At 49.3% G+C, this 133,963-nt stretch overlaps 1 protein-coding gene across 5 annotated transcripts; it reads left to right on the top strand.

Annotated features, from left to right (window-relative positions):
• Nucleotides 1–19,170: 19,170 nt before the first annotated feature.
• On the top strand, nucleotides 19,171–127,337 carry LMNTD1 (lamin tail domain containing 1). 5 transcript variants are annotated; one of them, XM_073650259.1, is made up of 18 exons: nucleotides 19,171–19,268; nucleotides 21,088–21,236; nucleotides 49,762–49,925; nucleotides 58,508–58,696; nucleotides 59,035–59,128; nucleotides 59,329–59,514; nucleotides 63,084–63,209; nucleotides 106,617–106,718; nucleotides 117,639–117,757; nucleotides 118,649–118,854; nucleotides 119,060–119,261; nucleotides 120,458–120,644; nucleotides 122,220–122,339; nucleotides 123,223–123,431; nucleotides 123,507–123,679; nucleotides 125,118–125,206; nucleotides 126,688–126,858; nucleotides 127,043–127,176. In XM_073650259.1, exons 2-17 carry the CDS (start codon nucleotides 21,096–21,098, stop codon nucleotides 126,838–126,840), a joined length of 2,460 nt encoding a protein of 819 aa, XP_073506360.1. In that variant the 5' UTR covers nucleotides 19,171–19,268; nucleotides 21,088–21,095; the 3' UTR covers nucleotides 126,841–126,858; nucleotides 127,043–127,176. The 5 variants fall into 5 exon arrangements, with proteins under 5 accessions (XP_073506360.1, XP_073506362.1, XP_073506361.1 ...); XM_073650260.1 differs by lacking the exon at nucleotides 19,171–19,268 and adding an exon at nucleotides 20,971–21,007; XM_073650261.1 differs by lacking the exon at nucleotides 126,688–126,858 and having other exon boundaries at nucleotides 127,043–127,336.
• Nucleotides 127,338–133,963: the final 6,626 nt, after the last annotated feature.

Here is a 133,963-nt window from a genome sequence, read left to right as displayed (position 1 = left end):
TGTGTTCCTGCGCCTCTCCGTTCTTGAGATATGGCCCTTTCTTCCCTGAGTGTAAATCAAGTCTCTTTGGCAACTGGGTGTGATCATCAAAAGACAACGCCCACTTGTATAACAAGACTAGATTTACATGCAGGGAAGAAAGGGCCATATCTCATGAACGGAGAGGCGCAGGAACACAAGAAAAGCATCGCCGGATTCAGGAGAACAGCGGCTTTTACATCAGGTAAGAAAAATGACATATTTATGGAAAGTGACAGAATGGAAACTCCCGGAATAAACTTATATGGTGGTATTATATGGGAACTAAATGAAGGGAGTATATGGCGGTACTATGTGGGCTCTTTAAAGTGGTTTTCCCTTACTTACACTGTATCAACCATCACCTATGTGTCTAGACAAATGGACTTTTGGGATCATATTAGATTTTTTATTTTGTATACAAAAAAAATCCCTTTAAAGGGAACCACTCACCCAGACGGGCTTCATCACGCCTTACGGAGGCCCCTTGGGTCCAAATCATCCATGCCATAAATGCCCCGCCTCTCTGTTAGTCATATGACACTTTCCTTTAGCCTTGACTCTGAAAGCAGAGTCAAAGGGGCGGGGCTTACTTTTTTCGGGACACTTTACGAGGCCGTAGGGGGAGGGGAAATGAAATCTGACGTCTGAGCCCTGATGAGATGAGGTGGAGGACTTTATTAACTCTCTTTTAGTCTCTTAAATACAATTCCCTTGAAATGCGACAATCACCTTTTTTTTTGGGGGGGGGGTGCAGGTGGTTGAGACTCACAGATGTGACACATATGAGTTAAGCCGGCGCCACTTTCTCACTCAGCATCTTAACGAGGGCTGATCCGAAAAATCAATTCTTCACCCTGGGATCGGAGGACACGAGCCGCCTCCTCGCCACCGGCGGCGGGTAATTTGTGCGCCCCTCCAGAATAGACAGCCCTTACCCCCCTCCGCCCTCCTCCCTACAGAGAAGGAGATTGGATGGGACTGATAAGATAATTGGGTTCCTGGCTGCTTTTCAGAAAAATCACAAAAATAATTGGGTTACCCTGAAAAAAAAAAAAAGACTCGACCAATTTAGAACTCGACGGAGGAACGAAATGGGATTTCTGGCTGTAAAACGGAAAAATATACAAAAAATATGCGAAAAAACATGAAAAATATTACTATAGGGGTGAAGAAGGGGTCCCGGAGTCTAATTGGGGGCCAAATGGTCCCTTTTTCCGTTTTTGGGGACAGGTATTAAACAGACTTTTCCCAATAAGGGGTGTGGCTTTTACCGCCTAAAGCCACACCCACTATCAAAGACCACGCCTTTCGCTACTATTCTCCGCCCCATTGACTTCATGATTGGACTCCAGAGCTTTATCCAGCGGTGGGATGTCCAGAACGTCTCTACATAAAAATACGGTATAAATATGGCGCCTAGTAGGTGGAGTCACGCTGTTACCAGCTTTCCATTGGTCCATTTACATCCTCATGGGCGGGGCTAAACAAGTGCCCTAATTGCGCCAATTTTTTTAAACTAGCGCCATTTCGGGCCGTTAGTCTCATCTTTCTGCGCCACCTAGTGGCTGGTATTTTTTTTTAAGTCTCCATAAAAATACGGTATAAATATGGCGCCTGGTAGGTGGAGTCACGCTTTCCATTGGCCCATTTACATCCTCATGGGCGGGGCTAAAAAATTACCCTAATTGCATCAAATTTTTGAATCTAGGGCCATTAGTCTCATCTTTCTGCGCCACCTAGTGTCTGGTATTTTTTTTGGAAGCCTCCATAAAAATACGGTACAAATATGGCTTCTGGTAGGTGGAGTCACGCTGTTACTGGCTTTCCATTGGCACATTTACATCCTCATGGGCGGGGCTAAATAATTACCCTAATTGCACCACATTTTTGAAACTAGGGCCATTAGGTTCATCTTTCTGTGTCTAGTATTTTGTGAAAAGAGCCAAACGTGCCATGCAGAGGGCGCCATATGGATAAATCTGCGCCAAAATCTTTAAATCCCTCCCTTTTTACGCAATTTTGAAATGTGACCCCCAAAAAATTTTCACTTTTTAGGCGATTTTATATAATTTTCTCTATGGTCAATTTTTATTACTACTGTATCTTTAAATAAAAAACTCCGCCCACCAGTTCCGCGGGGGAGGAGCATGTATGTATTTTTTCCCGCTATTTTTCATAAATTTTAGATGAAATCGTTATTTTTTTCGCAGATTATTAGTTTGGGGGCCATTTTTGACCTTGATGCAACGTTGCGACTTCATAGACACGATCCCTTTAAATCTGGATTATTTTGGCGCGGTGACGTTTTGCTCTTTTCCGCCGCCCACGTCTGGGTCATATCTGTGTTTCGTGATTTATTCTCCTATTTCCACTTTATCCTTTTGACACATATTAATTATAAGTCGTCTCTTCACGGCGAGGGGCCGCGGCGACACAATTTACGGAATGAAAGGCGCAGTTAGCGGTTTCTGTGGAAACGTTTTTGTTTTTTTTTATTGTAAGACTTTTCTGTTCCAGAGGAAACGACTGCGGCAGGAACAAAAGGCCGCGACTCACTGGGTCCTTGTGGCGGAGGAGCGGCAGCGCCTGCCTCATTACTGGCGGAGAGGAGAGGTGCAATCACTTTAAATTAACTCTTTCCTGCACCGACCAGAAGCTGCAGAGAGTAAACCTGTCACTCTCCATTCTGCCTTTATCTTGCGGGATTTTCCCAGTACTTCTTGCCAAAAATGGGATTAGATCCCAGCGTACGGCAGCAAAGGTGCACGGCGGCGGGTACTGTGATCTGGGCAATATGACAGGCATTGTGGCTGCACGGTGGTGGGTACTGCTATGTGGGCATTGCTGCAGGCAAAAATGAGGGGGCACTGTGGCAGGTACTGTTATACTGGCACTATGACTGGCACTGTTATATGGGCACTGTGGCAGGTACTGTTATACGGGCACTATGACTGGCACTGTTATATGGGCACTGTGATAGGCAGTATTATACAGGCACTGCGGCAGGCTCTATTATATGGACACTGTGGCAGGTACTGTTATATGGACACTGTGGCAAGTACTGTTATGTGGGCACTGTGATAGGCAGTATGATGTGGGCACTATGGCAGACACCGTTATATGGGCACTGTGGCAGGTACTGTTATATGGGCACTGCGGTAAGTACTGTAATGTGGGCACTGTGGCAGGTACTGTTATATGGGTGTAGCGCCCCGAGGGTTCGGTCGCTACAGAGGTATTGCATCTCACCCAGAGGTGTGATATCTCACTTCCAGGTAAGGATGGAGTGTGGCTCAGGACCCTAACACCCACATGCACTGCACCACATTCCCGGGGGGCAGGGCGACAATGCTCCCAAGAGTGAGCACAACTGCCCCTGTCCCTGGCTGGAGTGGGGGGAGGGAACACCTAGAAAGGGGGAACCCGGTAGTGTGTGGGTGGGGAGAGTAGATTCAGGGTGCACTGGAAGGAGGAGTATTTAAGGTGGGCACCATCTTGGAGTCAGAGAGAAGAGAGAGAAGAAGACTGGGAGCAGGGGCTCTGTACGAGCTCTGCTCCGCGGGCAGGCCAAGTCACAAGGCCTGGGCCTGGAGGAGAAAAAAGGAGAGGAGAGGAACAGAGGAGGCTCCAGGAGTGGAGTGAAGGGACCCCAGGGGTGCGGACCGGCCAGTCGCCACCGTACGCCCGCCGCTACCAGAGTAGGGGGGTCAGGCCAAGAAAGGGAACCGGATCCCTCATCTTGTGGAGGAGAGCCACTACCCTCAGCTAGTAACCGGAGGCCGTGGCATTGCACATGTTACGGCCCCTCACTACACCCGTTAGGAAGGCACCATATAGGGCCCAGGGAAAAGGAACATACGTTTGCCCGCCAAGGCCCGAGGCAGCTGGACAGAAACGTGGTCAATTGTGGGGTACGACGGGCCAGAGAAAGGACACACAAAGGGGGTCCTGAAAAGCATTCCAAAGGTACCTGGGAGTTGGCTGAGCCCCTCACCTGGTGAGCACAGTACGACGTGGGTAGCCATTACCAGCAGAAGTGGCTTGAAGTGTAAAACTGTGAGTAAAGACCCTGGACAGCATCACTGGACTCTGAGTCATTACTGCTGCTCCCGCGCACCATCACCCCCACCATCTGCACTCCCTGCCCTGAGGCTATACTCCTCCCGTGGGGAGTTATACTACCCTCTGCTGCGCACACAACATCAGCCTCAGCGGTCTGCCCCGCAGCGGCGGTTCTCAGTGACCGCAATCCACGGGTGGCGTAGTCGGTCATTTAAACATTAAAAACCAAATAAACAGATCCGCCACTGGTTTGACCACCCTGAGCCACGGGACCGGGTCGCTGCCACGGAGACTACAAACCCCCAGCATTACACAGAGACCCGGCACCGGGTATTCCCCCACACACGGCCCAGGGGGCGCGTCAACTTTGGCGTTGTCGTCAGGATTCGTAACCAGCCCGTTATCATCGGGTAATGCGTGCCTAAAGACTGTTCCACTGTATTGAATGTGGCGCCCGCCCCAGAAGAATGGACGCCATTATGTGCGTGCCAAAAGAAGACAAGAAGCCACCTCCCATCGTGGGCCAGGTCCCAGAATGGCGCCAAAGACGGAGCCCACCCCCAACGGCCATAAGTGCGGCTGTAGAGATGTCCATCAACGTGGGGGGGCTGCCCCTGAGAGTGATTGCCAGCAGGTTGCCCCGGGACCACCCCCAACAGGGGCGGAAGGGAAAGAAAACCGAAGGGCAGGGTGTGGTTTGGATCAGCCTTGGCAGACCACACCCGGAGATGGCGAGGAGCCCCAGTATCCTGACCAGTGGTCTGCTGCAGGCCGAAGCGACTCCGTGCAGCCTCGCGAAGCTGATGGCCCAGCTCCCCGGAGAGGACCCTGAATTCCTCCGGGCTGGGCTGGAGGATTTGGACCGGAGGATGGTCCAGGCGCAGTGGGAGACCATCGCGGGGTGGAAAGAGGAAATGGACTGGCGGGTCGCGACCCGGCAGCAAGTGGCGCTGCCAGCACCCGACAGCGTGCCTGCCCCTGAGGACAGAGAGAGACCACCGGAGGCCGAGAGCAGCGCTGCAACGGGAGCAGGTAAGGGGGACGCCCCTGCTACAAGCCCTGACGCCACTAGCCTGCCCCTGGACCCCGTCGCGGAGCCGATCGCCCCGGGAGTCGCTGCACCTCCTCCGCTCCCGCCGCCTACACCTAGGCCCCAAACCCAGAGCGCAGCCGCCGGACCACGCCCCACGCTGTGCCCCTTGATCCCGGGTGCAGCTGGAAGCGGCCCGCTCCAAGCCTGGTCGCAAGGCCTGATGCCCCCAGGCGCCTTCCACCAACTAGCGCCCCCGGTCCCAACATTACCACCCCTGGGTATGGACTTGTACAGCCAAATTACCGGTCCTGATGGAGAGCCGGTCCCCCTACTACGTGGATGGGTTTACACTTGCCACCGGAGGGACCCGTCCGCGGAGGCCAAAGCCCCGCTTCATCCGCTCCTGCCTGCTCCGCAGCCAATCACCATCCTCCAGCTCCCGGATGAAGAGGTCCAAATTGAGTGGGATCAGACCAGGGAGGACCTGATGGTGTTCTTGCAAGAGACGCGGGCGGACGCAGCCCGCAGGCGAGAATTCTGCCGCCGGGAATTGGCACAGATGGAGAAGGAGAGGCAGGCGCGGCGCCAAAAACAGGAGCAGCTACAGGCCCGGAGCGCGGAGGAAAAGACCCAGGCCCGCCAAGACCCCCAGGCTGCACGCGGTCCCAAAGTCACCGGGATTGTGGTCAGGTTCCACCAGGAGAAGAGGTGAGGGTTCATTGGGGACCCGACGACGAACACAGACATCTTCGTCAACCGGAGGGATGTGGAGAGTCGCCTGCCCAAGGGTCACCCGAAACGGGATCTGTTCCCGAGGGATCTGGTGTCATACACCCGACACCGAGGCCTGCGGGGGTGGTACGCCCTCAACGTTCAGCGGATAGAAGAACAGCGCTGCCCTGAACCCTGCTACACGGAGGACCCGGACGGGTCTGAAGAATTTGATGAGCAGGAACGTCCACAAGGGGGACACCGCTACTAGAGAGCAGCAGCACGAACTGTATATAGTTACCCGTCAGGGTAGAAGAAAAAGAGTTTCAAGTTATGCCCGTTTGGGGATTATAAAAAGTTCACCCGGTTCGGGATTGTTGTCCGTTTATTTGTTAAAGTTACCCGAAAAGGGTCTGTGAACTATCCGGCTGAGGACTGGGAGCAGCCAATCCCTTATATCCGGCTGAGGACTGGGAGCAGCCAACCCTTGTAAATAGTTGCACTTCTTAAAGTGCCCCCTATTGGTTTTATAAACTCCTACCTCAATAGATACCTGAAGGTGTTTGAAAGTTTGCACTTAGTAAAATTGCACCTTGTTGTGTGACATGAACACCTGGTCGTGGCAAGGACTGTGGCCTGTTAAAGAGACTTCGCCATTGAAATGTTGCTGATAATGTTTCATATTTTCTACTTAAAAGAATGTTTTATATGTATATTGAAAGTTATATCAAGGAAAGAGTAACCGTAAATGAAAGGAATGTTGTATATGTTGATAAAAAGAGAAAAGTTTTATGACAAGTAACGTTAAAAAAAAAGAAAAAAAACAACAACTTTAATTCTGCATGTCTTGAAATCAATTGTCTTTTGCTCTGTTCCAGCCCGCGGACGTGCTGTGATTTACCAGGGGGGAAATGTAGCTCCCCGAGGGTTCGGTCGCTACAGAGGTATTGCATCTCACCCAGAGGTGTGATATCTCACTTCCAGGTAAGGATGGAGTGTGGCTCAGGACCCTAACACCCACATGCACTGCACCACATTTCCGGGGGGCAGGGCGACAATGCTCCCAAGAATGAGCACAACTGCCCCTGTCCCTGGCTGGAGTGGGGGGAGGGAACACCCAGAAAGGGGGAACCCGGTCTGCCCCGCTGCGGCGGTTCTCAGTGACCGCAATCCACGGGTGGCGTAGTCGGACATTTAAACATTAAAAACCAAATAAACAGATCCGCCACTGGTTTGACCACCCTGAGCCACGGGACCGGGTCGCCGCCACGGAGACTACAACCCCTAGCATTACACAGAGACCCGGCTCCGGGTATTCCCCCACACACGGCCCAGGGGGCGCGTCATGGGCACTGTGGCAGGTACTGTTATATGGGCACTGTGGCAGGTACTGTAATGTGGGCACTGTGGCAGGTACTGTTATATGGGCACTGTGACAGGTACTGTAATGTGGGCACTGTGGCAGGTACTGTAATGTGGGCACTGTGGGAGGTACTGTTATGTGGGCACTGTGGGAGGTATTGTTATATGGGCACTGTGGCAGGTACTGTTATATGGGCACTGTGGCAGATACTGTTATGTGGGCACTGTGGCAGGTACTGTTATGTGGACACTGTGGCAGGTACTGTTATGTGGGCACTGTGAGAGGTACTGTAATGTGGGCACTGTGGTAGGTACTGTTATATCAGCACTGTGGCAGGTACTGTTATGTGGGCACTGTGGCAGGTACTGTTATATGGGCACTGTGGCAGGTACTGTTATGTGGGCACTGTGGGAGGTACTGTTATGTGGGCACTGTAGCAGGTACTGTTATATGGGCACTGTGGCAGGTACTGTTATGTGGGCACTGTGGCAGGTACTGTTATGTGGGCACTGTGGCAGGTACTGTAATGTGGGCACTGTGGTAGGTACTGTTATGTGGGCACTGTGGCAGGTACTGGTATGTGGGCACTGTGGCAGGTACTGGTATGTGGGCACTGTGGGAGGTAGTGTTATGTGGGCACTGTGGCAGGTACTGTTATATGGGCACTGTGGCAGGTACTGTTATGTGGGCACTGTGGCAGGTAATGTTATGTGGGCACTGTGGCAGGTACTGTTATGTGGGCACTGTGGGAGGTACTGTTATGTGGGCACTGTGGCAGGTAATGTTATGTGGGCACTGTGGCAGGTAATGTTATGTGGGCACTGTGGCAGGTACTGTTATGTGGGCACTGTGGGAGGTAGTGTTATGTGGGCACTGTGGCAGGTACTGTTATGTGGGCACTGTGGCAGGTACTGTTATGTGGGCACTGTGGGAGGTAGTGTTATGTGGGCACTGTGGCAGGTACTGTTATGTGGGCACTGTAGCAGGTACTGTTATATGGGCACTGTGGCAGGTACTGTTATATGGGCACTGTGGCAGGTACTGTTATGTGGGCACTGTGGCAGGTACTGTTATATGGGCACTGTGGCAGGTACTGTAATGTGGGCACTGTGGTAGGTACTGTTATGTGGGCACTGTGGCAGGTACTGTTATGTGGGCACTGTGGGAGGTAGTGTTTTGTGGGCACTGTGGCAGGTACTGTTATATGGGCACTGTGGCAGGTACTGTTATGTGGGCACTGTGGCAGGTAATGTTATGTGGGCACTGTGGCAGGTACTGTTATGTGGGCACTGTGGGGGAGGTACTGTTATGTGGGCACTGTGGCAGGTACTGTTATGTGGGCACTGTGGCAGGTACTGTTATGTGGGCACTGTGGGAGGTAGTGTTATGTGGGCACTGTGGCAGGTACTGTTATATGGGCACTGTGGCAGGTACTGTTATGTGGGCACTGTGGCAGGTACTGTTATATGGGCACTCAGGCAGGTACTGTTATGTGGGCACTGTGGCAGGTACTGTTATATGGGCATTGTGGCAGGTACTGTTATGTGGGCACTGTGGCAGGTAATGTTATGTGGCACTGTGGCAGGTACTGTTATGTGGGCACTGTGGCAGGTGCTGTTATGTGGGCACTGTGGCAGGTAGTGTTATGTGGGCACTGTGGCAGGTACTGTTATGTGGGCACTGTGGTAGGTAGGGTTATGTGGGCACTGTGGCAGGTAATGTTATGTGGGCACTGTGGCAGGTACTGTTATGTGGGCACTGTGGCAGGTACTGTTGTGTGGGCACTGTGGCAAGTAATGTTATGTGGGCACTGTGGCAGGTACTGTTATATGGGCACTGTGGCAGGTACTGTTATATGGGCACTGTGGCAGGTGCTGTTATGTGGGCACTGTGGCAGGTACTGTTATATGGGCACTGTGGCAGGTACTGTTATGTGGGCACTGTGGGAGGTAGTGTTATGTGGGCACTGTGGCAGGTAATGTTATGTGGGCACTGTGGCAGGTACTGTTATGTGGGCACTGTGGGAGGTACTGTTATGTGGGCACTGTGGGAGGTAGTGTTATGTGGGCACTGTGGCAGGTACTGTTATGTGGGCACTGTGGCAGGTACTGTTAAATGGGCACTGTGGGAGGTAGTGTTATGTGGGCACTGTGGGGGGTACTGTTATATGGACACTGTGATAGGCACTAATATGGGTGCACTGTGGCAGGTGATATCATGCAGGTACATTGGCAGATACTATTATATGGCGCTCTAGTGTTCACTTGCTATAAATGTGTTATTTTCCCCGGTGTAGACGCCGCTTTTCTCCTGAATCGCAGATGTTTTCCTTTTCTTCCTGCGCTTCTCTGTTCCTGAGATATGGCCCACTTTTCCCTGGGTGTAAATCTATTCTTTTTTTCTAGTCAAATGGGTGTGGTCCTAAAGGCGACGCCCACATAGAGGAGTTGAGGACGATGCCCACTTGGCTATAAAGACAAAATTTATATATAGAGAATAAAAGGCCATATCTCAGGATTGGAGCGGCGCAGGAACGAGAGAGAAACATCGCTGGATTCAGGGGAGCAGCGGCGTTTACACCGGGGAAACAATAAAGTGATGCTTTGTATAATGCCATTATATGGGGGATTTTGGACTTTAGTAGGCGCTGCTATGTAGTCCCTACAGGACACACATGGAGCATCTATATGGAGGAGAGCAGTACACCAAAGAAACAAACCCATCGTCATCAGAGTTATGGCGCTTCATGGTTGACCTGCAGAAATCTCCAAAAGTCCTACTGTTTTATAAATCCATCATCCTGTGTGAGACGCAGATATGGGGGCGGCCGCGCTCCTCTGATCACAGTCAAAAGCTTTCATCCCGTTGTCAGAAATCTGACAGAAAGAAAGTTAATTGCTGTTTATCATATTGAATGTCTGACTGCGAACTGCGGAGAGAAGCTGAGCCGGCAGCATGGTAAGGTGAGGGTCCGAGACTGCGAGACCCTACACAGCAAAAGGGCCAGAGAAAAAGCCCTACACACAAAGGGGCCAGAGAAAAAGCCCTACACACAAAGGGGCCAGAGAAAAAGCCCTACACATAAAGGGACCAGAGAAAAAGCCCTACACACAAAGATAAGATCTGGCTACCCCCATTACAGCCATCCCAACCCTTGTCACGCAATCTGTAGATGTATTTATTATATTACTCCAGAGCTGCACTCACTATTCTGCTGGTGCAGTCACTGTGTACATACATTACTGATCCTGCACCGATCCTGAGTTACCTCCTGTATTATACTCCAGAGCTGCACTCACTATTCTGCTGGTGCAGTCACTGTGTACATACATTACATTACTGATCCTGAGTTACCTCCTGTATTATACCCCAGAGCTGCACTCACTATTCTGCTGGTGTAGTCACTGTGTACATACATTACTGATCCTGAGTTACATCCTGTATTATACCCCAGAGCTGCACTCACTATTCTGCTGGTGCAGTCACTGTGTACATACATTACATTACTGATCCTGAGTTACATCCTGTATTATACTCCAGAGCTGCACTCACTATTCTGCTGGTGGAGTCACTGTGTACATACATTACATTACTGATCCTGAGTTACATCCTGTATTATCCTCCAGAGCTGCACTCACTATTCTGCTGGTGGGGCCTTTATTCTTACGCACAGTGATTTGGTGTTGAAGAAACTAAGTGCTTCCACTCCATTATATTTTAGGAGCTCAGCTGTTAGGGGGTGTCTAGTGACAACCAATTAAAAACAGAATTGTGAATGCAGCTCTGGAGTATTGTGATTTACTAGCAAACTGAGTAAACTCTTTTGGAGCTGTGTAATGTTGCGGATCGGAGTCAGATGATTATACCGCAGCCTCTGTCGTGCAGCCATTATGACTCAGTCCTCGGTGTTATCCGTCAGTTGTGTCCTTTCTTCGAGTGACATTCAACGAAAAGAAAGAAATGCAGCCGGTTATTACCGCTCTGGATATTTTAACCTTTTACACGGAGCGCGGCCCCCATTAATGCAGCGTAAAACTGCGCAATCGAAAGGTCGTGAGAGGGCAGACATAAAGCAGAACAATGGTGACGGCACCGGAGCGCGGGTCGCACCGCGGGCAGGTAGCGCTCCAGCTAAATAACATTTCCTGCAGAATGGAGGCAGCAAACGAAGGGGGGCGGCGGGCGAATTATGGGGGGCACACTCACGGCCGGCATCAGCACCCGGCGCACCTGGGCAAGTGCCGGGGCCCTGAGCAGGCAGGGGGCCCACTCACCGTCTGGGACACCAGCGCGCTATGGTGCCAGTGAGCGGGGGAGGCCGGGCCCAGCGCCCATGAGTGGGCCCCCCCACCGCTTGCTCAGGGCCCCGGCACAATACTTACCTCTTCCTGTTCCACCGCAGGTCCTGTCTCTTCCGCATCTCCTGACCTGACCAGGTCAGAGGGCACGATGAAGTCTTTCCACCGCGCCCTCTGCTGAGCAGTCACAGCGGAGAGCGAGAAGACGGAGGGCGACGCTGAGGAGTCCGGAACAGAGCAGCGGCAGCAGGAGAGGAGACGTGAGGTGAATATTTAATTTTTTTATTTTTTTATGTATGGAGGCATGGGGCATTATATAGGGCCCATTATGTAGGGAACATTTTATGGGGCCCATAGAGCATGGAGCATTATATGTAGGCCAGTACACTGACTGTTTGGAGCATTATATGGGGGCCAGTATTCTGTATGGAGCATTATATGGGGGCCAGTATTCTGCATGGAGCATTATATAGGGGCCAGTATTCTGCATGGAGCATTATGTAGGGGCCAGTATTCTGCATGGAGCATTATATGGGGGCCAGTATTCTGTATGGAGCATTATATGGGGGCCAGTATTCTGCATAGAGCATTATATAGGGGCCAGTATTCCGCATGGAGCATTATATGGGAGCCAGTATTCTGCATGGATCATTATATAGGGGCCAGTATTCTGCATGGAGCATTATATTGGGGCCAGTATTCTGCATGGAGCATTATATTGGGGCCAGTATTCTGTATGGAGGATTATATAGAGGCCAGTATTCTGTATGGAGTATTATATGGGGTCCATTATGCTGTATGGAGCATTATATGGGGGCCAGTATTCTGAATGGGGCCCATAATACTGTATTGAGCATTATATGGGGGCCAGTATACTGTATAGAGCGCTATAAGGAGGCCAGTATCCTGTATGGGGCATTTTATGGGGGCCAGTATTCTGTGTGGAGCGATTTGCAGGTTTCTGAACTATTGTGGAATTTACAATAGATATCACTCATGTAATGTAAGAAGTGAAATCTTTAGCATTGTAATTTATATATATCTATATATATAATCGTCTCATCCCGTCTGTCTGTCTGTCTGTCTGTCTGTTTGTTTGTCTGTCTGTCTGTCTGTCTGTCCAGGAAATCCCACGTCGCTCATTGGTCCGGCAGCAGCCAATCAGCGCCGCGGGATTTCTGAAAAAAGATGGCCGTTAGCGGCTCATCTGCGGGACGGAGCTGAGCGGCGATGCAGCCGGGAGATGAGCGCCGCGAGGCTCTCATCTCCCGGCCGGTACCAGCAGAAGGACCCCGACCGTCGGACCCATCTGCGGGACGGAGATGCAGCCGGGAGATGAGCGGCGCGAGGCGCTCATCTCCCGGCCGGTAGCAGCGGAAGGACCGCCGGCGTCGCTGACCTTCATGCGGAACAGAGGACCGGGGAGCGGCGCTGCAGGTCGGGATACTTCTGCTGCGAGCGCCCGCTCATGTCCCGGGTTCTTGCAGCGGAAGTACCCGCACAGGCAGCGCCGCTCCCCGGTCCTCACCAAGACGACTCGATGATTGGTCGCGGTCTTCGGACCCGACCAATCACTGATCTTAGCGCAAAAGTTAAACACCGCTGTGCTGATTGGTCGCGGACGCTGCCCGCGACCAATCACCGATTTGGGCGCCACATTTAAATATCGTCCGCGACCAATCAGCACAGCGGTGTTTAAATCTGGAGCCAAGATCGGTGATTGGTCGCAGCCGATATTTAAATTTGGCGCCCAAATCGGTGATTGGTCGCGGGCAGCGTCCGCGACCAATCAGCACAGTAGTGGTTAACTTTAGCCGCAAGATCAGTGATTGGTCGCGGGCCAAGACCGCGACCAATCACCGATTTGTGCGGCACATTTAAATAGCGGCCCCGACCAATTGGATGTCAGCGCCGCTCCCCGGTCCTCCCTTCACACCCTAGCCGCTGATGTCCCCACAGTATCCGCATGGTGTTACAAACATCCGGACATTTGTGTTAAAAATCGCTGATTGGTCGCTGGCGCTGCGCGCGACCAGTCACCGATTTGGGCGCCAAATTTAAATATCGGCCGCGACCAATCAGCACAGCGAGAACCCGGGACATGAGCGGGCGCTCGCAGCTGAAGTATCCGGACCGGCAGCGCCGCTCCCCGGTCCTCCCTTCACACCCTAGCCGCTGATGTCCCCACAGTATCCGCATGGTGTTACAAAGGTCCGGACATTTGTGTTAAAAATCGCTGATTGGTCGCTGGCGCTGCCCGCGACCAATCACCGATTTGGGCACCAAATTTAAATATCGGCCGCGACCAATCACCGATCTTGGCTCCGCATTTAAACACCGCTGTACTGATTGGTCGCGGACGCTATTTAAATGTGGCGCCAAAATCGGTGATTGGTCGCGGGCAGCGCCAGCGACCAATCAGCGATTTTTAACACAAATGTCCGGACCTTTGTAACACCATGCGGATACTGTGGGGACATCAGCGGCTAGGGTCGGGATACTTCTGCTGCGAGCAGTCGCTCATGTCCCGGGTTCTCACAGCGGAACTATCCGCACAGGCAGCGCTGCTCCCCGGTCCTCACTAATACGATTCCGCTCCCCGCTCCTCACCAATACGATTCGCTGATTGGTCACGCTCTCCGCACGCGACCAATCAGTGATCTTGGCGCTAAAGTTAAACACCGCTCTGTTGATTGGTCGCGGCCGCTGCTCGCGACCAATCACCTATTTTGGCGCCACATTTAAATAGCGGCCGCGACCAATCACCGATCTTGCCGCCACATTTAAACACTGCTGTGCTAATTGGTCGCGGACGCCAGCCGGGACCAATCAGCGAGATTGGCGCCAAATTTAAACAACGCTCTGCTGATTGATCGCGGTCGCTGGCCGAGGTCAATCAGCAGTATTGGCGCCAAATTTAAACAACGCTCTGCTGATTGGTCACGGCCGTCAGCCGCGACTAATCAGCGATTTTGGCGCCAAATTTAAACCCCGCTCTGCATCGCTCTGCTGATTGGTCGCGGTCGCCGGCCGCGACCAATCAGCAGTATTGTCGCCAAATTTAAACACCCCTTTGCTGATTGGTCGCGGTCGCGACTAATCAGCGATTTTGGTGCCAAATTTAAACACGCTCTCCATTCCTCACTAACGCTGTTCGCTGATTGGTCGCGGCCGCCGCCCGCGACCAATCAGCGATTTTGGCGCCAAATTTAAACACCGCTCTGCTGATTGGTCGCAGCCGCCATCCGCGACCAATCAGCGAGATTGGCGCCAAATTTAAACAACGCTCTGCTGATTGGTTGAGGCCGGCGACCGCGACCAATCAGCAGAGCGGGGTTTAAATTTGGCCCCAAAGTCGCTGATTAGTCGCGTCTGACGGCCGCGACCAATCAGCAGAGCATTGTTTCAATTTTGCGCCAAAATCGTTGATTGGTCGCTGCCGGCGGCCTCGACCAATCAGCGATTTTGGCGCCAAATTTAAACACCACTCTGCTGATTGGTCGCGGCCGGCGACCAATCAGCGATTTTGGTGCCAAATTTAAACCCCGCTCTGTATCACTCTGCTGATTGATCGCGGTCGGCGGCCGCGACCAATCAGCAGTATTGGCGCCAAATTTAAACACCGCTCTGCTGATTGGTCGCGACTAATCAGAGATTTTGGTGCCAAATTTAAACACGCTCTCCAGTCCTCACTAACACGGTTCGCAGATTGGTCGCGGCCGCCGCCCGCGACCAATCACCGATATTGCCGCCAAATTTAAACACCGCTTTGCTGATTGGTCGCGGTTGCCTAACGCGACCAATCAGTGACTTGGGCGCCAAATTTAAACGCCGCTCTGCTAATTGCGCCCCGTCGGCAGCATACCTATTCTAGAATACCCGATGCGTTCGAATCGGGCCACCATCTAGTATATATATATTTCTCTGTGGTATCTGTGCATCATGAATCGTGGTATGTGTTAAAGGGGCTCACTGAGACTTTCACCCGGGGCCTACGAAAACCTGGAGCCGGCCCTGGGCACACGCTACCTTCATGTTGGCCCTTACCCAGCTTTTCCAGACACCTGAATGTCAGTACTCCTTAGTTATGCAGCTAAACAGCAGCAGGGGATGTATTAACGACCGGGATCGTAGATATATCTGATCATGGAAGCTCAACCCCTTAGATGCTGCAGTCAGTGCTGACCGCGGTGTCTTAAGGGGTTAGACAGGATGTGTTTTGTTTCTTGCGTCCCGGTGCCTCAGGGAAGTAGGGACTGAGACATTCGGGGAGGTTCAGGTAGATGGAGTGGGCAGAGGAGAGGTGCGGAGGGACGAAAAATGGGGTTGAGGCCATTGCCAAAAATATGTGCAATTTTCATAAGAAGTTCCATTGAGTACGGAAGCCCACTAGGCCATGCCAGAGGCAGTGTCACAACGACAGGCACCATAATGTAGACGTATGTAAGCGATCAAAAGATTGAGCGCTCAAAGGTCCTGCCGGGACTGAAAAAAATGTTCCCAGAAAAATTCTTGTATCTTTTTTTTTTAAATAAAGTTACATTTATTCTAGTAAATTATGGAGGATACCAGGAGATCGGGGGCTTATATTATGGAGGCGATCAGGAGATTGGGGGCTTACATTACGGAGGCAATCAGGAGATCGAACGCTTATATTATGGAGGCGATCAGGAGATCGAGGGCTTATATTATGGAGGCGATCAGGAGACTGAGGGCTTATATTATGGAGGCGATAAGGAGATCGAAGGCTTATATTACGGAGGTGATCAGGAGATCGAAGGCTTATATTACGGAGGCGATCAGGAGATCGAAGGCTTATAATATGGAGGCAATCAGGAGATCGAGGGCTTGTATTATCGAGGTGATCAGGAGATCGAGGGCTTATATTATTGAGGCGATCAGGAGATCGAGGGCTTATATAATGGAGGCGATCATGAGTTCGAGAGCTTATATAATGGAGGCGATCAGGAGATCGAGGGCTTGTATTATGGAGGCGATCAGGAGATCGAGGGCTTATGTAATGGAGGCGATCAGGAGATCGAGGGCTTATATTATTGAGGCGATCAGGAGATCGAGAGCTTATATAATGGAGGCGATCAGGAGATCGAGGGCTTATAGTATGGAGGGGATCAGGAGATCGAGGGCTTGTATTATCGAGTCGATCAGGAGATCGAGGGCTTATATTATCGAGGCGATCAGGAGATCGAGGGCTTATGTAATGGAGGCGATCAGGAGATCAAGGGCTTATATTATGGAGGCGATCAGGGACTTGTATTATCAAGGCGATCAGGAGATCGAGGGTTTATATTATCGAGGCGATCAGGAGATCGAGAGCTTATATAATGGAGGCAAACGAGATCGAGGGCTTATAGCATGGAGGTGATCAGGAGACCGAGGGCTTATATTATGGAGGCGATCAGGAGACTGAGGGCTTATATTCTGGAGGCGATAAGGAGATCGAAGGCTTATATTACGGAGGCGATCAGGAGATCGAAGGCTTATATTACGGAGGCGATCAGGAGATCGAAGGCTTATATTATGGAGGCAATCAGGAGATCGAGGGCTTGTATTATCGAGGTGATCAGGAGATCAAGGGCTTATATTATTGAGGCGATCAGGAAATCGAGGGCTTATATAATGGAGGCGATCATGAGTTCGAGAGCTTATATAATGGAGGCGATCAGGAGATCGAGGGCTTGTATTATGGAGGCGATAAGGAGATCGAAGGCTTATATTACGGAGGCGATCAGGAGATCGAAGGCTTATATTACGGAGGCGATCAGGAGATCGAAGGCTTATATTATGGAGGCAATCAGGAGATCGAGGGCTTGTATTATCGAGGTGATCAGGAGATCAAGGGCTTATATTATTGAGGCAATCAGGAAATCGAGGGCTTATATAATGGAGGCGATCATGAGTTCGAGAGCTTATATAATGGAGGCGATCAGGAGATCGAGGGCTTGTATTATGGAGGCGATCAGGAGATCGAGGGCTTATGTAATGGAGGCGATCAGGAGATCGAGGGCTTATATTATTGAGGCGATCAGGAGATCGAGAGCTTATATAATGGAGGCGATCAGGAGATCGAGGGCTTATAGTATGGAGGGGATCAGGAGATCGAGGGCTTGTATTATCGAGTCGATCAGGAGATCGAGGGCTTATATTATCGAGGCGATCAGGAGATCGAGGGCTTATGTAATGGAGGCGATCAGGGACTTGTATTATCAAGGCGATCAGGAGATCGAGGGTTTATATTATCGAGGCGATCAGGAGATCGAGAGCTTATATAATGGAGGCAAACGAGATCGAGGGCTTATAGTATGGAGGCGATCAGGAAATCGAGGGCTTATATTATGGAGGCGATCAGGAGATCGAGGGCTTGTATCATGGAGGCGATCAGGAGATCGAGGGTTTATATTATGGAGACAATCAGGAGATCGAGGGCTTATATTATTGAGGCAACCAAGAGATTGAGGGCTTATATTATGGAGGCGATCAAGAGATCGAGGGCTTATATTATGGAGGCGATCAAGAGATCGAGGGCTTATATTATGGAGGCGATCAGGAGATCGAGGGCTTATATTATGGAGGTAATCAGGAGATCAAGGGCTTATATTGTGGAGGCGATCAGGAGATCGGGGGCTTATATTATGGAGGCGATCAGGAGATCAAGGGCTCATATTATCGAGGAGATCAGGAGACCGAGGGCTTTTATTATGTAGGCGATCAAGAGATTGAGGGCTTATATTATCGAGGAGATCAGGAGATCAAGGGCTTATATTATGGAGGCGATCAGGAGATCGAGGGCTTATATCATGGAGGCGATCAGGAGATTGAAGGCTTATATTATGTAGGCGATTAGGAGATTGGGGGTTTATATTATCAAGGCGATCAGCAGGTAGAGGGCTTATATATGGAGGCGATCAGGAGATCAAGGGCTTTATTTCTAGTATTAAATAAAAAATCCCCAAAATCAATTTTTTTTGTGTAAAAAAAAAAATAAAAAAAATCATTTTTTTTCTGACTGGAAATTGTAAAAAATGTACACATTTTTAGTATGAATAAAATTAACCCATTATTGATCCCACAATATAAACATTGTAAAGGAATAATAATAGTAAAATAAACAAAACAATAAAAAGGAATTTTTCAAGTCGTCTTTTATGAGTTAATGCCGGGTATCGAGGGCTTTGTTTCTAGGATTACAAAAAAAAATTGTAAAAAATCCTGAAAATTACATTTTTTGTGTAAAAAAAGTCAGATTTTTTTCTGACTAAAAACTTGTAAAAAAAACAAAAAACCCCATCCCTATACCTAATTGGTATCGCTGCGTTCAAAACAACTCGGACAATAAAATGAACCCATTATTGACCCCACATAATAAAAAACGTAAAAAGTGAAAAAAAAAAAGATGTATAAATGGCTGTTTTTTTAAGTAGTCTTTTTTGGGGTCGTTTTGGGGAAGGGGCATTAAATATCCTGAATTTGGCAAGTTTTGGTAAGGATGAAAAGGTAGAGGTGAATTTGGCGGCCATATTGGTCTGCACCCAGCTTTTCCCAGTTATGGAAGCTGACTGGGAATGTGGTGGTCTCTTGTGGGGGGCACTGGTCGTCCAGGTGACAGCAGACTCCAGTGATGTGAGTGACACCCGGCTCCACCTCACATTGTTGTCGTCAGGCCCAGCGTCGCCATAGAGACCATCAACAAAAGTGAATCTGGGCGATCACTGATCACATCCGAGCGAGACTTCCTGGAAGGAAACTGCACAGGGACGACGGGGTGAGTAACGGGGGGCCGACAAGGTGGGCACTCACAGTGAGAAGAATAACTCCCACCCTCAACCGTGGTATGTGAATCCCTAAAGCCATGTTCACACCTTCAGTATCTGTACATCAGTATTTTTGGCTGAAATCAGGATTGGGTGATAAATACAGAAGTGGTGACTTGTTTCTTATACTTTTCCTCTGATTGTTCCACTCCTGGTTTTGGCTTACAGATAAGTGATGTAAAATACTGACCAAATATTGAGCGTGTGAACGTGGTCTAATAGTGCACTGACCGCCTTTATTGCACGCCAAAATGGATACAGACCCCACAAATAAAGACAGACCCTGCAGTCATTAAAACCCCAGACCAATCCCCCCTATAATAATAAAGACCCCAGACCAGTCCCCCCTATAATATTAAAGACCCCAGACCAGTCCCCCTATAATAATAAGGACCCCAGACCAGTCCCCCCTATAATAATAAAGACCCCAGACCAGTCCCCCCTATAATAATAAAGACCCCAGACCAGACCCCCCTATAATATTAAAGACCCCAGACCAGTCCCCCTATAATAATAAGGACCCCAGACCAGTCCCCCCTATAATAATAAAGACCCCAGACCAGTCCCCCCTATAATAATAAAGACCCCAGACCAGACCCCCCTATAATAAAGAAATCAGTCCAGCTTCCCTCACTAGAAAGACCCCAGACCAGACTCCTTCCTAAGTAATGACCCTAGGCCAGCCTCTCCATTATAAGGACCCCCTGACCATTCTCCCCATTACAATGACCACTGGTCAGCCTCAACATTATAAATACCCCAGACCAGTCTTCCCACTATAAGAGCCCCTTGACTATTCTCCCTATTATAATGACCACTGGCCAGCCTCAGCATTATAAGGACCCCAGACCAGTCTCCCCATTATAAGGACCCCAGGCAAGTCTCCTAATTATAAAGACCCCAGATCAGAAATCCCAATAACAAAGCCCCCAGGCCAGCCTCCCCCATTTTAAAGACCCCACACCATCCCCCTATAATAAAGATCCCAGACCACGGTCTCACAATAAAGACGCCAGACCAGCCTCCCCTATTATAAATACCCCAGACCATCTTCCTATAATAAAGATCCCAGACCATGGTCTCACAATAAAGACCCCAGACCAGCCTCCCCTATTATAAAGGCCCCCAGATCAGAATTCTCAATAATCAAGACCCCAGACGAGACTCTCATGTAATGTAGACCCCATATCAGGTTCCTCCCTAAAGACCCCAAACCAACCTCCCTCATAAGAAAACTACCAGAACGTATTTCCCAATAATAACACCCACAAACCAGACTCCCTTATAAAAAAAAAAAACAGATTAAACTCCTCCCTAGATAAAGACCCCAGAGCAGCCTCCCTCATAATAAATCCCCTGACAAACCTCCACCTTTATAAAGACCCCAAGCCAACTTAATCTATTACAAAGATCACCAGGCCAGCCTCCCCCATAATAAAGACCCCAGGCCAGCCACCTATTTTAAAGACCCAAGATCAGCCTTCCCCATAAAAAAGACCTTTGATCACAATTCCCAAAAATAAAGCCCCCAGACCAGCCTCCTCCTTTAAAAAAAACGTCAGACTCAAAACGTTCTGGGACACCGGTTCCAGTGAGACCCAGGGGTGAGGGAACTGCAGTAACAGGAAGAGGTGGGTGTACTCTTTTTAGGTAAATCTGCCTTTTAGCTCCCACAATGCACTGCTCTCTGGTAACAGGAAACCTGCAGAATTCTGAGTTCAGCTCTGGATTTTGATGTGAAGCTAATTTTAACCTATTCCCTTCTATCAGGAGGAAACATGATCCCACTCAGCGGAGCGCGGTCACCTGCCGCAGAAGTGGCGCGCCGCAACTCCGAAAAAGCGCAAATCCAAGACATTACGGAAAGATTCAGGAACTATATACAGGATGTGAAATCGCTGAGGAATCAGCTGAGACAGGTAGGATGGAAAGCGTAGAATGAGTTAACTGAGAATCCATCAGTGAGCTTGTCCTGAGGTTCTGACAGGGAGTTTGTAAGTCTTTTATCTATCTTTCTGAGCTCCTCTCAGCTGATTTACGACCACAGACCACATCGAAGTTGAATGTGTGGGGTTGGCAGCTTCCCCTCGCTTCTGTATTTAGCGAGGGATCCAGTTTTTTCTTTCATCTTCCCGAGCAAACAGAAGTTTGTGTCGGACAGGATCACAGTCTGTGGACGCGGCGGCGCTGACAATGGAGACGTGTTTTACTCTTGCAAGGTGAGGCGTTGTGATCTGCAGGGTTCACTGAGTCACAAGCTGAAATCTATGGGTGACCCGTCACTTTAAAAAGTTTTACCCTCTGAAAGCTATTTGAATTTGTTGATTTCATTAGATACTGTATGCCGCTATCGTACAGGCATGGTATTGCAGTATTATTTATGAATGGTATTATGGTATTATTTATAAATGTTATGGAGGTATTATACAGGCATGGTATTGCGGTATTATTTATGAACGGTATTGCGAAATTATTTATGAATGGTATTGCGGTATTATTTATGAATGGTATTGCGGTATTATTTATGAATGGTATTGCAGTATTATGTATGAATAATATTGTGGTATTATTTATAAATGGTATAGAGGTATTATACAGGCATGGTACTGCGGTATTCTTTATGAATGGTATTACAGTGTTATTTATGAATGGTATTGCAATATTATTTATGAATTATATGGCAGTATTTTTTATGAATAGTATTGTGGTATTTATAAATGGTATGGCGGTATTATACTGGCATGGTATTGCGGTATTATTTATGAATGTTATTACAGTATTATTTATGAATGGTATTGCAATATTATTTATGAATTATATAGCAGTATTTTTATGAATAGTATTATAAAAGGTATGGAGGTATTATACAGGCATGGCATTGCGGTATTATTTATGAATGGTATTGTGGTATTATTTATAAATGATATGGAGGTATTATACAGGCATGGTATTGCGGTATTATTTATGAATGGTATTTTGGTATTATTTATGAATGGTATTGTGGTATTATTTATAAATGGTATGGAGGTATTATACAGGCATGGTATTGCGGTATTATTTATGAACGGTATTGCGAAATTATTTATGAATGGTATTGCGGTATTATTTATGAATGGTATTGCAGTATTATGTATGAATAGTATTGTGGTATTATTTATAAATAGTATAGAGGTATTATACAGGCATGGTACTGCGGTATTCTTTATGAATGGTATTGCAGTGTTATTTATGAATGCTATTGCAGTATTATTTATGAATTATATGGCAGTATTTTTTATGAATAGTATTGTGGTATTTATAAATGGTATGGCGGTATTATACTGGCATGGTATTGCGGTATTATTTATGAATGGTATTTCAGCATTATTTATGAATTATATAGCAGTATTTTTATGAATAATATTGTGGTATTATTTATAAAAGGTATGGAGGTATTATACAAGCATGGCATTGCGGTATTATTTATGAATGGTATTGCAGTATTATTTATAAACTAGATGGTGGCCCGATTCTAATGCATCGGGTATTCTAGAATAGGTATGCGGCCGACCGGGTGCAATCAGCAGAGCTGTGTTTAAATTTGGGGCCAAAATCGCTGATTGGTCGCGACCAATCAGCAAAGCGGTGTTTAAATTTGGCGGCAATATCGATGATTGGTCGCGGGCGGCGGCCGCGACCAATCAGCGAACCGTGTTAGTGAGGACTGGAGAGCGTGTTTAAATTTGGCACCAAAATCGCGACCAATCAGCAGAGCGGTGTTTAAATTTGGCGCCAATACTGCTGACTGGTCGCGGCCGCCGACCGCGACCAATCAGCAGAGTGATACAGAGCGTTGTTTAAATTTGGCGCCAATCTCGCTGATTGGTCGCGGATGCTGACCGCGACCAATCAGCAGAGCGATACAGAGCGTTGTTTAAATTTGGCGCCAAAATCGCTGATTGGTCGAGGCCGGCGACCGCGACCAATCAGCAGAGTGAGGTTTAAATTTGGCGCCAATCTCGCTGATTGCTTGCGGCTGGCGGCCGCGACCAATCAGCAGAGCAGGGTTTAAATTTGGCACCAATAATGCTGATGGGTCGAGGCCGGCGACCGTGACCAATCAGCAGAGCGTTGTTTAAATTTGGCACAAAAAACGCAGATTGGTCGCGGCCGGTGGTTGCGACCAATCAGCAGAGTGAGGTTTAAATTTGGCGCCAATCTCGTTGATTGGTCGCGGCTGGAGTCCGCAACCAATCAGCAGAGCGTTGTTTAAATTTGGCGCCAATCTCGCTGATTGGACGCGTCCGGCGTCCGCGTCCAATCAGCACAGCAGTGTTTAAATGTGGCGGCAAGATTGGTGATTGGTCGCGGCCGCTATTTAAATGTGGCGCCCAAATCGGTGATTGGTTGCGGGCAGCGGCCGCGACCAATCAGCAGAGCGGTGTTTAAATTTGGCGCCAATCTCGCTGATTGGACGCGTCCGGCGTCCGCGTCCAATCAGCACAGCAGTGTTTAAATGTGGCGGCAAGATTGGTGATTGGTCGCGGCCGCTATTTAAATGTGGCGCCCAAATCGGTGATTGGTTGCGGGCAGCGGCCGCGACCAATCAGCAGAGCGGTGTTTAACTTTAGCGCCAAGATCACTGATTGGTCGGGTGTGGAGAGCGCGACCAATCAGCGAATCGTATTGGTGAGGAGCGGGGAGCGGAATCATATTAGTGAGGACCGGGGAGCGCCGCTGCCTGTGCGGCTACTTCCACTGCGAGAACCCGGGACATGAGCGACTGCTCGCAGCAGAAGTATCCCGACCCGCAGCGCCGCTCCCCGGTCCTCCCTTCACACCCTAGCCGCTGATGTCCCCACAGTATCCGCATGGTGTTACAAAGATCCGGACATTTGTGTTAAAAATCGCTGATTGGTCGCTGGCGGTGCCCGTGACCAATCACCGATCTTGGCGGCAAATTCAAACACCACTGTGCTGATTGGTCGCCGACGCTGTGCGCGACCAATCACCTATTTTTGCGGCACATTTAAATAGCGTCCACGACCAATCAGCACAGCGGTGTTTAAATGTGGAGGCAAGATCGGTGATTGGTCGCGGCCGATATTTAAATTTGGCGCCCAAATCGGTGATTGTTCGCGGGCAGCGCCAGCGACCAATCAGCGATTTTTAACACAAATGTCCGGACCTTTGTAACACCATGCAGATACTGTGGGGACATCAGCGGCTAGGGTGTGAAGGGAGGACAGGGGAGCGGCGCTGCGGGTCGGGATACTTCTGCTCCGAGCGCCCGCTCATGTCCCGGGTTCTCGGAGCGGAAGTATCCGCACAGGCAGCGGCGCTGACATCCATGCGGCTAGGGCGTGAAGGGAGGACCGGGGAGCGGCGCTGCGGGTCCAATTGGTCGCGGCCGCTAATTAAATGTGCCGCACAAATCAGTGATTGGTCGCCGACTTGGCCCGCGACCAATCACTGATCTTGCGGCCAAAGTTAAACAGTACTGTGCTGATTGGTCGCGGACGCTGCCCGCGACCAATCACGATTTGGGCGCCAAATTTAAATATCGGCCGCGACCAATCACCGATCTTGGCTACACATTTAAACACCGCTGTGCTGGTTGGTCGCCGACGCTGGGCGCGACCAATCACCGATTTTGGCGCCACATTTAAATAGCGTCCGCGACCAATCCGCACAGCGGTGTTTAAATGTGTAGCTAAGATCGGTGATTGGTCACGGCCGATATTTGAATGTGGCGCCCAAATGGGTGATTGGTCGCGGGCAGCGTCCGCGACCAATCAGCACCGTAGTGTTTAACTTTTGCGGCAAGATCCGTGATTGGTCGTGGGCCAAGACCGCGACCAATCACCGATTTGTGCGGCAGATTTAAATAGCGGCCGCGACCAATTGGATGTCAGCGCCGCTCCCCGGTCCTCCCTTCACACCCTAGGCACATAGATGTCAGCGCCGCTGCCTGTGCAGATACTTCCACTCCGAGAACCCGGGACATGAGCGGTCGCTCGGAGCAGAAGTATCCGGACCCGCAGCGCCGCTCCCCGGTCCTCCCTTCACACCCTAGCCGCTGATGTCCCCACAGTATCCGCATGGTGTTACAAAGGTCCAGACATTTGTGTTAAAAATCGCTGATTGGTCGCTGGCGCTGCCCGCGACCAATCACCGATTTGGGCGCCAAATTTAAATATCAGTCGCGGCGGATATTTAAATTTGGCGCCCAAATAGGCGATTGGTCGCGGGCAGCGCCAGCGACCAATCAGCGATTTTTAACACAAATGTCTGGACCTTTGTAACACCATGCGGATACTGTGGGGACATCAGCGGCTAGGGTGTGAAGGGAGGACCGGGGAGCGGCGCTGCGGGTCCGGATACGTCTGCTCCGAGCGCCCGCTCATGTCCCTGGTTCTTGCAACGGAAGTATCCGCACAGGCAGCGGCGCTGACTTCCAATTGGTCAAGGACGCTATTTAAAAGTGCCGCACAAATCGGTGATTGGTCGCTGTCTTGGCCCGCGACCAATGACTGATCTTGGCGCCAAAGTTAAACACTACTGTGCTGATTGGTCGCGGACGCTGACCGCGACCAATCACCGATTTGGGCACCAAATTTAAATATTGGCCGCGACCAATCACCGATCTTGGCTCCACATTTAAACACCGCTGTGGTGATTGGTCGCGGCCGATATTTAAATTTGGCGCCCAAATCGGTGATTGGTCGCGGGCAGCGTCCGCGACCAATCAGCACAGCGGTGCTTAAGTTTTGCGCTAAGATAAGTGATTGATCGGGTCCGAAGACCGCGACCAATCATCGAATCGTCTTGGTGAGGACCGGGGAGCGGCGCTGCCTGTGCGGCTACTTCCACTGCGAGAACCCGGGACATGAGCGGGCGCTCGCAGCAGAAGTATCCCGACCCGCAGCGCCGCTCCCCGGTCCTCCCTTCCGCATGGAGGTCAGCGACGCCGGCGATCCTTCCGCTGCTACCGGCCGGGAGATGAGCGCCTCGCGCCGCTCATCTCCCGGCTGCATCTCCGTCCCGCAGATGGGTACGGCGGTCGGGTTCCTTCTGCTGTTGCCGGCCGGGAGATGAGCGCCTCGCGGCGCTCATCTCCCGGCTGCATCGCCGCTGAGCTCCATCCCGCAGATGAGCCACTAACGGCCGCCATCTTTTTTTAGAAATCCCCCGGCGCTGATTTGCCGCTGCCGGACCAATGAGCGACGCGGGATTTCCTGGACAGACAGACACACAGACAGACAGACAGACAGACGGGATAAGACGATTATATATATAGATGGTATGGTGGTATTTATAAATGGTATGGAGCTATTATACAGGCATGGTATCTCAGTATTTATTAATGGTATTGCAGTACTATTTATTAATGATATGGCGGTATTATTTATGAATAGTATTTTGGTATTATTTATGAATGGTATGGTGGTATTATTTATAAATGGTATGGAGGTATTATACAAGCAAGGTATCACAGTAGTATGTATGAATGGTATTGCAGTACTATTTATGAATGGTATGCTGGCATTATTTTTGAATAGTATTGTGGTAATATTTATGAATGGTATGATTGTATTATTGTTTCATATCTGTTATTCGGATACTGTGTGGTGGTATTATTGAGGCATGTATGGCAATATTATTTCGACATTGTTTGGCGGTATTTGATGTGCAATAAATGGCAGTGCTATATTTACACTATATAATTTGGATACTTTTAAATGGCAGCATTACTTAAGCATAATATGACAGTATTATTTATACACTTAATGGCAGTGTTGTATAGAAAATATATGGCAATGTTATGTGGCCACAATATGGTTGTGTCATTTAGATACTATATGGCGGTATTATTTAGGCCTCATATGGCGGTATTATTTTGGCATTGTATGGCAAAATAGTGTGAAAAACATGACAATGTTATGTGGGCACTATCAGATATTATACTTCAGATGCCGCATGGCGGTATTACTTTAGCAGTAATATTTTGGCATTGCATGGTGGTATTGGGAGAAAATATATGGCCGTGCTATATGGTCAGCCTATGATGGTGCTATTTAGATACTATGCAGTGTTAGTATTTTAGCATCGTATGGCAGTATTGGGTGTGAAATAGATGGCTGTGCTATGTGCGCATCATATGTTGGCATTTTTTGATATGGTGATATTTTTTTGACATGACATGGCGGGTTTATTTTTTTATCGTGAAATATAAGAATTGTCTAAAAATTATCATTCGGAGGAGCTGTAGGTAACTAATGGCCACATCAGGGACAACCAATTCAGATTCATTCTCCCTCCTAATTATAATATGTTCCCCGAGGATGAAAGGAAATTCGTGCTTGTACACTACTAGAAAAGCGGCATTATATCAACCGCCAGGAGCGCAGGAGGACGGTGGCCGGTGTCTGAGCCATATATTATAATATCAGTCGTATCCCGCAGCCACAGAAATCATTAGAGACCTCCGCACAGCGCTGAGGAATCACGGATGTAGGTTAGATATTCTTTGAAGGACGATTAATGACGGTTTAAGTACGTGTGAATTCATCCGCAGTGGCAAAATAAACCTGCCAAACAGTGTCCATAAATACTACTGCCATATAAAGCCATGAAGAGCATAAATAAGTGTAAAAATATTAATAGAAGCAAAATATATACAAATTACTGGCACAAAATGGTGCATAAATAATAATGCCATTCATATGTAAGCATACTACCGCCATATAGTGCATAAATCATACAATGAATCAGGGCATTACTAAATAACTAACTCTGACGAGCCTAAAAAAAATACTACCGCTATAAATAAATAAATAACACTATCTTTCAGAGCAAGCGCAGTACAGCCATATAGTGTACAAATTGTTCCATGCAAGGCATAACAAATGCTAACAAAGTGCAAATATAAAAATTTAAAAATAGTATATTTATGAACTCTACTGCTATATAGCACATAAATAATACCGCCTCTCGGTGCATAACTGATATGAATGTCATAAGGTGCAAAAATAATATTAGAATCAAAGTTTATTAAACTACTACTGCTATATGGCGCATAAATAACACTGCCTTTCAGTACAGGCATAGTTCCGCCATATAATGCATAGATAATACCGCCACATAGTACACACATAATACTGATATATATATATGAATAATAATAGAAAAAAATTAAGCAGAATAAACAGAAAATCACGTGTTTCCCGTTTAAATGTCTCACCTTTATTTTGTCCTTTTCCTTGATTTTCTTCCAGAAAAAAAAACATAAATATGTCCGCGTCTTCCGCTGGTATCGAGTCCGTCCCTTTAATTACATTTCACTAACATTGGATTAGCGCACAATGCTGAGGTGAAGAGGGTCCTCTTATCCCCCCGCCGATAATAATATGCAAACACACGCAGACCCTCTGTAATTATCACCGCGGTCATTAAGACATCGCAGCAGATGACAAGTAATTGTGGCTCTTTGTTAGCGGAGGGTATTAAGGAAGATTTGGGAGGATTAGTGTTTTGCATTGAACACGTGTTTTAGATCACTGAGTGCGTGTGTCCTGGGGTGCGGGGAGAGCAGTGATCACTGCTGTGCTGCTAAGTACTCATCATGTATAAATCCGCCATACGGGAAAGTAACAAATCATTACGAGTGGCACTGATCAATAATTCAGAGGTAATCCCTGACTCACCTGCCAAATACTATTCTGTTAATTACCTGTTATTTTACTCTGAATGTCCTTCTGTACAAGACTATAACTACTATAATACCGCCCCCTATGTACAAGAATATAACTACTATAATACCGCTCCTATGTACAAGAATATAACTACTATAATACTACCCCCTATGTACAAGAGTATAACTACTATAATACTGCCCCTATGTACAAGAATATAACTACTATAATACTACCCCCTATGTACAAGAGTATAACTACTATAATACTGCCCCCTATGTACAAGAATATAACTACTATAATACTGCTCCTATGTACAAGAATATAACTACTATAATACTACCCCCTATGTACAAGAGTATAACTACTATAATACTGCCCCCTATGTACAAGAATATAACTACTATAATACTGCCCCTATGTACAAGAATATAACTGCTATAATACTGCCCCCTATGTACAAGAATATAACTACTATAATACTACCCCCTATGTACAAGAATATAGCTACTATAATACTGCCCCCTATGTACAAGAATATAACTACTATAATACTGCCCCTATGTACAAGAATATAACTGCTATAATACTGCCCCCTATGTACAAGAATATAACTACTATAATACTGCCCCCTATGTACAGGAATATAACTACTAGAATACTGCCCCCTATGTACAGGAATATAACTACTAGAATACTGCCCCCTATGTACAGGAATAGAACTACTATAATACTGCTCCTATGTACAAGAATATAACTACTATAATACTGCCCCTATGTACAAGAATATAATTACTATAATACTGCCCCCTATGTACAAGAATATAACTACTATAATACTGCCCCTATGTACAAGCAGATAACTACTATAATACTGCCCCCTATATACAAGAATATAACTACTATAATACTGCTCCCTATGTACAAGAATATAACTACTATAATACTACACCCTATGTACAAGAGTATAACTACTATAATACTGCCCCCTATGTACAAGAATATAACTACTATAATACTGCCCCTATGTACAAGAATATAACTGCTATAATACTGCCCCCTATGTACAAGAATATAACTACTATAATACTGCCCCCTATGTACAAGAATATAACTACTATAATACTGCCCCCTATGTACAAGAATATAACTACTATAATACTGCCCCCTATGTACAAGAATATAACTACTATAATACTGCCCCTATGTGCAAGACTATAGCTACTATAATACTGCCCCCTATGTACAAGAATATAACTACTATAATACTGCCCCCTATGTACAAGAATATAACTACTATAATACTGCCCCCTATGTACAAGAATATAACTACTATAATACTGCTCCTATGTACAAGAATATAACTACTATAATACTGCCCCCTATGTACAAGAATATAACTGCTATAATACTGACACTATGTACAAGAATATAACTGCTATAATACTGCCCCTATGTACAAGAATATAACTGCTATAATACTGCCCCCTATGTACAAGAATATAACTACTATAATACTGCTCCTATGTACAAGAATATTACTACTATAATACTGCTCCTATGTACAAGAATATAACTACTATAATACTGCTCCTATGTACAAGAATATAACTACTATAATACTGCTCCTATATACAAGAATATAACTACTATAATACTGCCCCCTATGTAAAAGAATATAACTACTATAATACTGCTCCTATGTACAAGAATATAACTACTATAATACTGCTCCTATATACAAGAATATAACTACTATAATACTGCTCCTATGTACAAGAATATAACTACTATAATACTGCCCCCTATGTACAAGAATATAACTACTATAATACTACCCCCTATGTACAAGAATATAACTACTATAATACTGCCCCCTATGTACAATAATATAACTACTATAATACTGCTCCCTATGTACAAGAATATAACTACTATAATACTGCCCCCTATGTGCAAGAATATAACTACTATAATACTACCCCCTATGTACAAGAATATAGCTACTATAATACTGCCCCCTATGTACAAGAATATAACTACTATAATACTGCCCCTATGTACAAGAATATAACTGCTATAATACTGCCCCCTATGTACAAGAATATAACTACTATAATACTGCCCCCTATGTACAGGAATATAACTACTAGAATACTGCCCCCTATGTACAGGAATATAACTACTAGAATACTGCCCCCTATGTACAGGAATAGAACTACTATAATACTGCTCCTATGTACAAGAATATAACTACTATAATACTGCCCCTATGTACAAGAATATAATTACTATAATACTGCCCCCTATGTACAAGAATATAACTACTATAATACTGCCCCTATGTACAAGCAGATAACTACTATAATACTGCCCCCTATGTACAAGAATATAACTACTATAATACTACCCCCTATGTACAAGAGTATAACTACTATAATACTGCCCCCTATGTACAAGAATATAACTACTATAATACTGCCCCTATGTACAAGAATATAACTGCTATAATACTGCCCCTATGTACAAGAATATAACTACTATAATACTGCCCCCTATGTACAAGAATATAACTACTATAATACTGCCCCCTATGTACAAGAATATAACTACTATAATACTGCCCCCTATGTACAAGAATATAACTACTATAATACTGCCCCTATGTGCAAGACTATAGCTACTATAATACTGCCCCCTATGTACAAGAATATAACTACTATAATACTGCCCCCTGTGTACAAGAATATAACTACTATAATACTGCCCCCTATGTACAAGAATATAACTACTATAATACTGCTCCTATGTACAAGAATATAACTACTATAATACTGCCCCCTATGTACAAGAATATAACTGCTATAATACTGACCCTATGTACAAGAATATAACTGCTATAATACTGCCCCTATGTACAAGAATATAACTGCTATAATACTGCCCCCTATGTACAAGAATATAACTACTATAATACTGCTCCTATGTACAAGAATATTACTACTATAATACTGCTCCTATGTACAAGAATATAACTACTATAATACTGCCCCCTATGTACAAGAATATAACTACTATAATACTGCTCCTATGTACAAGAATATAACTACTATAATACTGCTCCTATATACAAGAATATAACTACTATAATACTGCTCCTATGTACAAGAATATAACTACTATAATACTGCCCCCTATGTACAAGAATATAACTACTATAATACTACCCCCTATGTACAAGAATATAACTACTATAATACTGCCCCCTATGTACAATAATATAACTACTATAATACTGCCCCCTATGTACAAGAATATAACTACTATAATACTGCCCCCTATGTGCAAGAATATAACTACTATAATACTGCCCTCTATGTACAAGAATATAACTACTATAATACTGCCCCTATGTACAAGAATATAACTACTATAATACTGCCCCCTATGTACAAGAATATAACTACTATAATACTGCCCCCTATGTACAAGAATATAACTACTATAATACTGCCCCTATGTACAAGAATATAACTACTATAATACTGCCCCCTATGTACAAGAATATAACTACTATAATACTGCCCCTATGTACAAGAATATAACTACTATAATACTACCCCCTATGTACAAGAGTATAACTACTATAATACTGCCCCCTATGTACAAGAATATAACTACTATAATACTGCCCCTATGTACAAGAATATAACTACTATAATACTGCCCCCTATGTACAAGAATATAACTACTATAATACTACCCCCTATGTACAAGAATATAACTACTATAATACTGCCCCCTATGTATAAGAATATAACTACTATAATACTGCCCCCTATGTACAAGAATATAACTACTATAATACTGCCCCCTATGTACAGGAATATAACTACTATAATACTGCCCCCTATGTACAAGAATATAACTACTATAATACTGCCCCCTATGTACAAGAATATAATTACTATAATACTGCCCCCTATGTACAAGAATATAACTACTATAATACTGCCCCCTATGTACAAGAATATAACTACTATAATACTGCCCCCTATGTACAGGAATATAACTACTAGAATACTGCCCCCTATGTACAGGAATATAACTACTAGAATACTGCCCCCTATGTACAGGAATAGAACTACTATAATACTGCTCCTATGTACAAGAATATAACTACTATAATACTGCCCCTTTGTACAAGAATATAATTACTATAATACTGCCCCCTATGTACATGAATATAACTACTATAATACTGCCCCTATGTACAAGCAGATAACTACTATAATACTGCCCCCTATGTACAAGAATATAACTACTATAATACTGCTCCCTATGTACAAGAATATAACTACTATAATACTACCCCCTATGTACAAGAGTATAACTACTATAATACTGCCCCTATGTACAAGAATATAACTACTATAATACTGCCCCTATGTACAAGAATATAACTGCTATAATACTGCCCCCTATGTACAAGAATATAACTACTATAATACTGCCCCCTATGTACAAGAATATAACTACTATAATACTGCCCCCTATGTACAAGAATATAACTACTATAATACTGCCCCCTATGTACAAGAATATAACTACTATAATACTGCCCCTATGTGCAAGACTATAACTACTATAATACTGCCCCCTATGTAGAAGAATATAACTGCTATAATACTGCCCCCTATGTACAAGAATATAACTACTATAATACTGCCCCCTATGTACAAGAATATAACTACTATAATACTGCTCCTATGTACAAGAATATAACTACTATAATACTGCCCCCTATGTACAAGAATATAACTGCTATAATACTGACCCTATGTACAAGAATATAACTGCTATAATACTGCCCCTATGTACAAGAATATAACTGCTATAATACTGCCCCCTATGTACAAGAATATAACTACTATAATACTGCTCCTATGTACAAGAATATAACTACTATGATACTGCTCCTATGTACAAGAATATAACTACTATAATGCTGCCCCCTATGTACAAGAATATAACTACTATAATACTGCTCCTATGTACAAGAATATAACTACTATAATACTGCTCCTATATACAAGAATATAACTACTATAATACTGCTCCTATGTACAAGAATATAACTACTATAATACTGCTCCTATGTACAAGAATATAACTACTATAATACTGCCCCTATGTACAAGAATATAACTACTATAATACTGCTCCTATATACAAGAATATAACTACTATAATACTGCCCCTATGTACAAGAATATAACTACTATAATACTGCTCCTATGTACAAGAATATAACTACTATAATACTGCTCCTATATACAAGAATATAACTACTATAATACTGCTCCTATGTACAAGAATATAACTACTATAATACTGCTCCTATGTACAAGAATATAACTACTATAATACTGCCCCTATGCACAAGAATATAACTACTATAATAATGCTCCTATATACAAGAATATAACTACTATAATACTGCTCCTATGTACAAGAATATAACTACTATAATACTGCTCCTATGTACAAGAATATAACTACTATAATACTGCTCCTATGTACAAGAATATAACTACTATAATACTGCCCCTATGTACAAGAATATAACTACTATAATACTGCTCCTATATACAAGAATATAACTACTATAATACTGCCCCTATGTACAAGAATATAACTACTATAATACTGCTCCTATATACAAGAATATAACTACTATAATACTGCCCCCTATGTACAAGAATATAACTACTATAATACTACCCCCTATGTACAAGAATATAACTACTATAATACTGCCCCCTATGTACAATAATATAACTACTATAATACTGCCCCCTATGTACAAGAATATAACTACTATAATACTGCCCCCTATGTGCAAGAATATAACTGCTATAATACTGCCCTCTATGTACAAGAATATAACTACTATAATACTGCCCCTATGTACAAGAATATAACTACTATAATACTGCCCCCTATGTACAAGAATATAACTACTATAATACTGCCCCCTATGTACAAGAATATAACTACTATAATACTGCCCCTATGTACAAGAATATAACTACTATAATACTGCCCCCTATGTACAAGAATATAACTACTATAATACTGCCCCTATGTACAAGAATATAACTACTATAATACTGCCCCCTATGTACAAGAATATAACTACTATAATACTGCCCCCTATGTGCAAGAATATAACTACTATAATACTGCCCCATATGTACAAGAATATAACTACTATAATACTGCCCCTATGTACAAGAATATAACTACTATAATACTGCTCCTATGTACAAGAATATAACTACTATAATACTGCCCCCTATGTACAAGGATATAACTACTATAATACTGCCCTCTATGTACAAGAATATAACTACTATAATACTGCCCCCTATGTATAAGAATATAACTACTATAATACTGCCCCCTATGTACAAGAATATAACTACTATAATACTGCCCCCTATGTACAAGAATATAACTACTATAATACTGCCCCCTATGTATAAGAATATAACTACTATAATACTGCCCCCTATGTACAAGAATATAACTACTATAATACTGCCCCCTATGTACAAGAATATAACTACTATAATACTGCTCCTATGTACAAGAATATAACTACTATAATACTGCCCCCTATGTACAAGAATATAACTGCTATAATACTGACACTATGTACAAGAATATAACTGCTATAATACTGCCCCTATGTACAAGAATATAACTGCTATAATACTGCCCCCTATGTACAAGAATATAACTACTATAATACTGCTCCTATGTACAAGAATATTACTACTATAATACTGCTCCTATGTACAAGAATATAACTACTATAATACTGCTCCTATGTACAAGAATATAACTACTATAATACTGCTCCTATATACAAGAATATAACTACTATAATACTGCCCCCTATGTAAAAGAATATAACTACTATAATACTGCTCCTATGTACAAGAATATAACTACTATAATACTGCTCCTATATACAAGAATATAACTACTATAATACTGCTCCTATGTACAAGAATATAACTACTATAATACTGCCCCCTATGTACAAGAATATAACTACTATAATACTACCCCCTATGTACAAGAATATAACTACTATAATACTGCCCCCTATGTACAATAATATAACTACTATAATACTGCTCCCTATGTACAAGAATATAACTACTATAATACTGCCCCCTATGTGCAAGAATATAACTACTATAATACTACCCCCTATGTACAAGAATATAGCTACTATAATACTGCCCCCTATGTACAAGAATATAACTACTATAATACTGCCCCTATGTACAAGAATATAACTGCTATAATACTGCCCCCTATGTACAAGAATATAACTACTATAATACTGCCCCCTATGTACAGGAATATAACTACTAGAATACTGCCCCCTATGTACAGGAATATAACTACTAGAATACTGCCCCCTATGTACAGGAATAGAACTACTATAATACTGCTCCTATGTACAAGAATATAACTACTATAATACTGCCCCTATGTACAAGAATATAATTACTATAATACTGCCCCCTATGTACAAGAATATAACTACTATAATACTGCCCCTATGTACAAGCAGATAACTACTATAATACTGCCCCCTATGTACAAGAATATAACTACTATAATACTACCCCCTATGTACAAGAGTATAACTACTATAATACTGCCCCCTATGTACAAGAATATAACTACTATAATACTGCCCCTATGTACAAGAATATAACTGCTATAATACTGCCCCCTATGTACAAGAATATAACTACTATAATACTGCCCCCTATGTACAAGAATATAACTACTATAATACTGCCCCCTATGTACAAGAATATAACTACTATAATACTGCCCCTATGTACAAGAATATAACTACTATAATACTGCCCCCAAGCTGTGAGGTTGTGTTTTGTAGCTCTCCTCATGTCTGGAGCAAGCCCAGGGCGGGGCCCCCCTGGGCGGGGAAGCTCCCCAGGCAAGGCCCAGGCTTCTCGGCCTACACTGGGACAAGGCTCCCAGGCTTCTTCCAATGGGAATAATACACCCAGAGTCACTGTGAGACCTGTGACTGCAGCACAAAGCTCCAGCAAGAAAGAAGGAGATAAAGAATCTGTGTGTAAAGGTTTGGGAGGAAAACCAGCTCCAAGTGCAACAAAGAAGCCAGATGTGAGTAACGAAATGCAGCAAAGTGTGAAGCTTTGTAATCCACCCAGTGGAAGTCCAGTCCGTGCACAGCCCCAGCCGGCAGCTCAGCCTCCATCACCATCAGGTGTGCAGCTCAGCTCTCCAGTCTGCAGACAGAGACGGACGTCTCTGGAGAAACAAACCCTCCAGGAAAATCTCCAGCAGCAGCATGTGGTGTCCGGCATGGTGAATTCAGGTCGCACGAGGTCGCAGTCTGGTGTCAGCGGTAAACTTGCCGCAGTGCCTGAATCCAACAAGGTAGCCACAAAAACACCTGTGGTGGACGCAAGGGACAAGTCAGTATTCAGAGTCCCTGACCCTGTGGCCAAGCCTAAATCTGTGGAGACGCAGCGTGCCCCCGAGCTGCAGCTGGCGGAGGAGATACCCGGACTGGTCAGGAAGATGGGTGAGTTGCAGCAGCACAAACAACTGCTGCAGATGCAGATAGACTTTATCTATAATCTAAAAGCAACTAACCCTGAGAGTAACGCTGTATGTGACATGAAACTGAACTCACTTGGTGTAGAGCTGGCGAGTGTGGTGCAGGACATGGACAGTGTGCTGGAAAGCATGGGGCCCCTGAAGGAGACCTACGCAAACCGGGCACGGTTCGCCTCCTATAAGCAGGACTGTGCTGCAGAGTCCAGAACCCCTGATGTGAAGTCAGAGACCCCCCAGCTGCAGGCACGACCGGTGTTACAGGCTCCCCGCTTCTGTTTCCAGGTTGGAAAAACACTGCAACAGCAGGCAGCGGCGTGTGAACGGGAGTGTATACCTCAGATTCCAGCAGAGGCACCACAAGTCCCAGAGTGCCCCACACAGGAGCAGGACATTGCATGTGAGACTGTTTGTGCTGATGAGGCCGAGGCTGAAGCACAGACTGGCGCTAATGATGCTGTGCCTATGGGGTCGGGGGCTGGGGGGGATTTACAGGCTGTGATGGACGTTGTACTGTCTGATGATAATAATGCTGTTCATGATAATGTGCATGATATGGGTGATTGTCCCCCTTTACCATCTAGTACACAAGGTGTGACAGCCCCTCCTGCTGCAGACCCTATCCCTGTCAGCCAGCCTAGTGTGACCCGGCAGGTGCCCCCCAGGAATGCCTGGAGCCGCGGCGCTCCGTCTTTCACCTCCGGAGCAGGGTATACGGGCCAGACATTTAGGCGTATAAATGTAGTGCGTTTTAAATTCTTAGGTGCCAAGGAGGATCTCCCACAGCGCAGGTATGTGGTGAGAGAGCTACTATGCCGCCAGATGGGGTTTGTGCCGACTGAAATCCTGGCGGTAACTAATCTGCAGGACAGGCAGGGCTATGATGTCAGCTTTAAGCTCATGCCTGACCTGGATAGATTCTGGGCCAATTACCCCAAGTTCAGAGAAACTGAAGGCTGGAATAAGTTTATACTGGTTCCCATTTCCAGGCCAGATACCGTCACTGTGAATATCACCTTCTGGAATGAGGCCGTTCCCCCACAGGACATCCAGGTGTGGCTCCAGAGACATTGTGACCTCGTCTCTGGACTCACCAAGATCAGAGATGAGGATGGTATCTGGACAACGGGGTGGAAGGTCCAGGTGAAGCTGCGGCAGTATAACAACATCACTGCCCACCTACCCAACTCCTTCTTCATTGGGAGGGAGAAGGGGGCATGTTACTATCCCGGGCAGCCAAGAAAATGCTTTAAATGTGGTAAAACAGGTCATCTGGCTAATGCCTGTACTGTACTAAAGTGCAGCCTGTGTGGGGTAATCGGCCATGTCGCTGCAGACTGCCGGGACGTTAGGTGCAACCTCTGTGGTAAGATGGGCCACCCTCACAGGGACTGTCCAGACGCCTGGCACAATATCTGCAAAGCCTTCCCTGATGAGGATGTGATGGCAGGGGCAGAGGCTCAGGAGGTGGTGGCAGGGGCAGAGGCTCAGGAGGTGGTGGCAGGGGCAGAGGCTCAGGAGGTGGTGGCAAGGGTGCAGGAGGAAGAGGATTTAACTTCAGCAGGGATACTGAATAGCTCAGGTGCCCGCCAGGAGTCCACCCATGTAACACCAGAACAGCGGGGTACAGAGGGTGCAGAGGGGAACATGGAGGTCGTGCCTCAGGTAGCCCCCCCTTCAGCATCAATGTCTGTATCTGATGACTGGAGCGTAAATCATAATAAAAGAAAGAAAAAGAACACGTCCTCCCGTAAACCTGAGGCAGAATATGACTCTGGTCAGAGTGGTAGTAAGAAGGTCCAGAGTTCTGCAGATGTGATGGTTGTGTCCAACAAATATGGAGTCTTATCTGAGGATAATGATGATGACTATGAGGAAGAGTTGAGGAAAATTGATGCTGAATGTGACAGGGACACAGAGGACCATCCCCCGCCAAAGCGGAAGCCCTTATCTGTGGACCCTCAGGTGGAGGCTGACATGGACACCGGTGGTGGACAGAATATTTCTGATTCACGATGATGGCTGTTACTCTGCTCCTTCTATATTGTGTTGTGATGGCGGGGTTCTCATTAACACTGACATCAAGTAACGTGAATAGTATTAAGGTGAGGAGGACGAGACACGCAGTGTATGAACATCTCAGATACCTGGACACAGATGTCATCTTCCTGCAGGAGACACGACTGACATCTCTGGGGCTTTTGAGAGAGGCAGAGAGGGAATGGCGGTCCGGTCCATCTTTCTGGTCACTGGCTGTGGAGCCTTACGCCGGGGTTGCTATCCTGTTTAACACCCATGATGTGACTGTACATAGGATGACAGAAGTGGTCATGGGAAGGTGTCTGGTCCTGGAAGTCACTATCCATGGTAGGCGACTCCGGCTTATTAACATCTATGGGCCACAGACGGTGACTGACAGGATCCAGCTGTTTAATGACGTCAGGCCTTTCCTCTTCACCTCTCTCCCGGTGGTGATGGCGGGAGACTTTAATGCCATACTGACATCAGGTGACAGCTCCTCAGGTAGGACAGTGACCAGGGACGGCAAGGTCCTACATAACATCATAATGCAGGCAGGACTGACTGATATTTTCACACAGGGAGGTCGTCAGCCAAAATTTACGTATTCTTGTTCCAACAGGAGCAGTAGGATAGATTTTGTTTTTGCGAGTCCTACTGAGGCTGTCAGCTCCCTGAGTGAGAAGGTCGTCCCTTACTCTGACCACCTCGCCTTGTGCTTCTGTCTGGGGACCTCTAACCGCCCGGACATTGGTAGAGGGTTGTGGAAGCTTAATTCCAGTCTCCTAGGTGATGCCTATGTCCAGAGTCGTGTCCACTCCCTTATTCAGGTCCATCTAGACAGGGTTGATTTTTATGACAACATGACCGACTGGTGGGAGGACGTCAAGGAGGATATCAGATCCCTCTTAAAGAGACTGTCAGTTAATAAAGGGAGGAACAAGTACAGCCAGTACCTAAAGCTGCGTAAAGAATTGGAGTCATTGTATTCGGCAGGCGGGGATGATAAAGTGAAGATCGACCGGCTGAAATCTGAGATAAGGCAGTATCAGTACAGCAGGTACACCTCCCTGGTTCTTGAACGGGATTATGGGTCCTTAGGGGCACCTGATCCCTTTGAGAATTGCAGGGAGAGGGTGGCCAAAAAAATGGTCCCAGGTCTCACTGACTCCCAGGGTGTATTGCAGGATTCACGGGAGGGTATTCTGGGGGTCGTGAGATCTTACTATGCTGACTTGTTTCAGAGGAAAGTTTTGGATAAAAATAAGATGGCTCAATTCTTGGAGGCAACTCCAGTGCCTGATACTAACGATCTGGACTTTTCTTCTTTGACAGCAGAATTAACGGTGGAGGAAGTTAAGGCGGCTATTGATAAATTATATCTGAAGAAGGCACCAGGTCCAGATGGTATAACAGCAGAATTTTATAAGGAATTCAGAGACCTCCTGGCTCCAATCCTTGTGGATGTGTATAGGAATTGTCTAGAAAATCACCTGATGCCTCCATCCATGAGAGTGTCCTCGTTAATTCTGCTGTCTAAAGGTAAAGAGCCGAGTGACATCAAGAACTGGAGGCCGATTGCCCTCTTGAATGTAGACAGGAAGATTCTGGCAAAGATCCTGTTTTCTAGGTTAGTTTGTTTGTCCCCGGCACTGTTGGCAGGCTCTCAGTTTGGCACAGTAAAAGGGCGGAACATCTCTGGAGCAGTCATCTCGATACGGGAGATGTTTGAGAGATGTAAAGCTCTGCGGTGTGGGAGATATGTTGTCAGTCTGGACCAGGCTAAAGCCTTTGACAGGGTTGATCACGATTATCTGTGGGCCACTTTGTCAAAGTACGGTGTTCCGGGACAATTCGTGGATTGGCTGAAGACTTTGTATAGAGAGGCGCTGAGCTTTCCTCTGATTAATGGTTGGCAGGGTGATACTTTTGGAGTTGAGGCAGGGGTGAGACAGGGCTGCCCACTGAGTCCGCTCCTGTATGTTTTCGCCATAGACCCGTTTCTGAGGTCACTGCAGGAGTGTGATTTTCAGGGGGTGCCGGTCCCCCACTGCCTGCCTCTGACTGTTGTTGCCTATGCTGATGATGTGACGTTGGTGATCTCCAATCCTCAAGAGGTGCGGATGTTATCGGCGGCCATCAGAAGCTACTCTGAGGCCTCCGGGTCTCTGGTCAACCTTGAGAAGAGTCAAGCTCTGTGGACGTTAGACACTGATCCCGGCTTTGATCTGCCACAGTTTGCTAAGGCCTCCACCCATATTAAGATCTTAGGGGTTAAATTTGGGAGGGATGATAATGCCAAGCTAAATTGGGAAGAGAAATTGGAAACCGGAAATGCAAAGGTTCAGCGATGGAAGAACTGGAGGCTGACCTACAGAGAAAGGGTCGCTATGTTGAAGACGTACCTGGTCCCCATCTTCTTGTATGTCTCTGTTATTTTCCCTTTGCCAGAGTCTTTCTCAGCGAGGCTTTTCAGCTTGTTCTTCCAGCTCTTGTGGGGGAATAGGTTGAACCTAATAAAGAGGGGAGTAACGTACCTACGGCGGAGAGATGGTGGGCTGGATATGTTAAATCCAAGGGTTTTCTTTGACTCCCTGTTTCTAAAAGTGAATTTTGGGAACATGGACTCAAACAGTAGCTCCCTGTGGGTGAATAGTATCAAGGACTGGATATTGCCTTTTGCAGAGTCTTGGGTGCGAGGTGGCAGTCTCAAGAGGAGGAGATGGACAGGTGGCCACCTCCCCCAGTATCTGGACTACGGTCTGAAGTGTGTCAGGAAGTGGGGACTGGAGAGGTCTTACATTGAGAGCAATACGAGAAGAGACCTATATGCTCATGTATGTGGGACGTTCTTCTTTTCTCCACTGGCCCTGAGAGATTGTGTCACCACCACCCTGCAGGAAAGTCTCAGGTTCCTAAACGGGAAACGACTTCCTCCCAAACTGTTTGACATCTCTTGGCTTTCACTACATAGTCGGCTCTTTGTCAGGGGGAACCTGAAACATCTGAGTGTCTCTGATCGGAATTGTCCCCTTGGTTGTCAGCAGGAGGAGACTATGGAGCACTTTATCTGTGATTGCTGGGGAGGGAGGAAGATCTGGGAGGAGGTGTCAGGTAATCTAAAAATCCCCAGACTTCTGACCCTAAAGTATCCTGACATAATCTATGGTGTCCCATCCACTGTCAGTAACATCGACAGAGAGACCATGTACATTATAATCAGTGTCATAAAATACTATCACTGGCACATGAGAACCCGGGTATCACTGCACAATGAGCCGTTCGATCACACCGCTGCAGCCAATCAGGTGATATCAGAACTCCGGTGGATAAAATCACTAGAAGTTGGAAGGAGTCAGAAAAACATAAAGTTATGGAGCAACGTAAAATTCAGTTAGGGAATATGATGATGATTATTATTATTATTATTATTATTTTTTTTTTTTCCGCAGGCGTGGACTTTTTAATTTATTTATGTATATGATCTGATTATTTTAATGTTTTTTTATTTTTTGCATATATAACCCATGTGATTTGTCTTTTTGTAATACTGGATGATTTTTGTTTGTTATAATTGTATTTATGTTTGTTTTTATAATAAAAATTGCCCCCTATGTACAAGAATATAACTACTATAATACTGCCCCCTATGTACAAGAATATAACTACTATAATACTGCCCCTATGTGCAAGACTATAGCTACTATAATACTGCCCCCTATGTACAAGAATATAACTACTATAATACTGCCCCCTGTGTACAAGAATATAACTACTATAATACTGCCCCCTATGTACAAGAATATAACTACTATAATACTGCTCCTATGTACAAGAATATAACTACTATAATACTGCCCCCTATGTACAAGAATATAACTGCTATAATACTGACCCTATGTACAAGAATATAACTGCTATAATACTGCCCCTATGTACAAGAATATAACTGCTATAATACTGCCCCCTATGTACAAGAATATAACTACTATAATACTGCTCCTATGTACAAGAATATTACTACTATAATACTGCTCCTATGTACAAGAATATAACTACTATAATACTGCCCCCTATGTACAAGAATATAACTACTATAATACTGCTCCTATGTACAAGAATATAACTACTATAATACTGCCCCCTATGTACAAGAATATAACTACTATAATACTACCCCCTATGTACAAGAATATAACTACTATAATACTGCCCCCTATGTACAATAATATAACTACTATAATACTGCCCCCTATGTACAAGAATATAACTACTATAATACTGCCCCCTATGTGCAAGAATATAACTACTATAATACTGCCCCTTATGTACAAGAATATAACTACTATAATACTGCCCCCTATGTACAAGAATATAATTACTATAATACTGCCCCCTATGTGCAAGAATATAACTACTATAATAATGCTCCTATATACAAGAATATAACTACTATAATACTGCTCCTATGTACAAGAATATAACTACTATAATACTGCTCCTATGTACAAGAATATAACTACTATAATACTGCTCCTATGTACAAGAATATAACTACTATAATACTGCCCCTATGTACAAGAATATAACTACTATAATACTGCTCCTATATACAAGAATATAACTACTATAATACTGCCCCTATGTACAAGAATATAACTACTATAATACTGCTCCTATATACAAGAATATAACTACTATAATACTGCCCCCTATGTACAAGAATATAACTACTATAATACTACCCCCTATGTACAAGAATATAACTACTATAATACTGCCCCTATGTACAATAATATAACTACTATAATACTGCCCCCTATGTACAAGAATATAACTACTATAATACTGCCCCCTATGTGCAAGAATATAACTGCTATAATACTGCCCTCTATGTACAAGAATATAACTACTATAATACTGCCCCTATGTACAAGAATATAACTACTATAATACTGCCCCTATGTACAAGAATATAACTACTATAATACTGCCCCCTATGTACAAGAATATAACTACTATAATACTGCCCCCTATGTACAAGAATATAACTACTATAATACTGCCCCTATGTACAAGAATATAACTACTATAATACTGCCCCCTATGTACAAGAATATAACTACTATAATACTGCCCCTATGTACAAGAATATAACTACTATAATACTGCCCCCTATGTACAAGAATATAACTACTATAATACTGCCCCCTATGTGCAAGAATATAACTACTATAATACTGCCCCATATGTACAAGAATATAACTACTATAATACTGCCCCTATGTACAAGAATATAACTACTATAATACTGCTCCTATGTACAAGAATATAACTACTATAATACTGCCCCCTATGTACAAGGATATAACTACTATAATACTGCCCTCTATGTACAAGAATATAACTACTATAATACTGCCCCCTATGTATAAGAATATAACTACTATAATACTGCCCCCTATGTACAAGAATATAACTACTATAATACTGCCCCCTATGTACAAGAATATAACTACTATAATACTGCCCCCTATGTATAAGAATATAACTACTATAATACTGCCCCCTATGTACAAGAATATTACTATAATACTGCCCCCTATGTACAAGAATATAACTACTATAATACTGCTGCTATGTGCAAGAATATAACTACTATAATACTGCTCCTATGTACAATAATATAACTACTATAATACTGCCCCCTATGTACAAGAATATAACTACTATAATACTGCCCCTATGTACAAGAATATAACTACTATAATACTACCCCCTATGTACAAGAGTATAACTACTATAATACTGCCCCCTATGTACAAGAATATAACTACTATAATACTGCCCCTATGTACAAGAATATAACTACTATAATACTGCCCCTATGTACAAGAATATAACTACTATAATACTACCCCCTATGTACAAGAATATAACTACTATAATACTGCCCCCTATGTATAAGAATATAACTACTATAATACTGCCCCCTATGTACAAGAATATAACTACTATAATACTGCCCCCTATGTACAGGAATATAACTACTATAATACTGCCCCCTATGTACAAGAATATAACTACTATAATACTGCCCCCTATGTACAAGAATATAATTACTATAATACTGCCCCCTATGTACAAGAATATAACTACTATAATACTGCCCCCTATGTACAAGAATATAACTACTATAATACTGCCCCCTATGTACAGGAATATAACTACTAGAATACTGCCCCCTATGTACAGGAATATAACTACTAGAATACTGCCCCCTATGTACAGGAATAGAACTACTATAATACTGCTCCTATGTACAAGAATATAACTACTATAATACTGCCCCTTTGTACAAGAATATAATTACTATAATACTGCCCCCTATGTACATGAATATAACTACTATAATACTGCCCCTATGTACAAGCAGATAACTACTATAATACTGCCCCCTATGTACAAGAATATAACTACTATAATACTGCTCCCTATGTACAAGAATATAACTACTATAATACTACCCCCTATGTACAAGAGTATAACTACTATAATACTGCCCCTATGTACAAGAATATAACTACTATAATACTGCCCCTATGTACAAGAATATAACTGCTATAATACTGCCCCCTATGTACAAGAAAATAACTACTATAATACTGCCCCCTATGTACAAGAATATAACTACTATAATACTGCCCCCTATGTACAAGAATATAACTACTATAATACTGCCCCCTATGTACAAGAATATAACTACTATAATACTGCCCCTATGTGCAAGACTATAACTACTATAATACTGCCCCCTATGTAGAAGAATATAACTGCTATAATACTGCCCCCTATGTACAAGAATATAACTACTATAATACTGCCCCCTATGTACAAGAATATAACTACTATAATACTGCTCCTATGTACAAGAATATAACTACTATAATACTGCCCCCTATGTACAAGAATATAACTGCTATAATACTGACCCTATGTACAAGAATATAACTGCTATAATACTGCCCCTATGTACAAGAATATAACTGCTATAATACTGCCCCCTATGTACAAGAATATAACTACTATAATACTGCTCCTATGTACAAGAATATTACTACTATAATACTGCTCCTATGTACAAGAATATAACTACTATAATACTGCCCCCTATGTACAAGAATATAACTACTATAATACTGCTCCTATGTACAAGAATATAACTACTATAATACTGCTCCTATATACAAGAATATAACTACTATAATACTGCTCCTATGTACAAGAATATAACTACTATAATACTGCTCCTATGTACAAGAATATAACTACTATAATACTGCCCCTATGTACAAGAATATAACTACTATAATACTGCTCCTATATACAAGAATATAACTACTATAATACTGCCCCTATGTACAAGAATATAACTACTATAATACTGCTCCTATGTACAAGAATATAACTACTATAATACTGCTCCTATATACAAGAATATAACTACTATAATACTGCTCCTATGTACAAGAATATAACTACTATAATACTGCTCCTATGTACAAGAATATAACTACTATAATACTGCCCCTATGCACAAGAATATAACTACTATAATAATGCTCCTATATACAAGAATATAACTACTATAATACTGCTCCTATGTACAAGAATATAACTACTATAATACTGCTCCTATGTACAAGAATATAACTACTATAATACTGCTCCTATGTACAAGAATATAACTACTATAATACTGCCCCTATGTACAAGAATATAACTACTATAATACTGCTCCTATATACAAGAATATAACTACTATAATACTGCCCCTATGTACAAGAATATAACTACTATAATACTGCTCCTATATACAAGAATATAACTACTATAATACTGCCCCCTATGTACAAGAATATAACTACTATAATACTACCCCCTATGTACAAGAATATAACTACTATAATACTGCCCCCTATGTGCAAGAATATAACTGCTATAATACTGCCCTCTATGTACAAGAATATAACTACTATAATACTGCCCCTATGTACAAGAATATAACTACTATAATACTGCCCCCTATGTACAAGAATATAACTACTATAATACTGCCCCCTATGTACAAGAATATAACTACTATAATACTGCCCCTATGTACAAGAATATAACTACTATAATACTGCCCCCTATGTACAAGAATATAACTACTATAATACTGCCCCTATGTACAAGAATATAACTACTATAATACTGCCCCCTATGTACAAGAATATAACTACTATAATACTGCCCCCTATGTGCAAGAATATAACTACTATAATACTGCCCCATATGTACAAGAATATAACTACTATAATACTGCCCCTATGTACAAGAATATAACTACTATAATACTGCTCCTATGTACAAGAATATAACTACTATAATACTGCCCCCTATGTACAAGGATATAACTACTATAATACTGCCCTCTATGTACAAGAATATAACTACTATAATACTGCCCCCTATGTATAAGAATATAACTACTATAATACTGCCCCCTATGTACAAGAATATAACTACTATAATACTGCCCCCTATGTACAAGAATATAACTACTATAATACTGCCCCTATGTATAAGAATATAACTACTATAATACTGCCCCCTATGTACAAGAATATTACTATAATACTGCCCCCTATGTACAAGAATATAACTACTATAATACTGCTGCTATGTGCAAGAATATAACTACTATAATACTGCTCCTATGTACAATAATATAACTACTATAATACTGCCCCCTATGTACAAGAATAACTACTATAATACTGCCCCCTATGTACAAGAATATAACTACTATAATACTGCCCCCTATGTATAAGAATATAACTACTATAATACTGCCCCCTATGTACAAGAATATAACTACTATAATACTGCCCCCTATGTATAAGAATATAACTACTATAATACTGCCCCCTATGTACAAGAATATAACTACTATAATACTGCCCCTATGTACAAGAATATAACTACTATAATACTGCTCCTATGTACAAGAATATAACTACTATAATACTGCCCCTATGTACAAGAATATAACTACTGTAATACTGCTTCTATGTGCAAGAATATAACTACTATAATACTGCCCCCTATGTACAAGAATATAACTACTATAATACTGCTCCTATGTACAATAATATAACTACTATAATACTGCCCCCTATGTACAAGAATAACTACTATAATACTGCCCCCTATGTACAAGAATATAACTACTATAATACTGCCCCCTATGTATAAGAATATAACTACTATAATACTGCTCCTATGTACCAGAATATAACTACTATAATACTGCCCCCTATGTACAAGAATATAACTACTATAATACTGCTCCTATGTACAAGAATATAACTACTATAATACTGCCCCTATGCACAAGAATATAACTACTATAATACTGCCCCCTATGTACAAGAATATAACTACTATAATACTGCCCCCTATGTACAAGAATATAACTACTATAATACTGCCCCCTATGTACAAGAATATAACTACTATAATACTGCCCCTATGTACAAGAATATAACTACTATAATACTGCTCCTATGTACAAGAATATAACTACTATAATACTGCTCCCTATGTACAAGAATATAACTACTATAATACTGCAGGGACCATGCATTTCAGTAAAGGTCGGGTGACCCTGTGACTTACTGATTGCTCGATAGCTCCCCCTTCCTGTATACTGATACACACAGACACACCAGTTGGTGGTGATTTTCGTGCACATAATAGCGATACGCATGAGAACGTGTAGATGATTAATAACCTTGCTGCAATAATAGATGAGAAATTATAGACTTCCAGGGATGGAAACAAAGCCCCACATGAGCTGTTCTGGGTGAGTAATGGCCGCCGCGCTCTCCCGGATGCGTTTTATATTAGCGATTAAGCTTTGTTATTATGATTTTTTTTATTTCGGAGCATCTTACCCCTGGAGCGGCTGTAAATAGTCCTGTAATAAAGGGGCGATTTTCTCTGTGCACAGACTGATGCCACTGCCTCAGTCCAGCATCTCCAGAATGAAGTCATTACCATCCGGAATATGTACGAGCAGGAGATCGGAAACCTGCGGGAAAAGCTGGAGCAGAATTACAGGGCGCAGGATGGCTGCGGCTTCACCACAGCTCTAGTATCCGAGTACCAGAACAGGTAGGAAGAGCTCCCTGTATACAGAGATATATGATAAGATCCTGTCTGCAGCCACCACTAGGGGGAGCTCCCTGTATACAGAGATACATGATAAGATCCTGTCTGCCGCCACCACTAGGGGGAGCTCCCTGTATACAGAGATACATGATAAGATCTGGTCTGCAGCCACCACTAGGGGGAGCTCACTGTATACAGAGATATATGATAAGATCCTGTCTGCAGCCACCACTAGGGGGAGCTCCCTGTATACAGAGATACATGATAAGATCCTGTCTGCAGCCACCACTAGGGGGAGCTCCCTGTATACAGAGATATATGATAAGATCCTGTCTGCAGCCACCACTAGGGGGAGCTCCCTGTATACAGAGATACATGATAAGATCCTGTCTGCAGCCACCACTAGGGGGAGCTTCCTGTATATAGAGATACATGATAAGATCCTGTCTGCAGCCACCACTAGGGGGAGCTCCCTGTATACAGAGGTGCATGATAAGATCCTGTCTGCAGCCACCACTAGGGGGAGCTCCCTGTATACAGAGATGCATGATAAGATCCTGTCTGCAGCCATCACTAGGGGGAGCTCCCTGTATACAGAGATGCATGATAAGATCCTGTCTGCAGCCACCACTAGGGGGAGCTCCCAGTATACAGAGATATATGATAAGATCCTGTCTGCAGCCACCACTAGGGGGAACTCCCTGTATACAGAGATACATGATAAGATTCTGTCTGCAGTCACCACTAGGGGGAGCTCTCTGTATACAGAGATACATGATAAGATTCTGTCTGCAGCCACCACTAGGGGGAGCTGCCTGTATACAGAGATATATGATAAGATCCTGTCTGCAGCCACCACTAGGGGGAGCTCCCTGTATACAGAGATGCATGATAAGATCCTGTCTGCAGCCACCACTAGGGGGAGCTCCCTGTATACAGAGATACATGATAAGATCCTGTCTGCAGTCACCACTAGGGGCAGCTCCCTGTATACACAGATACATGATAAGATCTTGTCTGCAGTCACCACTAGGGGGAGCTCCCTGTATACAGAGATACATGATAAGATCCTGTCTGCAGCCACCACTAGGGGGAGCTCCCTGTATACAGAGATACATGATAAGATCCTGTCTGCAGTCACCACTAGGGGGAGCTCCCTGTATACAGAGATACATGATAAATAAGATCCTGTCTGCAGCCACCACCAGGGGGAGCTACCTGTATACAGAGATACATGATAAGATCCTGCCTGCAGCCACCACTAGGGGGAGCTCCCTGTATACAGAGATACATGATAAGATCCTGTCTGCAGCCACCACTAGGGGGAGCTCCCTGTATACAGAGATACATGATAAGATCCTGTCTGCAGTCACCACTAGGGGGAGCTCCCTGTATACAGAGATACACGATAAGATCCTGTCTGCAGCCACCACTAGGGGGAGCTCCCTGTATACAGAGATACATGATAAGATCCTGTCTGCAGCCACCACTAGGGGGAGCTCCCTGTATACAGAGATACATGATAAATAAGATCCTGTCTGCAGCCACCACTAGGGGGAGCTACCTGTATACAGAGATACATGATAAGATCCTGTCTGCAGCCACCACTAGGGGGAGCTCCCTGTATACAGAGATACATGATAAGATCCTGTCTGCAGTCACCACTAGGGGGAGCTCCCTGTATACAGAGATACATGATAAATAAGATCCTGTCTTCAGCCACCACTAGGGGGAGCTACCTGTATACAGAGATACATGATAAGATCCTGCCTGCAGCCACCACTAGGGGGAGCTCCCTGTATACAGAGATACATGATAAGATCCTGTCTGCAGCCACCACTAGGGGGAGCTCCCTGTATACAGAGATACATGATAAGATCCTGTCTGCAGTCACCACTAGGGGGAGCTCCCTGTATACAGAGATACACGATAAGATCCTGTCTGCAGCCACCACTAGGGGGAGCTCCCTGTATACAGAGATACATGATAAGATCCTGTCTTCAGCCACCACTAGGGGGAACTCCCTGTATACACAGATACATAAGATTCTGTCTGCAGCCACCACTAGGGGGAGCTCCCTGTATACAGAGATACATGATACGATCCTGTCTTCAGCCACCACTAGGGGAAACTCCCTGTATACACAGATACATAAGATCCTGTCTGCAGTCACCACTAGGGGGAGCTCCCTGTATACAGAGATACATGATAAGATCCTGTCTGCAGCCACCACTAGGGGGAGCTCCCTGTATACAGAGATACATGATAAGATCCTGTCTGCAGCCACCACTAGGGGGAGCTCCCTGTATACAGAGATACATGATAAGATCCTGTCTGCAGCCACCACTAGGGGGAGCTCCCTGTATACAGATACATGATAAGATTCTGTCTGCAGACACCACTAGGAGGAGCTCCCTGTATACAGAGATACATGATAAGATCCTGTCTGCAGCCACCACTAGGGGGAGCTCCCTGTATACAGAGATACATGATAATATCCTGTCTGCATCCACCACTAGGGGGAGCTCCCTGTATACAGAGATACATGATAAGATTCTGTCTGCAGCCACCACTAGAGGGAGCTCCCTGTATACACAGATACATGATAAGATCCTGTCTGCAGCCACCACTAGGGGGAGCTCCCTGTATACAGAGATACATGATAAGATTCTGTCTGCAGCCACCACTAGAGGGAGCTCCCTGTATACACAGATACATGATAAGATCCTGTCTGCAGCCACCACTAGGGGGAGCTCTCTGTATACCGAGATACAAGATAAGATCCTGTCTGCAGCCACCACTAGGGGGAGCTCCCTGTATACAGAGATACATGATAAGATTCTGTCTGCAGCCACCACTAGAGGGAGCTCCCTGTATACACAGATACATGATAAGATCCTGTCTGCAGCCACCACTAGGGGGAGCTCTCTGTATACAGAGATACAAGATAAGATCCTGTCTGCAGCCACCACTAGGGGGAGCTCCCTGTATACAGAGATACATGATAAGATCCTGTCTGCAGCCACCACTAGGGGGAGCTCCCTGTATACAGATACATGATAAGATTCTGTCTGCAGACACCACTAGGAGGAGCTCCCTGTATACAGAGATACATGATAAGATCCTGTCTGCAGCCACCACTAGGGGGAGCTCCCTGTATACAGAGATACATGATAACATCCTGTCTGCATCCACCACTAGGGGGAGCTCCCTGTATACAGAGATACATGATAAGATTCTGTCTGCAGCCACCACTAGAGGGAGCTCCCTGTATACACAGATACATGATAAGATCCTGTCTGCAGCCACCACTAGGGGGAGCTCCCTGTATACAGAGATACATGATAAGATTCTGTCTGCAGCCACCACTAGAGGGAGCTCCCTGTATACACAGATACATGATAAGATCCTGTCTGCAGCCACCACTAGGGGGAGCTCTCTGTATACAGAGATACAAGATAAGATCCTGTCTGCAGCCACCACTAGGGGGAGCTCCCTGTATACAGAGATACATGATAAGATTCTGTCTGCAGCCACCACTAGAGGGAGCTCCCTGTATACACAGATACATGATAAGATCCTGTCTGCAGCCACCACTAGGGGGAGCTCTCTGTATACAGAGATACAAGATAAGATCCTGTCTGCAGCCACCACTAGGGGGAGCTCCCTGTATACAGAGATACATGATAAGATCCTGTCTGCAGACACCACTAGGAGGAGCTCCCTGTATACAGAGATACATGATAAGATCCTGTCTGCAGCCACTACTAGGGGGAGCTCCCTGTATACAGAGATACATGATAAGATACTGTCTGCAGTCACCACTAGGGGGAGCTCCCTGTATACAGAGATACACGATAAGATCCTGTCTGCAGCCACCACTAGGGGGAGCTCCCTGTATACAGAGATACATGATAAGATCCTGTCTGCAGCCACCACTAGGGGGAGCTCCCTGTATACAGAGATACATGATAAATAAGATCCTGTCTGTAGCCACCACTAGGGGGAGCTCCCTGTATACAGAGATACATGATAAGATCCTGTCTGCAGCCACCACTAGAGGGAGCTCCCTGTATACAGAGATACATGATAAGATCCTGTCTGCAGTCACCACTAGGGGGAGCTCCCTGTATACAGAGATACATGATAAATAAGATCCTGTCTGCAGCCACCACTAGGGGGAGCTACCTGTATACAGAGATACATGATAAGATACTGCCTGCAGCCACCATTAGGGGGAGCTCCCTGTATACAGAGATACATGATAAGATCCTGTCTGCAGCCACCACTAGGGGGAGCTCCCTGTATACAGAGATACATGATAAGATCCTGTCTGCAGTCACCACTAGGGGGAGCTCCCTGTATACAGAGATACACGATAAGATCCTGTCTGCAGCCACCACTAGGGGGAGCTCCCTGTATACAGAGATACATGATAAGATCCTGTCTGCAGCCACCACTAGGGGGAGCTCCCTGTATACAGAGATACATGATAACATCCTGTCTGCATCCACCACTAGGGGGAGCTCCCTGTATACAGAGATACATGATAAGATTCTGTCTGCAGCCACCACTAGGGGGAGCTCCCTGTATACAGAGATACATGATAAGATTCTGTCTGCAGCCACCACTAGGGGGAGCTCCCTGTATACACAGATACATGATAAGATCCTGTCTGCAGCCACCACTAGGGGGAGCTCCCTGTATACAGAGATACATGATAAGATTCTGTCTGCAGCCACCACTAGAGGGAGCTCCCTGTATACACAGATACATGATAAGATCCTGTCTGCAGCCACCACTAGGGGGAGCTCTCTGTATACAGAGATACAAGATAAGATCCTGTCTGCAGCCACCACTAGGGGGAGCTCCCTGTATACAGAGATACATGATAAGATTCTGTCTGCAGCCACCCGTAGAGGGAGCTCCCTGTATACACAGATACATGATAAGATCCTGTCTGCAGCCACCACTAGGGGGAGCTCTCTGTATACAGAGATACAAGATAAGATCCTGTCTGCAGCCACCACTAGGGGGAGCTCCCTGTATACAGAGATACATGATAAGATTCTGTCTGCAGCCACCTCTAGAGGGAGCTCCCTGTATACACAGATACATGATAAGATCCTGTCTGCAGCCACCACTAGGGGGAGCTCCCTGTATACAGAGATACATGATAAGATTCTGTCTGCAGCCACCACTAGAGGGAGCTCCCTGTATACACAGATACATGATAAGATCCTGTCTGCAGCCACCACTAGGGGGAGCTCTCTGTATACAGAGATACAAGATAAGATCCTGTCTGCAGCCACCACTAGGGGGAGCTCCCTGTATACAGAGATACATGATAAGATTCTGTCTGCAGCCACCACTAGAGGGAGCTCCCTGTATACACAGATACATGATAAGATCCTGTCTGCAGCCACCACTAGGGGGAGCTCTCTGTATACAGAGATACAAGATAAGATCCTGTCTGCAGCCACCACTAGGGGGAGCTCCCTGTATACAGAGATACATGATAAGATCCTGTCTGCAGCCACCACTAGGGGGAGCTCCCTGTATACAGATACATGATAAGATTCTGTCTGCAGACACCACTAGGAGGAGCTCCCTGTATACAGAGATACATGATAAGATCCTGTCTGCAGCCACCACTAGGGGGAGCTCCCTGTATACAGAGATACATGATAACATCCTGTCTGCATCCACCACTAGGGGGAGCTCCCTGTATACAGAGATACATGATAAGATTCTGTCTGCAGCCACCACTAGAGGGAGCTCCCTGTATACACAGATACATGATAAGATCCTTTCTGCAGCCACCACTAGGGGGAGCTCCCTGTATACAGAGATACATGATAAGATTCTGTCTGCAGCCACCACTAGAGGGAGCTCCCTGTATACACAGATACATGATAAGATCCTGTCTGCAGCCACCACTAGGGGGAGCTCTCTGTATACAGAGATACAAGATAAGATCCTGTCTGCAGCCACCACTAGGGGGAGCTCCCTGTATACAGAGATACATGATAAGATTCTGTCTGCAGCCACCACTAGAGGGAGCTCCCTGTATACACAGATACATGATAAGATCCTGTCTGCAGCCACCACTAGGGGGAGCTCTCTGTATACAGAGATACAAGATAAGATCCTGTCTGCAGCCACCACTAGGGGGAGCTCCCTGTATACAGAGATACATGATAAGATCCTGTCTGCAGACACCACTAGGAGGAGCTCCCTGTATACAGAGATACATGATAAGATCCTGTCTGCAGCCACTACTAGGGGGAGCTCCCTGTATACAGAGATACATGATAAGATACTGTTTGCAGTCACCACTAGGGGGAGCTCCCTGTATACAGAGATACACGATAAGATCCTGTCTGCAGCCACCACTAGGGGGAGCTCCCTGTATACAGAGATACATGATAAGATCCTGTCTGCAGCCACCACTAGGGGGAGCTCCCTGTATACAGAGATACATGATAAATAAGATCCTGTCTGTAGCCACCACTAGGGGGAGCTCCCTGTATACAGAGATACATGATAAGATCCTGTCTGCAGCCACCACTAGGGGGAGCTCCCTGTATACAGAGATACATGATAAGATCCTGTCTGCAGTCACCACTAGGGGGAGCTCCCTGTATACAGAGATACATGATAAATAAGATCCTGTCTGCAGCCACCACTAGGGGGAGCTACCTATATACAGAGATACATGATAAGATACTGCCTGCAGCCACCACTAGGGGGAGCTCCCTGTATACAGAGATACATGATAAGATCCTGTCTGCAGCCACCACTAGGGGGAGCTCCCTGTATACAGAGATACATGATAAGATCCTGTCTGCAGCCACCACTAGGGGGAGCTCCCTGTATACAGAGATACACGATAAGATCCTGTCTGCAGCCACCACTAGGGGGAGCTCCCTGTATACAGAGATACATGATAAGATCCTGTCTGCAGCCACCACTAGGGGGAGCTCCCTGTATACAGAGATACATGATAACATCCTGTCTGCATCCACCACTAGGGGGAGCTCCCTGTATACAGAGATACATGATAAGATTCTGTCTGCAGCCACCACTAGAGGGAGCTCCCTGTATACACAGATACATGATAAGATCCTGTCTGCAGCCACCACTAGTGGGAGCTCCCTGTATACAGAGATACATGATAAGATTCTGTCTGCAGCCACCACTAGAGGGAGCTCCCTGTATACACAGATACATGATAAGATCCTGTCTGCAGCCACCACTAGGGGGAGCTCTCTGTATACAGAGATACAAGATAAGATCCTGTCTGCAGCCACCACTAGGGGGAGCTCCCTGTATACAGAGATACATGATAAGATTCTGTCTGCAGCCACCCGTAGAGGGAGCTCCCTGTATACACAGATACATGATAAGATCCTGTCTGCAGCCACCACTAGGGGGAGCGCTCTGTATACAGAGATACAAGATAAGATCCTGTCTGCAGCCACCACTAGGGGGAGCTCCCTGTATACAGAGATACATGATAAGATCCTGTCTGCAGCGACCACTAGGGGGAGCTCCCTGTATACAGATACATGATAAGATTCTGTCTGCAGACACCACTAGGAGGAGCTCCCTGTATACAGAGATACATGATAAGATCCTGTCTGCAGCCACCACTAGGGGGAGCTCCCTGTATACAGAGATACATGATAACATCCTGTCTGCATCCACCACTAGGGGGAGCTCCCTGTATACAGAGATACATGATAAGATTCTGTCTGCAGCCACCACTAGAGGGAGCTCCCTGTATACACAGATACATGATAAGATCCTGTCTGCAGCCACCACTAGGGGGAGCTCCCTGTATACAGAGATACATGATAAGATTCTGTCTGCAGCCACCACTAGAGGGAGCTCCCTGTATACACAGATACATGATAAGATCCTGTCTGCAGCCACCACTAGGGGGAGCTCTCTGTATACAGAGATACAAGATAAGATCCTGTCTGCAGCCACCACTAGGGGAAGCTCCCTGTATACAGAGATACATGATAAGATCCTGTCTGCAGACACCACTAGGAGGAGCTCCCTGTATACAGATACATAAGATTCTGTCTGCAGCCACCACTAGGGGGAGCTCACTGTATACAGAGATACATGATAAGATCCTGTTTGCAGCCACCACTAGGGGGAGCTCCCTGTATATAGAGATACATGATAAGATCCTGTTTGCAGCCACCACTAGGGGGAGCTCCCTGTATACAGAGATACATGATAAGATCCTGTCTGCAGTCACCACTAGGGGGAGCTCCCTGTATACAGAGATACATGATAAGATTCTGTCTGCAGCCACCACTAGGGGGAGCTCCCTGTATATAGAGATACATGATAAGATCCTGTCTGCAGCCACCACTAGGGGGAGTTCCCTGTATACAGAGATACATGATAAGATCCTGTCTGCAGCCACCACTAGGGGGAGTTCCCTATATACAGAGATACATGATAATGTCCCTTGTATAATAATATTAGGGCTCGCAGATCTCTGCCCCCCTTGGTTGTGTTTCCCAATTTCCTGATGATGTCTCAGGTCTTTATTGATAATCTAGAATTTTAGAAATGAACAGAGACGTCCTGAAAAAAGATGAAGACCTCCGAGAGTTACAACTACTGGTGGCAAAGAAGGAGTCAGACCTCCAGGCGTTAAAGGGGTCAGCGATATCCCCATCTATACAGCTGGAAATGGCCAAACAGGAGCTGGCGGATCTGCAGAGGAGCATTGTGATGGCTCAGACAAAGTAAGTGCCCCCTACATTATTCCCTTGAGCTGACTGTAACCCTGTATAAAATACTCAACCATCACGTTATCCAGCTACCAACAGTGATCACACAAGTATCAGTGTGCAGCTGCAAATTTATCCTGCAGCTCCCCCGGAGGAGAGTAGTGGTATTACATGGTGATTATTCAGAACAAGATCATTTCAATACAAGAGGTCAAATCAGCGCAGAAGTTCAGAAATAACGAGAGCAGCTCTGGTCTGTAATCTCCAGATATCTGCACCTCCCATCTGTATCTCCTGTATATAATGACATGCATATGGTTGTGATTGGTGACTTTGGTGACTTTTCTCCGCAGATATGAGGAAGAGTTTTCCCAGCGTTTAACCCTTGAGGAGCGCGTCGTGGATCTGACTGCACAGATGGAGAAGCTGCAGGGTCGTCACGTGAAGGTGGGTTATGATTTCAGGCTTTTTATGACAACATGCTTGTTGACTGTTTCCAATAACAACCAGAACACTCAGCTTTTGTATATCAGCACACGGCCATCGTTGTATATCTGCCATTCAGGACCCTGGGAAAGCTGGCGAGGTCCATGCTGGCTGTCTCCCTGCTTTCCCCCGATATAATCATCCATATATTCTGTTATCAGGAGTCCCAGGAGCTGAGAGCCCAAGTGGCCCAGTCCGAGACCCTCGCACTCCAGCTAGAAGACAAGCTGCGGAGGATGAGCAGCGGGGGCCCGGCCCTGATGGAGACCGTGCAGAAGATCCAGGAGGCCAGTGAGGCGGAAATGAAGAGGCTGCACGACCAGACTGAGACCGTCTACAGCCAGAGTGTGAGTGACTTTTGGTGGCCGATGTTGGATATGTTAAGCCAGCAATGGCCACTAGGTGTCACTTGAGAGCGAGCTTTCTTCTGGTAGGTGGAGAGCTGATTTGCATAGCTTTTTCCCTGAGAGCATAGCTTGGCCTGTACCGCTCGGCAGTCTCTATAAAGAGGAGCAGACCGATGCTAAGATATAGGTGGAGGAGGGGGATCGATCTTCTCTCCGTGACTCATCTCTCGCAGGACGATGGTCATGCAGCTAATTTTAGCGTCTTATGTTCAACGTTATATAATCGCCATCTGTGCCGCCGCTGATCACAGTGCAGGGAGGCGTGAGGCCATCACTAACCTGCGACAGACCAACTGCGTGTTCTCCTCCGCATCACCGAGAAATCTGCCGTCCCAGAGGATCCAGCCGACCGTAGGGTAATGCTGGGACATAGCAGAGCCGAGTAGGCAGGCTGCACTGATAACTTCCATACTTTTATATTATTAATCCGTTGTCTCGTAATTAATCGGCGAATTCCGCACTTACAGCTCTCCGGCTTCTTCTGCTCTTCCCCCTCCTGCCAGGGATTGACAGGACACTCATTTCTATTCGATGTCCTGCTCTCTCTAACCAACATCTCTCGCAGGGGCCATCATTTTCAGGGATAGAGCATCCGCAGTAATGTCCTGAGAGCTGGAATATCCATCTGCGCCACCCCCGGGAATGGTGGCACCTGTTCGAGATATTGGCTAGAGTAGCATGTCACGGAAACTGATATCTCGCGCAGGTGCCATAATTTTCAGGAGGTGCATGTGCAGTAATGCCCTGGCAACGGTTGCAGGGGGTTCTTGGGATGGAATGGTGGCGCCCACGCAAGATGTCAGTTTCTATGGCCTGCTCCCCCCGGCCAACATCTCACCAGGCGCGACCATACATGGGAATGGCGCAGATGGATTTTCCACCTCTCGCAACGCCTGCAGGACGTTACTGCGCATATGCTGCCCCCAGAATGATGGCATCTGCGTGGGAAGCCGCATGTCACAGAAACTGACATCTCGCAGATGCCCCATCATTTTTGGGGATGGCGCATGCGCAGTAATATCCTGAGAGCTGGAATATCCATCTACGCTGTCCCCGCGAATGATGGCATCTGTGCAAGATATTGGCTGGAGGAGCTGGTCACAGAAACTAACATCTCGTGTAGGCGCCATCATTTTCGAGGATGGTGCATGCGTAGTAATATCCTGACTACGGTGTGAGGAGGTGCTTGAGACTGACGGCACCTCCGCAAGATGTCAGTTTCTGTGACCTGCTCCCCCTGGCAAGCATTTAACCAGTCACCATCATTCTCGAGGACGGCGCAGATGTCTCGTATTCCAGCACTTGCAATGCCAGCAGGAAGTTACTGTGCATGCGCCACCCACAGAACAATGGTGTCTGCGTGGGATGTCTGCCGAGTGAGCAGGATGTTGCGAAAGTCTGAATATCCATCTGCGCATGCGCCACCCTCAGAGTGATGGCGTCTGCGCAAGATGTCAGTTTCTGTGACCTGCTCTCCAGGGCAACATCAGGTACCATCTTTCTAGGGGTGGCGCATGTGCATTAATGTCCTAACAACATTGCTAAAGATGGAATATCCATCTGCGCATGTCCCATCCCCCCCGGAAATTATAGTGCCTGCGCGAGATATCAGTGTCTGTGACCTGCTCCCCCAGCCGATATCTCACGCATGCACCGTTCTTTGAGGGGGGTGGCACATAAATATTTTGGCTCTTGCCTCATCATCATAACAGAGCTGAGCATGCGTCAACCTCGGTATGACGGCGCATGCGTGAGATATCGGCTGGGAGAGCAGGTCACAGAGAAGAGTGACCTGTCAATCACTAAAAGGAGGCCGGAGCGGGAGGAGAAAGAGGCCCGGAGAGCTGTAGGCACAGTCAAAGCTCCGGCACTTTGCGAGCTCATTTGTATAAGAATTTGCCAATGGATTACGAGACATATATTATAACGGTAAGAAAGGAATCATCATTATAGCGACTCTACTGTGTCGACTTTACTTTGGGGTGTAAAAACCTGCTGACAGGTTCCCTTTAAAGTAATAAGTTCACTTGCAGTCCTATGTAAATCTTCCAGATTCTAGATTGTGATCATTATTAGATGTGCAAAATAACAAACTCAATTCTGCTGCAGCTGACAATCTCAGTCCCCTTAAATCCAGCTCTGCGGCATTTGACAACTCAGCTCTGCTGCAGCAGCATTTGATAACTCAGCTTTGCTACATTTGACAGATGTGGCTCGGTTGTATCCAATAAACTCAACTCTGCTGCAGCTGTTAAATATCGACCATGTTTTTGACAAACTCGGCTCTGCTGCACCAGTTAGTTAGCTTTTCTTGCATCCAATGTTCAGATGCAGCAGAGCTGAGTTTTTTTTTTCTTCCACTGGAATGAAAGGGACTGAGTTTGTCGGATGGAGCAGAGCTGAGGTTTTCAGAATCTGCACAGCTGAGTTTGTCACTCACCTCTGCTGCGTGCAGATTCTGATAAAGTCGCCCTGCTCCATCTGACACGCTCAGTTCCTTTACATCCATTGTAAACTTTCAGCTCTGCCGCCTCTGATACATTTTGCATTGTCGCATTGGACAATCTTAGCTCGGTACTATGAAGAAACTTGTCTCTGCTGCACCTGATGAATGCAGGCTCAGACCTGCAGCGAGGTTACTGTTAACAGGTGCAGCAGAGAGAAGTTTGTTCATTAGTACAGAGCTAAGATTGTCCAATGCGACAGTGAAAAATGTCTCAGCGGCGGCAGAGAGGGATGTAAAAGGGCCAAAATTTGGAGATACAGCAGAGCCAAGTGTGATAAATGTAGCAGGTGTGAGGTTGTCACATCCAATGTGATCAGGGAGCCGAATTACATCCGCTGCATTTATAAAAAGTCAGCTCTGCTCCCTCTGATACATTTTGCACTGTCGCATTGGACAATGTTAGCTCTGTTCTAATGAGCAAACTTCTGCTGCACCTGACAAATGCAGGCTCAAACCTGCAGCGATGTTACCGTTAACAGGTGCAGCAGAGACAAGTGTGTTCATTAGTACAAAGATTGTCCAATGCGACAGTGCAAAAGGTATCAGAGGTGGCAGAGCTGAGATTTTATAAATGCATCGGATGTAATTCGGAGCCCTGATCATATTGGATGTGACAACTTCACACTTGCTACATTTATCACACTTAGCTCTGCTGTATCTCCGAATCTCGGCTCCTTTCCATCCCTCTCTGTCGCCGCTGATACATTTATCACTGTCGCATCTCAGTCTTAGCTCTGCTGCAGCTGATAAAGGCAGTAATAAGCTCAGCAGTGCGGTATCTGACATGCTGGGCTCTGCTACATCTGAGAGGTTTGCTGTGTGACCATCCCGTGTGGACTGTATACATTAGTGGTCTCCGACCTGCGCCCCCCCAGTCGTTGTGAAACTACTACTCCCATCATGTGTGATTCTCACTGCTGAGCCGTGTATCTAATCTCATCATGTGTGATTGGCCCGATGATCAGATGTATCTAAGCTCACGCTTCTCTTTGATTCCCGGCAGCTGCTGGAGTTACAGATGCGACTGCACAATGACCAGATCCTGCTGGATCAGGCGCAGGAAGACAACGAGCGACTGCACCGGAGGGTGGAAGAATTAACCTCCACTGTTAAATCACTGGAGAAGAAGGTAGGACCGGAGCGGACATCTGGGCGGCTCGTATCAAAACTGACCCCAGACCTGGAGGCGCTGCAGAGTCAGAATGATAAGGGCTATGTTACTTTTTGAGACTGTCAAAGCAATGCTGGGAGTTGTAGTCTAAGCAAAAATTCAAGGGTGAGTCTAAAGTAAGGGGGTCTGGCCTGGGGTCTGTATACAAGTGGTCTGGCCTGGGGTCTGTATACAGGGAGTCTGGTTTGGGGTCTGTATACAGGAAGGTCTGGTCTGGGGTCTGTATAGAGGGGTCTGGCCTGGGGTCTGTATATGTCGCGCCCCCTGGGGCCTTACTGTTAGGGGACAGTATATATATATATCACGGTGGCTGGCCCAGGGCAGACAGTGCACATAAGGGGTAGCAATTACTACTAAAAGTTCAGAGAAATTTGTGACGCCACCTGTGGTGTCTGGTGAAGGTCACCAGCGCTGCGGCAGTCCTCTGAGGCCGGTGTCAAGGCAGCTAAGGATGGTACGGCTCCCCACAGGTGGAGCGAGTCCTCAGGGCAGTGTAGATAGATAGATGGTGGGAGCGCTGGGCGCTGTAGTGCGGTGAGGATTAGTGGCGCCGGAGAAGAAACAGACAGAGGCTGTTCAATGCAGTCGTCCAAGGTTTTACTTACAGTTCTTAGGCAATTCACAAGTGCACTTTACAGGTGCAGGCCTCCCTCGTCGCACTGCGTTCACCGGGCAGGGGTTCAATCCTTTCTCAAGCAATTTAGGAATGCATGGCGGAGCCCCACCTTCATATGTACCTATTTTGACCGTCTTCACACTTGGTCCTTCTCACCGTTGCCCTACGCTGCCCACTCTCATTCCCGCTCGGGTATGCTGAAGTCCTTCCTGTACGTCGGATCCGGGACCAACCTGACCCCCTGGCCGATCCCTCCTGATCATCTGGCAGGAGCGGGGCATACGGGTGCCGTCCTGCACGCGCCGTACCCCCTGGGATCTTCCACGTAGCATGGAGCCAGCTCCCTGCTCCCCTCCGGGGCCTCTCTTCCTTGGCCCTAACTTGTGGAGCAGAGCTCTGACTGAGCCTCTGCTCCCGGAATGTTCCTTTGAACAGCCCTCGCTAGGACTGTCCACTGTCCTGGACTGAATTGAACTCTCCTGCTAGACCTAATATGGCTTCCTATTATATACTTACTGTATATGTTCTCCGTGTATCTATTTCCTCCATTCACACCCACTATTGGTTCCCCCTACCTTTGGGTTCCCCCTTACCCCAGCCAGGGCCAGGGCTCAGCAGAAAACTACATTGCGTCTTGCCCCTCCTGCTGGCCTGGAGCAGTGTGGTGTTGGATGTAGGTGGTTGGGGTCCTGGGCAGCACTCCCTCCTTACCTGAGAGAAGGGAGACACCACACCTCAGGGTGAGGTGCAGTACCTCTGTGGCGACTGAACCATCAGGGACGCCACATATACATGGGGGTCTGGTCTGAGGTCTGTATACAGGGGGTCTGGCCTGGGGTCTGTATACAGGGGTATAGCCTGGGTTCTGTATACAGGGGGGTCTGGTCTGAAGTCTGTATACAGGGGGTCTGGCCTGGGGTCTGTATACAGGGGGGTGTGGTTTGAGGTCTGTATACAGGGGGTCTGGTCTTATGTCTGTAAACAGGAGGTCTGGTCTGAGGTCTGTATACAGGGGGGTCTGCTCTGAGGTCTGCATACAGGTGAAACTGGTCTGGGGTCTGTATACAGAGGTCTGTGTACAGGGGATCCGGTCTGGTGTCTGTATACGGGAGGGGTCCGGTCTGGGGTCTGTATACGGGAGGGGTCTGGTCTGGGGTCTGTATACAAGAGGGGTCGTGTCTGGGGTCTGTATACAGGGGTGTGTGTACAGGGGTCTGGTCTGGGGTCTGTATACAGGAGGGGTCCGGTCTGGCGTCTGTATACAGAGAGGTCTGGTCTGGGGTCTGTACATAGGAGGATCTGGTCTAGTATCTGCATGAAGTATAGTCTGGGGTCTGTATAAGGGAAGGGTCCTGTCTGGTGTCTGTATATAGGAGGGGCCTGGTCTGGGGTCTAAATATATATATATATATATATATATATATATATATATATATATATATATATATATATACACACTGTGTTCCAAATTATTATACAAATAATATTTTCGCAGATTTTCCCAAATTACCTATATGAATTGCAGTCATTGTAATTTTCCAGTCAAATAACTATTAGAGTACAATTGAAAGGTTTTTGTACAGACTGCCTATGATAACAGGATATTTTTAAAAAAATAAAACACTCAAACTGCACTCAAAATGCATGTTCCAAATTATTATGCACAGCAGAGTTTTCAACCTTTTCATTTTAATAAAGAACAAAAAAATGGTCATTTTTGAAATTCTAAGCATTAGCAGGTTATTACACACTGAAATCAAACAGTTTTCACCTCAAAACTTTATTCTAGGTGATGTTACATTTTCACATAGGACCCCTTGTTCGAAAGGAGCTTCTGAACTCTCTCGTCCATTGAATTTGTCAGGTTTTGGATGGTTTCTGCTTCAATTGTTTTGCATGAGGACAGAATACCCTCCCAGAGCTGTTGCTTAGATGTGAACTGCCTCCCACCATCATAGACACTCCTTTTGATGATGCTCTAGAGGTTCTCAATGGGGTTGAGGTCAGGGGAGCATGGGGGTCACACCATAAGTTTGTCCCCTTTTATGCCCATAGCAGCCAGAGATGCAGATGTGTTATGTGCAGCATGAGACGGGGCATTATCATGCATGAAAATGATCTTGCTGCGGAATGCACGGTTCTTCTTCTTGAACCATGGAAGGAAGTGCTGTTTGAGAAACTCAACATACATTATGGAGTTCATCTTTACCCCTTCAGGGATCCTAAAAGGGCCGACAATCTCTCTCCCCATGATTCCAGCCCAAAACATTACTCCACCTCCTCTTTGTTGGCGCCGTAGCTGTGTTTGCATGGGGTGTCCATCAACCAGCCATCCTCCACTCCATCCATCTGGACCATCGAGATCATTTCATGCATGATAATGCCCCGTCTCATGCTGCACATAACACATCTGCATCTCTGGCTGCTATGGGCATAAAAGGGGACAAACTTATGGTGTGGCCCCCATGCTCCCCTGACCTCAACCCCATTGAGAACCTCTGGAGCATCATCAAAAGGAGTGTCTATGATGGCGGGAGGCAGTTCACATCTAAGCAACAGCTCTGGGAGGGTATTCTGTCCTCATGCAAAACAATTGAAGCAGAAACCATCCAAAACCTGACAAATTCAATGGACGAGAGAGTTCAGAAGCTCCTTTCGAACAAGGGGTCCTATGTGCAAATGTAACATCACCTAGAATAAAGTTTTGAGTTGAAAACTGTTTGATTTCAGTGTGTAATAACCTGCTAATGCTTATAATTTCAAAAATGACCATTTTTTTGTTCTTTATTAAAATGAAAAGGTTGAAAACTCTGCTGTGCATAATAATTTGGAACATGCATTTTGAGTGCAGTTTGAGTTTTTTATTTTTTTAAATATCCTGTTATCATAGGCAGTTTGTACAAAAACCTTTCAATTGTCCTCTAATAGTTATTTGACTGGAAAATTACAATGACTGCAATTCATATAGGTAATTTGGGAAAATCTGAGAAAATATTATTTGCATAATAATTTGGAACACAGTGTATATATACATAATTAGATGTAGCAGTGACTTGTGTGCGGGGCGCCCCCCGATGATCTCCCCTCCCCGGTGCTGCTGATGGCCGGGCCAGTACACAATGTTCTGACTTCCCCCCGCGGGGAGATTCGCGGCTTCTTTCATCTGCGCACAAGTGGGAATTGTCCGGGAGAGCGCGGCGGTAATGAGGCCGAGGAAGGACGCTGCATGTGAGATCGTGGATGTAGCAGAGCCGGGTGTGTCGCTGAGGAGCTGAGAGCAGTCAGTGCAGCCAGTATCAGCTCTCAGAGTTCCCACTCACTGACAGCAAGCAGTAATCAGCGGTGACAGGCAGTAATAATGAACAAATGAAAGTAAATGAGAATTTCTGGGGTTTTTATTGCTACACAATTAACTTTTATCTAAAATCTCTTAAAGGGCCAGTAACACTAGAGGGGGCCGGTAACACTAGAGGGGGCAGGTTATAATAGTGCAGGAGTGGCTAAGGATACTCTGCAGCCTGGCGCCAAATCTGCCCTCCATCTGGAGGGATTACAGTGTGGGGGGTCTGCCGATCACTCAGTGAAGAAATGGCTGATAGCAGTGAACAATAGAATGCACATGAGGGAGGATAAACTGCATGGGATGCTGTCCCTTTAAGTAGAGGAGGACGTATTCTTTCTTTCTGGGGTGGGTGCGAGGCTGAGCATGACTCATGTCACCGCTCAACACACCATCGGGATGTAGCTGAGTTTGGGGTCGTGGTGGGACATGGGTTGGATTTACGGCGGACCCCTTTGGAATATTTGATGTTTGGTAAAAGAGGGTCGGGAGTGTTTTGTTCATATAAATCACTTTTCTCTGTGTGTGTTTTTTTGTTTTAAACTTACGGGGTTAGTAATGGGGGCGTCTTATAGACTTAACGGGCTGGGCTTAATGTCAGCTGACATTGAAAATCTGACAGCAACCCCATAAACCTTTACCCTGATTGACAAAGCACGAGGGCAAGCGGAAAGAGTCGAGGCTAAGCACCAGAATTGGTGCATCTATTGGATGTGCCATTTCTGGGGTGGCTGAGGGCTGGTGTTATTAGTCTTGGAAGGGGCCAATATCCATGGCACCTTCCCAGCCTATTAATATCAGCCCACAGCTGTCTGCTTAGCCTTTGCTGGTTAGAAAAAATAGAGGGGACCCCACGTCATTTTTTGGGGTCCCACTTTTTAATAACTAGTAAAGGCTATGCAGACAACTGTGAGCTGTTTTTAATTGGCTGGGAACCTTTATGGCTATTGGCCCCTTCCCAGAATATTAATACCAGCTTTCAGCTGTCGGCTTTCCCTCAGCTGGTTAATAAAAATAAGGGGGACCCCACAACATTTTTTTCTTTTATTTATTTAATTATTAGATAAATACATGTACAGTAAGCTACACATGCACTGCACTAATTATATATCTCACTGACATTTCTATCTATTCTATCTATATATATATATTCTATTCTGACTGGTCACGCTGTGAATTTACGGTACTCGATTGATGAAATGTCGGCTTTCCCTTGAGATGGGTGCGATTTTTTTTTTTCCTCACATTGCACTCACCAGTTTTATACGCAGATGTGAGCGAACTCTAAAACTGAACAAAAATGTTTCTTTTTCCCGCAATTTTAGTATTTTGTTGCTATTTTCTTTATGTAATAGGTTAAAAAAAAGCAAAAGATGAAAATAAAAAAAAAAAAAGAAAAATAGAAAAAAAAAAATGGAAAAAAATAAAAAAAGACACCTGAAGGATTAAAAAAACAACATATATACCGTAACACATGCAAATCAGTCCTGCGCTGCCGTCCATTAATAGGAGATTATTCACATTGTCGCTGTGATCGCTCGCTGAATCCCGAGATGTGATTAGGGGAATCAGCGCATTACGCTGCGGCTCACGCCGTGTACACAGCCATTATTATGTGAGCAAATATTAATAGATGGAACGACTGCACGTTGTGTGATCAGCGGTAGCGGCGGCCGAGGCTCCGATGACTCCATGTGCTCTGCATAGTAATAGTCTTATAATCGGACCTCCCTGTATATGGCCATTATCTCGGTAATCGGCGCCCCCTCCTGTAATGCTGGAGCAACGTCAAGTCGTTACATAAAAAGACCCAGGTCAGAGCTTATCTGGGTGATACTCGCCTGTCCCGGCTCCAGCACCGGACTCTGCTGGCGGACTCTTCTTCTCTCATTTGCAGGGCTTTACCATGAAAACCCAGCATGCCTTTCAGATGTCACACCCCTATTTTTATCCATCTCAGGCACTGGTATGCCGCCAGAGTGTTCAGGTAATTTGGCATCTATGCTGGCTACCACGTTCTCGGACTCAGTGCTGCAGAAGACAAACCCAACTGTGCATAATTGCTGGTCTCAGCTACATGTCTCCCAAACAATGTCTCCAGACTAATTCTTCTCTGCTATACCGCACACTTGGCTCTGCTGTTTCAATGTGCTGTCCATCACACTCAGCTCCACTTTTCCAGATGCTCTCAAGCATATCCAGCTTTGTTAATCCACGTGCCATCCAGCATTTGCTATTCAACTCTGCTATTCCAAGGTGCCTGTCTGCATGCTCATCTCTGCTGTTCCAAAGTGCCTCTCTGCATACTCGGCTCTGCTGTTCCAATGTGCCTCTCTGCATTCTGATCTCTGCTGTTACAAGTTGCCTCTCCACATGCTCGTCTCTGCTGTTCCAAGCTGCCTTTCCGCATACTCGTCTCTGCTGTTCCAAGGTGCCTCTCCCATACTCATCTCTGCTGATCCAAGGTGCCTCTCCACATACTAATTTCTGCTGTTCCAAGGTGCCTGTTTGCATGCTCATCTCTGCTGTTCCAAAGTGCCACTTGGCATACTTGTTTCTGCTATTCCAAGATGCCTCTCCCCATGCTCATCTCTGCTGTTCCAAGGTGCCTCTCCACATTCTCGTCTCTCCTGATCCAAGGAGCCTCCCCGCATACTTGTTTCTGCTGTTCAAAGGTGCCACTCTGCATGCTCATCTCTGCTGTTTCAAGGTGCCTCTCTGCATGCTCGTCTCTGCTGTTCCAAGGTGCCTTTCCGCATACTCATCTCTACTGTTCCAAGGTACCTCTCCCATTTTCATTTCTGTTGATCCAGGGTGCCTCTACACATACTCATTTTTTCTTCCATTCCAAGGTGCCTGTTTGCATGCTCATCTCTGCTGTTCCAAGGTGCCTCTCCCTATTCTCGTCTCTCCTGATCTAAGGAGCCTCTCCGCATACTCATTTCTGCTGTCCCAAGGTGCCTGTTCGCATGCTCGCCTCTGCTGTTCCAAGGTGCATCTCCGCATGCTCGTCTCTGTCATTCCAAAGTGACGCTCCTCATACTCGTTTCTGCTGTTCCAAGATGCCTCTCCCCATGCTCGTCTCTGCTGTTCCAAGGTGCCTCTCCACATTCTCATCTCTCCTTATCCAAGGTGCCTCCCCGCATACTTGTTTCTGCTGATCCAATGTGACTCTTTGCATGCTCGTCTCTGCTGTTCAAAGGTGCCTCTCCGCATGCTCGTCTCTGTTGTTCCAAAGTGAATCTGTGCGTGCTCGTTTCTTCTGTTCCATTCCAAGGTGCCTCTCCGCATGCTCGTTTCTTCTGTTCCATTCCAAGGTGCCTCTCCGCATGCTTGATTTTGTTGTTCAAAGGAGCCTCTCCGCATGCTCGTCTGTGTTGTTCCAAGCTGCCTCTCCGCACACTCAGCTTAGCTGTACCAAGGCGCCATTCATCATACCTAATTCTTCATTCCAGGTACCGACTTGCATATCCAGCTCTGCAGTTCCATGAGCCGTACGGCTCATCCACCTTTTCTGTATCTCACTGCACCAACGCCTCTGGACCGCGCTGTTCATCCTGACTTATAGCTTACCAAATCCATCTTCCCGGGTCTGAAATTATCTAGGGTCGTATCCAACATACTGTACAGGCTGGAGGTTTTGTGGGATCGTCTGCAGCGTACAGACCACTGCACCCCAGTGTGTAGGCTAGTTTCCAAATAGCGGACTATCATAACATCCTGTTCCAGCTACTGTGGTAAAGAAGCTCTGGAGGACAAACTTCTGCTCCAACCATTGAAACCACAAGCAGATAAAGTACCATAGAGCTGCGGCATTGTGTTCCTTTTCTTTTCTCCTCCGCCTGTCACACAAAGGGTTAAAAGACCCCTTTACTCTCACAACTAATTGCGATAGGATTAAAATTAGGGGCAATCAGATTGAAGCGGCTCAGACAATGAGCGGCGGCCGGCGGCCCCCACTGATTATAATGGTGCCTTATAAAAGATGGGAAAACAAGATCTCGTAGTCATCACTTATATGGAAATCATCAGTAAGAAGCAATCATGTCAGTCACATGTAAAGAAAGGGGCCACCGGGGGGGGGGGTCTTATCTCATCGGCCCCTCCGCAATCAATCCTACCCACACCGCCCTGAGACAGGGGGAAGGGGCAGAAAATGATAAGGGGCAAAGATCGAGCCACTCACCAGATGTAGCAGAGCTGAGGAGCTGGATTGAGTTTCATTGACAATAGTTTTCTGCATCTTTGGTTTTCAGGGCATGTAAAAAACACACAATCATCACATAATGCACAAAAGCTCACAATGTACTGCTATAATGTGCCAGTCTGGAAATCCTCCACTAGCTACTCACATCAGTGTTAAATTCAGTATAGTAGTTATATTTTTAAACATAGGAGCAGTATTATCTATATATATAATCGTCTTATCCCGTCTGTCTGTCTTTCTGTCTGTCTGTCCAGGAAATCTCGCGTCGCTCATTGGTCCGGCAGCGGCCAATCAGCGCCGCTGGATTTCTGAAAAAAGATGGCGGACGTTAGCAGCTCATCTGTGGGACGGAGCTGAGTGGCGATGCAGCCAGGAGATGAGCACCGCGAGGCGCTCATCTCCCGACCGCCGGCGACGCTGACCTCCATGCGGCTAGGGTGTGAAGGGAGGACCGGGGAGCGGCGCTGCGGGTTGGGATACTTCTGCTGTGAGCGCCCGCTCATGTCCCGGGTTCTCGCAGCGGAAGTAGCCGCACAGGCTGCGCCGCTCCCCGGTCCTCACCAATACGATTCCGCTCCCCGCTCCTTACCAATACGATTCGCTGATTGGTCGCGATCTCTCGCCGCGACCAATCACTGATCTTGGCCCAAAAGTTAAACACCGCTGTGCTGATTGGTCGCCGACGCTGCCCACGACCATCACCGATTTGGGCGCCACATTTAAATAGCGTCCGCGACCAATCAGTACAGCGGTGTTTAAATGTGTCTGCAAGATCTGTGATTGGTCGAGGCCGCTATTTAAATGTGGCGCCCAAATCAGTGATTGGTCGCGGGCAGCGTCCGCGACCAATCAGCACAGCGGTGTTTAACTTTTGCGGCAAGATCAGTGATTGGTCGCGGCCGAAGACCGCGACCAATCACCGATTTGTGCGGCACATTTAAATAGCGGCCGCGACCAATTGGATGTCAGCGCCGCTCCCCGGTCCTCCCTTCACACCCTAGCCGCATGGATGTCAGCGCCGCTCCCCGGTCCTCCCTTCACACCCTAGCCGCATGGATGTCAGCGGCGCTGCCTGTGCGGATAGTTCCGCTGCGACCAATCACCGATTTGGGCGCCACATTTAAATAGCGGCCGCGACCAATCACCAATTTTGACGCCACATTTAAACACTGCTGTGCTAATTGGTCGCGGACGCCAGCCGCGACCAATCAGCGAGCTTGGCGCCAAATTTAAACAACGCTCTGCTGATTGGTCGCAGCCGGCCACCGAGACCAATCAGCGAGATGGGCGGCAAATTTAAACGCCGCTCTGCTGATTAATCGCGGCCGGCCACCGCGACCAATCAGCGAGATGGGCGGCAAATTTAAACGCTGCTCTGCTGATTGGTCGCGGCCGGCCACCGCGACCAATCAGCGAGATGGCCGGCAAATTTAAACGCCGCTCTGCTGATTGGTCGCGGTGGCCGGCCGCGACCAATCAGCGATATAGGCTGCAAATTTAAACGCCGCTCTGCTGATTGGTCGCGGCCACCGGCCGACCGCGACCAATCAGCGAGATTGGCGCCAAATGTAAACACCGCTGTGCTGATTGGTCGTGGCCGCCAGCGACCGCTACCAATCAGCGATTTTGCCGCCAAATTTAAACAACGCTCTGCTGATGGGTCGATTTTATCGCCAAATTTAAACAAGCTCTCCGGTCCTCACTAACACGGTTCGCTGATTTGTCGCGGCCGCCACCCGTGACCAATCACCGATATTGCCGCCAAATTTAAACACCGTTTTGCTGATTGCGCCCGGTCGGCCGCATACATATTCTAGAATACCCGATGCATTAGAATCGGGCCACCATCTAGTAGTAGTTATATTCTTGTACATAGGAGCAGTAGTTACTAGATGGTGGCCCGATTCTAATGCATCGGGTATTCTAGAATATGTATGCGGCCGACCGGGCGCAATCAGCAAAACGGTGTTTAAATTTGGCGGCAATATCGGTGATTGGTCGCGGTCGGCCGGCGGCCGCGACCAATCAGCAGAGCGGCGTTTAAATTTGCAGCCTATATCGCTGATTGGTCGCGGCCGGCCACCGCGACCAATCAGCAGAGATGCGTTTAAATGTGCCGCCCATCTCGCTGATTGGTTGCGGTCGGCCACCGTGACCAATGAGCAGAGCGGCGTTTAAGTTTGCCGGACATCTCGCTGATTGGTCGCGGTCGACCACCGCGACTAATCAGCAGAGCGGCGTTTAAATTTGCCGCCCTTCTCGCTGATTGGTCGCGGCCGGCCACCGCGACCAATCAGCAGAGCGGGGTTTAAATTTGCCGCCCATCTCGCTGATTGGTCGCGGCCGGCCACCGCGACCAATGAGCACAGTGGCGTTTAAATTTGGCGCCAATCTCGCAGATTGGACGCGTCTGGCGTACGCGACCAATCAGCAGAGCGTTGTTTAAATTTGGCGCCAAGCTCGCTGATTGGTCGCGGCTGGCGTCCGCGACCAATTAGCACAGCAGTGTTTAAATGTGGCGTCAAAATTGGTGATTGGTCGCGGCCGCTATTTAAATGTGGCGCCCAAATCGGTGATTGGTCGCGGGCAGCGGCCGCGACCAATCAGCAGAGCGGTGTTTAACTTTAGCGCCAAGATCACTGATTGGTCGCGTGCGGAGAGCGTGACCAATCAGCGAATTATATTAGTGAGGACCAGGGAGCGCCGCTGCCTGTGCCGCTACTTCCGCTGCGAGAAGCCGGGACATGAGCGACTGCTCGCAGCAGAAGTATCCCGACCCGCAGCGCCGCTCCCCGGTCCTCCCTTCACACCCTAGCCGCTGATGTCCCCACAGTATCCGCATGGTGTTACTAAGGTCCGGACATTTGTGTTAAAAATCGCTGATTGGTCGCTGGCGCTGCCCGCGACCAATCACCGATTTGGGCGCCAAATTTAAATATCGGCCGCGACCAATCACCGATCTTGGCTCTACATTTAAATAGCATCCGCGACCAATCAGCACAGCGGTGTTTATCTTTTGCGGTAAGATCAGTGATTGGTCGGGTCCGAAGACCGCGACCAATCATCGAATCGTCTTGGTGAGCATCGGGGAGCGGCGCTGCCTGTGCGGCTACTTCCGCTGCGAGAACCCGGGACATGAGCGGGCGCTCGCAGAAGAAGTATCCCGACCCGCAGCGCCGCTCCCCGGTCTTCTCTTCCGCATGGAGGTCAGCGACGCCGGCGGTCCTTCCGCTGCTACCGGCCGGGAGATGAGCGCCTCGTGACGCTCATCTCCCGGCTGCATCTCCGTTCCGCAGATGTGTCCGGCGGTCGGAGTCCTTCTGCTGGTACCGGCCGAGAGATGAGCGCCTCGCGGCGCTCATCTCCCGGCTGCATCGCTGCTGAGCTCCGTCCCGCAGATGAGCCGCTAACGGCCGCCATCTTTTTCCAGAAATCCTGCGGCGCTGATTGGCCGCTGCCGGACCAATGAGCGACGTGGGATTTCCAGGACAGACAGACAGAAAGACAGACAGATAGACAGACAGACAGACTCGGAAAGTTTATAGAGTGTCTGACTGACCACTTTCTTCCATGATACAAAAGAAGAACTGCGCAAAAAAGGGTGAGAAACTCCACTGAGGCCACCATCCTCCACTGACCTCAACCCTACTGAGAACCTTTGGAGTAGATCTATGAGGGTGGGAGGCCGATCACATCACAACAGCCGCTCTGGAAGCGATTCTGACGTCCCTCAAAGAAATTCAAGCAGAAACTCTCCAAACCTGGACTCTATTACGCTCGGCTACCTGTGACCGGGGCTATTATTTCCTCTTTTGATGATGTTTCGCAGCAGTGTCTGATTAAAGGTTTATTTCTGGGACAATTGCGCCTCTTTCTAGCGGTGACCTCCGCGATCTTCTGCTCCCTCTTCACTTTGACAATAGGCCTCTTGTTTGCTGGAGTTGTAGTTCATGTTTGTGGCCTCCTGGTGTCAGCAGTGAGCACAGGATGTAAATCCCTACATTAGTATCAATTTGTATGGAAATATTTGTGTTTTTGGCCTTTTTTCCAGTGCTGGCGGGGGCTATAGAGATGGCGGGGGCTGTATTGATGGCGTGTGCCCCCTCATATGGACGCTGTGGCCCCTGGTTACTCATTGATGTGTGGAGAGCGCAGCTCTGAGGATGCATACGCCGCGCTCATTAACGCATGTGAAGTGCCGTCTCTTTCTGCCTTGTTTGGCGCTAAGCGGATACTTGTCCGCAGCTGATGCCCCGGCGCGGCCGCCCCTCCCCGGCCTCCTCCATCGTGGCCTCCATTGAGTTTTTTCTCTCTGTAGATGCAGGAGCTGAACACCTGGGTCTTCAAAGAGTGGGGTAGGGGGGCACATACTTTCTAATGCCTCATCGCTGGTTATTAGACTGGACTAATTGTAAAGGCGCAGGTGTGCGATCAGCGAATGAAGAGAGCGAGGAAAGAGTTTACGTAAAGCGGAGGCAAAAGACGAGAGAGAAGCAGCGAGCGCCAACAATGGGAAGAATGGCAGAAATATAATACTAGAGATATAAGTGATATCTGCCGCAGGGCGGTTCTGGTCCAGTGTGTCGCTGTTGCGGTTCTGGTCCAGTGTGTCGCTATTGCGGTGCGGTTTTGGTGCGCTGTATCGCTGTTGCGGTGCGGTTCTGGTGCGGTGTGTTGCTGTTGTGGTGCGGTTCTGGTGCAGTGTGTCGCTGTTGCAGTTCTTGTGCAGTGTGTCGCTGTTGCAGTTCTCGTGCAGTGTGTCACTGTTGCAGTGCTTTTTCGTTGCAGTGTGTTGCTGGTGCGGTTCTGGTGCAGTGGGTCACTGTTGCAGTGCAGTTCTGGTGCAGTGTGTCGTTGGTGCGGTTCTGGTGCGGTGTATCGCTGTTGCGGTACTTCTGCAGTGTGTCGCTGTTGCGGTGTGGTTCTGGTGCAGTGTGTCGCTGGTGCGGTGTGTCGCTGTTGCGGTACTTCTGCAGTGTGTCGCTGTTGCGGTGTGGTTCTGGTGCAGTGTGTCGCTGGTGGGGTTCTGGTGCGGTGTGTCGCTGTTGCGGTACTTCTGCAGTGTGTCGCTGTTGCGGTGTGGTTCTGGTGCAGTGGGTCGCTCTTGCGGTTCTGGTGCAGTGTATCGCCGTTGCGATGAACTCCTGGTGCAGTATGTCGCTGTTGCGGTGCGGTTCTGGTGCGGTGTGTCGCTGTTGCGGTGTGGTTCTGGTGCGGTGTGTCACTGTTGCGGTGCTTTTCTGGTGCGGTGTGTCGCTGTTGCGGTGCAGTTCTGGTGCGGTCTGTCGCTGTTGCGGTGTGGTTCTGGTGCGGTGTTTCGCTATTGCGGTGCGGTTCTGGTGCGGTGTGTCGCTGTTGCGGTGCGGTTCGGTGCGGTGTTTTGCTTTGGCGCTGCGGTTCTGGTGCAGTGTGTCGCTGTTGCGGGGCGATTCTGGTGCAGTGTGTCGCTGTTGTGGTGCGGTTATGGTCCAGTGTGTCGCTGTTGCGGTGCGATTCTGGTGCAGTGTGTCGCTGTTGCGGTGCGATTCTGGTGCAGTGTGTCGCTGTTGCACTGCGGTTCTGGTGCGGTGTGTCGCTGTTGCGGTGCTTTTCTGGTGCAGTGTGTCGCTGTTGCGGTGCGGTTCTGGTGCAGTGTGTCGCTGTTGCAGTGCGGTTCTGGTGCGGTGTGTCCCTGTTGCGGTGCTTTTCTGGTGTGGTGTGTCGCTGTTGCGGTGCGGTTCTGGTGCGGTGTGTTGCTGTTGCGGTGCGGTGCTTTGCTGTTGTGGTGCGGTTCTGATGCGGTGTTTTGCTGTTGCGGGACGATTCTGGTGCAGTGTGTCACTGTTGCGGGACGATTCTGGTGCAGTGTGTCGCTGTTGCGGTGCGGTTCTGATGCGGTGTTTTGCTGTAGCAGTGCGGTTCTGATGCAGTGTGTCGCTGTTGCGGTGCAGTTCTGGTCCAGTGTGTCGCTGTTGCGGTGCGGTTCTGGTGCAGTGTGTCGCTGTTGCAGTGCGGTTCTGGTGCGGTGTGTCGCTGTTGCGGTGCTTTTCTGGTGCGGTGTGTCGCTATTGCGGTGCGGTTCTGGTGCGGTGTGTTGCTGGTGCGGTGCGGTGCTTTGCTGTTGTGGTGCGGTTCTGATGCGGTGTTTTGCTGTTGTGGTGCGGTTCTGATGCAATGTGTCGCTGTTGCGGGGCGATTGTGGTGCAGTGTGTCGCTGTTGCGGTGCGGTTCTGGTGCGGTGTGTCACTGTTGCGGTGCTTTTCTGGTGCGGTGTGTCGCTGTTGCGGTGCAGTTCTGGTGCGGTCTGTCGCTGTTGCGGTGTGGTTCTGGTGCGGTGTTTCGCTATTGCGGTGCGGTTCTGGTGCGGTGTGTCGCTGTTGCGGTGCGGTTCGATGCGGTGTTTTGCTTTTGCGGTGCGGTTCTGGTGCAGTGTGTCGCTGTTGCGGGGCGATTCTGGTGCAGTGTGTCGCTGTTGTGGTGCAGTTCTGGTGCAGTGTGTCGCTGTTGCGGTGCGGTTATGGTCCAGTGTGTCGCTGTTGCGGTGCGGTTCTGGTGCAGTGTGTCGCTGTTGCAGTGCGGTTCTGGTGCGGTGTGTCGTTGTTGCGGCGCTTTTCTGGTGCGGTGTGTCGCTGTTGTGGTGCGGTTCTGGTGCGGTGTGTTGCTGTTGCGGTGCGGTGCTTTGCTGTTGTGATGCGGTTCTGATGCGGTGTTTTGCTGTTGCGGTGCGGTTCTGATGCATTGTGTCGCTGTTGCGGGGCGATTCTGGTGCAGTGTGTCGCTGTTGCGGTGCGGTTATGGTCCAGTGTGTCGCTGTTGCGGTGCGGTTCTGATGCGGTGTTTTGCTGTAGCGGTGCGGTTCTGATGCAGTGTGTCGCTGTTGCGGTGCGGTTATGGTCCAGTGTGTCGCTGTTGCGGTGCGGTTCTGGTGCAGTGTGTCGCTGTTGCGGTGCTTTTCTGGTGCAGTGTGTCGCTATTGCGGTGCGGTTCTGGTGCGGTGTGTTGCTGTTGCGGTGCTTTTCTGGTGCGGTGTGTCGCTATTGCGGTGCGGTTCTGGTGCGGTGTGTTGCTGTTGCGGTGTGGTGCTTTGCTGTTGTGGTGCAGTTCTGATGCAGTGTTTTGCTGTTGCCGTGCGGTTCTGATGCAATGTGTCGCTGTTGCGGGGCGATTCTGGTGCAGTGTGTCGCTGTTGCGGTGCGGTTCTGGTGCAGCGTGTCGCTGTTGCAGTTCTTGTGCAGTGTGTCGCAGTTGCAGTGCGGTTCTGGTGCAGTGTGTCACTGTTGCAGTGCGGTTTCATTGCAGTGTGTTGCTGGTGCGGTTCTGGTGCAGTGGGTCACTGTTGCAGTGCAGTTCTGGTCCAGTGTGTCACTGTTGCGGTTCTGGTGCAGTGTGTCGCTGTTGCGGTGCAGTTCTTGTGCAGTGTGTCGCTGTTGCAGTGCGGTTCTGGTGCGGTGTGTTGCTATTGCGGTGCGGTTCTGGTGCGTTGTGTTGCTGTTGCGGTGCGGTGCTTTGCTGTTGTGCGGTTCTGATGCGGTGTTTTGCTGTCGCGGTGCGGTTCTGATGCAGTGTGTCGCTGTTGCGGGGCGATTCTGGTGCAGTGTGTCGCTGTTGCGCTGCGGTTCTGGTTCAGTGTGTCGCTGTTGCAGTGCGCTTCTGGTGCAGTGTGTCGCTGGTGCGGTTCAGGTGCAGTGTGTCGCTGTTGCGGGGCGATTCTGGTGCAGTGTGTCGCTGTTGCGGTGCGGTTCTGGTTCAGTGTGTCGCTGTTGCAGTGCGCTTCTGGTGCAGTGTGTCGCTGTTGCTGTGCGGTTCTGGTCCAGTGTGTCGCTGTTGCGGTGCGGTTCTGGTCCAGTGTGTCACTGTTGCGGTGCTGTTCTGGTCCAGTGTGTCGCTGTTGCGATGCACTTCTGGTGCAGTGTGTCGCTGTTGCGATGCACTTCTGGTGCAGTGTGTTGCTGTTGCGGTGCGGTTCTGGTCCAGTATGTCACTGTTGCGGTGTGGTTCTGGTCCAGTGTGTCGTTGTTGCGGTGCAGTCCTGTTCCAGTGTGTCGCTGTTGCGGTGCGGTTCTGGTGCAGTGTGTCGCTGTTGTGAAGCTATTCTGTTGCAGTGTATCGCTGTTGCGGTTCGGTTCTTGTGCAGTATGTTGCTGTTGCAGTGCGATTCTGGGGCAGTGTGTCGCTGTTGCAGTGCGGTCCTGGTGCAGTATGTCGCTGTTGCGGTTCTGGTTCAGTGTGTCGCTGTTGCAGTGCGCTTCTGGTGCAGTGTGTCGCTGTTGCGGTGCGGTTCTGGTCCAGTGTGTCGCTGTTGCGGTGCGGTTCTGGTCCAGTGTGTCACTGTTGCGGTGCTGTTCTGGTCCAGTGTGTTGCTGTTGCGATGCACTTCTGGTGCAGTGTGTTGCTGTTGCGGTGCGGTTCTGGTCCAGTATGTCACTGTTGCGGTGTGGTTCTGGTCCAGTGTGTCGCTGTTGCGGTGCAGTCCTGTTCCAGTGTGTCGCTGTTGTGGTTTGGTTCTTGTGCAGTATGTTGCTGTTGCGGTGCAGTTCTGGTGCAGTGTGTCGCTCTTGTGGTTCGGTTCTTGTGCAGTGTGTCGCTGTTGCAGTGCGGTCCTGGTGCAGTATGTCGCTGTTGCGGTTCTAGTGCAGTGTGTCTCTGTTGTGACGCTATTCTGGTGCAGTGTGTCACTGTTGTGATGCTATTGTTGCAGTGCAGTTCTGGTGCAGTATGTCGCTGTTGCAGTACGGTTCTGGTGCAGTGTGTCACTGTTGCGGTGCGGTTCTGGTGCAGTGTGTCGCTGTTGTGATGCTATTCTGGTGCAGTATGTTGCTGTTGCAGTGCGATTCTGGGGCAGTGTGTCGCTGTTGCAGTGCGGTCCTGGTGCAGTATGTCGCTGTTGCGGTTATGGTGCAGTGTGTCACTGTTGCGGTGCGGTTCTAGTGCAGTGTGTCTCTGTTGTGACGCTATTCTGGTGCAGTGTGTCACTGTTGTGATGCAATTGTTGCAGTGCAGTTCTGGTGCAGTATGTCGCTGTTGCAGTACGGTTCTGGTGCAGTATGTCGCTGTTGAGGTGCGGTTCTGGTGCAGTGTGTCGCTGTTGTGATGCTATTCTGGTGCAGTGTGTCGCTGTTGTGATGCCATTCTGGTGCAGTGTGTCGCTGTTGCGTCGCAGTTTTGGTGCAGTGTGTCGCTGTTGCAGTGCAGTTCTGGTGCAGTGTGTCGCTGTTGTGGTGTGGTCCTGGTGCAGTGTGTCGCTGTTGTGATGCTATTCTGGTGCAGTGTGTCGCTGTTGTGATGCTATTCTGGTGCAGTGTGTCGCTGTTGCAGTGCAGTTCTGGTGCAGTGTGTCGCTGTTGTGAAGCTTTTCTGGTGCAGTGTGTCGCTGTTGCGGTGCGGTTCTGGTGCAGTATGTTGCTGTTGTGAAGCAATTCTGGTGCAGTGTGTCGCTGTTGCGGTGCGGTTCTGGTGCAGTATGTCGCTGTTGTGAAGCTATTCTGGTGAAGTGTGTTGTTGCGGTGCGGTTCTGGTGCAGTGTTTCGCTGTTGCGGTGCGGTCCTGGTGCAGTATGTCGCTGTTGTGAAGCTATTCTGGTGCAGTGTGTCGCTGTTGCAGTGCAGTTCTGGTGCAGTGTGTCGCTGTTGCAGTGCAGTTCTGGTGCAGTGTGTCGCTGTTGCAGTGCAGTTCTGGTGCAGTGTGTCGCTGTTGCAGTGCAGTTCTGGTGCAGTGTGTCGCTGTTGCAGTGCAGTTCTGGTGCAGTGTGTCGCTGTTGCAGTGCAGTTCTGGTGCAGTGTGTCGCTGTTGCGGTGCGGTTATGGTCCAGTGTGTCGCTGTTGCGGTGCGGTTCTGGTGCAGTGTGTCGCTGTTGCAGTGCGGTTCTGGTGCGGTGTGTCGCTGTTGCGGTGCTTTTCTGGTGCGGTGTGTCGCTGTTGCGGTGCGGTTCTGGTGCGGTGCTTTGCTGTTCTGGTGCGGTTCTGATGCGGTGTTTTGCTGCTGCGGTGCGGTTCTGATGCAGTGTGTCGCTGTTGCGGGGCGATTCTGGTGCAGTGTGTCGCTGTTGCGGTGCGGTTCTGATGCGGTGTTTTGCTGTAGCGGTGCGGTTCTGATGCAGTGTGTCGCTGTTGCGGTGCGGTTATGGTCCAGTGTGTCGCTGTTGTGATGCTATTCTGGTGCAGTGTGTCGCTGTTGCAGTGCAGTTCTGGTGCAGTGTGTCGCTGTTGTGAAGCTTTTCTGGTGCAGTGTGTCGCTGTTGCGGTGCGGTTCTGGTGCAGTATGTTGCTGTTGTGAAGCAATTCTGGTGCAGTGTGTCGCTGTTGCGGTGCGGTTCTGGTGCAGTATGTCGCTGTTGTGAAGCTATTCTGGTGAAGTGTGTTGTTGCGGTGCGGTTCTGGTGCAGTGTTTCGCTGTTGCGGTGCGGTCCTGGTGCAGTATGTCGCTGTTGTGAAGCTATTCTGGTGCAGTGTGTCGCTGTTGCAGTGCAGTTCTGGTGCAGTGTGTCGCTGTTGCAGTGCAGTTCTGGTGCAGTGTGTCGCTGTTGCAGTGCAGTTCTGGTGCAGTGTGTCGCTGTTGCAGTGCAGTTCTGGTGCAGTGTGTCGCTGTTGCAGTGCAGTTCTGGTGCAGTGTGTCGCTGTTGCAGTGCAGTTCTGGTGCAGTGTGTCGCTGTTGCGGTGCGGTTATGGTCCAGTGTGTCGCTGTTGCGGTGCGGTTCTGGTGCAGTGTGTCGCTGTTGCAGTGCGGTTCTGGTGCGGTGTGTCGCTGTTGCGGTGCTTTTCTGGTGCGGTGTGTCGCTGTTGCGGTGCGGTTCTGGTGCGGTGCGGTGCTTTGCTGTTGTGGTGCGGTTCTGATGCGGTGTTTTGCTGCTGCGGTGCGGTTCTGATGCAGTGTGTCGCTGTTGCGGGGCGATTCTGGTGCAGTGTGTCGCTGTTGCGGTGCGGTTCTGATGCGGTGTTTTGCTGTAGCGGTGCGGTTCTGATGCAGTGTGTCGCTGTTGCGGTGCGGTTATGGTCCAGTGTGTCGCTGTTGCGGTGCGGTTCTGGTGCAGTGTGTCGCTGTTGCGGTGCAGTTCTGGTGCGGTGTGTCGCTATTGCGGTGCGGTTCTGGTGCGGTGTGTTGCTGTTGCGGTGCTTTTCTGGTGCGGTGTGTTGCTGTTGCGGTGCGGTGCTTTGCTGTTGTGGTGCGGTTCTGATGCAGTGTTTTGCTGTTGCGGTGCGGTTCTGATGCAATGTGTCGCTGTTGCGGGGCGATTCTGGTGCAGTGTGTCGCTGTTGCAGTGCGTTCCTGGTGCAGTGTGTCGCTGTTGCAGTTCTTGTGCAGTGTGTCGCAGTTGCAGTGCGGTTCTGGTGCAGTGTGTCACTGTTGCAGTGCGGTTTCATTGCAGTGTGTTGCTGGTGCGGTTCTGGTGCAGTGGGTCACTGTTGCAGTGCAGTTCTGGTCCAGTGTGTCACTGTTGCGGTTCTGGTGCAGTGTGTCGCTGTTGCGGTGCAGTTCTTGTGCAGTGTGTTGCTGTTGCTTTTCTGGTGCAGTGTGTCGCTATTGCGGTGCGGTTCTGGTGCGCTGTGTCGCTGTTGCGCTGCGGTTCTGGTGCGGTTCTGGTGCAGTGTGTCGCTGTTGCAGTGCGTTCCTGGTGCAGTGTGTCGCTGTTGCAGTTCTTGTGCAGTGTGTCGCTGTTGCAGTGCGGTTCTGGTGCAGTGTGTCACTGTTGCAGTGCGGTTTCGTTGCAGTGTGTTGCTGTTGCAGTGCAGTTCTGGTGCAGTGTGTCGTTGTTGCGATGCACTTCTAGTGCAGTGTGTCGCTGTTGCGGTGGGGTTCTGGTGCAGTGTGTCGCTGGTGCGGTTCTGGTGCGGTGTGTCGCTGTTGCGGTTCTTCTGCAGTGTGTCGCTGTTGCGGTGTGGTTCTGGTGCAGTGTGTTGCTGTTGTGGTGCGGTTCTGGTGCAGTGGGTCGCTGTTGCGGTTCTGGTGCAGTGTATCGCCGTTGCGATGAACCCCTGGTGCAGTATGTCGCTGTTGCGGTGCGGTTCTGGTGCGGTGTGTCGCTGTTGCGGTGTGGTTCTTGTGCGGTGTGTCACTGTTGCGGTGCTTTTCTGGTGCGGTGTGTCGCTGTTGCTGTGCGGTTCTGGTGCGGTGTGTTGCTGTTGTGGTGCGGTTCTGATGCGGTGTTTTGCTGTTGCGGTGCGGTTCTGATGCAGTGTGTCGCTGTTGCGGGGCGATTCTGGTGCAGTGTTTCACTGTTGCGGTGCCGTTATGGTCCAGTGTGTCGCTGTTGCGGTGCGGTTCTGGTGCGGTGTTTTGCTGTTGCTATGCGGTTCTGATGCAGTGTGTCGCTGTTGCGGTGCGGTTATGGTCCAGTGTGTCGCTATTGTGGTGCGGTTCTGGTGCAGTGTGTCGCTGTTTCAGTGCGGTTCTGGTGCGGTGTGTTGCTACTGCGGTGTGCTTCTGGTGCGGTGTGTTGCTGTTGCGGTGCGGTGCTTTGCTGTTGTGCGGTTCTGGTGCGGTGTTTTGCTGTCGCGGTGCGGTTCTGATGCAGTGTGTCGCTGTTGCCGGGCGATTCTGGTGCAGTGTGTCGCTGTTGCGCTGCGGTTCTGGTTCAGTGTGTCGCTGTTGCAGTGCGCTTCTGGTGCAGTGTGTCGCTGTTGCGGTGCGGTTCAGGTGCAGTGTGTTGCTGTTGCGGGGCGATTCTGGTGCAGTGTGTCGCTGTTGCGGTGCGGTTCTGGTGCAGTGTGTCGCTGTTGCAGTGCGCTTCTGGTGCAGTGTGTCGCTGTTGCGGTGCGGTTCTGGTCCAGTGTGTCGCTGTTGCGGTGCGGTTCTGGTCCAGTGTGTCACTGTTGCGGTGCTGTTCTGGTCCAATGTGTCGCTGTTGCGATGCACTTCTGGTCCAGGGTGTTGCTGTTGCGGTGCAGTCCTGTTCCAGTGTGTCGCTGTTGCGGTGCGGTTCTGGTGCAGTGTGTCGCTGTTGTGAAGCTATTCTGTTGCAGTGTATCGCTGTTGCGGTTCGGTTCTTGTGCAGTATGTTGCTGTTGCAGTGCGATTCTGGGGCAGTGTGTCGCTGTTGCAGTGCGGTCCTGGTGCAGTATGTCGCTGTTGCGGTTCTGGTGCAGTGTGTCGCTGTTGCGGTGCGGTTCTGGTGCAGTGTGTCTCTGTTGTGACGCTATTCTTGTGCAGTGTGTCACTGTTGCAGTGCAGTTCTGGTGCAGTATGTCGCTGTTGCAGTACGGTTCTGGTGCAGTGTGTCACTGTTGTGATGCTATTCTGGTGCAGTGTGTCACTGTTGCAGTGCAGTTCTGGTGCAGTATGTCGCTGTTGCAGTACGGTTCTGGTGCAGTGTGTCACTGTTGCGGTGCGGTTCTGGTGCAGTGTGTCGCTGTTGTGGTGCGGTCCTAGTGCAGTATGTCGCTGTTGAGGTGCGGTTCTGGTGCAGTGTGTCGCTGTTGTGATGCTATTCTTGTGCAGTGTGTCGCTGTTGTGATGCTATTCTGGTGCAGTGTGTCGCTGTTGCGTCGCAGTTTTGGTGCAGTGTGTCGCTGTTGCAGTGCAGTTCTGGTGCAGTGTGTCGCTGTTGCGGCGCAGTTTTGGTGCAGTGTGTCGCTGTTGCAGTGCAGTTCTGGTGCAGTGTGTCGCTATTGTGAAGCTATTCTGGTGCAGTGTGTCGCTGTTGCGGTGCGGTTCTGGTGCAGTATGTTGCTGTTGTGAAGCAATTCTGGTGCAGTGTGTCGCTGTTGCGGTGCGGTTCTGGTGCAGTATGTCGCTGTTGTGAAGCTATTCTGGTGAAGTGTGTTGTTGCGGTGCGGTTCTGGTGCAGTGTTTCGCTGTTGCGGTGCGGTCCTGGTGCAGTATGTCGCTGTTGTGAAGCTATTCTGGTGCAGTGTGTCGCTGTTGCAGTGCAGTTCTGGTGCAGTGTGTCGCTGTTGCAGTGCAGTTCTGGTGCAGTGTGTCGCTGTTTTGGTGCGGTCCTGGTGCAGTATGTTGCTGTTGTGAAGCTATTCTGGTGCAGTGTGTTGCTGTTGCGGTGCGGTTCTGGTCCAGTATGTCACTGTTGCGGTGTGGTTCTGGTCCAGTGTGTCGCTGTTGCGGTGCAGTCCTGTTCCAGTGTGTCGCTGTTGTGGTTTGGTTCTTGTGCAGTATGTTGCTGTTGCGGTGCAGTTCTGGTGCAGTGTGTCGCTCTTGTGGTTCGGTTCTTGTGCAGTGTGTCGCTGTTGCAGTGCGGTCCTGGTGCAGTATGTCGCTGTTGCGGTTCTAGTGCAGTGTGTCTCTGTTGTGACGCTATTCTGGTGCAGTGTGTCACTGTTGTGATGCTATTGTTGCAGTGCAGTTCTGGTGCAGTATGTCGCTGTTGCAGTACGGTTCTGGTGCAGTGTGTCACTGTTGCGGTGCGGTTCTGGTGCAGTGTGTCGCTGTTGTGATGCTATTCTGGTGCAGTATGTTGCTGTTGCAGTGCGATTCTGGGGCAGTGTGTCGCTGTTGCAGTGCGGTCCTGGTGCAGTATGTCGCTGTTGTGGTTATGGTGCAGTGTGTCACTGTTGCGGTGCGGTTCTAGTGCAGTGTGTCTCTGTTGTGACGCTATTCTGGTGCAGTGTGTCACTGTTGTGATGCAATTGTTGCAGTGCAGTTCTGGTGCAGTATGTCGCTGTTGCAGTACGGTTCTGGTGCAGTATGTCGCTGTTGAGGTGCGGTTCTGGTGCAGTGTGTCGCTGTTGTGATGCTATTCTGGTGCAGTGTGTCGCTGTTGTGATGCCATTCTGGTGCAGTGTGTCGCTGTTGCGTCGCAGTTTTGGTGCAGTGTGTCGCTGTTGCAGTGCAGTTCTGGTGCAGTGTGTCGCTGTTGTGGTGTGGTCCTGGTGCAGTGTGTCGCTGTTGTGATGCTATTCTGGTGCAGTGTGTCGCTGTTGTGATGCTATTCTGGTGCAGTGTGTCGCTGTTGCAGTGCAGTTCTGGTGCAGTGTGTCGCTGTTGTGAAGCTTTTCTGGTGCAGTGTGTCGCTGTTGCGGTGCGGTTCTGGTGCAGTATGTTGCTGTTGTGAAGCAATTCTGGTGCAGTGTGTCGCTGTTGCGGTGCGGTTCTGGTGCAGTATGTCGCTGTTGTGAAGCTATTCTGGTGAAGTGTGTTGTTGCGGTGCGGTTCTGGTGCAGTGTTTCGCTGTTGCGGTGCGGTCCTGGTGCAGTATGTCGCTGTTGTGAAGCTATTCTGGTGCAGTGTGTCGCTGTTGCAGTGCAGTTCTGGTGCAGTGTGTCGCTGTTGCAGTGCAGTTCTGGTGCAGTGTGTCGCTGTTGCAGTGCAGTTCTGGTGCAGTGTGTCGCTGTTGCAGTGCAGTTCTGGTGCAGTGTGTCGCTGTTGCAGTGCAGTTCTGGTGCAGTGTGTCGCTGTTGCAGTGCAGTTCTGGTGCAGTGTGTCGCTGTTGCAGTGCAGTTCTGGTGCAGTGTGTCGCTGTTGCGGTGCGGTTATGGTCCAGTGTGTCGCTGTTGCGGTGCGGTTCTGGTGCAGTGTGTCGCTGTTGCAGTGCGGTTCTGGTGCGGTGTGTCGCTGTTGCGGTGCTTTTCTGGTGCGGTGTGTCGCTGTTGCGGTGCGGTTCTGGTGCGGTGCTTTGCTGTTGTGGTGCGGTTCTGATGCGGTGTTTTGCTGCTGCGGTGCGGTTCTGATGCAGTGTGTCGCTGTTGCGGGGCGATTCTGGTGCAGTGTGTCGCTGTTGCGGTGCGGTTCTGATGCGGTGTTTTGCTGTAGCGGTGCGGTTCTGATGCAGTGTGTCGCTGTTGCGGTGCGGTTATGGTCCAGTGTGTCGCTGTTGTGATGCTATTCTGGTGCAGTGTGTCGCTGTTGCAGTGCAGTTCTGGTGCAGTGTGTCGCTGTTGTGAAGCTTTTCTGGTGCAGTGTGTCGCTGTTGCGGTGCGGTTCTGGTGCAGTATGTTGCTGTTGTGAAGCAATTCTGGTGCAGTGTGTCGCTGTTGCGGTGCGGTTCTGGTGCAGTATGTCGCTGTTGTGAAGCTATTCTGGTGAAGTGTGTTGTTGCGGTGCGGTTCTGGTGCAGTGTTTCGCTGTTGCGGTGCGGTCCTGGTGCAGTATGTCGCTGTTGTGAAGCTATTCTGGTGCAGTGTGTCGCTGTTGCAGTGCAGTTCTGGTGCAGTGTGTCGCTGTTGCAGTGCAGTTCTGGTGCAGTGTGTCGCTGTTGCAGTGCAGTTCTGGTGCAGTGTGTCGCTGTTGCAGTGCAGTTCTGGTGCAGTGTGTCGCTGTTGCAGTGCAGTTCTGGTGCAGTGTGTCGCTGTTGCAGTGCAGTTCTGGTGCAGTGTGTCGCTGTTGCGGTGCGGTTATGGTCCAGTGTGTCGCTGTTGCGGTGCGGTTCTGGTGCAGTGTGTCGCTGTTGCAGTGCGGTTCTGGTGCGGTGTGTCGCTGTTGCGGTGCTTTTCTGGTGCGGTGTGTCGCTGTTGCGGTGCGGTTCTGGTGCGGTGCGGTGCTTTGCTGTTGTGGTGCGGTTCTGATGCGGTGTTTTGCTGCTGCGGTGCGGTTCTGATGCAGTGTGTCGCTGTTGCGGGGCGATTCTGGTGCAGTGTGTCGCTGTTGCGGTGCGGTTCTGATGCGGTGTTTTGCTGTAGCGGTGCGGTTCTGATGCAGTGTGTCGCTGTTGCGGTGCGGTTATGGTCCAGTGTGTCGCTGTTGCGGTGCGGTTCTGGTGCAGTGTGTCGCTGTTGCGGTGCAGTTCTGGTGCGGTGTGTCGCTATTGCGGTGAGGTTCTGGTGCGGTGTGTTGCTGTTGCGGTGCTTTTCTGGTGCGGTGTGTTGCTGTTGCGGTGCGGTGCTTTGCTGTTGTGGTGCGGTTCTGATGCAGTGTTTTGCTGTTGCGGTGCGGTTCTGATGCAATGTGTCGCTGTTGCGGGGCGATTCTGGTGCAGTGTGTCGCTGTTGCAGTGCGTTCCTGGTGCAGTGTGTCGCTGTTGCAGTTCTTGTGCAGTGTGTCGCAGTTGCAGTGCGGTTCTGGTGCAGTGTGTCACTGTTGCAGTGCGGTTTCATTGCAGTGTGTTGCTGGTGCGGTTCTGGTGCAGTGGGTCACTGTTGCAGTGCAGTTCTGGTCCAGTGTGTCACTGTTGCGGTTCTGGTGCAGTGTGTCGCTGTTGCGGTGCAGTTCTTGTGCAGTGTGTTGCTGTTGCTTTTCTGGTGCAGTGTGTCGCTATTGCGGTGCGGTTCTGGTGCGCTGTGTCGCTGTTGCGCTGCGGTTCTGGTGCGGTTCTGGTGCAGTGTGTCGCTGTTGCAGTGCGTTCCTGGTGCAGTGTGTCGCTGTTGCAGTTCTTGTGCAGTGTGTCGCTGTTGCAGTGCGGTTCTGGTGCAGTGTGTCACTGTTGCAGTGCTGTTTCGTTGCAGTGTGTTGCTGTTGCAGTGCAGTTCTGGTGCAGTGTGTCGTTGTTGCGATGCACTTCTAGTGCAGTGTGTCGCTGTTGCGGTGGGGTTCTGGTGCAGTGTGTCGCTGGTGCGGTTCTGGTGCGGTGTGTCGCTGTTGCGGTTCTTCTGCAGTGTGTCGCTGTTGCGGTGTGGTTCTGGTGCAGTGTGTTGCTGTTGTGGTGCGGTTCTGGTGCAGTGGGTCGCTGTTGCGGTTCTGGTGCAGTGTATCGCCGTTGCGATGAACCCCTGGTGCAGTATGTCGCTGTTGCGGTGCGGTTCTGGTGCGGTGTGTCGCTGTTGCGGTGTGGTTCTTGTGCGGTGTGTCACTGTTGCGGTGCTTTTCTGGTGCGGTGTGTCGCTGTTGCTGTGCGGTTCTGGTGCGGTGTGTTGCTGTTGTGGTGCGGTTCTGATGCGGTGTTTTGCTGTTGCGGTGCGGTTCTGATGCAGTGTGTCGCTGTTGCGGGGCGATTCTGGTGCAGTGTTTCACTGTTGCGGTGCCGTTATGGTCCAGTGTGTCGCTGTTGCGGTGCGGTTCTGGTGCGGTGTTTTGCTGTTGCTATGCGGTTCTGATGCAGTGTGTCGCTGTTGCGGTGCGGTTATGGTCCAGTGTGTCGCTATTGTGGTGCGGTTCTGGTGCAGTGTGTCGCTGTTTCAGTGCGGTTCTGGTGCGGTGTGTTGCTACTGCGGTGTGCTTCTGGTGCGGTGTGTTGCTGTTGCGGTGCGGTGCTTTGCTGTTGTGCGGTTCTGGTGCGGTGTTTTGCTGTCGCGGTGCGGTTCTGATGCAGTGTGTCGCTGTTGCCGGGCGATTCTGGTGCAGTGTGTCGCTGTTGCGCTGCGGTTCTGGTTCAGTGTGTCGCTGTTGCAGTGCGCTTCTGGTGCAGTGTGTCGCTGTTGCGGTGCGGTTCAGGTGCAGTGTGTTGCTGTTGCGGGGCGATTCTGGTGCAGTGTGTCGCTGTTGCGGTGCGGTTCTGGTGCAGTGTGTCGCTGTTGCAGTGCGCTTCTGGTGCAGTGTGTCGCTGTTGCGGTGCGGTTCTGGTCCAGTGTGTCACTGTTGCGGTGCTGTTCTGGTCCAGTGTGTCGCTGTTGCGATGCACTTCTGGTCCAGGGTGTTGCTGTTGCGGTGCAGTCCTGTTCCAGTGTGTCGCTGTTGCGGTGCGGTTCTGGTGCAGTGTGTCGCTGTTGTGAAGCTATTCTGTTGCAGTGTATCGCTGTTGCGGTTCGGTTCTTGTGCAGTATGTTGCTGTTGCAGTGCGATTCTGGGGCAGTGTGTCGCTGTTGCAGTGCGGTCCTGGTGCAGTATGTCGCTGTTGCGGTTCTGGTGCAGTGTGTCGCTGTTGCGGTGCGGTTCTGGTGCAGTGTGTCTCTGTTGTGACGCTATTCTTGTGCAGTGTGTCACTGTTGCAGTGCAGTTCTGGTGCAGTATGTCGCTGTTGCAGTACGGTTCTGGTGCAGTGTGTCACTGTTGTGATGCTATTCTGGTGCAGTGTGTCACTGTTGCAGTGCAGTTCTGGTGCAGTATGTCGCTGTTGCAGTACGGTTCTGGTGCAGTGTGTCACTGTTGCGGTGCGGTTCTGGTGCAGTGTGTCGCTGTTGTGGTGCGGTCCTAGTGCAGTATGTCGCTGTTGAGGTGCAGTTCTGGTGCAGTGTGTCGCTGTTGTGATGCTATTCTTGTGCAGTGTGTCGCTGTTGTGATGCTATTCTGGTGCAGTGTGTCGCTGTTGCGTCGCAGTTTTGGTGCAGTGTGTCGCTGTTGCAGTGCAGTTCTGGTGCAGTGTGTCGCTGTTGCGGCGCAGTTTTGGTGCAGTGTGTCGCTGTTGCAGTGCAGTTCTGGTGCAGTGTGTCGCTATTGTGAAGCTATTCTGGTGCAGTGTGTCGCTGTTGCGGTGCGGTTCTGGTGCAGTATGTTGCTGTTGTGAAGCAATTCTGGTGCAGTGTGTCGCTGTTGCGGTGCGGTTCTGGTGCAGTATGTCGCTGTTGTGAAGCTATTCTGGTGAAGTGTGTTGTTGCGGTGCGGTTCTGGTGCAGTGTTTCGCTGTTGCGGTGCGGTCCTGGTGCAGTATGTCGCTGTTGTGAAGCTATTCTGGTGCAGTGTGTCGCTGTTGCAGTGCAGTTCTGGTGCAGTGTGTCGCTGTTGCAGTGCAGTTCTGGTGCAGTGTGTCGCTGTTTTGGTGCGGTCCTGGTGCAGTATGTTGCTGTTGTGAAGCTATTCTGGTGCAGTGTGTTGCTGTTGCGGTGCAGTTCTGGTGCAGTGTGTCGCTGTTGCGGTGCAGTTCTGGTGCAGTGTGTCGCTGATGCGGTGCAGTTCTGGTGCAGTGTGTCGCTGTTGAGAAGCTATTCTGATGAAGCGTGTCGCTGTTGCAGTGCAGTTCTGGTGCAGTGTGTCGCTGTTGCAGTGCAGTTCTGGTGCAGTGTGTCGCTGTTGCAGTGCAATTCTGGTGCAGTGTGTCGCTGTTGTGAAGCTATTCTGGTGCAGTGTGTCGCTGTTGCGGTGCAGTTTTGGTGCAGTGTGTCGCTGTTGCAGTGCAGTTCTGGTGCAGTGTGTCGCTGTTGCGGTGCGGTCCTGGTGCAGTGTGTTGCTGTTGTGAAGCAATTCTGGTGCAGTGTGTCACTGTTGCGGTGCAGTTCTGGTGCAGTGTGTCGCTGTTGTGAAGCTATTCTGGTGCAGTGTGTCGCTGTTGCGGTTCGCTTCTGGTGCAGTGTGTCGCTGTTGTGAAGCTATTCTGGTGCAGTGTGTCGCTGTTGCGGTTCGCTTCTGGTGCAGTGTGTCGCTGTTGTGAAGCAATTCTGGTGCAGTGTGTCACTGTTGTGAAGCAATTCTGGTGCAGTGTGTCGCTGTTGCGGTGCGGTTCTGGTGCAGTGTGTCGCTGTTGTGAAGCTATTCTGGTGCAGTGTGTCGCTGTTGCGGTTCGCTTTTGGTGCAGTATGTTGCTGTTGTGAAGCTATTCTGGTGCAGTGTGTTGCTGTTGCAGTGCAGTTCTGGTGCAGTGTTTCGCTGTTGCGGGGCGATTCTGGTGCAGTGTGTCGCTGTTGCGGTGCGGTTCTGGTGCAGTGTGTCGCTGTTGCAGTGCGCTTCTGGTGCAGTGTGTCGCTGTTGCGGTGCGGTTCTGGTGCAGTGTGTCGCTGTTGCGTGGCGATTCTGGTGCAGTGTGTCGCTGTTGCAGTGCGCTTCTGGTGCAGTGTGTCGCTGTTGCGGTGCGGTTCTGGTCCAGTGTGTCGCTGTTGCGGTGCGGTTCTGGTCCAGTGTGTCGCTGTTGCGGTGCTGTTCTGGTGCAGTGTGTCTCTGTTGCGATGCTCTTCTGGTGCAGTGTGTCGCTGTTGCGGTGCGGTTCTGGTCCAGTATGTCGCTGTTGCGGTGTGGTTCTGGTCCAGTGTGTCGCTGTTGCGGTGCAGTTCTGGTGCAGCGTGTCGCTGTTGCGGTGCAGTTCTTATGCAGTATGTCGCTGTTGCAGTGCGATTCTGGTGCAGTGTGTCGCTATTGCAGTGCGGTCTTGGTGCAGTATGTCGCTGTTGCGGTTCTGGTGCAGTGTGTCGCTGTTGCGGTGCGGTTCTGGTGCAGTGTATCTCTGTTGTGACGCTATTCTGGTGCAGTGTGTCTCTGTTGTGACGCTATTCTGGTTGCAGTGTGTCGCTGTTGTGATGCTATTCTGGTGCAGTGTGTCACTGTTGCAGTGCAGTTCTGGTGCAGTATGTCGCTGTTGCAGTACGGTTCTGGTGCAGTGTGTCACTGTTGCGGTGCGGTTTTGGTGCAGTGTGTCGCTGTTGTGATGCTATTCTGGTGCAGTGTGTCGCTGTTGTGGTGCAGTTTTGATGCAGTGTGTTGCTGTTGTGGTGCAGTTCTGGTGCAGTATGTCGCTGTTGCTTTGCAGTTCTGGTGCAGTATGTTGCTGTTGTGAAGCTATTCTGGTGAAGTGTGTCACTGTTGAAGTGCAGTTCTGGTTCAGTGTGTCGCTGTTGTGGTGCGGTCCTAGTGCAGTATGTCGCTGTTGAGGTGCGGTTCTGGTGCAGTGTGTCGCTGTTGTGATGCTATTCTGGTGCATTGTGTCGCTGTTGTGATGCTATTCTGGTGCAGTGTGTCGCTGTTGTGAAGCTATTCTGGTGCAGTGGGTCACTGTTGCAGTGCAGTTCTGGTGCAGTGTGTCGCTGTCGCAGTGCAGTTCTGGTGCAGTGTGTCGCTGTTGTGAAGCTATTCTGGTGCAGTGTGTCGCTGTTGCGGTGCGGTTCTTGTGCAGTATGTTGCTGTTGTGAAGCAATTCTGGTGCAGTGTGTCGCTGTTGCGGTGCGGTTCTGGTGCAGTATGTCGCTGTTGCGTTGCGGTCCTGGTGCAATATGTTGCTGTTGCGGTGCATTTCTGGTGCAGTGTGTCGCTGTTATGGTGCAGTCCTGGTGCAGTATGTTGCTGTTTCGGTGGAGTTCTGGTGCAGTGTGTCGCTGTTGCGGTGCAGTTCTTGTGCAGTATGTCGCTGTTGTGAAGCTATTCTGGTGAAGTATGTCGCTGTTGCAGTGCAGTTCTGGTGCAGTGTGTCGCTGTTGCAGTGCAGTTCTGGTGCAGTGTGTCGCTGTTGTGATGCCATTCTGGTGCAGTGTGTCGCTGTTGCAGTGCAGTTCTGGTGCAGTGTGTCGCTGTTTCAGTGCAGTTGTGGTGCAGTGTGTCGCTGTTGTGGTGCGGTCCTGGTGCAGTATGTTGCTGTTGTGAAGCTATTCTGGTGCAGTGTGTCGCTGTTGCGGTGCAGTTCTGGTGTAGCGTGTCGCTGTTGCGGTGCAGTTCTGGTGCAGTGTGTCGCTGTTGTGAAGCTATTCTGGTGAAGCGTGTCGCTGTTGCAGTGCAGTTCTGGTGCAGTGTGTCGCTGTTGCATTGCTGTTCTGGTGCAGTATGTTGCTGTTGTGAAGCTATTCTGGTGCAGTGTGTCGCTGTTGCGGTTCGCTTCTGGTGCAGTGTGTCGCTGTTGTGAAGCAATTCTGGTGCAGTGTGTCGCTGTTGTGAAGCAATTCTGGTGCAGTGTGTCACTGTTGTGAAGCAATTCTGGTGCAGTGTGTCGCTGTTGCGGTGCGGTTCTGGTGCAGTGTGTCGCTGTTGTGAAGCTATTCTGGTGCAGTGTGTCGCTGTTGCGGTTCGCTTTTGGTGCAGTGTGTCGCTGTTGTGAAGCAATTCTGGTGCAGTGTGTCGCTGTTGCGGTGCACTTCTGGTGCAGTATGTTGCTGTTGTGAAACTATTCTGGTGCAGTGTGTCGCTGTTGCGGTGCGGTTCTGGTGCAGTGTGTCGCTGTTGTGGTGCGCTTCTGGTGCAGTATGTCGCTGTAGCGGTGCAGTTCTGGTGCAGTATGTTGCTGTTGCAGTGCAGTTCTGGTGCAGTGTGTCGCTGTTGCGGTGCGCTTCTGTTGCAGTATGTTGCTGTTGTGAAGCTATTCTGGTGAAGTGTGTCGCTGTTGCAGTGCAGTTCTGGTGCAGTGTGTTGCTGTTGCAGTGCAGTTCTGGTGCAGTATGTTGCTGTTGCAGTGCAGTTCTGGTGCAGTGTGTCGCTGTTGCGGTGCGGTTCTGGTGCAGTGTGTCGCTGTTGCGGTGCGCTTCTGGTGCAGTATGTCGCTGTTGCAGTGCGCTTCTGGTGCAGTGTGTCGCTGTTGCGGTGCGGTTCTGTTCCAGTGTTTCGCTGTTGCGGTGCGGTTCTGGTCCAGTGTGTCGCTGTTGCGGTGCTGTTCTGGTGCAGTGTGTCACTGTTGCGATGCACTTCTGGTGCAGTGTGTCGCTGTTGCGGTGTGGTTCTGGTCCAGTATGTTGCTGTTGCGGTGTGGTTCTGGTCCAGTGTGTCGCTGTTGCGGTGCAGTTCTGGTGCAGCGTGTCGCTGTTGCGGTGCAGTTCTTGTGCAGTATGTCGCTGTTGCAGTGCGATTCTGGTGCAGTGTGTCGCTGTTGCAGTGCGGTCCTGGTGCAGTATGTCGCTGTTGCGGTGCAGTTCTTGTGCAGTATGTCGCTGTTGCAGTGCGATTCTGGTGCAGTGTGTCGCTGTTGAAGTGCGGTTCTGGTGCAGTGTGTCGCTGTTGCGGTGCGGTTCTGGTGCAGTGTATCTCTGTTGTGAAGCTATTCTGGTGCAGTGTGTCGCTGTTGTGATGCTATTCTGGAGCAGTGTGTCACTGTTGCAGTGCAGTTCTGGTGCAGTGTGTCACTGTTGCGGTGCGGTTCTGGTGCAGTGTGTCGCTGTTGTGATGCTATTCTGGTGCAGTGTGTCGCTGTTGTGGTGCAGTTTTGATGCAGTGTGTTGCTGTTGCGGTGCAGTTCTGGTGCAGTATGTTGCTGTTGCGGTGCAGTTCTGGTGCACTATGTTGCTGTTGCAGTGCAGTTCTGGTGCAGTGTGTCACTGTTGCGGTGCACTTCTGGTGCAGTGTGTTGCTGTTGTGAAGCAATTCTGGTGCAGTGTGTTGCTGTTGCAGTGCAGTTCTGGTGCAGTATGTTGCTGTTGCAGTGCAGTTCTGGTGCAGTGTGTCGCTGTTGCGGTGCGGTTCTGGTGCAGTGTGTCGCTGTTGCGGTGCGCTTATGGTGCAGTATGTCGCTGTTGCGGTGCTGTTCGGGTGCAGTATGTTGCTGTTGTGAAGCTATTCTGGTGAAGTGTGTCGCTGTTGCAGTGCAGTTCTGGTGCAGTGTGTAGCTGTTCCGGTGCGGTTCTGGTGCAGTATGTTGCTGTTGTGAAGCTATTCTGGTGTAGTGTGTCGCTGTTGCGGTGCGGTTCTGGTGCAGTATGTTGCTGTTGTGAAGCTATTCTGGTGAAGTGTGTCGCTGTTGTGGTGCAGTTCTGGTGCAGTATGTTGCTGTTGCGGTGCAGTTCTGGTGCAGTGTGTCGCTGTTGCGGTGCAGTTCTGGTGCAGTGTGTCGCTGTTGTGAAGCTATTCTGGTGAAGCGTGTCGCTGTTACAGTGCAGTTCTTCTGCAGTGTGTCGCTGTTGTATTGCTGTCCTGGTGCAGTATGTTGCTGTTGTGAAGCTATTCTGGTGCAGTGTGTCGCTGTTGCCGTGCAGTTTTGGTGCAGTGTGTCGCTGTAGCAGTGCAGTTCTGGTGCAGTGTGTCGCTGTTGCGGTGCGGTCCTGGTGCAGTGTGTTGCTGTTGTGAAGCAATTCTGGTGCAGTGTGTCACTGTTGCGGTGCGGTTCTGGTGCAGTGTGTCGCTGTTGTGAAGCTATTCTGGTGCAGTGTGTCGCTGTTGCGGTTCGCTTCTGGTGCAGTGTGTCGCTGTTGTGAAGCAATTCTGGTGCAGTGTGTCGCTGTTGTGAAGCAATTCTGGTGCAGTGTGTCACTGTTGTGAAGCAATTCTGGTGCAGTGTGTCTCTGTTGCGGTGCGGTTCTGGTGCAGTGTGTCGCTGTTGTGAAGCTATTCTGGTGCAGTGTGTCGCTGTTGCGGTTCGCTTTTGGTGCAGTGTGTCGCTGTTGTGAAGCAATTCTGGTGCAGTGTGTCGCTGTTGCGGTGCGCTTCTGGTGCAGTATGTTGCTGTTGTGAAACTATTCTGGTGCAGTGTGTCGCTGTTGCGGTGCGGTTCTGGTGCAGTGTGTCGCTGTTGCGGTGCGCTTCTGGTGCAGTATGTCGCTGTTGCGGTGCAGTTCTGGTGCAGTATGTTGCTGTTGCAGTGCAGTTCTGTTGCAGTGTGTCGCTGTTGCGGTGCGGTTCTGGTGCAGTGTGTCGCTGTTGCGGTGCGCTTCTGGTGCAGTATGTCGCTGTTGCTTTGCAGTTCTGGTGCAGTGTGTCGCTGTTGCTTTGCAGTTCTGGTGCAGTATGTTGCTGTTGTGAAGCTATTCTGGTGCAGTGTGTCGCTGTTGCAGTGCAGTTCTGGTGAAGTGTGTCGCTGTTGCGGTGCGGTCCTGGTGCAGTATGTTGCTGTTGTGAAGCTATTCTGGTGCAGTGTGTCGCTCTTTCGGTGCGGTTCTGGTGCAGTATGTTGCTGTTGTGAAGCTATTCTGGTGCAGTGTGTCGCTGTTGCGGTTCACTTCTGGTGCAGTGTGTCGCTGTTGCGGTTCGCTTCTGGTGCAGTGTGTCGCTGTTGCAGTGCAGTTCTGGTGAAGTGTGTCGCTGTTGTGGTGCAGTTCTGGTGCAGTATGTAGCTGTTGCAGTGCAGTTCTGGTGCAGTGTGTCGCTGTTGCGGTGCGGTCCTGGTGCAGTATGTTGCTGTTGTGAAGCTATTCTGGTGCAGTGTGTCGCTCTTTCGGTGCGGTTCTGGTGCAGTATGTTGCTGTTGTGAAGCTATTCTGGTGCAGTGTGTCGCTGTTGCGGTTCACTTCTGGTGCAGTGTGTCGCTGTTGCGGTTCGCTTCTGGTGCAGTGTGTCGCTGTTGCAGTGCAGTTCTGGTGAAGTGTGTCGCTGTTGTGGTGCAGTTCTGGTGCAGTATGTAGCTGTTGCAGTGCAGTTCTGGTGAAGTGTGTCGCTGTTGCAGTGCAGTTCTGGTGAAGTGTGTCGCTGTTGTGGTGCAGTTCTGGTGCAGTGTGTCGCTGTTGCAGTGCAGTTCTGGTGCAGTGTGTCGCTGTTGTGGTGCGGTCCTGGTGCAGTATGTTGCTGTTGTGAAGCTATTCTGGTGCAGTGTGTCGCTGTTGCAGTGCAGTTCTGGTGAAGTGTGTCGCTGTTGCGGTGCAGTTCTGGTGCAGCATGTTGCTGTTGTGAAGCTATTCTGGTGCAGTGTGTCGCTGTTGCGGTTCGCTTCTGGTGCAGTGTGTCGCTGTTGCAGTGCAGTTCTGGTGCAGTGTGTCGCTGTTGTGGTGCAGTTTTGGTGCAGTATGTCGCTGTTGCAGTGCAGTTCTGGTGAAGTGTGTCTCTGTTGCGGTGCAGTTCTGGTGCAGTGTGTCGCTGTTGCGGTGCAGTTCTGGTGCAGTGTGTCGCTGTTGCGGTGCAGTTCTGGTGCAGTATGTTGCTGTTGCAGTGCAGTTTTGGTGCAGTGTGTCGCTGTTGCAGTGCAGTTCTGGTGCAGTGTGTCGCTGTTTTGAAGCTATTCTGGTGCAGTGTGTCGCTGTTGCGGTGCGGTTCTTGTGCAGTATGTTGCTGTTGTGAAGCAATTCTGGTGCAGTGTGTCGCTGTTGCGGTGCGGTTCTGGTGCAGTATGTCGCTGTTGTGAAGCAATTCTGGTGAAGTGTGTTGTTGCGGTGCAGTTCTGGTGCAGTGTGTCGCTGTTGCGTGGCGGGCCTGGTGCAGTATGTTGCTGTTGCGGTGCAGTTCTGGTGCAGTGTGTCGCTGTTGTGGTGCAGTCCTGGTGCAGTATGTTGCTGTTGCGGTGCAGTTCTGGTGCAGTGTGTCGCTGTTGCGGTGCGGTTCTTGTGCAGTATGTCGCTGTTGTGAAGCTATTCTGGTGAAGTGTGTCGCTGTTGCAGTGCAGTTCTGGTGCAGTGTGTCGCTGTTGCAGTGCAGTTCTGGTGCAGTGTGTCGCTGTTGCAGTGCAGTTCTGGTGCAGTGTGTCGCTGTTGTGGTGCGGTCCTGGTGCAGTATGTTGCTGTTGTGAAGCTATTTTGGTGCAGTGTGTCGCTGTTGCGGTGCAGTTCTGGTGTAGTGTGTCGCTGTTGCGGTGCAGTTCTGGTGCAGTGTGTCGCTGTTGTGAAGCTATTCTGGTGAAGCGTGTCGCTGTTGCAGTGCAGTTCTGGTGCAGTGTATCGCTGTTGCATTGCTGTCCTGGTGCAGTATGTTGCTGTTGTGAAGCTATTCTGGTGCAGTGTGTCGCTGTTGCGGTGCAGTTTTGGTGCAGTGTGTCACTGTTGCGGTGCGGTTCTGGTGCAGTGTGTCGCTGTTGTGAAGCTATTCTGGTGCAGTGTGTCGCTGTTGCGGTTCGCTTCTGGTGCAGTGTGTCGCTGTTGTGAAGCAATTCTGGTGCAGTGTGTCGCTGTTGTGAAGCAATTCTGGTGCAGTGTGTCACTGTTGCGGTGCGGTTCTGGTGCAGTGTGTCGCTGTTGCAGTGCAGTTCTGGTGCAGTGTGTCGCTGTTGCAGTGCAGTTCTGGTGCAGTGTGTCGCTGTTGTGGTGCGGTCCTGGTGCAGTATGTTGCTGTTGTGAAGCTATTCTGGTGCAGTGTGTCGCTGTTGCGGTGCAGTTCTGGTGTAGTGTGTCGCTGTTGCGGTGCAGTTCTGGTGCAGTGTGTCGCTGTTGCAGTGCAGTTCTGGTGCAGTGTGTCGCTGTTGCAGTGCAGTTCTGGTGCAGTGTGTCGCTGTTGTGGAGCGGTCCTGGTGCAGTATGTTGCTGTTGTGAAGCTATTCTGGTGCAGTGTGTCGCTGTTACGGTGCAGTTTTGGTGCAGTGTGTCGCTGTTGCAGTGCAATTCTGGTGCAGTGTGTCACTGTTGCGGTGCGGTTCTGGTGCAGTGTGTCGCTGTTGTGAAGCTATTCTGGTGCAGTGTGTCGCTGTTGCGGTTCGCTTCTGGTGCAGTGTGTCGCTGTTGTGAAGCAATTCTGGTGCAGTGTGTCGCTGTTGTGAAGCAATTCTGGTGCAGTGTGTCACTGTTGTGAAGCAATTCTGGTGCAGTGTGTCGCTGTTGCGGTGCAGTTCTGGTGCAGTGTGTCGCTGTTGTGAAGCTATTCTGGTGCAGTGTGTCGCTGTTGCGGTTCGCTTGTGGTGCAGTGTGTCGCTGTTGTGAAGCAATCCTGGTGCAGTGTGTCACTGTTGCGGTGCGCTTGTGGTGCAGTATGTTGCTGTTGCAGTGCAGTTCTGGTGCAGTGTGTCGCTGTTGCGGTGCGGTTCTGGTGCAGTATGTTGCTGTTGCGGTGCGCTTCTGGTGCAGTATGTTGCTGTTGCAGTGCAGTTCTGGTGCAGTATGTTGCTGTTGCAGTGCAGTTCTGGTGCAGTGTGTCGCTGTTGCGGTGCACTTCTGGTGCAGTATGTTACTGTTGTGAAGCTATTCTGGTGCAGTGTGTTGCTGTTGCAGTGCAGTTCTGGTGCAGTATGTTGCTGTTGCAGTGCAGTTCTAGTGCAGTGTGTCGCTGTTGCGGTGCGGTTCTGGTGCAGTGTGTCGCTGTTGCAGTGCGCTTCTGATGCAGTATGTCGCTGTTGCGGTGCTGTTTGGGTGCAGTATGTTGCTGTTGTGAAGCTATTCTGGTGCAGTGTGTCGCTGTTGCAGTGCAGTTCTGGTGCAGTGTGTCGCTGTTCCGGTGCGGTTCTGGTGCAGTATGTTGCTGTTGTGAAGCTATTCTGGTGTAGTGTGTCGCTGTTGCGGTGCGGTTCTGGTGCAGTATGTTGCTGTTGTGAAGCTATTCTGGTGAAGTGTGTCGCTGTTGCGGTGCAGTTCTGGTGCAGTATGTTGCTGTTGCGGTGCAGTTCTGGTGCAGTGTGTCGCTGTTGCGGTGCAGTTCTGGTGCAGTGTGTCGCTGTTGTGATGCTATTCTGGTGCAGTGTGTCGCTGTTGCAGTGCAGTTCTGGTGCAGTGTGTCGCTGTTCCGGTGCGGTTCTGGTGCAGTATGTTGCTGTTGTGAAGCTATTCTGGTGTAGTGTGTCGCTGTTGCGGTGCGGTTCTGGTGCAGTATGTTGCTGTTGTGAAGCTATTCTGGTGCAGTGTGTCGCTGTTGCGGTGCGGTCCTGGTGCAGTGTTTTGCTGTTGTGAAGCAATTCTGGTGCAGTGTGTCACTGTTGCGGTGCGGTTCTGGTGCAGTGTGTCGTTGTTGTGAAGCTATTCTGGTGCAGTGTGTCGCTGTTGCGGTTCGCTTCTGGTGCAGTGTGTCGCTGTTGTGAAGCAATTCTGGTGCAGTGTGTCGCTGTTGTGAAGCAATTCTGGTGCAGTGTGTCACTGTTGTGAATCAATTCTGGTGCAGTGTGTCTCCGTTGAGGTGCGGTTCTGGTGCAGTGTGTCGCTGTTGTGAAGCTATTCTGGTGCAGTGTGTCGCTGTTGCGGTTCGCTTTTGGTGCAGTGTGTGTCGCTGTTGTGAAGCAATTCTGGTGCAGTGTGTCGCTGTTGCGGTGCGCTTCTGGTGCAGTATGTTGCTGTTGTGAAACTATTCTGGTGCAGTGTGTCGCTGTTGCGGTGCGGTTCTGGTGCAGTGTGTCGCTGTTGCGGTGCGATTCTGGTGCAGTATGTCGCTGTTGCGGTGCAGTTCTGGTGCAGTATGTTGCTGTTGCAGTGCAGTTCTGGTGCAGTGTGTCGCTGTTGCGGTGCGGTTCTGGTGCAGTGTGTCGCTGTTGCTTTGCAGTTCTGGTGCAGTATGTTGCTGTTGTGAAGCTATTCTGGTGAAGTGTGTCGCTGTTGCAGTGCAGTTCTGGTGCAGTGTGTCGCTGTTGCGGTGCGGTTCTGGTGCAGTATGTTGCTGTTGTGAAGCTATTCTGGTGCAGTGTGTCGCTCTTTCAGTGCGGTTCTGGTGCAGTATGTTGGTGTTGTGAAGCTATTCTGGTGAAGTGTGTCGCTTTTGTGGTGCGGTTCTGGTGCAGTATGTCGCTGTTGTGAAGCTATTCTGGTGCAGTGTGTCGCTGTTGCGGTTCGCTTCTGGTGCAGTGTGTCGCTGTTGCGGTTCGCTTCTGGTGCAGTGTGTCGCTGTTGCAGTGCAGTTCTGGTGAAGTGTCTCGCTGTTGCAGTGCAGTTCTGGTGAAGTGTGTCGCTGTTGCGGTGCAGTTCTGGTGCAGCATGTTGCTGTTGTGAAGCTATTCTGGTGCAGTGTGTCACTGTTGTGGTGCACTATGTCACTGTTGCAGTGCAGTTCTGGTGAAGTGTGTCGCTGTTGCGGTGCAGTTCTGGTGCAGCATGTTGCTGTTGTGAAGCTATTCTGGTGCAGTGTGTCGCTGTTGCAGTGCAGTTCTGGTGCAGTGTGTCGCTGTTGTGGTGCAGTTCTGGTGCAGTATTTCTGTTGCGGTGCAGTTCTGGTGCAGTGTGTCGCTGTTGCGGTGCAGTTCTGGTGCAGTATGTTGCTGTTGCAGTGCAGTTTTGGTACAGTGTGTCGCTGTTGCAGTGCAGTTCTGGTGCAGTGTGTCGCTGTTGTGAAGCTATTCTGGTGCAGTGTGTCGCTGTTGCGGTGCGGTTCTTGTGCAGTATGTTGCTGTTGTGAAGCAATTCTGGTGCAGTGTGTCGCTGTTGCGGTGCGGTTCTGGTGCAGTATGTCGCTGTTGTGAAGCTATTCTGGTGAAGTGTGTTGTTGCGGTGCAGTTCTGGTGCAGTGTGTCGCTGTTGCGTTGCAGTTCTGGTGCAGTATGTTGCTGTTGCGATGCAGTTCTGGTGCAGTGTGTCGCTGTTGTGGTGCAGTCCTGGTGCAGTGTGTCACTGTTGTGAAGCAATTCTGGTGCAGTGTGTCGCTGTTGCGGTGCAGTTCTGGTGCAGTGTGTCACTGTTGCAGTGCAGTTCTGGTGCAGTATGTCGCTGTTGCAGTGCAGTTCTGGTGCAGTGTGTCGCTGTTGCAGTGCAGTTTTGGTGCAGTGTGTCGCTGTTGCGGTGCGGTCCTGGTGCAGTATGTTGCTGTTGTGAAGCTATTCTGGTGCAGTGTGTCGCTGTTGCAGTGCAGTTCTGGTGAAGTGTGTCGCTGTTGCGGTGCAGTTCTGGTGTAGTGTGTCACTGTTGCGGTGCAGTTCTGGTGCAGTGTGTCGCTGTTGTGAAGCAATTCTGGTGCAGTGTGTCGCTGTTGTGAAACAATTCTGGTGCAGTGTGTCGCTGTTGTGAAGCAATTCTGGTGCAGTGTGTCGCTGTTGCGGTGCAGTTCTGGTGCAGTGTGTAGCTTTTGCGGTGCGCTTCTGGTGCAGTGTGTCGCTGTTGCGGTGCGGTTGTGGTGCAGCGTGTCGCTGTTGCGGTGCGGTTCTGGTGCAGTGTGTCGCTGTTGTGAAGCTATTCTGGTGCAGTGTGTCGCTGTTGTGAAGCAATTCTGGTGCAGTGTGTCTCTGTTGCGGTGCAGTTCTGGTGCAGTGTGTAGCTGTTGCGGTGCGCTTCTGGTGCAGTGTGTAGCTGTTGCGGTGCGCTTCTGGTGCAGTGTGTCGCTGTTGCGGTTGTGGTGCAGTGTGTCGCTGTTGCGGTGCGCTTCTGGTGCAGTTTGTCGCTGTTGCGGTGCACTTCTGGTGCAGTGTGTCGCTGTTGCGGTGCGGTTCTGGTGCAGTGTGTCGCTGTTGCGGTGCGGTTCTGGTGAAGTGTGTTGCTGTTGCGGTGCGGTTCTGGTGCAGTGTGTCGCTGTTGCGGTGCGGTTCTGGTGCAGGGTGTCGCTGTTGCGGTGAGGTTCTGGTGCAGCGTGTCGCTGTTGTGGTGCGGTTCTGGTGCAGCGTGTCGCTGTTGCGGTGCAGTTCTGGTGCAGTGTGTAGCTGTTGTGGTGCGGTTCTGGTGCAGCGTGTCGCTGTTGCGGTGCAGTTCTGGTGAAGTGTGTCGCTGTTGCGGTGCGGTTCTGGTGCAGTGTGTCGCTGTTGCGGTGCGGTTCTGGTGCAGTGTGTCACTGTTGCGGTGCGGTTCTGGTGCAGTGTGTCGCTGTTGCGGTGCGGTTCTGGTGCAGCGTGTCGCTGTTGCGGTGCGGTACTGGTGCAGCATGTCGCTGTTGCGGTGCGGTTGTGGTGCAGCGTGTCGCTGTTGCGGTGCGGTTCTGGTGAAGTGTGTCACTGTTGCGGTGCGGTTCTGGTGCAGTGTGTCACTGTTGCGGTGCGGTTCTGGTGCAGTGTGTCGCTGTTGTGAAGCTATTCTGGTGCAGTGTGTCGCTGTTGTGAAGCAATTCTGATGCAGTGTGTCGCTGTTGCGGTGCGGTTGTGGTGCAGCGTGTCGCTGTTGCGGTGCGGTTCTGGTGCAGTGTGTCACTGTTGTGAAGCAATTCTGGTGCAGTATGTCGCTGTTGTGAAGCTATTCTGGTGCAGTGTGTCACTGTTGTGAAGCAATTCTGGTGCAGTGTGTCGCTGTTGCGGTGCAGTTCTGGTGCAGTGTGTAGCTGTTGCGGTGCGCTTCTGGTGCAGTGTGTCGCTGTTGCGGTGCGGTTGTGGTGCAGCGTGTCGCTGTTGCGGTGCGGTTCTGGTGCAGCGTGTCGCTGTTGTGAAGCTATTCTGGTGCAGTGTGTCACTGTTGTGAAGCAATTCTGGTGCAGTGTGTCGCTGTTGTGAAGCTATTCTGGTGCAGTGTGTCACTGTTGTGAAGCAATTCTGGTGCAGTGTGTCGCTGTTGCGGTGCAGTTCTGTTGCAGTGTGTAGCTGTTGCGGTGCGCTTCTGGTGCAGTGTGTCGCTGTTGCGGTGCGGTTGTGGTGCAGTGTGTCGCTGTTGCGGTGCGGTTCTGGTGCAGTGTGTCACTGTTGCGGTGCGGTTCTGGTGCAGAGTGTCGCTGTTGTGGTGCGGTTCTGGTGCAGAGTGTCGCTGTTGCGGTGCGGTTCTGGTGCAGCGTGTCGCTGTTGTGGTGCGGTTCTGGTGCAGTGTGTCACTGTTGCGGTGCGGTTCTGGTGCAGTGTGTCGCTGTTGCGGTGCGGTTCTGGTGCAGTATGTCGCTGTTGCGGTGCGGTTCTGGTGCAGTGTGTCGCTGTTGTGGTGCGGTTCTGGTGCAGTGTGTCACTGTTGCGGTGCGGTTCTGGTGCAGTGTGTCGCTGTTGCGGTGCGGTTCTGGTGCAGTATGTCGCTGTTGTGGTGCGGTCCTGGTGCAGTGTGTCACTGTTGCGGTGCGGTTCTGGTGCAGTGTGTCGCTGTTGCGGTGCGGTTCTGGTGCAGTGTGTCGCTGTTGTGGTGCAGTTCTGGTGCAGTATTTCTGTTGCGGTGCAGTTCTGGTGCAGTGTGTCGCTGTTGCGGTGCAGTTCTGGTGCAGTGTGTCGCTGTTGCAGTGCAGTTCTGGTGCAGTGTGTCGCTGTTGTGAAGCTATTCTGGTGCAGTGTGTCGCTGTTGCGGTGCGGTTCTTGTGCAGTATGTTGCTGTTGTGAAGCAATTCTGGTGCAGTGTGTCGCTGTTGCGGTGCGGTTCTGGTGCAGTATGTCGCTGTTGTGAAGCTATTCTGGTGAAGTGTGTTGTTGCGGTGCAGTTCTGGTGCAGTGTGTCGCTGTTGCGTTGCAGTTCTGGTGCAGTATGTTGCTGTTGCGATGCAGTTCTGGTGCAGTGTGTCGCTGTTGTGGTGCAGTCCTGGTGCAGTGTGTCACTGTTGTGAAGCAATTCTGGTGCAGTGTGTCGCTGTTGCGGTGCAGTTCTGGTGCAGTGTGTCACTGTTGCAGTGCAGTTCTGGTGCAGTGTGTCGCTGTTGCAGTGCAGTTCTGGTGCAGTGTGTCGCTGTTGCAGTGCAGTTCTGGTGCAGTGTGTCGCTGTTGCAGTGCAGTTCTGGTGCAGTGTGTCGCTGTTGTGGTGCGGTCCTGGTGCAGTATGTTGCTGTTTTGAAGCTATTCTGGTGCAGTGTGTCGCTGTTGCAGTGCAGTTCTGGTGAAGTGTGTCGCTGTTGCGGTGCAGTTCTGGTGTAGTGTGTCACTGTTGCGGTGCAGTTCTGGTGCAGTGTGTCGCTGTTGTGAAGCAATTCTGGTGCAGTGTGTCGCTGTTGTGAAGCAATTCTGGTGCAGTGTGTCGCTGTTGTGAAGCAATTCTGGTGCAGTGTGTCGCTGTTGCGGTGCAGTTCTGGTGCAGTGTGTAGCTTTTGCGGTGCGCTTCTGGTGCAGTGTGTCGCTGTTGCGGTGCGGTTGTGGTGCAGCGTGTCGCTGTTGCGGTGCGGTTCTGGTGCAGTGTGTCGCTGTTGTGAAGCTATTCTGGTGCAGTGTGTCGCTGTTGTGAAGCAATTCTGGTGCAGTGTGTCTCTGTTGCGGTGCAGTTCTGGTGCAGTGTGTAGCTGTTGCGGTGCGCTTCTGGTGCAGTGTGTAGCTGTTGCGGTGCGCTTCTGGTGCAGTGTGTCGCTGTTGCGGTTGTGGTGCAGTGTGTCGCTGTTGCGGTGCGGTTCTGGTGCAGCGTGTCGCTGTTGTGCGGTTCTGGTGCAGTGTGTCGCTGTTGCGGTGCGGTTCTGGTGCAGTGTGTCGCTGTTGCGGTGCGGTTCTGGTGCAGTGTGTCGCTGTTGCGGTGCGGTTCTGGTGCAGTGTGTCGCTGTTGCGGTGCGGTTCTGGTGCAGTGTGTCGCTGTTGCGGTGCGGTTCTGGTGCAGTGTGTTGCTGTTGCGGTGCGGTTCTGGTGCAGTGTGTCGCTGTTGCGGTGCGGTTCTGGTGCAGTGTGTTGCTGTTGCGGTGCGGTTCTGGTGCAGTGTGTCGCTGTTGCGGTGCGGTTCTGGTGCAGTGTGTCGCTGTTGCGGTGCGGTTCTGGTGCAGTGTCGCTGTTGCGGTGCGGTTCTGGTGCAGTGTGTTGCTGTTGCGGTGCGGTTCTGGTGCAGTGTGTCGCTGTTGCGGTGCGGTTCTGGTGCAGTGTGTTGCTGTTGTGGTGCGGTTCTGGTGCAGCGTGTCGCTGTTGTGCGGTTCTGGTGCAGCGTGTCGCTGTTGTGCGGTTCTGGTGCAGCGTGTCACTGTTGCGGTGCGGTTCTGGTGCAGCGTGTCGCTGTTGTGCGGTTCTGGTGCAGTGTGTCGCTGTTGCGGTGCGGTTCTGGTGCAGTGTGTCGCTGTTGCGGTGCGGTTCTGGTGCAGCGTGTCGCTGTTGTGCGGTTCTGGTGCAGCGTGTCGCTGTTGTGCGGTTCTGGTGCAGTGTGTTGCTGTTGTGGTGCGGTTCTGGTGCAGCGTGTCGCTGTTGCGGTGCGGTTCTGGTGCAGCGTGTCGCTGTTGTGCGGTTCTGGTGCAGCGTGTCGCTGTTGCGGTGCGGTTCTGGTGCAGCGTGTCACTGTTGCGGTGCGGTTCTGGTGCAGCGTGTCGCTGTTGCGGTGCGGTTCTGGTGCAGCGTGTCGCTGTTGTGCGGTTCTGGTGCAGCGTGTCGCTGTTGTGCGGTTCTGGTGCAGTGTATTGCTGACACTGCTTATTAGGGGGCCCTTTGGGACAGGGGAAAATCAATTAATAACACGCCAATCCCCTGAAGTGGCTGATAACAGAGAGCAATAGCAGAGCAGCACAATAGTTCTCAATCCTCTGTATTTGTCTCCTCAGCTATTTTCTGAAGAATCCGACAACCGGACATTAATGGAGAAGGTGGAGGCCGAACACATGAGGGGCCGGAGGCACGTTGAGGCCCTGGAGGCTCGGCTGGAGGTCAGTGCTGTGCCCCCTGTAATGAGCCGCTCCGGGAGCTGCAGATGGAGAACCTCTATTAATTTCCCATTACACCTAATAATATGGGCAATTGTGTGTCCCGAGAGCCCGGCCGGCCTCCCAACAATGGGGCCATTCACAGCCTCATTATTGCCGTTCTCTGCACTTCCTGCCCCTTATTCTACAGTCAAAGAGGAGACACGTCTGAAAATGTCAGAGTTCTGGAAAAATGATTATAAATATTAAATTGTGTATTTATATGTCTTCAATAATTCCTGCTCATCCTGGGCCCCCTGGTTCATGAATAGAATACTACAGCTGCCTGAAAGGGGTGATACTGACGCTGAGGATACAGTATGTATGGTCATATATAAGCCACCCCTCCAACATGCCCTCAAAATGACACCCTGTAGGCTATGTGCACACCATGCAGAAATGCTCAGGATTTTTCCTGAGCGTTTCTGTATCTCCCCTGGCAGAAAAAACGCATGCGGATTGTACATGTGGATTGTACATGCGGATTGTACATGTGGATTGTACATGCGGATTGTACATGTGGATTGTACATGCGGATTGTATATGCGGATTGTACATGCGGATTGTACATGCGGATTGTACATGTGGATTGTACATGCAGATTGTACATGCGGATTGTACATGCGGATTGTACATGCGGATTGTACATGCAGATTGTACATGCGGATTGTACATGCAGATTGTACATGCGGATTGTACATGCGGATTGTACATGTGGATTGTACATGCAGATTGTACATGCGGATTGTACATGCGGATTGTACATGCGGATTGTACATGCGGATTGTACATGCGGATTGTACATGCGGATTGGACATGCGGATTGTACATGCGGATTGTACATGCGGATTGTACATGTGGATTGTACATGTGGATTGTACATGTGGATTGTACATGCGGACTGTACATGCGGATTGTACATGCGGATTGTACATGTGGACTGTACATGCGGATTGTACATGCGGACTGTACATGCGGATTGTACATGCGGACTGTACATGCGGACTGTACATGTGGATTGTACATGTGGACTGTACATGCGGATTGTACATGCGGATTGTACATGCGGATTGTACATGCGGATTGTACATGCGGATTGGACATGCGGATTGTACATGCGGATTGTACATGCGGATTGTACATGTGGATTGTACATGTGGATTGTACATGTGGATTGTACATGCGGACTGTACATGCGGATTGTACATGCGGATTGTACATGTGGACTGTACATGCGGATTGTACATGCGGACTGTACATGCGGATTGTACATGCGGACTGTACATGCGGACTGTACATGTGGATTGTACATGTGGACTGTACATGCGGATTGTACATGCGGATTGTACATGCGGATTGTACATGCGGATTGTACATGCGGATTGTACATGCGGATTGTACATGCGTTTTTCCTGCCAGGGACATGCGGATTTGAAGCGTTCTTCACATGCATTTCTGCATGCAGGTTGACAAGCGCTTTTAGCATCACTTGGAAAGTGCTTGTCAACTTGGTCACACGATATAAATCCGTGCAACCGGCAACCGGCATGGATTTATATAGTGTGACCGAAAGAATGGTAAAAAATAAAAAAATAAATCTATACTTACCCCCTGATGGCCCCCGCAGTCTTGCTTCACCGTCCCGGCTGCCGGCAGCAGTACACAGAAAGACCTGCCGACGTCAGCGTCGCGTGACCCGTCACATGACTCTGACGTCAGCGCAGGTCCTTCATTCCATCACGAACTGCAGCCAAGCAAGGAGGAGCGCAGCGCGGGCCGCCAGAAGGTAAATATAACATTTATTTTTTATTTTATTCTCTTTTTTACAGGTTCTATGGTACCCGGGTCTTGATGAGAGTCTCCTCTTCTCCACACCCGGGTACCATCCGCGCATTGGAACACGTGGATTGCGCGTCTACAGATGCAGTGATGCAGATTCCATGCGTTCTAATACAAGTCAATGGCGGTGAAAGCGCCGCGCTTCCGCAAAATAATTGGTAGTGCTGCGTTCTTTTCCGCAATGATAATCCGCAGCGGAAATTTCCGCAGCATGTGCACAGCACATGCGGATTATCATTGGGGAACATGGCAGGCCTTCTACCAAGCGTTTTTTAAGCGTTTCTGCAGCGTTTTTGCCGCTGCGGAAATGCTTAAAAAACGCATCGTGGGCACACAGCCTTATATTGCTCTGGTTCCAAAAAAACACATCCATAGTGCCTCCATAAGAGTGCCAACCAGGAGAGCAGGGGAAGCTGAAGGAAAGGAGGAGTCTGCCAGAGGGGAGGTGTCTGCAGGAGAGAAGGAGTCTGCGGGAGGAGAGGGATCTGCGGGAGGGGAGGGATCTGCGGGAGGGGAGGAGTCTGCGGGAGGGGAGGGATCTGCAAGAGAGGAGGAGTCTGTAGGAGGGGAGGGATCTGCTGGAATGGAGGAGTCTGTGGGAGGGGAGGGATCTGCAGGAGAGGAGGAGTCTGCAGGAGGGGAGGGATCTGCAGGAGGGGAGGGATCTGCTAGAGAGGAGGAGTCTGTGGGAGGGGAGGGATCTGCGGGAGGGGAGGAGTCTGCAGGAGGGGAGGGATCTGCAAGAGAGGAGGAGTCTGTAGGAGGGGAGGGATCTGCTGGAATGGAGGAGTCTGTGGGAGGGGAGGGATCTGCAGGAGAGGAGGAGTCTGCAGGAGGGGAGGGATCTGCAGGAGGGGAGGGATCTGCTAGAGAGGAGGAGTCTGTGGGAGGGGAGGGATCTGCTGGAGAGGAGGAGTCTGTGGGAGGGATCTGCAGGAGAGGAGGAGTCTGCAGGAGGGGAGGGATCTGCAAGAGAGGAGGAGTCTGTAGGAGGGGAGGGATCTGCTGGAGGGGAGGAGTCTGTGGGAGGGGAGGGATCTGCAGGAGAGGAGGAGTCTGCAGGAGGGGAGGGATCTGCAAGAGAGGAGGAGTCTGTAGGAGGGGAGGGATCTGCTGGAGGGGAGGAGTCTGTGGGAGGGGAGGGATCTGCAGGAGAGGAGGAGTCTGCAGGAGGGGAGGGATCTGCAGGAGGGGAGGGATCTGCTAGAGAGGAGGAGTCTGTGGGAGGGGAGGGATCTGCGGGAGGGGAGGGATCTGCTGGAGAGGAGGAGTCTGTGGGAGGGGAGGGATCTGCAGGAGAGGAGGAGTCTGCGGGAGGGGAGGGATCTGCAGGAGAGGAGGAGTCTGCGGGAGGGGAGGGATCTGCGGGAGGGGAGGTGTCTTTAGGAGAGAAGGAGTCTGAGGAAGGGGAGAGATCTGCGGGAGGGGAGGTGTCTGTAGGAGAGAAGGAATCTGCTAGAGGGGAGGTGTCTGTAGGAGAGAAGGGGTCTTCAGGAGAGGAGGGATCTGCGGGAGGGGAGGTGTCTGCAGGAGGGGAGATGTCTGCAGGAGAGAAGGAGTCTGCGGGAGGGGAGGGATCTGCGGGAGAGGAGGGATCTGCGGGAGGGGAGGGATCTGCGGGAGAGGAGGAGTCTGCGGGAGGGGAGGTGTCTGCAGGAGGGGAGGGATCTACGGGAGAGGAGGAGTCTGCAGGAGGGGAGGGATCTGGTGTAGGGGAGGGATCTGCGGGAGAGGAGGAGTCTACGGGAGGGGAGGTGTCTGCGGGAGGGGAGGTGTCTGTAGGAGAGAAGGAGTCTGTGGGAGGGGAGGGATTTGCGGGAGGGGAGGTGTCTGTAGGAGAGAAGGAGTCTGTGGGAGGGGAGGGATCTGCGGGAGGGGAGGTGTCTGCCGGAGGGGAGGTGTCTGTGGGAGGGGAGGGATCTGCTGGAGGGGAGGGATCTGCGGGAGAGGAGGAGTCTGCGGGAGGGGAGGGATCTGGTGGAGGGGAGGTTTCTGCAGGAGAGGAGGAGTCTGCAGGAGAGGAGGGGTCTGCGAGAGGGGAGGGATCTGGTGGAGGGGAGGTTTCTGCAGGAGAGGAGGAGTCTGCGGGAGGGGAGGGATCTGCGGGAGGGGAGGTGTCTGCAGGAAAGGAGGAGTCTGCGGGAGGGGAGGGATCTGCTGGAGGGGAGGGATCTGCGGGAGAGGAGGAGTCTGCGGGAGGGGAGGGATCTGCTGGAGGGGAGGGATCTTTGGGAGAGGAAGAGTCTGCGGGAGAGGAGGAGTCTACGGGAGGGGAGGTGTCTGCGGGAGGGGAGGTGTCTGTAGGAGAGAAGGAGTCTGTGGGAGGGGAGGGATTTGCGGGAGGGGAGGTGTCTGTAGGAGAGAAGGAGTCTGTGGGAGGGGAGGGATCTGCGGGAGGGGAGGTGTCTGCCGGAGGGGAGGTATCTGTAAGAGAGAAGGAATCTGCTAGAGGGGAGTTGTCTGTAGGAGAGAAGGAGTCTGTGGGAAGGGAGGGATCTGCGGGAGGGAAGGTGTCTGCGGGAGGGGCGGTGTCTGTGGGAGGGGAGGGATCTGCTGGAGGGGAGGGATCTGCGGGAGAGGAGGAGTCTGCGGGAGGGGAGGGATCTGGTGGAGGGGAGGTTTCTGCAGGAGAGGAGGAGTCTGCAGGAGAGGAGGGGTCTGCGAGAGGGGAGGGATCTGGTGGAGGGGAGGTTTCTGCAGGAGAGGAGGAGTCTGCGGGAGGGGAGGGATCTGCGGGAGGGGAGGTGTCTGCAGGAAAGGAGGAGTCTGCGGGAGGGGAGGGATCTGCTGGAGGGGAGGGATCTGCGGGAGAGGAGGAGTCTGCGGGAGGGGAGGGATCTGCTGGAGGGGAGGGATCTTTGGGAGAGGAAGAGTCTGCGGGAGAGGAGGAGTCTACGGGAGGGGAGGTGTCTGCGGGAGGGGAGGTGTCTGTAGGAGAGAAGGAGTCTGTGGGAGGGGAGGGATTTGCGGGAGGGGAGGTGTCTGTAGGAGAGAAGGAGTCTGTGGGAGGGGAGGGATCTGCGGGAGGGGAGGTGTCTGCCGGAGGGGAGGTATCTGTAAGAGAGAAGGAATCTGCTAGAGGGGAGTTGTCTGTAGGAGAGAAGGAGTCTGTGGGAAGGGAGGGATCTGCGGGAGGGAAGGTGTCTGCGGGAGGGGCGGTGTCTGTGGGAGGGGAGGGATCTGCTGGAGGGGAGGGATCTGCGGGAGAGGAGGAGTCTGCGGGAGGGGAGGGATCTGGTGGAGGGGAGGTTTCTGCAGGAGAGGAGTCTGCGGGAGGGGAGGGATCTGCGGGAGGGGAGGTGTCTGCAGGAAAGGAGGAGTCTGCGGGAGGGGAGGGATCTGCTGGAGGGGAGGGATCTGTGGGAGAGGAGGAGTCTGCGGGAGGGGAGGGATCTGCTGGAGGGGAGGGATCTTTGGGAGAGGAGGAGTCTGCGGGAGAGGAGGGATCTGCTGGAGGGGAGGGATCTGCGGGAGGGGAGGTGTCTGTAGGAGAGAAGGAGTCTGCGGGAGGAGAGGGATCTGCGAGAGGGGAGGAGTCTGCAGGAAAGGAGGAGTCTGAGGGAGGGGAGGTGTCTGTAGGAGAGAAGGAGTCTGCGGGAGGGGAGGTGTCTGTAGGAGAGAAGGAGTCTGCGGGAGGGGAGAGATCTGCGGGAGGGAAGGTGTCTGAGGGAGGGGAGGTGTCTGTAAGAGAGAAGGAATCTGCGAGAGGGGAGGGATCTGCGGAAGGGGAGGTGTCTGTAGGAGAGAAGGAGTGTGCGGAAGGGAGGGATCTGCAGGAGGGGAGGTGTCTGTAGGAGAGAAGGAGTCTGCGGGAGAGGAGGGGTCAGCAGGAGGAGAACTGTGCAGGAGAGGAGGGGTCAGCAGGAGGGAGGTATCTGTAGGAGAGAAGGAATCTGCGGGAGGGGAGGGATCTGCGGAAGGGGAGGTGTCTGTAGGAGAGAAGGAGTCTGCGGGAAGGGAGGGGTCAGCAGGAGGGGAGGTGTCTGCAGGAGAGGAGGGATCAGCAGGACGGGAGGTGTCTGCAGGAGAGGAGGGGTCAGCAGGAGGGGAGAGATCTGCAGGAGAGAAGGAATCTGCGGGAGGGGAGGGATCTGCGGAAGGGGAGGTGTCTGTAGGAGAGAAGGAATCTGCGGGAGGGGAGAGATCTGCGGGAGGGAAGGAGTCTGCAGGAGAGAAGGAGTCTGCGGGAGGGGAGAGATCTGCGGGAGGGAAGGTGTCTGAGGGAGGGGAGCTGTCTGTAGGAGAGAAGGAGTCTGCGGGAGGGGAGGGATCTGCCAGAGGGGAGGTATCTGTAGGAGAGAAGGAGTCTGCGGGAAGGGAGGGATCTGCAGGAGGGGAGGTGTCTGTAGGAGAGACGGAGTCTGCGGGAGGGGAGGGATCTGCGGGAGGGGAGGTGTCTGTAGGAGAGAAGGAGTCTGCAGGAGAGGAGGGGTCAGCAGGAGGGGAGGTGTCTGCAGGAGAGGAGGGGTAAGCAGGAGGAGAAGTGTCTGCAGGAGAGGAGGGATCAGCAGGAGGGAAGGTGTCTGCAGGAGAGGAGGGGTCAGCAGGAGGGGAGGTGTCTGTAGGAGAGAAGGAATCTGCGGGAGAGGAGGGATCTGCGGAAGGGGAGGTGTCTGTAGGAGAGAAGGAGTCTGCGGGAAGGGAGGGATCTGCAGGAGGGGAGGTGTCTGTAGGAGAGAAGGAGTCTGCGGGAGGGGAGGGATCTGCGGGAGGGGAGGTGTCTGTAGGAGAGAAGGAGTCTTCAGGAGAGGAGTGGTCAGCAGGAGAGAAGGAGTCTTCAGGAGAGGAGTGGTCAGCAGGAGGGGAGGTGTCTGCAGGAGAGGAGGGGTCAGCAGGAGGGGAGGTGTCTGCAGGAGAGGAGGGGTCAGCAGGAGGGGAGGTGTCTGCAGGAGAGGAGGGGTCAGCAGGAGGGGAGAGATCTGCAGGAGAGGAGTCTGCGGGAGGGGAGGAATCTGTGGGAGGGGAGGTGTCTGCGGGAGGGGAGAGATCTGCAGGAGAGAAGGAGTCTGCGGGAGGGGAGGTGTCTGTGTGGTGCCCCTGAGGGTTCAGTCGCCACAGAGGTACTACATCTCACCCAGAGGTGTGGTACCTCACTCTCAGGTAAGGAAGGAGTACTGCCCAGGACCCTAGCACCTGCATCCAACACTACACTACTCCAGACCAGCTGGAGGGGCAAGATGCGTCACGCTTCCTGCTGAGCCCTGTCCCTGGTTGGAGTGGGGGGAATCAAAGTAGGGGGAACCATGTAGTGGGTGTGGGTGGAGGAAGTAAATCAGGGGAGCATTGAAATAAGTGATATAAAAAGAGGGTGGAACATTCTAGAGTGAGGAGTCCAGCCAGTCAGTCAGAGGAGGACAGTGAGTGGAGCAGGAGCTCTGTAGGAGCTCTGCTCAGGAGGCGGGCCTAGAGAGAGGCCCAGGACTGACTGAGAGAGAGGAGCAGGAAAGGCTCCAGGAACGTGAAAGGGACCCCCGGGGTACGGGCTGTGTTGGAGGCCACCCGTACGCCCGAATCTGCCAGGCGGTGGAGGGGTCAGGTTGCACAGAGGGAACCGGTCCCTAAACTAGCAGAGTTCTTCAAGTCTCAACTAGGAAACCGGAGGCTGCAGTATTTCAGGTACTTCAGCCACAATCCATATCAGTCTCACCAAGAAGGTAGCCATAGAGGACCCAGGGGACAGAGAAGACGTCGCCCGACAAGGTCCGCGGTCACTGGATTGGGACACTAGGTGTGAGTTGCAGGGAGACGGCCAGAAAGAACACACAGAAGGGGGTCCCACTATGTACTCCGGAGGTACCTGAGGGTTGGCTGAACCCCTCCCCGAGTAAGCACAGGACGACGTGGGAAGTTACCCTGGCCCTGGTAACTGGGAGTCTGCAAATCGTGAGTAAAGTCCTGAAGACTGCACCCCACCGTCTCTGTCAGTTATTGCTGCTGCGCCATCCCCTGCACTACACTGCACCACGAGTGCTACTTCCATAACAGCAACATCTACACTGCCCTGGAGCTAAGCTCTACCTGTAGAGAGCTAAACCAACTCTGCTGCATTCACACCAGCTCCAGAGGACCTGCTCCGCAGCGGCGGCTCCCTTTAGCCGCATACCACAGGTGGCGTCACAAACTCTATACAAAAACTATAAATCCCCTGTAAATATCCCCCTTTTGATTGACCGCCCTAGGTCACAGACCGGGTCACCGCTACTGTGACATCTCCCCTAGCAACGACCGGCCCGGCACCGAGTACCCCACGGCCCAGGGGGCGCGTCATCTTCAGGAGAGAAGGAGTCTGCGGGAGGGGAGGTGTCTGCAGCTGAGAAGGAGTCTGTGGGAGGGGAGGTGTCTGCCGGAGGGGAGGTATCTGTAGGAGAGAAGGAATCTGCGGGAGGGGAGGGATCTGCGGAAGGGGAGGTGTCTGTAAGAGAGAATGAGTCTGCGGGAAGGGAGGGATCTGCGGGAGGGGAGGTGTCTGTAGAAGAGAAGGAGTCTGCGGGAGGGGAGGGATCTGCGGGAGGGGAGGTGTCTGTAGGAGAGAAGGAGTCTGCGGGAGGGGAGGTGTCTGTAGGAGAGGAGTCTGTGGGAGGGGAGGGATCTGGGGAGAGGAGGTGTCTGTAGGAGAGACGGAGTCTGCAGGAGGGGAGGGATCTGCGGGAGGGGAGGTGTCTGTAGGAGAGGAGTCTGTGGGAGGGGAGGGATCTGCGGGAGAGGAGGTGTCTGTAGGAGAGAAGGAGTCTGCAGGAGGGGAGGGATCTGCGGGAGGGGAGGTGTCTGTAGGAGAGAAGCAGTCTGCGAGAGGGGAGGAATCTGCGGGAAGGGAGGTGTCTGTAGGAGAGAAGGAGTCTGCAGGAGAGAAGGAGTCTGCGGGAGGGGGGGGATCTGCGGGAGGGGAGGAGTCTGTAGGAGAGAAGGAATCTGCGGGAGGGGAGGGATCTGCGGGAGGGAAGGTGTCTGTAGGAGAGGAGTCTGCGGGAAGGGAGGGATCTGCAGGAGGGGAGGTGTCTGTAGGAGAGAAGGAGTCTGCGAGAGGGAAGGTGTCTGTAGGAGAGAAGGAGTCTGCGGGAGAGGAGGGGTCAGCAGGAGGGGAGGTGTCTGCGGAGAGGAGGGGTCAGCAGGAGGGGAGGTGTCTGCAGGAGAGGAGGGGTCAGCAGGAGGGGAGGTGTCTGCAGGAGAGAAGGAGTCAGCAGAAGGGGAGAGATCTGCAGGAGAGAAGGAGTCTGCGGGAGGGGAGGAATCTGCGGGAGGGGAGGTGTCTGCAGGAGAGAAGGAGTCTGCGGGAGGGGAAGTGTCTGAGGGAGGGGAGGTGTCTGTAGGAGAGCAGGAGTCTGCGGGCGGGGAGGGATCTGCGGGACGGGAGGTGTCTGCGGGAGGGGAGGTGTCTGCAGGAGAGAAGGAGTCTGCGGGAGGGGAGGGATCTGCGGGAGGGGAGGTGTCTGCAGGAGAGAAGGAGTCTGCGGGAGGGGAAGTGTCTGAGGGAGGGGAGGTGTCTGTAGGAGAGCAGGAGTCTGCGGGCGGGGAGGGATCTGCGGGAGGGGAGGTGTCTGTAGGAGAGAAGGAGTCAGCGGGAGGGGAGGGATCTGCGGGAGGGGAGGTGTCTGTAGGAGAGAAGGAGTCTGGGGGAGGGGAGGGATCTGCGGGAGGGGAGGTGTCTGTAGGAGAGCAGGAGTCTGCGGGAGGGGAGGGATCTGCGGGAGGGGAGGTGTCTGTAGGAGAGAAGGAGTCTGCGGGAGGGGAGGGATCTGCGGGAGGGGAGGTGTCTGTAGGAGAGAAGGAGTCTGCGGGAGGGGAGGGATCTGCCGGAGGGGAGGTGTCTGTAGACGAGAAGGAGTCTGCGGGAGGGGAGGGATCTGCGGGAGGGGAGGTGTCTGTAGAAGAGAAGGAGTCTGCAGGAGAGGAGGGGTCAGCAGGAGGGGAGGTGTCTGCAGGAGAGAAGGAGTCTGAGGGAGGGGAGGAATCTGCGGGAGGGGAGGTGTCTGCAGGAGAAGCTGAGTCTTCAAGAGAGGTCTGTTAGAGAAGTTTGCGGGAGAGGAGGGATCTGCGAGAGAAAAGGGGTCTGCAAGAGAGGAGGGGTCTGCAGGAGAGGAGGGGTCTGAAAGAGAAGAGGAGTTTGCGGGAGAGGAGGGGTCTGCGGAAGAGAAGGGGTCTGCAGGGAGGAGAAAAGGGATCTGCGACAGAAAAGGGGTCTGTCAGAGAGGAGGGGTCTGCGGGAGAGGATGGGGTCTGCAGGAAAGGAAGGGTCTGCAGGAGAGGAGGGGTCTGCAAGAAAAAAGGGGTCTACGAGAGAGGAGGGGTCTGCAAGAGAGGATGAGTCTGTGGGAGAGGAGAGGTCTGCAGGGAGGAGGAGCCTGCTGGAGAGGATGAATCTGCGAGAGAGGAGGAATCTGAAGGAGGAGAGGAAGGGTCTGCAGTAGAGGATGGGGTCTGCGGGAGAGGAGGCGTCTGCGGGAGAGGATGGGGTCTGCGGGAGAGGAGGCGTCTGCGGGAGAGGATGGGGTCTGCGGGAGAGGATGAGGTCTGCTGGAGAGAAAGGGTCTGCGGGAGAGGAGGGGTCTTTGAGAGAGGAGGGGGCCGCAGGGGTGATTCTGATGAGCCTCGTGTCCCTTGGAGGATTATCGTCAGGTCATTTCTATGTAATAATGTGGTCGGGCAGATAATTGTCCGCTAGTTACGCTGTAAATCAGGCATTGCAGTGATCCAGACTTCACTCAGCCCCTAATTGTTTGAGTCAAGAGGAAAAATTGAGCATTCTGGGGCCGATCCAGCTAATGGCTGAGGTCACGTGATGTGTCCTCCGTGCTGCGGAGCTGAAGAAGGAATTGTCTGAGATTTAATTAGGTTCTTATTACAGCTCAGCAAAGTCCTTGAACGCACATCATTACAATCAGCGGCAGGAAAAGAGGGAGCGGGGGTGGCTGAGAGTCCTTCTGAAGGGAAAAAATGTTCCTAGAAAGGATCTTATTATCAGAGTGAATATAAATATCCATCCATTTTTCCATCCATCCATCTAAATTTTCTATGTGTCTCACATATCAAACATCCTGTGTCTTCCAGGAGCTGCAGGATCTTCTCTTGGCCAAAATGAAGGAGCTGAACACCTTTCAAGAAACCAACGTATCGCTGAGGAACGAGCTGGATGCCCTGAGGTCTTTGCTGGAAGAGGAAGAACAGCAGTAAGGTGGCATCTACTATAGGGAATGTGTGTAGAGCTGTCCATCATTGTCTAGTAGACTTAAAGGAGTTGTCCGGGAGTACAGAAATATGGCTGGCTTTCCAGAAACATCTCCACCCTTGTCCATAGTTTGGACATATTATTATACTTCAGGGCCATTCACTTTAGTAAAGCTGAGCTAGGACCTCCAGTGCTAAGAGTAGCTACAAAGAGCGTCCATCACTCTGGAGGATCCAGCGCCTCCTTTACTTACGCAGACAGCCCATTCATTTCAATGAGAGCTGCGTAATGCTTTGTGTAACCTGTGGTGGCGCTGCAGGGAAAATGAACTCTTGCTACCATGATCATTTACATCTGATCGCTAGGTTCCTTCAACAGGTCAGCGTATACTCAGCCTAATGACGGAAACACTTACAACCCCAATTCTCAAAAACTTGGGAGGCTGCATAAAATGTAAAGAAAACTAGAATGCAATGATTTGCGTATCTCTTATGGATAGAGGGTGGGATATTTTTTGAGATGTGCCGCTGCCAAGTTTCTGCATTTAAGATCCAGCATCAGCACTTTATTGGCTTCAGCCTCTTAACACACAACTCCAGGATAAATCTGTGTGTGATACTGAATGGCTTTGCTCTTCTTCGCTTATACTCCTCCTATTTTGCCCTCACACCCAGAGCCGCTCTTAGAGTTTTGCATGGTTCCCGGAAGTCGGAGGAGTTCACATCTCAATTCTGCCCCCTCCTGGTCAGTGTTCAGAGAGTGCGTGAAAATTCCAATGATATTGCTCTAGTTTTATAAAATGATGATAGTTACTTCTCCCGTTATTACCGACCACCATCGCTATCATAGTTGCATTTATGACGTACAGTGAAGGCCTCTGTCTTCCCTGCAGGATGACTATCCGCCCACTGCTTGCTCTCCGCACCCCGCCATCCTCCTCACATTTATTACCAGAATCTATTCAGTCTTCAACCTTCCACCCTTTTCCTGATGACACCAATGGTTCTGTGCCCGAATTAATCCCATCGGATCCTTGTACATTGTCCAACAGCGAAGCCACCTCTGACGGGAATAATTCAACAGAAGAAGAAAGTCCTGGTAAGACTTCTGTGTCCCTGGAGGGTCAAGATATGGGCTGAGAACGCAATATGGCTTCAGCTATCATATGTATGGTGCCTATGCTGTAGCACGTTGTAAACTGACTTAGGTCGGGGGTGAATATCATGAATATGACAGCGCCATATAGAGATTCAGAGTATCAGAAACTAATCTGGACTTTGTCCCTTTACAAACTTAATTTTAGATCTACTTTACCCAGAAGATGAGGGCCACCAAGCTGAGCTGGTGATGAGGCCGACTACTGCACCTCTCTTGAGTTCCACCAGTTCAGACCCTATCAAAACACAGAGCTCTTTCGAGTCTATGATGGAAAACAATGTGTACCCTCAAGTAGTCACCAACACTACGCCCATGATCGGTGGTGGCACCAAGGAAGCCGTATCCAGGTCAGTTCACCATCGCACCCTTCATCGATGGTCTTTACATGTCATCTCGTAACCACTTTCCCTAGACTTCATCGTACAGTGCAGTCACATCTCCACTGTACTTTCCATCAATGTCTCTAACATGACATCTGATATCTCCCAGGCCCATGTTTTAGAAACCATTCCTCAACATCATCTCTCAGGTTGGCCCAACTATGCATTGTGTGCACCTAGTGAGTTAGAGGCATGCTAGTTTGGAGGTAAATTCCACCTTAATTTATAGAGGTCTCCAGGTAGACTTTGCACTTTTTCACCCCCTTTCCATCTCTTGTTGGCCAGTATGACCCTCAAGAGACCCATAGATCATCTTTCTAACCTACTTCAATTTTGGAGCCCATCAGAAGAACTCTACATGAAGAGTCCTCAATAGAGCAATTTTTTTCAAGCCAGTATCTGTTGACCACTTAAGTCCAGTTAGATTTCTCCTTGGGGTTTATCTATCCCCTTTCCCGTTGGTTAGAACAGACCTATATAGGTCGCACCATCTCCAAAAAACAAAGCGGACAAGAGGAAGTATCTTTCTTTAGAGTCCCACTACCAGGGAACTAAGTGGATGGACAAGACCTCAACCTCCTAATCTAGGAGGAAATGGTGGTGTTAATGTGCACCAGCACCAAGGGACTTACATTTGCCTTTTTTTATATATATAAAATATAGAATATTTTCTAAAAATTGATAATGAAACCTAAATTATAAGAGATATATTCTGTACAAGGAAGAAGCTCCTTAACAATCTGTCAGTCTCTGTCTAGAAGATGTGTGAACCTCCGAACCTCCAGGTGTCTGTCCTGTATTGATATTTTTGTCTCTGGTAGCCCCAGGCATTACATACTTTTGCTTTTCTCAGAAGTGTTATGTGTCAGGATGCGTTGAGAGGGAAGTTACATAAACCAGACATGCTCAATAATTCAACGTTATCATTTATAATACCAAGCACCAGCATCTAACACAGAGGTCTAGATGACATTACCAAAGCAAAGTAAATGCAAATATTTTTGGGCAGGTAGGGTAGATAAATTCATGGGTCTTGGTACAAAAGTTATGAATGGGCCCTTTACCCAACTGTTATGTGTTCTTCCTACTTTTTAGGGTTTATGACCTACATATGACCTAAATGTGAAGATTTATTCTTCTCATATCTCTATTGAACCCTTCAGTGCCCTTGGAAATCTGGAAATCACAGAAGTTCAACCTGGAGGCCATTTCGTGAGAATTGTCAACCGATCTCTTGATAAAGAAGAAGACATTGGAGGTTATCTACTGCAGCAGAACGTTCGTGGACATCCTGTGTCCATCTACCGCTTTCCACCAAAATCCAGAGTCCTAGCGAGTTGTGATGTGACTGTAAGCAAAGAGGAAAAGATAGCCACAAAATATGATTATAATATATTTCCAAAAGGTGGAAAATGTTAATCAAGCATGAATTGAATCAGTTAATTTAATCCGTTAACATTTACGTGATGCCGAATTCTGTTCCTGATTTTTTGAGATATGCAAAGAAGTTAGCGATTTATGGGGGCATACGGAATGATTTCTGTTACTTAGATTATTCTTTGTATAGCTCAGAGGTCACATGTGTGAAGAGGTCAGGTCTTGAAGAAGAGTTGTCCTAGTTTAGCTCCCAAAAATTATTATTTTTTTCTGTGGCACAATCTTGGAGAAAATTATTTTAGTTCAGTTGTCAAATGTGGTTTGATCATGGAGACATTGGTTTAGCAGTCAGGCTTGAGAAGTAAGGTCATAAAAAACTTTTATTGCCGTTCAAAGTAAGGATTGTGTTCAATGGATTCTTCTTAGTGTGATCTTGAAGAAAAGTCTGTTCAGTGGTCAACTCTTGAAGAGAAGTTCTTCAGTGGTCAGGTCTTCAGTAAATTTTCTTCACTGGTCAGTTCTCGAGGAACAGGTCTTCAGCAGTCTGATCTGGAAGAAAACTTGTTTATTGATTGAGTCTGGTGTGTTCAGTCATAAGGTCTTGATGAAGAGTTCTTCAGTGGTCACATCTCGAAGAAGTGTTATATACTGTATATAAATTCTGAACACTTCTTTGAGATGTGACCACTGAATACCTCTTCAACAAGACCTTCTTAGAGATCAGACCACTGAAGAACATTTTCTGAAGATCTGACCACTGAAGAAGTCCTCTTCAAGACTTGATCACTCAACATAACTTTTATACAGTATATATGTTCAGTGATCAAGTCTGGAAGAGGGCTTCTTCATTGTTCAGGTCTTAGGAAAATGTTCTTCAGTGGTCTGGTTTTAATGAACAGTTCTTCAGTCGTCTAATTCTTGAAGGCTTGTTCAACAGTTGACTCTCAAAGTTGGCATATTCAGTCATCAAGTCTTGTTTAAGAGTTCTTCAGAGGTAAGTAACATCTTGAAGAAGGAGTTTTTCGGTGTTCTGGTTTTGAAGAAGATGTATGATGATCAAGTCTTGAATACGGTTTGTTCAATGGTAGTAAGGTTTTGAAGACTAGTTGAACTGTAGATGAATCTCAGTGGTCACATCTGAATAATGACTTTATTTTCAAAGTACCCTTGTCTCCTATCTCACATGATCGGCTAAACATTTATGTATTTTCAATGAAGAGAAGGGAGAAAAGCGTTATCAGATCCCTTTGATGGCAGCTAATCTCCTGTCAGTACAGGAGAATTTGGTATTCAGACGATGTCAGGGAAGAGTCGGAGGCACCTTATACACCTCCTGTTCTTCAATGTGGTTGGATTTGTGTTGGCAAAAATTTCAGACATCTTTTAATTTTTGACCTTCAACTTCTGAAATTGTGTTGGTCCAAGGACAACCTTTTTTATAATGCAGAAAATACCTTGTTTTTTTTAGGATAAATGGCAAAAACAGTCAGGGCTATAACTTATAACAATATTACAAACATGATGTCATATTTTCCATATTGATCCCAGGTTTGGGCTTCTGCCGCCGGTGTCCCCCATAAACCTCCCACTGATTTCCTATGGAAAGAGCAGAACAAATTTGTGACAGATCCAAAGTGTACAACCATCTTGTGTAAACCGAATGGACAAGTAAGATATTTTATATTAATTGACTTTATGCAAAAAGTTCAGTGAAGCTTCTTAAGCTCCATTAAAGATACCATAGAATCAAAACATAAAGGAAGCCATTGTGGCCAGTGGGGTAACTTGAAGCTCCTGGACCACAATGGAAAATCTGTAAAATTGCCCCTATCCACCATGTGCCATTTATAACACTGGTGTCTTATGTGACTGGGGGGTCATTGGGTCGCTTTAAGCATCAGAGTTACAACTACAACTTCTGAACTCGGTAGAATTTTGGTGGCCTTTAGAAAAAGTTGGCGAGAACCACTGCCCAGTCTACAGAACCCAAATCCCACCATCTTTCAAGCTCAGATGTAGGAAACATCCATAATGGGAATTCGGGAGATAGCTAAGACCTCAAAAAAGATATTGTCATACATGTATGGCAGCCTCTCCACCTCTTTCGACTGGAAAAGATTTCAGAAAATCCTTCAGGTAACCTCCATAGCCACGAACATTTTTTAATAATCATTAAGATACCCTCAAATTGGCCACTATTAGGTGAGGTTTGCGAAATTCTGTTCCCCACACAGTCAGCTTTGCGTGATTTCACCCCACCCCAAAAAAAAAGACATTTGGCAATTGTCCATACACTACCGAGATACATTAAGTCATGGTTACAGGGGTGTGATGGGTTGGAAGAACAGACTTGAGAAAGGAGGTTGAATGTTGGAGGTCCAGCCAAGTCCTCAAAGTGGTGGCGGCCCAGTCTTTAACCTTTTATTGTTGCTTCTACATGAGAATATCGGGTTCTTAACATCCTGGTTGATCCCATGTGACAAGATCCTGGATAAATAGGATTATAATTTATTTTAGGACTTTTATTTTTATTGTTTTGTGTGTTTTGTAGGCCGTGGCATGGTTCACTCCTCTAAGAGAAAAATCAAGGAAATCATTAGAAAGATGTGAAATTTTCAGATCTGATCCTAACATCCATTCTTCAGAATTAATAAATGAGCCAAATCAAATGGATGTAGAGGTCATGAACGATGGAAGCTGCTCTCCGAAGTCTCCCCACCTTTATGGTAAACTGGAGAAAGTGCCGCGTCTCCTGAGAAGGTAGAATCCATCTCTGTCCTCAGCTGCTGCAGAACCTGATACGGTGATGACTCAAACCCCTCCTGTTTTCTATAGAGAGAAGATCCCACCTGTAGTTCTGCCAGCTACATCCAGCCCATGGACACACAGTACGGCGTCTCCCACCCATCCTGACTTCAACCCCGGTCATCTGATGTCACCGGGAAGTAATGAAAGTAGCTTGTGTCGCCAAACCAGGTCTCACACTGCTAAAACGGCGCCCTCTTCAGGTGAGAAGAAAGAATTACACTGAAGAAACTTATGTGGGGGGAGGTTTCACCAATAGCAAGCTGCGACCCCAAAGCAGTCTAAGTCTTTATACAAGCTCATTATTTCACTTGTTTTAGCACTGAAAGGAAGAGGGGGCCAAATGTGTAACTCCTTGGATGTTTTTTGTAGTTTTTCACTCTTTGGGTTGTCATCTGGCTCATAAAGTAATCCAGGAAGATTAGGACGTCATAAAACGTCAACGTCAATGGCTGCCCACTCTCCCCAGTCCCTCAAGCTCGCTGCCTCGGGGTAACCCTGGACTCGGAACTCTCCTTCAAACCACATATCCAAGCCCTTTCCACTTCCTGCCGACTCCAACTCAAAAATATCTCCCGGATCCGCACATTCCTCAACCACGAATCTGCAAAAACACTAGTGCACGCCCTCATCATCTCCCGCCTTGACTACTGCAACCTCCTGCTCTGTGGCCTCCCCTCTAACACTCTCGCACCCCTCCAATCTATCCTAAACTCTGCTGCTCGACTAATCCACCTGTCCCCCCGCTATTCCTCGGCCTCTCCTCTCTGTCAATCCCTTCACTGGCTCCCCATTGCCCAGATACTCCAGTTCAAAACTCTAACCATGACATACAAAGCCATCCACAACCTGTCTCCTCCATACATCTGTGACCTAGTCTCCTGATACATACCCGCATGCAGCCTCCGATCCTCACAAGATCTCCTTCTCTACTCCCCTCTTATCTCCTCCTCCTCACAATCGCATACAAGATTTCTCCCGTGCTTCCCCCCTACTCTGGAACTCTCTACCCCAACACATCAGACTCTCGCCTACCGTGGAAACCTTCAAAAGGAACCTGAAGACCCACCTCTTCCGACAAGCCTACAACCTGCAGTAACCACCGCTCCACCATACCGCTGCACGACCAGCTCTGCCCTCACCTACTGTATCCTCACCCATCCCTTGTAGATTGTGAGCCCTCGCGGGCAGGGTCCTCGCTCCACCATACCGCTCCACGCCCAGCTCTACCCTCACCTACTGTATCCTCACCCATCCCTTGTAGACTGTGAGCCCTCGCGGGCAGGGTCCTCGCTCCACCATACCGCTCCACGACCAGCTCTACCCTCACCTACTGTATCCTCACCCATCCCTTGTAGACTGTGAGCCCTCGCGGGCAGGGTCCTCGCTCCACCATACCGCTGCACGACCAGCTCTACCCTCACCTACTGTATCCTCACCCATCCCTTGTAGATTGAGCCCTCGCGGGCAGGGTCCTCGCTCCTCCTGTACCAGTCGCTGTCACATTGTGTTCAAGATTATTGTAATTGTTCTTGTATTATACCCCTTTTTCACATGTAAAGCGCCATGGAATAAATGGCGCTATAATAATAAATAATAATAATAGATGATAATGGAAAATGGCTTCCTTCTTTCTGGCAGATACTCAGACCACGGGGAAGAGAAATGATAAAGATCCAAATGGACACCAAAGACGCAAGAACTACCGGGGGCCCATCCGGTCAGCAGGGGTAAGATGTCGACTTTCCACTGTGGACGTGATTGATAAGAAACCTTTAACCCTTAATGTAGCATAGTACGACTGCGGTATAAAAGTACGTCTGACTCGGCCCTCAGTGATGGGTATGACACTGGGGATTACTGTCGTCTTGAAGCAATGGGGTCCTGAGTACGAATCTGACCAGGAGGAAAATCCGAATGTAAGACGAAGCCCTCCTTGTTGTCCGTATTAAAGATACCATATAACCGTCGCGATGTGCTGCAGGTCGTGTGCTGTGACCTGTATTAGTATTTTTGGGGTTCACTTACTCTTTCGTCCCACATCAGTAACGTGAAATCATCGGCTCGAGGTCCAGAAACAGAAAATGTAATAAACCAAAAAACGGTCACATCGGGAGGAGCAGTGTGTGAGGCTGGGTCTCTGTGCACTATGTGTCGGCATTATTTATTATTTCACTTGTTATATGGAGACGGTTTCTGTATTTTAATAACCGTTTACATCTTCGGAGGGCAATAAAAATAATAATCACCTGAATTACAGTCATTACGTAAAGATGAGCGAATCGCTGAGACTAATTGGATTCGCCTAAATTTTTACAAAAAGAAAAACGTGAATTCAGCAGAATACAATTTTTCTTATAATTAAATGTTTGCGAATTTAGTAAAATGTCGGTTGACCAAGAAAAATTTTTAATAAAATGAATACTCAACTCTCCCCGGCCTTCACCTTGTCTGGTGTCAACACCCAATAGGCCTTACGATGCACGTCATGACACCATAAGGCCTAATAGGCACCGAAGACCCCATGGGAACCATGGTGTGAAGTGAATACCGGATGAAACCACCCAAATGGGGGGCTACATTGACAAGGGGAGGGCCGGGAAGAGGAAAATATACATTTTTTTTTTTTAATTTTCAACTTTACGTTTATTTAATTTTGGAGAAACCCCAGGGCACAATTTGCATTGAATAAATTCGACATGAATGATATTTTCCGGCCAAATATCGAGAGATCTACCGAATTCGAATTTCGACTTATCTATGTCATCACTACTGCTATGTACTGTTCTCTGTTATCAGCCGTTTCGGAGTGTATCGTTCTTCAATATAATAAGTGAAGGGAGGTGCAGAAACATCCCCATTCTTTGTCACATATCTCTCGTGCTGAGAACCTTTTGGAAACCTTTATATCCATATATCATACGTAATTTATAATTTAGTGACTTCTTATCTGGCCGAGACCTTTAGGCCCCCCGGATTCTAGATCCGTGTATGACCACTACCTCTCGGCCCCCTGAGGTGATCAGGAGTGATTTCATGAAAGTTAACAGGGACATCTAGTGTTCAAATATGGAACTGCATGTCCTCGTTAATAATGCAGGCCCCATAGAGTAACCCTAAATATGTGATATAATTGTATATCGATCATGTCCAGGAGAACGTTGTATTTCCTGATACAGAGGTAATAAATATCCGTCTGTTTACACAACAGGCAAGAAAAGGAGGAACTCTTAGGCTTCTCCTGCCTGGCAGCTTCTCCCCAGTCCATGAGCAGCAGCGGGCAGGGTTACACATTTTGCAGTCAGTGCAGAACCTCCATTTCCAGCCTCCGATGCCTCGTCCTCCACCTGTCACGTCCTGGTGATCTGGATCCCATAGACAGGTCAGGATCGTCCCCCGCGGTGCTGTTGTAGGTGGCGGTTACTGACCCCCATGTATCATCAGGGCTCCACGTTGTGCACAGGAGGCTCCTGCTCCTTCCACTCACTGATATTGGCTAAATAGAAGCAGAATTTGGGGTGATCAGTCCCCGGTGTCCCTCTGATCTGTCGCTCTTTCTCTTACAGCCAAATTCCAGAGGAGTCCTGTATCTGGGATACTCATCGCCCGCTGGGTCCACGCTGCAGAAATACTTTGCAAACTCCTCATATAACATCAGATTGGCGAGCCAAGTGTCTCTCGCCCCCACAATCTTGTCCAGTGTCTGATATTATTGATTTTGATTTTGTATTTATTGGTTTCTTAATATTTTTTAATAGAGGTTGTGGTTCTGTTTTCTGATGCAGTTTCAGATCCCATGGAATTTTGCCTGCTTCACCACTAGGGGGAGCTCCCTGTGTACAGAGATACATGATAAGATCCGGTCTGCAGCCACCACTAGGGGGAGCTCTCTGTATACAGAGATACATGGTAAGATTCTGTCTGCAGTCACCACTAGGGGGAGCTCTCTGTATACAGAGATACATGATAAGATTCTGTCTGCAGTCACCACTAGGGGGAGCTCTCTGTATACAGAGATACATGATAAGATTCTGTCTGCAGCCACCACTAGGGGGAGCTCCCTGTATACAGAGATACATGATAAGATTCTGTCTGCAGTCACCACTAGGGGGAGCTCCCTGTATACAGAGATACATGATAAGATTCTGTCTGCAGCCACCACTAGGGGGAGCTTCATGTATACAGAGATACATGATAAGATTCTGTCTGCAGCCACCACTAGGGGGAGCTCCCTGTATACTGATATACATGATAAGATCCTGTCTGCAGCCACCACTAGGGGGAGCTCCCTGTGTACAGAGATACATGATAAGATCCTGTCTGCAGCCACCACTAGGGGGAGCTCCCTGTATACAGAGATACATGATAAGATCCTGTCTGCAGCCACCACTAGGGGGAGCTCCCTGTATACAGAGATACATGGTAAGATTCTGTCTGCAGCCACCACTAGGGGGAGCTCCCTGTATACAGAGATACATGATAAGATCCTGTCTGCAGCCACCACTAGGGGGAGCTCCCTGTATACAGAGATACATGATAAGATCCTGTCTGCAGCCACCACTAGGGGGAGCTCCCTGTATACAGAGATACATGATAAGATTCTGTCTGCAGCCACCACTAGGGGGAGCTCCCTGTATACAGAGATACATGATAAGATCCTGTCTGCAGCCACCACTAGGGGGAGCTCCCTGTATACAGAGATACATGATAAGATTCTGTCTGCAGCCACCACTAGGGGGAGCTCCCTGTATACAGAGATACATGATAAGATCCTGTCTGCAGCCACCACTAGGGGGAGCTCCCTGTATACAGAGATACATGATAAGATTCTGTCTGCAACCACCACTAGGAGGAGCTTCAGACAGAATCTTATCAAGTATCTCTGTATACAGGGAGCTCCCTCTAGTGGTGACTGCAGACAGGATAATATGCTGTATCTCTGTATTCAGGGAGCTCCCCCTAGTGGTGGCTGCAGACAGGATCTTATCATGTATCTCTGCATACAGGGAGCTCCCTCTAGTGGTGACTGCAGACAGACTCTTATCATGTATCTCTGTATACAGGGAGCTCCCTCTAGTGGTGACTGCAGACAGGATAATATGCTGTAGCTCTGTATACAGGGAGCTCCCCCTAGTGGTGGCTGCAGACAGGATCTTATCACGTATCTCTGTATACAGGGAGCTCCCCCTAGTGGTGACTGCAGACAGGATCTTATCATGTATCGCTGTATACAGGGAGCTCCCCCTAGTGGTAGCTGCAGACAGGATCCTACCATGTATCTGTGTATACAGGGAGCTCCCCCTAGTGGTGGCTGCAGACAGAATCTTATCATGTACAGTGGGGAAAAAAAGTATTTAGTCAGCCACCAATTCTGCAAGTTCTCCCACTTAAAAAGATGAGAGAGGCCTGTAATTGACATCATAGGTCGACCTCAACTATGAGAGACAAAATGAGAAAACAAATCCTGAAAATCACATCGTCTGATTTGGAAAGAATTTTTTTTTTCAAATTTTGGTGGAAAATAAGTATTTGGTCAATTGCAAACAAGCAAGATTTCTGGCTCTCACAGACCTGTAACTTCTTCTTTAAGAGACTCCTCTGTCCTGCACTCATTACCTGTAGTACTGGCTCCTCTGTCCTCCACTCATTACCTGTAGTACTGGCTCCTCTGTCCTCCACTCATTACCTGTAGTACTGGCTCCTCTGTCCTCCACTCATTACCTGTAGTACTGGCTCCTCTGTCCTCCACTCATTACCTGTAGTACTGGCTCCTCTGTCCTCCACTCATTACCTGTAGTACTGGCTCCTCTGTCCTCCACTCATTACCTGTAGTACTGGCTCCTCTGTCCTCCACTCATTACCTGTAGTACTGGCTCCTCTGTCCTCCACTCATTACCTGTAGTACTGGCTCCTCTGTCCTCCACTCATTACCTGTAGTACTGGCTCCTCTGTCCTCCACTCATTACCTGTAGTACTGGCTCCTCTGTCCTCCACTCATTACCTGTAGTACTGGCTCCTCTGTCCTCCACTCATTACCTGTAGTACTGGCTCCTCTGTCCTCCATTCATTACCTGTAGTACTGGCTCCTCTGTCCTCCACTCATTACCTGTAGTACTGGCTCCTCTGTCCTCCATTCATTACCTGTAGCGCTGGCTCCTCTGTCCTCCACTCATTACCTGTAGCACTGGCTCCTCTGTCCTCCACTCATTACCTGTAGTACTGGCTCCTCTGTCCTCCACTCATTACCTGTAGTACTGGCTCCTCTGTCCTCCACTCATTACCTGTAGTACTGGCTCCTCTGTCCTCCACTCATTACCTGTAGTACTGACACCTGTCTGAACTTGTTATCAGTATAAAAGACACCTGTCCACAACCTCAAACAGTCACACTCCTAACTCCACTATGGTGAAGACCAAAGAGCTGTCGAAGGACACCAGAAACAAAATTGTAGCCCTGCACCAGGCTGGGAAGACTGAATCTGCAATAGGCAAGCTGCTTGGTGTGAACAAATCAACTGTGGGAGCAATAATTAGAAAATGGAAGACATACAAGACCACTGATAATCTCCCTTGATCTAGGGCTCCACACAACATCTCACCCTGTGGGGTCAAAATGATCTCAAGAACGGTGAGCAAAAATCCCAGATCCACACGGGGGGACATAGTGAATGACCTGCAGAGAGCTGGGACCAACGTTACACAGGCTACCATCAGTAACACTACGCCGCCAGGGATTCAGATCCTGAGGTGCCAGACGTGTCCCCCTGCTTAAGCCATTACACTTTCAGGCCCATCTGAAGTTTGCTAGAAAGCATTTGGATGATCCAGAAGAGTATTGGGAGAATGTCATATGGTCAGATGAAACCAAAGTAGAACTGTTTGGTAGAAACACAACTCGTCGTGTTTGGAGGAGAAAGAATGCTGACTTGCATCCAAAGAACACCATACCTACTGTGAAGCATGGGGGTGGCAACATCTTGCTTTGGGGCTGTTTCTCTGCCAAGGGACCAGGACGACTGATCCGTGTACATGAAAGAATGAATGGGGCCATATATCGTGAGATTTTGAGTGCAAACCTCCTTCCATCAGCAAGGGCATTGAAGATGAAACATGGCTGGGTCCTTCAGCATGACAATGATCCCAAGCACACCGCCAGGGCAAGGAAGGAGTGGCTTCATAAGAAGCATTTCAAGGTCCTGGAGTGGCCTAGCCAGTCTCCAGATCTAAACCCTATAGAAAACCTCTGGAGGGAGCTGAAAGTCCGTGTTGCCCAGCGACAGCCCCAAAACATCACAGGAGATCTGCATGGAGGAATGGGCCAACATACCAGCAACAGTGTGTGCCAACCTTGTGAAGACTTACAGAAAACGTTTGACCTCTATCATTGCCAACAAAGGACATATAACAAAGTATTGAGATGAACTTTTGTAATTGACCAAATACTTATTTTCCACCAAAATTTGAAAAAAATGTCTTTCCAAATCAGAGAATGTGATTTTCAGGATTTCTTTTCTCATTTCGTCTCTCATAGTTGAGGTCGACCTATGATGTCACTTACAGGCCGACCTCATCTTTATAAGTGGAAGAACTTGCACAATTGGTGGCTGACTAAATACTTTTTTTCCCCACTGTATCTCTGTATACAGGGAGCTCCCCCTAGTGGTGGCAGCAGACAGAATTTTATCATGTATCTCTGTATACAGGGAGCTCCCCCTAGTGGTGGCTGAAGACAGAATCTTATGTATCTCTGTATACAGGGAGCTCCCCCTAGTGGTGGCAGCAGACAGAATTTTATCATGTATCTCTGTATACAGGGAGCTCCCCCTAGTGGTGGCTGTAGACAGAATCTTATCATGTATCTCTGTATACAGGGAGCTCCCCCTAGTGGTGGCTGCAGACAGGATCTTATCATGTATCTCTGTATACAGGGAGCTCCCCCTAGTGGTGGCTGCAGACAGAATCTTATCATGTATCTCTGTATACAGGGAGCTCCCCCTAGTGGTGGCTGCAGACAGAATCTTATCATGTATCTCTGTATACAGGGAGCTCCCCCTAGTGGTGGCTGCAGACAGAATCTTATCATGTATATCTGAATACAGGGAGCTCCCCCTAGTGGTGGCTGTAGACAGAATCTTATCATGTATCTCTGTATACAGGGAGCTCCCCCTAGTGGTGGCTGTAGACAGAATCTTATCATGTATCTCTGTATACAGGGAGCTCCCCCTAGTGGTGGCTGTAGACAGAATCTTATCATGTATCTCTGTATACAGGGAGCTCCCCCTAGTGGTGGCTGTAGACAGAATCTTATCATGTATCTCTGTATACAGGGAGCTCCCCCTAGTGGTGGCTGTAGACAGAATCTTATCATGTATCTCTGTATACAGGGAGCTCCCCCTAGTGGTGGCTGCAGACAGAATCTTATCATGTATCTCTGTATACAGGGATCTCCCCCTAGTGGTGGCTGCAGACAGGATCTTATCATGTATCTCTGTATACAGGGAGCTCCCCCTAGTGGTGGCTGCAGACAGGATCTTATCATGTATCTGTATACAGGGAGCTCCCCCTAGTGGTGGCAGCAGACAGAATCTTATCATGTATCTCTGTATACAGGGATCTCCCCCTAGTGGTGGCTGCAGACAGAATCTTATCATGTATCTCTGTATACAGGGATCTCCCCCTAGTGGTGGCTGCAGACAGAATCTTATCATGTATCTCTGTATACAGGGATCTCCCCCTAGTGGTGGCTGCAGACAGAATCTTATCATGTATCTCTGTATACAGGGAGCTCCCCCTAGTGGTGGCTGCAGACAGAATCTTATCATGTATCTCTGTATACAGGGAGCTCCCCCTAGTGGTGGCTGCAGACAGGATCTTATCATGTATCTCTGTATACAGGGATCTCCCCCTAGTGGTGGCTGCAGACAGGATCTTATCATGTATCTCTGTATACAGGGAGCTCCCCCTAGTGGTGGCTGCAGACAGGATCTTATCATGTATCTCTGTATACAGGGAGCTCCCCCTAGTGGTGGCTGCAGACAGGATCTTATCATGTATCTCTGTATACAGGGAGCTCCCCCTAGTGGTGGCTGCAGACAGGATCTTATCATGTATCTCTGTATACAGGGAGCTCCCCCTAGTGGTGGCTGCAGACAGGATCTTATCATGTATCTCTATATACAGGGAGCTCCCCCTAGTGGTGGCTGCAGACAGGATCTTATCATGTATCTCTGTATACAAGGAGCTCCCCCTAGTGGTGGCTGTAGACAGAATCTTATAATTAATCATGCAGGGAATTCATTTTGAAGAAAAGCGCCATTTGTCATTAATATAATATTGCTGATCCCCTGAGGAACATCAGTAACTATGACTGAAGACCACACACAATTGGAAAAAAATACAATTTGAGTATGTAAATTTACAGTTCAGATGGAAAAAAAAATCTTTGGAATAAAGATAAAATCTTTGGCTGAACTTTGTACAATGGCGTCTGAGTTGTAGTAAGCGTCTGTCAAGAACGAAGATCCTCAATTTTTTTTTTATTACTCTGCTCTGCGCCCACTAGGTGGCAGCAGGAGAGCTCTGTTCCTGTATTGCTGATGTCTCCAGACGAGATTAGTTTTATTGCCAATAATAATGTAGATAAGCGCCCACAGTCCGGTCATTAAATTCGGGCTGCACAGACAGGCCGAGAAAGAGCAGCCTGTGTCCACATTGCAACCTGGAGGCCATTGAGGATGAGACCAATTTCCTGCCACACTGCACCAAATACTCAGCAGTGAGGCACACTTCAGGAGACTCTGATCTCTTCTCAGATTTCCGCCTAATGGAGGAGGAAGAGAAACTCTACATCCTGCTCGATGAAGATGAAAGCGTCGGCCATAGCAGAACAATATGTGAGCAAGTGCTATGGATATAAACATTGTCAGTGGTGTTGTTCCTTCGCACAACAATGGAAGGTGAGGAGAGCTGTGATTCAGACTTTCCGCCGCGCTCCCCCCTTCCTCTGCAACGGCCATTTTAGTATTTGCGAAGCAGAGCACCGATCCCACAGCCTGGAGGAGCGGCCGCAGCGTTATTGTATCATGCAATAAATCCTGGCGTCAGATATGAGGCAAAACTCGGCCAAACATATCGTCTTTGGTGGTTCAGAGGATCGTCTGATGTTATTAATGGTTTCCCGACTGTCCCCTGACAGGAGGCGCTGCCCAGATCTTTCCTCCATTCCTGTTGCTCACTCAATCGCTCCGTCCTCACTGACATCATTCACTTCTTACACTGGTGGTATAATTTGGAAAATCTATTACAGCGCCCCCTTCTGGTGTCTGGTAATCACGTGAAAAGGGATTGTCGGGGTAAAAGAGAATATATATTTTTGTAACTTTTATACTTTTGTAACTTTTATACGCTTTTTTGCTAATGTACTAACCACCATTTAGTGTCTTATAACAATAAGCTTTCCTTGCTACATATTACTCAAATCGAAACTTA

The sequence above is a fragment of the Phyllobates terribilis genome, unplaced genomic scaffold (genome assembly GCF_046119375.1).
Source record: "Phyllobates terribilis strain yellow unplaced genomic scaffold, ASM4611937v1 Scaffold_10__3_contigs__length_209671492, whole genome shotgun sequence".
NCBI classification, from domain to species: Eukaryota; Metazoa; Chordata; class Amphibia; order Anura; family Dendrobatidae; genus Phyllobates; species Phyllobates terribilis.
Note: the sequence above shows the minus strand (reverse complement) of the source record. Positions and strands in the feature narration are given on the sequence as shown.

Coding starts and splice junctions, on each gene's coding strand:
- LMNTD1 (XM_073650259.1), top strand. CDS start 21,096: ATGATCCCACTCAGCGGAGCGCGGTCACCTGCCGCAGAAGTGGCGCGC. Junction 21,237..49,761: donor TGAGGAATCAGCTGAGACAG/GTAGGATGGAAA, acceptor CTCTGTGCACAG/ACTGATGCCACTGCCTCAGT. Junction 119,262..120,457: donor ACCAAGGAAGCCGTATCCAG/GTCAGTTCACCA, acceptor TGAACCCTTCAG/TGCCCTTGGAAATCTGGAAA.